We start from the raw sequence: 144,179 nt of genomic DNA on the forward strand, positions 1-144,179 counted from the left end.
TGGGGAGTATTCATTAAGCCTATTCTGTTTCAAAACGTTTTACAAAATAAAACGTTTATTTGAAACGGAAAACGAGCGTTTCTATTGGACAGATTCTGGTATGTCCCACCCCGTTTCGTTTGCTTCCGTTGGGTTCTTAAACGGTAAACCGTTTCCGTTGCAATTTGTAATGAATACACCCCTACTGCTCAGGGAAATCGGAAAATAGATGAATGAAGTCACTTTGGACTTGGACTGAAATGCAGCCTTCCATTCTGTTTGTTTTCCTCTGGATTTGGAGAGTAGCCTAGCCAGGAGCCCAACCTGATGTAACGTTAATGGATTCCAGTCTACTTGGAGAGTGAACTGATCAGAACATAGATATAGCCTAAACATAAGGTGGATGGAATATGGTAAACTACCTTGGTGGGTCTGTGATTGGAACCCGATCCTCCTGTCTTTCTTCCTCGGACTCTTCCGTGTGGGATTGTTGGTCAATTAACATTGTCGGAGTAGGCGACCTGATTCTAGTTTGTGAGTTACTCAGGCTACTGCGTGTTTTTTGTTAGCAATAGGGTAATAGTGTAATAATCCAATTATTTTTATTCGTATTTATTTTATTTCTATTTGTCATTTTTTGATGAGTCTTATTTTTGTATATATATTTATCGTTTTAAATGTTATGATTATGTTTTGTTACAAACGTCTGAATAAAAACTACAGTTAGTGCAGAATGGTGCTATTTTTTTGTTTTTGGGGGGGGCGATGAAGGGGGGGGGTGTCTGACCATTGGATCGAATGATTTTTTAAATGATTTTGTATTTAACCAGGTAAGTGTAACAGTATAACTTTGTACCGTCCCCTCGCCCATACCGGGGCGCGAACCAGGGACCCTCTGCACACATCAACAACAGTCACCCACGAAGCATCGTAACCCATCGCTCCACAAAAGCAGAGGCCCTTGCAGCGCAAGGGGAACCACTACTTCAAGGTCTCAGAGCAAGTGACGTCACCGATTGAAACGTTATTTAGCGCGCACCACCGCTAACTAGCTAGCCGTTTCACATCCGTTACATAAGCTAGTTGAGAACAAGTTCTCATTTGCAACTGCTACCTGGCCAAGATAAAGTATAGCAGTTCGACACATACAAAAACACAGAGTTACACATGGAATGAACAAAACATACAGGTCAATAATACAGTAGAAAAAATAAAGCAAGGTCTATACAGTGAGTGCAAATAAGGTCAAATAAGGGAGTTAACGCAATAAATAGGTCATGGTGGCGAAGTAATTACAATATGGCAATTAAACACTGGAATGGTAGATGTGCAAAAAATGGATGTGCAAGTAGAGATACTGTGGTGCAAAAGGAGCAAAATAAATAAATACAGTATGGGAATGAGGTAGATTGATGGGCTAAGAACAGGTGCAGTGATCTGTGAGCTGCTCTGACAGCTGGTTCTTAAAGCTAGTGAGGGAGATAGGAATCTCCAGCTTCAGTGATTTTTGCAGTTCATTCCAGTCAGTGGCAGCAGAGAACTGGAAGGAAAGGCGACCAAAGGAGGAATTGGCTTTGGGGGTGACCAGTGAGATATACCTGCTGGAGCCTGTGATACGAGTGGGTGCTGCTATGGTGACCAGCCAGCTGAGATAGGGTGGGGCTTTACCTAGCAGAGACTTGTAGATAACCTGTAGCCAGTGGCTTTGGCGACGAGTATGAAGCGAGGGTCAGCCAATGAGAGCGTACAGGTCGCAGTGGTGGGTAGTATATGGGGCTTTGGTGACAAAACGGATGGCACTGTGATAGACTACATCCAGTTTGCTGAGTAGAGTGTTGGACGCTATTTTATAGATGACATCACCGAAGTCAAGGATCGGTAGGATGGTCAGTTTTACGAGGGTATGTTTGGCAGCATGAGTGAAGGAAGCTTTGTTGTGAAATAGGAAGCCGATTCTAGATACAATTTTTGATTGGAGATGCTTAATGTGAGTCTGGAAGGGGAGTTTACAGTCTAGCCAGACACCTAGGTATTTGTAGTTATCCACATATTGTAAATACACGTAAATGTATGGATGGATTGGCACACTACGCAGGTAATCAGCCAATTCTTCCCAGGATGACGAATCTCCATTTGTGTAGCTGACAGTGTCTGTTAAATCTTCATCCACCGAGACATCGGAGTTTACTAAATTGTGGTCCTTGTCTGCAATGTTTCCACGTGAGAATTCAGTTAGCCAGCTAACTTTATGATTTGAATTTAAGTGGAAACTGACCAGCTAGTCATTTAGCTTTAAATAGTTAGGAAGTTAATTAACTAAAGAGACATTTTGCAGAAAGCCACCTCTTCAGACTCATAAACCAGTTTACATTTACAAATAATTTGATGTTATTCAGAAAAACAGGGGGGAAACACTTGAAAAGGATTTCAGGTCTTCCTCGGCTTGTATCCTTTCACCTGCACCAAAGTGGCTGTTTGACAACAACACCAAAAAATGGTCAGGGGAGGGTGAAACCAATTAGCCACCAATCACCCCATTAAAAGGTATAAAAAATCTTACCAATCACACCATTCATTTGGTGTATGTGTTACCTTTGAATAGTGATTCAGTACCACACGTACTGTGCGCGACCGTTTCAATTGTGATTTTAACAGAGACTGAGTGAGCATGTTCACCATAGAAGCCAACCACAAAACCTTTCCTGGGAGTTATTAGTGTCAAAGTCCTGGGTTTCGTGGGTAATTGTCCTTGACCTTTTGATCATGAGTGTACCATGTAATTACAGGCAAGGAAAGTTATTCTCCAACTGGTCTTTCTGTAGCTCAGTTGGTAGAGCATGGCGCTTGTAACGCCAGGGTAGTGGGTTCGATCCCCGGGACCACCCATACGTAGAATGTATGCACACATGACTGTAAGTCGCTTTGGATAAAAGCGTCTGCTAAATGGCATATATTATTATTATATATTCATTATGGCATTGGCAAGTATAGTTCTTATAAAAGCATGCTTTAATTTTAAATTGGAGAGCTGTTTAGACCCTGATTTTCAGAGTTTCATAGTCGAATCTAGCTAATATAGTTAGTATCACCTAAAGAATGTTAGTTACTGTAACTAGCTAGAAAAGTATTAGCTAGCTATCCTCATCACATTGTAGCTACATGTCATTCTTTGTTACCATTCCAGTCTGTTCCCACTCAATGACTTCTCCCATCACTCAAGGTATGTATAAGGGCACAAGTGAGACCCAAATGCTGACACAGGAGGCAGATGGTAGTGCTCCGATATTTATTATAACAAAGGGAGTAGGCAAAAACTGTAGAATATCTATGCGCTCACTGTATGCACACATGACTGTAAGTCGCTTTGGATAAAAGCGTCTGCTAAATGGCATATATTATTATTATTATATTACTCAACAGTTCTCACACCTGATCAAATCAAATCAAATTTTATTTGTCACATACACATGGTTAGCAGATGTTGGTGCGAGTGTAGCGAAATGCTTGTGCTTCTAGTTCCGAAAATGCAGTAATATCCAACAAGTAATCTAGCTAACAATTCCAAAACTACTACCTTATAGACACAAGTGTAAGGGGATAAAGAATATGTACATAAAGATATATGAATGAGTGATGGTACAGAGCGGCATAGGCAAGATACAGTAGATGGTATTGAGTGTAGTATATACATACAGTGCCTTGCGAAAGTATTCGGCCCCCTTGAACTTTGCGACCTTTTGCCACATTTCAGGCTTCAAACATAAAGATATAAAACTGTATTTTTTTGTGAAGAATCAACAACAAGTGGGACACAATCATGAAGAGGAACGATATTTATTGAATATTTCAAACTTTTCTAACAAATCAAAAACTGAAAAATTGGGCGTGCAAAATTATTCAGCCCCCTTAAGTTAATACTTTGTAGCGCCACCTTTTGCTGCGATTACAGCTGTAAGTCGCTTGGGGTATGTCTCTATCAGTTTTGCACATCGAGAGACTGACATTTTTTCCCATTCCTCCTTGCAAGTTTTATATCTTTATGTTTGAAGCCTGAAATGTGGCAAAAGGTCGCAAAGTTCAAGAGGGCCGAATACTTTCGCAAAGCACTGTATGAGATGAGTATGTAAACAAAGTGGCATAGTTAAAGTGGCTAGTGATACATGTATTACATAAGGATGCAGTAGATGATATAGAGTACAGTATATACGTATACATATGAGATGAATAATGTAGGGTATGTAAACATTATATTAGGTAGCATTGTTTAAAGTGGCTAGTGATATATTTTACATCATTTCCATCAATTCCCATTATTAAAGTGGCTGGAGTTGAGTCAGTGTGTTGGCAGCAGCCACTCAATGTTAGTGGTGGCTGTGAGGGGAACGGCACCTCAGTACCTCCAGGCTCTGATCAGGCCCTACACCCAAATAAGGGCACTGCGTTCATCCACCTCTGGCCTGCTCGCCTCCCTACCACTGAGGAAGTACAGTTCCCGCTCAGCTCAGTCAAAACTGTTCGCTGCTCTGGCTCCCCAATGGTGGAACAAACTCCCTCACGACGCCAGGACAGCGGAGTCAATCACCACCTTCCGGAGACACCTGAAACCCCACCTCTTTAAGGAACACCTAGGATAGGATAAAGTAATCCTTCTCACCCCCCCTCCCCCCCCCCTTAAAATATTTAGATGCACTATTGTAAAGTGGTTGTTCCACTGGATGTCATAAGGTGAATGCACCAATTTGTAAGTCGCTCTGGATAAGAGCGTCTGCTAAATGACTTAAATGTAAATGTAATGTAAATGTTTAACAGTCTGATGGCCTTGAGATAGAAGCTGTTTTTCAGTCTCTCGGTCCCAGCTTTGATGCACCTGTACTGACCTCACCTTCTGGATGATAGCGGGGTGAACAGGCAGTGGCTCGGGTGGTTGCTGTCCTTGATGATCTTTATGGACTTCCTGTGACATCGGGTGGTGTAGGTGTCCTGGAGGGCAGGTAGTTTGCCCCCCGGTGATGCGTTGTGCAGACCTCACTACCCTCTGGAGAGCCTTACGGTTGTGGGCGGAGCAGTTGCCGTACCAGGCGGTGATACAGCCCGACAGGATGCTCTCGATTGTGCATCTGTAGAAGTTCTTCAGCCTCCTGAGGTTGAAGAGGCGCTGCTGCGCCTTCTTCACGATGCTGTCTGTGTGGGTGGACCAATTCAGTTTGTCTGTGATGTGTACCCCGAGGAACTTAAAACTTACTACCCTCTCCACTACTTTTCCATCGATGTGGATAGGGGGTGTTCCCTCTGCGGTTTCCTGAAGTCCACAATCATCTCCTTAGTTTTGTTGACATTAAGTGTGAGGTTATTTTCCTGACACCACACTCTGAGGGCCCTCACCTCCTCCCTGTAGGCCGTCTCGTCGTTGTTGGTAATCAAGCCTACCACTGTTGTGTCATCCGCAAACTTGATGATTGAGTTGGAGGCGTGCGTGGCCACGCAGTCGTGGGTGAACAGGGAATACAGGAGAGGGCTCAGAACGCACCCTTGTGGAGGATCAGCGGGGTGGAGATGTTGTTGCCTACCCTCATCACCTGGGGGCGGCCCGTCCGGAAGTCCAGTACCCAGTTGCACAGGGCGGGGTCGAGACCCAGGGTCTCGAGCTTGATGACGAGCTTGGAGGGCACTATGGTGTTAAATGCCGAGCTGTAGTCAATGAACAGCATTCTCACATAGGTATTCCTCTTGTCCAGATGGGTTAGAGCAGTGTGCAGTGTGGTTGAGATTGCATCATCTGTGGACCTATTTGGGCGGTAAGCAAATTGGAGTGGGTCTAGGGTGTCAGGTAGGGTGGCGGTGATATGGTCCTTGACTAGTCTCTCAAAGCACTTCATGATGACGGAAGTGAGTGCTACGGGGCGGTAGTCGTTTAGCTCAGTTACCTTAGCTTTCTTGGGAACAGGAACAATGGTGGCCCTCTTGAAGCATGTGGGAACAACAGACTGGGATAGGGATTGATTGAATATGTCCGTAAACACACCAGCCAGCTGGTCTGCGCATGCTCTGAGGGCGCGGCTGGGGATGCCGTCTGGGCCTGCAGCCTTGAGGGTTGACACGTTTAAATGTTTTCCTCACGTCGGCTGCAGTGAAGGAGAGTCCGCATGTTTTAGTTGCGGGCAGTGTCAGTGGTACTGTATTGTCCTCAAAGCGGGCAAAAAAGTTATTTAGTCTGCCTGGGAGCAAGACATCCTGGTCCGTGACGGTGCTGGTTTTCTTTTTGTAATCCGTGATTGACTGTAGACCCTGCCACATACCGCTTGTGTCTGAGCCGTTGAATTGAGATTCTACTTTGTCTCTATACTGACGCTTAGCTTGTTTGATTGCCTTGCGGAGGGAATAGTTACACTGTTTGTATTCGGGCATGTTTCCAGTCACCTTGCCCTGATTAAAAGCAGTGGTTCGCGCTTTCAGTTTCACGAGGATGCTGCCATCAATCCACGGTTTCTGGTTTGGGAATGTTTTAATTGTTGCTATGGGAATGACATCTTCAACGCACGTTCTAATGAACTCGCACACCGAATCAGCGTATTCGTCAATGTTGTCGTCTGACGCAATACGGAACATATCTCAGTCCACGTGATGGAAGCAGTCTTGGGAGTGTGGAATCAGATTGGTCGGACCAGCGTTGAACAGACCTCAGCGCGGGAGCTTCTTGTTTTAGTTTCTGTCTGTAGGCAGGGATCAACAAAATGGAGTCGTGGTCAGCTTTTCCGAAAGGCGGGCGGGGCAGGGCCTTATATGCGTCGCGGAAGTTGGAATAGCAATGATCCAAGGTTTTTCCAGCCCTGGTTGCGCAATCGATATGCTGATGAAATTTAGGGAGTCTTGTTTGGCTCCTGTTATCTAACAAAAGACAACTACGTTTTGAATGTGCCCCCACAACTCATTGCACAGTTCCTGTCTTCATGTTATTCTGTCATTTTCCATCATGAGAATGTCTCAAATCAGCTATGTTGCATAACACAGATACATACCCACACAAGCCAATAGCAAATAATATTCCATCACATATGATATGGTATCGGGCTATAGTGTATAACACAGAACCTCACACCAGCCACTTTGGTGCAGGTGAAAGGATTACAAGCCGAGGAAGACCTGAAACATTTTGAGTAGATGCACTGCACTCCTTTTCAAGTGTTTCCCCCCCTGCTTTTCTGAATAACATCAAATTATTTGTAAATGTAAACTGGTTTATGAGTCTGAAGAGGTGGCTTTCTTCCTATGTAAAGCTAGATATCTAGCTGGCCAGTTTCCACTTAAATTCAAATCATCATAAAGTTAGCTGGCTAGCAGTATTCGCACGTGGAAACATGGCAGACAAGGACCGCAATTTAGTAAACATCAATGTCTCGGCGGATGAAGATTTAACAGACACTGGCAGCTACACAAATGCTGGAGATTAGTCATCCTGGGAAGAATTTGCAGATTACCTGCGTAATGGGCCATCCAGCTATACATGTTCGATCCAATTGTCAGAGATAAATCGCCACAGAACAGTGGCAGTTCTGGCTTGTATGGCTCCCTGGGCGAACCCCCCAACATAAATAGCACTATTCTGCACTAACTGTAGTTTTTATTCAGGCATTTGGAACAACACAAATAAATAATCATAACATTTAAATCTATAAATATATATACAAAAATAAGACTAATAAACATCAAAAAGAAGTAACAAAGACAAATAGAAAAGATAATCAAATTATTACACTATTACCCTATTGCTAACAAAAAACATACAAATAAAACTAAATTGCACAAATCCTATCACACAAATACACAAACACACCTATAAAGAAGAGAACCTGGTTTTTACACTATTGCACTTCAAACAAGAAACACGCAAACTAAATTGCACAACTAATTTTATTATAAATTTCATTAGTACTGTACAAAGTTAGAGGTGCGCTATTTGATAGATTCCCTCTGCTCCCCTACCTCGGGCAACCAGTGGGAGAACTGAGGTCAACCTACCCCCGCCCCATCTCGTACTTCTGAGTGGAAGACCCTCCCAAGCAGTAGCCTACCTAGCTCACAAACTAGAATCAGGGCGCCCATGCCGCCTATGCCTAAATCCGCCACTGCCACTGAGGAGGAGAAGAGATTACGACACTGACGAGTCCGAGGAAGAAAGACAGGAGGAGCGGGTTCCAGTCACAGACCCACCAAGGTAGTTTACCATAGTCTATCCACCTTATGTTCAAGCTATATCTATGTTTTGATCAGTTCACTCTCCAAGGAGACTGGAATCCATTAACCGTTACATCAGGTTGGGCTCCTGGCTAGGCTACTCAAATCCAGAGGAAAACAAACGGAATGGAAGGGTGCATTTCAGTCCAACTACAAAGTGACTTCATGTCTTTTCCGATTGCCCTGAGCAGCAGGGGTGTATTCATTACGACTTGCAACGGGAGCGGTTTACCGTTTAAGAACCCAACGGAAGCAAACGAAACGGGGTGGGACATACCAGAATTTGTCCAATAGAAACTCTCGTTTTTTGTTTCGAATAAACGTTTCTGTTATATAACGTTTTGAAACAGAACATGTTTAATGAATACACCCCAGGTTTTGACCCCCTGTGTATGTTGTACTGCCTCTGCCCAGAGGTCCAGTCTTTTTGTGGCATGCCCTATTGCAGCTCTGATCTCTGGATGCACAAGGATATTTTTAAATGTATGGTTCTGCACAGAGCTGGCTTTTGTGGCCACTATTCAAGTCCCAATTTCAGTTCTCTAAACTAGTTCCTGGTAGTCATCCACCATATTTAATACTAGAAAATGCTCTAGTGGTTAGTCTCTTGATTATAGTTTCTGTGCAATTAGGAGATGGAGAAGAAGCCAGTATTATTAACATGCACACAGCAACAGGCTCATCTCCCAGAAGTGTACCATGCCTATTTTGGCTTTAGCAAAAACATGCAAACTCAGACAGCATTTATTTACCAGTAGATTATATTTTTGTTTGCATAGTATATATTTTTTTTGTATAGGACAGGCACATCTTTCCGCTTTTCAACCCCTACTTATCTTGCATTTATCAAACAACAAACGAGACTCAAACAAAGGTAAAAAGGAGCACTTTGTTTCCCTTTTATTATACTGTCACCTTCCAGTAATATGAATATAGGATTACTGGTTCAATCCCCTGTCGGGCTCTTCCTCTCGCAATCACTACATAGCTGTGAATTGATAATCCCAGCGGTCTCAGGCCTTCGTTGGAACTGGAAACCCCGTTCACTTTGATGGGGTGCCTTGTAAAGAAAGAGGAAATCATGTCTCACTTTGTTAATGAGATCTTGGACCTCTTGGTTTCCCCTAATTTCATACAGGCCTGGTTTAACAAAAACATCCACACTTTACCTTCATCTACTACTGTAACTGTACTGGGGAAATTATCTGGCTGGCTAGCAAATCCATTTAGCAGATATAAACTAAACATGTTGAACTGACTTGATGAGCACGTCCCATTTGTTACTGTATGTTTGAAACGTCACAGCTGTTCTGGTAGCTAATCATATGTCACGTTACTTGAACCGCAGTTGCTATCATCATAGGAGGAACTAGTTAGCTTTACATGCCACACTGAATAATCGGTAAACATTCAGTTGAAATCGGAATATTTAACTTCACAGATAGGAGATATCAAGTAAGTAAATAACTAGCTAGCTAGGTGGTAGGTAGCTAGCTAACGTTAGCTGATTTCATACAGTTTATGGTTACGTTAGCTCAAGGCTAGCTCGCTAACGGCTGGCTAAAAGCTAACGTAGATGTGAGATACCTAGCTACACGTTTCACTGTCGTTTTTTGTCAATATTCGTGAGAAATTGATTGGACCATCACATTTGTATAAATTCCATCTACAGTTAATATCAAGAGAACGCGGACGTAAATGTTTTGTTTGACCGTGTTTGCTTCAAGGCAAGGATGTTAGCCATTCAGCTAGCTAGCCATTTTAGCTAGATAACTATGGCAGCTTCCATGAGCGTTAACGTTAGACCACACAGTATCTTTGTTTAGGCAGTAGCTAGCTAACGTTAAAGTTAGCTAGGTAATTACCCAATTGAAATTATATTAGCCACATTATACCATGGATATTGTTGAATACTCGTTTCTGATTGGCTTCAAGAGCATTTTAGGCCGTACAATATTTCCTATAACGCACGGTACATCAGCATGGTAGAATTCAATGGCTATAGTTCATTCTTACATTTTCTACGTTTGAGCTGATTTTTGATAGCAAATGTCGAATTGAAAACATTTAATTCGATTTTCATAATAGCAATTTAGGACTGATGGCTTGGTTAGCTTAACTAGTAACTCTGTTGGTTTGGTTACCAAGGCAACTACTACAGCAATATAGTACATTTGCTTGCTACTTCAGTGGATGTGGAACACATTTATTTCTACCTGCAAATTAACACATTTCTAGCGGCAAATGTGTTAAAGGTGCACTATGCAGAAATATTTTTTTGCTAAAATTCTAATAGTTTGCCTGATTTAAGTTTAATGACAAAACAGTTTCGAGAATCATTGTATAATCTAAACTGCTGTGAAGTATATTTTCCATAACCAAACATATTGTATTTTCAGCTGGTGTACTAAACGGAGAGTAAAAGATGCAAAAACCAAACTTAAACTTTTTCCATAACCAAGCATATTGTATTTCCCTCATTGATTAACCCTTACATAATGCTATTCATGACAGCATTGATATGATACTTTATTATATTGCCTCTGTTACTTGACACACAGGGTAAACGTAACCATGGAGGAACCAGGTGCTGATATAGAGGTGACTGTCAAAACTTTGGACTCCCAGAGCCGAAGTTACACTGTAGGCGGACAGGTACGTTCTCATATCCAACAGAGCGCTTTTACAGTAGCCTTACATATACTGGATATAGGCCTAATCCTCACACCGTTGTCTTTTTCTCAGTTGACAGTGAAAGAGTTCAAGGAGCACATTGCCACTTCAGTTGGGATCCCTGTGGACAAACAGAGGCTGATCTACCAGGGCCGAGTCCTGCAGGATGAGAGGACCCTGACAGAGTACAGTGAGTACCCGTAATTTCCGGACTATAAGCCGCTACTTTATTCCCAGGCTTTGAACCTTGCGGTTTATACAATGACGCGGCTAATTTATGGATTTTTCCCGTTTTCACAAGATTCATGCCGCCAAAAAAACTGAGCACCGTCACATAATGTGATGTAAATCGAGCGTGCTCAAACTTCCCATCATTCTGATTACGGTAGTAATTTTGTCACCCTCATCATGGCAAAGACACGGAGAAATGCATATGATGCAGCTTTCAAGTTGAAGGCGATCGATCTGGCTGTTGGAAAAGGAAATAGAGCTGCTGCGTGGGAGCTTGGCCTTAATGAGTCGATGATAAGACGTTGGAAAGCAGCGTGAGGAACTGCCTCAGTGCAAAAAGACAACAACAGCTTTCAGAGGGAAGAAAAGCAGATGGCCCAAATTATTTGCAGCCACTCGACATCAGTGTAAATTGTGCATTTAAGGTGGCGCTCCTTGTTCAGTGGGAGGCTTGGATGACAAGTGGGGAGAAATCCTTCACTAAAACGGGCCGCATGCAAAGAGCAACTTATGGTCAAGTCTGCCAGTGGGTCCTGACAGCGTGGAGCATTGTAAAAAAAAATATATAAAAAAAATCCAAGGGGCAGCATGAGCTCAGCGGGGTATTTGCCTCCGGATGAAAGTGACGAGAGTGAAAACGATCCAACATCGGATGAAGCAATTCTGAGGCAACTCCGACACAGAAGGAGATGACTTCAGTGGTTTCAGTGCACAGGAGGAGGAAGATGGTGACCAATGATTTTCTTGGTAGACCACTGTTTAATTTTTGTTACAGGGCGTATTTCGTTTAAAGGCTGTGTAAAGTTAATTTGTTTCAATGTACCGGTAGGCACCTGTGGCTTAGACATGTGCGGCTTATTTATGTACAAAATACATATTTTTTAATAATTCAGTGGGTGCGTTTTATATTCAGGTGCGCTTAATAGTCCAGCAATTACGGTAAAGCTGTCTGTGGAGTTGCCTGGAACCAATAGAAAACAGCCATATGCTAATAAACATGAAATTAGTCCAGACAATTTTATCTGGAGCAGCACACAGCTGCAGTGACGCATCTGTCAACACAGAAACGCTGCAAACAGTCATATCTTTGTCTATATGTGATCTACAGAATAAGTCTTATTCACTTATTCCATGACTTTAAAGGCCAGTAATGCACAGATGTAAGCCTATTATACAACTGCACACCATCAGAACTTGAGTATCCATCATATAATTGTTATGAGCCGTTTGGCTGCTTTGCACATCACCTGATAGATTGATGAAGCACCAGTGTCCTCTAACATGAATAGAGATGATATTCCTTGCTCTCTGTTTCCTCTGTCTCAGACGTCGATGGAAAAGTCATCCACCTGGTGGAGCGGGCCCCCCCTCAGCCCTCCCAGGCAGGCTCGGGGTCAGGGGGAGCGGAGGCCGGAGCGCCGCCGTCCTCTACCACCTCCCAGGGAACGTCCCAAGTGCCCCCACACGACCGCAACGCCAACAGCTATGTCATGCTGGGGACCTTCAACCTCCCCGTTAACGTCATGGACCCTCAGCAGATCCAGGTACAGCTTTTTTGTGTGTGTGTGTTACCCCTTTTTGGATCATATTTGTCTTGGTTCTATGGTTTATAATGATATCCTGAGCGCCTGGTGTGGATCAGCACTGATATCTAGCCTGTACTGTCTACTACACTCTTACTAGATGTCAGTCCAGCAAATGATGTCAGGTTTGGGTGAGAATGCTAGGAATGCCAGAGTCAGCACCAGCACCGGGGTATGAAATCAAATATATGATTTATAACATAGTATACATCCTCATTTATGGATTTTATATATCAATTTCTATATATACACAAAATGCTATGAATAAACATGTTGAGTAGCTGTCAACTAATACTCTTGCTGTCACAGAGCAATGGTTCCATGAATGTGCACATTGATATGGACCAATCGGTGCAGAGTGAGCCCAGGCTGAGACTGCTATTGGCTGAGAACCTGCTGAGGGACACCACTGCTCTCATCGAGAGGATGGAGGTGAGGTGTTAAGTTATAAAGATTAGAACAACTAGGAATACCCACAGTACAGACCTTTTTTTAATGAATACACTGGCTCAAACGTGAAACATAAGTATTTGGACAAAATGTTACTTGAAGATATTCTAGGCAGTCTCAGGAAGCAGGTCTATTTGAGTTCGAAGTAATTCAATTAAGATGACTGAGCAACGTCCTCCCCTTGCCTGCTACCTTGTCGCTCAATCTCAGGATCAACCAAGCGGAACCTCAACCCAACCGGATGCTGCTGCTGCACCTCCTCCCTCTTCCTCCTCCACTCCCTCTCCCTCCACCCAGCCCATGGACACATCTCCACCTTCATCTACTCCCCCTCCATCCTTCTCTTCCTCCACTCAAACAGAGGGAGCCGCCCAAGCTGGACCCAAGTAAGACATTATTGCTAACTATCGCTGTCCTGCATGTTTTTTGTTGCTCTATACTGAATAAAAAGGATGCTGGATTAATCCAAAAGTTATCAAACTGGGCATTTTAATGTGAATTAAGAAGAATAGAACTTAATCCAGAACTTGAGACCTGCATGCAAAATGTTCACTTTTGCACAGAATCTCCCATTGACATCAGCACATGAGACTTGACTTTAGACATCGTGGTTGTTATTAAAGACCTGTGATGCATGTAAGGATAACTCATCCCCTCTCCCCTTGACAGTCACCCCAGCCCAGCAGAGCTGGTAGAGATGCTGTCAGAGCTGAGGAGGGTGGAGGAGAGGCTTCAGCCATTCGTCCAGAGAACACACTCTATCCTAGAGTCTGCTACCACTGCAGAATACGCCAACACCGTAAGCTTTTCACCACTGCATTCCTCAGTGCTTTGTGGTTAGGTACAATTCACATGCACTAATCAGACATAGAAAGTCATGAGCGTTTGCTGTTGTATTGTAGTTGGACTCTTACAATACTTGTCACTTTCCCCACATGACTACCTGAATAAAATATCAAAACACACATTCAGAAAATGGCTTCAGCCCTTTTCTTGTCACACACAGGAAAGAGAGGAGGATCAGCGGATTCTCAACCTGGTGGGGGAGGCCCTCCGTCTCCTGGGCAATGCCCTGGTTGCCCTTAGTGACCTGCGCTGCAACCTGTTGAGTCCCGCCCCACGCCACTTACACGTGATCCGGCCAATGTCTCACTACACCGCCCCAGTGTCCATGCCTGGAACCGTGCACCATCACATCCCGCTACATGTTAGTTGGCGTTGTATCCCATTGTCAAACTTGTTTTGTTGTGACCTGGCAGACACTTACACCTATTACATTATTTCTGTCTTATGTACATTACCGGTCAAATGTTTTAGAACGCCTACTCATTCAAGGGATTTTCTTTATTGTTACTATTTTGTACATTGTAGAATAATATTGAAGACATCAAAACTCTGAAATAACACACATGGAATCATGTGGTAACCAAACATCCTTCACTCCTTCATTTTGGGGCGGCAGGGTAGCCTAGTGGTTAGTGTTGGACTAGTAACCGAAAGGTTGCAAGTTCAAATCCCTGTTACTTGAACTCTGAAGCATTTATTTGGGCTGCAATTTCTAAAGCTGGTAAATCTAATGAACTTATTCTCTGCAGAGGTAACTCTGGGTCTTCCTTTCCTGTGGCGGTCCTCATGAGAGCCAGTTTCATCATAGTGTTTGATGGTTTTTGCGACTACACTTGAAGAAACTTTAAAAGTTCTTGACATTTTTCGTATTGACTGACCTTCATGTCTTAAAGTAATGATGGACGGTCGTTTTCCTTTGCTTATTTGAGCTGTTCTTTCCATAACATGAACTTGGTCTTTTACCAAATAAGTTTATCTTCTGTATACCGACCCCTACCTTGTCACCACACAACTGATTGGCTCAAATGCATTCAGAAGGCAGGAAATCCCACAAATGAACTTTTAACAAGGCACACTTGTTAATTGAAATGCATTCCAGGTGACTACCTCATGAAGCTGGTTGGGAGAATGCCAAGCGTGTGCAAAGCTGTCATCAAGGCAAAGGGTGGAAACTTTGAAGAAACCCAAATATTAAATATATTTTGATTTGTTTAACACTTCTTTTGGTTACTACATGATTCCATGTGTTATTTCGTAGTTTTGATGTCTTGACTATTATTCTACAATGTCGAAAAATGTACAAATAAAGACCCTTGAATGAATAGGTGTTCTAAATCTTCTGACCGGTAGTGTATTTAGTTCGAGGTTTACATACACTTCGGTTGGAGTCATTAACTCGTTTTTCAACCACTCCACCAAATTCTTGTTAACAAACTATAGTTTTGGCAAGTCTGTTAGGACATCTACTTTGTGCATGACACAAGTAATTTTTCCAACAATTGTTTACAGACAGATTATTTCACTTATAATTTACTATATCACAATTCCAGTGGGTCAGAAGTTTACATATACTAAGTTGAGTGTGCCTTTTAAACAACTTGGAAAATTCCAGAAAATATGGCTTTAGAAGCTTCTGATATGCTAATTAACATCATTTGAGTCAATTGGAGGTGAACCTGTGGATGTATTTCAAGGCATACCTTCAAACTCCGTGCCTCTTTGCTTGACATCATGGGGAAATTAGCTAAGACCTCAGAAAACAAACATTTGTAAACCTCCACAAGCCTGGTTCATCCTTGGGAGCGATTTCCAAATGCCTGAAGGTACCACATTCATCTGTACAAACAATAGTACGCAAGTCGAAACATGCGACCGCGCAGGAGTCATACCGCTCAGGAAGGAGATGCGTTCTGTCTCCTAGAGATGAATGTACTTTGGTGCGAAAAGTGCAAATCAATCCCAGAACAACAGCAAAGGTGAAGATGCTGGAGGAAACTGATACAAAATAATCTATATCTACAGTAAAACGAGTTCTATATCGACATAACCTGAAAGGCCGCTCAGCAAGGAAGAAGCCACTGCTCCAAAACCACCAAAATAAAAAGCCACTGCAACTGCACATGGGGACAAAGATTGTACTTTTTTGAGAAATGTCCTCTGGTCTGATGAAACAAAAATGGAACTGTTTGGCCATAATGACCATCGTTATATTTGGAGGGAAAAGGGGGAGGCTTGCAAGCCGAAGAACACCATCCCAACCGTGAAGCACGGAGGTGACGGCATCATGTTGTGGGGTTGCTTTGCTGCAGGAGGGACTGGTGCACTTCACAAAATAGATGGCATCATGAGAAAGGACAATTATGTGGATATATTGAAGCAACATCTCAAGACATCAGTCAGGAAGTTAAAGCTTGGTCGCAAATGGGTCTTCCAAATGGACAATGACCCCAAGCATACTTCCAAAGTTGTGGAAAACTGGCTGAAGGACAACGAAGTCAAGGTATTGGAGTGGCCTTCACAAAGCCCTGGACAGAACTAAAAGTGTGTGCGAGCAAGGAGGCCTACAAACCTGACTCAGTTACACCAGCTCTGTCAGGGGAATGGGCCAAAATTCACCCAACTTATTGTGGGAAGCTTGTGGAAGGCTACCCAAACATTTGACCCAAGTTAAACAATTTAAAGGCAATTGTATCAAATACTAATTGAGTGTATGTGAACTTCTGACCCACTGGGAATGTGATGAAAGAAATAAAAGCTAAAATAAATCATAACTCTACTATTATTCTGACATTTCACATTCTTAAAATAAAGTGGTGATCCTAACTGACCTAAGACAGGGAATTTTTACTAGGATTAAATTTCAGGAATTGTGAAAGACTGAGTTTAAATGTATTTGGATAAGGTGTATGTAAACTTTGGTTAGTTTTAAATTTATTTGATATAGTTTGCCAATGGAACACAGTACTTCAATGACATTTTGAAACTCATCTGCAGATGAACCTGGGAGCCACGGTCACAATGGCGTCCAATGGCAGACCAGCTACAGACGGACAGGCCCAGCCCAGTCAGACCCCCGGCCAGTCGGACCAGCCAGGTCAGGGACAGACTTCCCCCTCACAGCCTCCCCCGTCCAATCAGCAGGCTGGACAGGGACAGCCCGGCCCCCGGGTCATCAGGATCAGCCACCAGACAATGCCGGTGGTCATGATGCAGATGAACACGGACGGTGTGTTGTCCCGTACCCGCCACTGATTGAATGCTTTACCACAACTTGTCCATCCGTTTCTCGTCCACAAATGGCCCATTGGAAGTTAATAACTCTACCATTGCATTTATTCCCATTTACACCCCTTTGGCTGTTATTTTTTAAGTGCTTGTTAAACCATAGTGTCCATTTGTTTTTACACACGGTTTACAGTTCAAACATTGTCTGTGTGTGTTTACAGACTCTGGTGTTCCTCAGGCAGCTGGACAGCCAAATGTTGCAGGAATGGGTCAGCCAGGTGAGTGTTGGTAACACTTCATGATGATGTTTTAGTACCTCTGGTTGTATCTCCGAATAACTGCGGACTAGAGTAAAGCCCCGTAAACCAGAGATCCTGAATCCAATATTCAAGGCACAAAGAAACCTTTTCTTATACTCTCTCCCCAGGCTTCCAGATGCCTCCTGGTGTTCAGATGAATCCAGACTTCATGCAGTCCATCGTGCAGCAGATCGCCCAGTACACTGAGGCTGTAGCTGCTGCCACCGGGGGCGCCATCCCTGGCCAACCCCCCCCAGCCTACCCCCCCAGGCTCCACTGCTACCTCTTCCACAACCACCACCGGCCCTAACACCCCCACCACCACCCCCACAGCCCCCCCTCCGCCTTCTCCCGGGGCCCCCCAGGCCAGGGTGGTGTTCACCCGGCCCGCCTTTGCTCCCAGGATCCCTCCACCCGTCTTTGGCACCCGGGGGGGCCACCATCAACCTGAGGACTAGCGTGCCGCCCATGATGGGTCCGCAACCAGGACAGGTGAGCATGTTTGTTATAGAGGGTTTGGTGCCCTATGGGTTTAGTGCAGGACTGGGATTAATGTCTTGTAGATTTCCGTTTTGACAAGAAGTTGTCAGACTTGGCATTCGTGTTTGCTAGTCGTTGTGGGCATTTCCATCGACAGTACCAATTGTCTTAAGCTATAGTGCTCTGAAATCTTAATGACATCGCCATGTTTGCATTATATGTTAACGTTAACTGTTGACCTATGACCTCTCCCCCACAGCCCTTCCCTCCTGCTGCCCTCAATCAGATGATCAGTGGACTGGTGGGACAACTCCTGATACCTGGACAGATGGGTATACACCCCACCTTTCAAACCTCTTATTTGTATATATTTTTTTTTGGGGGGGGGGGTTGCATAGTTACCAATCACACTAAAAGTGAATCCTCTGTTTAAAGTGTTAAGTGTACTGTTAGCCGACTAATCTTGTTCCTTTCTTCCCCCCCCCCCCAGCTGGTCAAACAGCCACCTCCTCTGCCTCTCATGCCTTCTCCTCTGCTTCTCATACCTTCTCCTCATCCTCCTCCAACTCTTCTTCTTCCTCCTCATCCTCCTCTGGCCCTATCCCCACTCCTGCTCCTGCCCCTGGCACCACTGTTCCCCCAGGCCAGCCCGGAGCCATCCCCACCATGCCCCAGGGAGCTCCCCCTGACCTGGCCCAGCTCCTGGGCTCTCTCCTGGGGACCGCAGGGGCAGTTCCTGGGGCCATGGGACCCTCCATCACTGTGACTATGCCTGGAGTGCCTGCCTTCGTCCAAGGAGTGTCTGACTTCATGCAGGTCAGTGTCTGGATCGGAGTTTGTTCCAAGGGTATTCTGTGGATTAGGACACATAGAGCAGTAGAGCCTGTTACAACAGAATGGTTGAAACCAAGATTACATCATCCCCCAGTTAACTGACGTGTTAGTTGTAAGAATACCTTAATGGCATCTTAACAACACATCTTTCATATGATACATTTTTATTTTCTCCCTGTCCATCATCCATAATCTCGCTCTCCATCTCAGGCTTCCGGACCAGTCTTCCCACCACCCCCCCAACAGTGCCCCCCAGCCCCCTGCCTCTGGTACCACCCCCCCCTCCACCCGGGACCACCCCTAACCCTCCCACGGGGGACGGTGCCGGGGCCCAGGGAGAGGCCCTGAATCCGGAGTTGTTCACTGGGATTGTACAGGGGGTCCTGTCCACCATGATGGGCTCCCTGGGCTCTCCCCAGAGCAACACTGAGAGCATCGCCCAGTTCATCCAGAGGCTCTCTGAGACCAGCAACATCTTCACACCCGGCACAGGGGACGCCATGGGTAAGAGTTTCTGTCTTGTGTGCTTTCTTTTTTCTCTCTGTCCCTTTTTCTTGAACCTTGCTCTCTCTTCCTGTTTCTGTCTATGAAGTATAATCTATTTCTCCCACGTTCCCTCTTTTTCTCCCATGCTCTCTCTCTTCCTCAAATGTTTTTGTTCCATGTCCACACAGTTGTCTCTCTCCCTCAGGTTTCTTTGGAGACCTACTGACCCTGGTGTGTCAGAACTTCTCCATGGTGGACCTGGTCTTGCTGCTCCACGGCCAGAACCAGCCCCTGGGTCGCATCCAAACCCAGCTGTCTCAGTTCTTCACCCAGCACTACCTCAACGGGAGCGAGCCCACCGACCACAACATTGCTGTGAGTGGGCTACCGTCTATATAACCGCCTCTGTCTGGGATGTTACTGTCACGCGTCAATTACTGTCACTGCACATGGGGCTAGACAAGCTACTTGATGAGTCTCATTATCTCACCCCTTTGGTTCTTTTTCTTTGTTATTTTCACTGTGATCCTAGGCTGCTGCTGATGGTCTCATCAATGAACTTGAGGAGTACATTACAGAGAGCTTTGTAAGTACCGTAGTTCACTTACGCTGCCCCCTTTTATAGTCCGTGGTCTTCAAATTGCTCAATAATACTAGTCACTTTTAAATTCTCCCCGTGGCTAGTTGGTCAGAGGTGAATCATTCGCTCACATTTCTCTCTTTGTCTTGGTCCTTCAGTCTTCAGTGGCAGTGTTGGAGGGTGTCAACATCACTCAGACCAACCTGTCCTTCTTCAGACAGCAGTTAACGCGTATCGCCACACACATACTCCGCTGCACAGGTAACATTCTGTCTTCATTGTGCCAAATTATTTTATTTGACGCAATTCATCTGACCTGGCCTATGAATGTCTATGCTTTTGTCACTTATTGCTGGGGGTTTTTCACCTCCTGCAGACAACACGTTTGGGCCGCAGCTGCTGCAGATGTGCAACCAGGGGCTGTTTGAGTGTCTGGCCCTTAACCTGTACTGTCTGAGAGGAGAGCAGAGTGCCCTCACTTCTGTCATCAACCACCGCATAGTCAGTACATGCACGCATACACACACACACACAATGTTCCTTATGATATGATATACAACCTCCCACTCCATGTCTCTCCTCCTTCCATCCAGGTTATCTCTCTGTCAGATGATTTATAATACTCCTTCTATAGATTTGAAAAAAAGAGCTAAATGGAGGTGAAATAGGTGTGTTGACCCCTCTCCTGTTACAGAGGACGTTGTCGGCTGACATGAACCCCAGCCTGGTGAACTGGCTGACCAGTATGCTGACCATGAGGCTCCAGGTCATCCTGGAGCACATCCCAGTCACAGAGGACCAGATACTGCATTATGTCGTCCACACACAGCAGGTAATTAACACACACACCATCTCGCAAACAGGTCATAGTGTTTAAAAATAATTTAAGCACACTGTTAGTGTTCTAGAAGGCTCATTTACTGGACTACTATCGAACAATGCACGTGGATACCATCATTTCCTAATCAACTGTCAGTTACGATAGCTGTCATAGATTCCATTACCACATTCCAAGCAATATACGTTAAATGGTTTATTTTCAAGGGGGAGGCTTCTAATGCACAGGAGCCTCAACGTGCCCAGATCATGGAGGTAAGGTTTTAAAATGTATTTGTAAAATTAATTATATTGTCCTCGATATAACTTGGTGTGTTGTTTCTTATCATAACTCTCTTTCTCTATCGCCATCCCACCTTAGATGGAGGCCACCCACTCCCCAGCCCCGGCCACCACAGCTGAGGAAGCCATGGCGTCATCACAGGAGACTAGGGCAGAACCCAGGGAAACTGGAGCCACCGGAGGGGCTGCGCCATTGGGTGGCGCCATGGCAGCAGCTGAAGCCAGCGGGAGGGAGGAGCCTGGTAGAGAGACTGAGGCCTGGACTGCTGCCGTCCCTGCTGTAAGAACACTGTTCAGCTCTCTCCCACTACTTGTTCAATCTTTCTCTCGTCCACTTTAGTTTCTTTGCCATTCTCTGTCTTCATGCTGTTTACTCTTTAAATTTTTTTATTTAAATACATATAGGCTTCTAGTTGAATTTATACTGAATTTTTGCAAAAGTGTCATTGACTTGTAGTTTGGATTCTTGGAGAAAGAAAATATGAAAGGAAATGATCCAGCAATGGAAGTGTTTCGCCTAATCAGATCTGCATCCAAACCCATTCAAGTCTTAAAATCCAGTGTGCAGTTATATGGCTCTCGAGTGAGTTTAATTGTCTGTCTGTTATTTTGATCATGTCCGTCACTGTGTAATAGGAGTGGGTACCCATCATCAGACATGACCTGATCACCCAGAGGAAGATGAAGGCCCAGCCTCCCATGTCTGACGCCTATTTACATGGGATGCCTGCCAAACGCAGGAAGGTAAATAGATGCCCTGTGAATGAAACTAACTTATGTGCGAAAGACAAGCCCTGATCTCACAGGTCTTCCGTTATAGGAGGCATCCTGCAAGCTTTGTTGGCAGAATGCTTCCAGGCTGTATTTGTAGTTGACCCTCCATGGCTAAAACATGGGAGACTTGCTATATCAGGGCTAACATAAACTCTGATCATTGTAGTATCAGCATGCTATGTTCAACATTGAGTGCAAGGGCTTATTGTCGCACTAAAAGTTGGATTAGCGTATGACCAGGGTGTGTGTTTTTAGACCGGACAAGGGGACGGCGCTCTTCTCTCCCTCTCTGACGCCGTTAGCAGGGCGGCAAGGACGGCCGGAGTCAGGCCAGTCACTTCCCCAGACAACCTGCAGGAGGAGCTTGACAGCCCTGAGCTCCAAGAGGCCTATGCAGAGCAGGTACAGTCCTCCACTAACACTCACTGACAGAAAAACAAGCAGTTTCATTCCATGGCTTCTCTTATTAAGATTACAGATGTCACACATTGACTTTGACACATAACAGTTAAATGCAGTGGTGGAAAAGGTACCAAAAAGTACCCATTTTCTAGTCAAGATAACTTAATAGAAAATGACTCAAGTGAAAGTCACCCAGTAAAATACTTGAGTAAAAGTCTTTGTTTTTAAATATAAATTCCTTATATATTTGGCAAACCAGACGGCACTGTGTGTTTGTTTTTCATTTGCGGATAGCCAGGGGCACTCTCCAACACCCAGACATAATTTACAAACAAAGCATGTGTTTAGTGAGGCCACAGAGTTGACCAGAGATGTTCTCTTGATAAGTGTGCGAATTGGACAATTTCTGTCCTGCTAAGCATTCAAAATCAAATGAGTACTTTTTGGTGTCAGGGAAATTGTATGGAGTAAAAAGTACATTGTTTTCTTTAGGAATGTAGTGAAGTAGTTTGCTTTACTATTTATATTGAAGTGTTTTGCACCACTGGTTGTGATTTTCAATATTGAACGATGATAGCTGATGCATTTTATATATTGAACAACCTTTTTTGTAATTGCCACCTTTGTCCTCTGTATCAGGTGAAGAAAGACATAAAGAAGCGAGTGAGAGAGGACCCGGACTTCAGCTCTCAGCAGTTCCCTAACACACACAGAGCTTTTTCATCAGACTCATAACCCAAACACATCTTGTTTTGCAAACCGATTCAATTGAAACATAACCAACCTGTATACATCACCACCATCCTTCAGTTTTACTTTTGGATTGCTCAGTATCACAACTGAATGCAGTTAAACCTACCAATTTTTTGTTGTACCATAGACACCTTGACTAATTTACTGATTTTATTTTTCCAGCGCCTGTTTTTTTCTCCACCCTCACCATGATGGAACACACCTGATTTGACAAGTTTTGTTTGGACTTTATTTTATGGATGACTTTTACACTTTACCGTAACATCTGCAATGCTCCGTTTTGTTTAGCGTTACCATGTCAATATTATCGTGCCTATACATCTAACCTGTTTTGTGTTTTTCATTAGCTTCCCTGAAAATAAAAATGGCTTATTTCAAGAGTATGCTTTCATGGGATGAAAGTAAATGCTGTTTTGGTACATGAATGTAAGTGTGCTGAATAAATAACTTAGTACACTATGTTGTTTAATGGTGCTTGTGGAGAAACAATAAGTACCGGCCTTTCAGTTGTCTAGGGCAGTTATCAACATATTTTATTTTTTACATTACCCTAATAAAACAGTTCTGTAAGAATGAGGTTTGTGCAATGGGCCTAATACATTATCACAGCATATTGGCTATATTGAACCTTTATTTTAACTAGGCGTGAGTTCAGAACAAATTCTTATTTTACAGTGACAGCCTACCCCAGATGTCCCTCCGCTCCCCTATATGCCTGCCCTGACAATATTGTTCTTAGAACAGATATTTAATTTAAGCTTTGAATACAAAATAGATCACCCATAGATTGGTGTAGCATTTGGAAGGCACCGCTGAGCATAAATTTAAATAATTTGCAAGTCATTTCTATTTTACTGGATTGATGGTACCTGCATCTGATGGTCATGGTGCTTTCAAGAGACATGGGAACTTGGGGGAAAAAACTAGGTAAAATCATGACGCCAGCGATCTTCAGGTCGGAGGCCTAGAAAGATGTCAGAGTCTGAATTGGGATTCAGAGTTGGATGGCCGTTCAAAACCACCAGGTGGCGAATCGCATCTCTGCATGTCTGGCAGACATATCAGTGTGGATGACGGATCACCACCTCAAGCTGAACCTCGGCAAGACGGAGCTGCTCTTCCTTCCGGGGAAGGACTGCCCGTTCCATGATCTCGCCATCACGGTTGACAACTCCATTGTGTCCTCCTCCCAGAGCGCTAAGAACCTTGGCGTGACCCTGGACAACACCCTGTCGTTCTCAACCAACATCAAGGCGGTGGCCCGTTCCTGTAGGTTCATGCTCTACAACAGGGGTGTCAAAGTCAAATGGACGGAGGGCCAAATAAAAAATTTAGCTACAAGCCGAGGGCCGGACTGTTCGAATGTTCATTGAAAATTTTTTAAATGACGCATATAGTCTAGTGAACCTAATTGAACCTACTGAAAACCTAACAAATATATTCCAATATGATCCGATAAATAAAGCAAAATTTTCTTATGGCTCTGTCAGTAATCTTTAATTTTCAACAGACACAAAAGACAAATTTCCTTTATATAAAAATCCCCATAACATGAACATTAAATGAAAGAAACCGGTATTCAAGGCACCATCAGTAGCCTATATTTTCTATTTTAGCAAAAGTGGGCTAAATTTACTTCAAAGAAAAAAACAATAATAGCAATTTTCTATCATCCACTCAACTGAAATATTTTTAAAATATAATTGGATTGAAATACAATAAAATAAAGTGCAAAAATCTATTAATCAAAAACAACACTTTGTTTAAGGAGAAGTAACATGCAGTGAAAACAAATATTAAACTTTAACTTTTAAACTTGAACTGAGTAAAAACTCTAAATATGTGATTGCACAGTAATGTTCACTTGTTTGAGGTTGAGGGTGATACTTGGTGGTGTCCCATCTTTTCCACAAGTTCATCAATGTTCGGGGTAAGGCTCTGAGCTGAGGAAATCCTCAGAATTGAGTGGAGGTGTTCAGCAGTAAGTCGACTTCTGTGTGATGTTTTGTTCAAGTTCATCAAAGAAAACAGTTGTTCACACAGGTATGTGCTGCCAAACATAGACAACGTTTGAGCAGCCTGGATGCGCAGCTGGGGCATTGTGTCGGGAGGAAACGGGCGAACTCCGCAGCACCCACTGCCGCATATTTTGCCCTCAGTGCATCATTGCATTGGAGGTCAATCAACTCCATTTGGAGGTTTGGTGGTGAGCTTTCCACGTCAACAGCAAATGGGTTACCGAGCAGTTCCAACCTGCTTTTTTGTGCTTCAAAGTCAGCAAATCGGCGTCGAAAGTCAGCGGCAAGCATACCTATTTTATCAGCCAACTGTGCGCTCGGGAACGCACTGGTAGAGAGCTTCTCTTTCATGGTCTGGCAGCTGGGAAAGTGGCTCAAATTTTCTTTCCGCATCTGCGTCTCCCACAGAGTCAGTTTGGTTTTAAATGCCTTCACTGTACTGTACATATCAGAGATGACACGATCCCGACCCTGCAGCTGCAAGTTCATTGCATTCAGATGACTCGTAATGTCACACAGAAAAGCCATTTCACACAGAAACATTTCGTCTCGGAGTTGTGTTGTGTCTTTCCCTTTGCTGTCCAAGAACAGACAAATCTCCTCACGAAGCTCGAAACATCTTTGAAGCACCTTTCCCTGGCTTAGCCATCGCACCTCTGTGTGATAAGGCAAATCACCATGCTCCGTTTCTAACTCCGTCAGAAATGCCTTGAACTGGCGGTGATTCAAACCTTTGGCTCTGATAAAGTTAACTGTGCGCGTGATGATGCTCATTACATGCTCCATTTTCAAGGCTTTACCGCACAACGCTTCCTGGTGTATGATACAATGATAAGCTGTCAGCTCACCTGTCGCGTTTTCCTCTTGCATCTTTTCCCGTATCTTCGCCACCAGTCCGCTCCTGTGTCCACACATCGCAGGTGCTCCGTCGGTTGTCAAACCCACGAGTTTTTCCCAAGGCAGCTCCATCTCATTTACACATCTTGACACCTCTTCATACAAATCATGCCCCGTAGTTGTGCCATGCATAGGACGTAAAGCCAAAAACTCCTCTGTCACGCTTAGGCTGGAGTCCACTCCGCGGATGAAAATTGACAACTGGGCAATGTCAGAAATGTCGGTGCTCTCATCCACAGCCAAGGAATATGCAATGAAATCTTTTCCCTTTTTCACAAGCTGCTCTTTTAGATTGATGGACAACTGGTCTACTCTCTCGGCAATGGTGTTTCTGCTCAGACTCACATTTAAAAAGAGTTGCCTTTTTTCTGGGCAAACTTCGTCACAAACTTTAATCATGCAGTTTTTGATGAAATCCCCCTCCGTAAATGGCCGGGCTGATTTAGCGATCTCTTCTGCCAAAATAAAACTGGCCTTGACAGCAGCCTGGCCTTGTGATTTGGCTTTTTGAACAGAGCCTGTCGAGATTTGAGGCCTCGTTTTAATTCCTCTGCCTTTTGTAGCCTTTGTTCCATGTCCATATTCTTGTTTTTGTCCGCGTGTTTCGTTTCATAATGTCGTCTCAGATTATACTCTTTCAGTACCGCCACACTTTCTCCACACAGAAGACACACAGGTTTTCCAGCTACCTCCGTGAACAAATACTCCGACTCCCACCTTGTTTGAAACCCCCGGTTCTCAGTGTCCACCTTCCGTTTTGCCATTTTTGATGGGTATCTGAAAGTTAATTTTACTGTGATGCTGACAACTGCTGTGCCAATAAATATTGAAATGAAGCAGCCTACTGCTCGGTGCGTCACCGTTGCATTGTGGGAAATGTAGTATTGGTGCGTGTAAAAGATCTGCGGGCTGCCGGCTTGCTGCGGTCTGCGGGCCGGTTCTAATAACAAATCAAGATCATCCCAGGGGCCGTAAAAAACCTTCTCGCGGGCCGGATGTGGCCCGCGGGCCTTGACTCTGACATATGTGCTCTACAACATCCGCAGAGTACGACCCTGCCTCACACAGGAAGCGGCGCAGGTCCTAATCCAGGCACTTGTCATCTCCCGTCTGGATTACTGCAACTCGCTGTTGGCTGGGCTCCCTGCCTGTGCTATTAAACCCCTTCAACTCATCCAGAACGCCGCAGCCCGTCTGGTGTTCAACCTTCCCAAGTTCTCTCACGTCACCCCGCTCCTCCGTTCTCTCCACTGGCTTCCAGTTGAAGCTCGCATCCGCTACAAGACCATGGTGCTTGCCTACGGAGCTGTGAGGGGAACGGCACCTCAGTACCTCCAGGCTCTGATCAGGCCCTACACCCAAACAAGGGCACTGCGTTCATCCACCTCTGGCCTGCTCGCCTCCCTACCACTGAGGAAGTACAGCTCCCGCTCAGCCCAGTCAAAACTGTTCGCTGCTCTGGCTCCCCAATGGTGGAACAAACTCCCTCACGACGCCAGGACAGCGGAGTCAATCACCACCTTCCGGAGACACCGGAAACCCCACCTCTTTAAGGAATACCTAGGATAGGATAAGTATTCCCTCTCACCCCCCCCCCCCTTTAAGATTTAGATGCACTATTGTAAAGTGACTGTTCTACTGGATGTCATAAGGTGAATGCACCAATTTGTAAGTCGCTCTGGATAAGAGCGTCTGCTAAATGACTTAAATGTAAATGTAAAACGATCTTTCCCAGTCGGACCTATTTTTTCCCCCCCCGAGTTCCCAATGGTCTTGGACGCACTGAAGTCGGACATTTACGAGTAGTTTTGAACACGGCATTCATCTCAGCTGAGGGAGAGCGTAGCAGACCGTGCTCCTCTCACTGTCCTTGCGCTCTCCTTTTCTTCCGGTGAGACTGACCCGAGGGGACACAGTCTTCCACCTGATGGCGAAACTCGAGTCCCACCACATCTAACTCGTTCACAAATTCGTGTTGTTCCTATGACCGAAGAAAGTTAAATATTCATAAATATTAAAAATAGACGACCTGCCAGTAATAAAAACGCAGGTCTGTCGATCCCCTTGGCTACTCATTCATCACAGCGGGAGTGGAAGCATGGAGAAGCGCGTTTCGTTTGGCAAATGTTGAATAAAGATTGTTGACATTGCCGAATAAAAAAAGTCACATTAATTCAGTCATAAAACAGCAGATATTTGCTGTATTCTTTGACAGTCTCTGTAGTCATGGTTTTAAACGTTGTTAAATCTTACGTCGGCTAGTATTCAACTGTTGTTGAAGCGCTATAAACGCCGTGATTTGAGCTATCCGATTGGCCGATTGATCTCCCGGTCAGGTGGAGTTTCTCTTTTCAGACAAATGAAAACGGTTCGAAATGGGAACACTTTGCCTCCCGGTGCGCAGGGCTTCTGAAAAAGTGCACATACCGCCAACATCGCAACACAAAAAAACTGAAAGGCACACAAGCCATTATCACAGCTTTTATAGTTGGCTTTTCTACAGAAATGTTTGATGAGCAACTATGAATGCCTTGAAGATCGACAGGTTGGTGACCAACGGTCATTTGCATGGTGAAACATGTTACCACTGACAGCTTGTGGCACTATACACTAGCAACACATTACCATCACAGAACAGCTCACATTTGTTCCACATGTGCTAAGTTGATCATTCAAATATAAAAAGCCAGTTAAGACCGATTTAGGTATGGTGATGCCTTCCTTCATGAACAGGTTGGGCAGCCTATAAGAACGAAAGGGAATACACAGTTGGGTCCTTGTTCCCATCCTGTTTGGAAGGCAGGAATGTAGCCTTAGGCGTAACTCACACAGCTCCGAGTTACATATTTTTACTTGGTCATAAGACTGCATTGCAACTCACTGTGCTCTGTTTCTAATGTAGGGGGGAGAGAACAGTTAAACTGTGATTTGGAGGAAGAAATTAAGTCACACTACACCAGTGCCATTGAAGAACTCACAGACGTAAACTTTCTTCCTGAATCTAACTTTGAAAATTGTATTTTTGGTTGTGACATTGAGTGATAGCCTACACCAGATGTTTAGAAATTAGTTGTAATATGAACTGATACCAAATCAGTTTGTGTAATGCTTGAAGCTTTCAGATTAATAGGACAATATAGCTTAACTGTTTAGAAATTAAGACAAAAAAAGCTTAATGTCTGGATTAGTACATCTCCTGTGTAGTGATCGACTATTTAACACTTTAGTAGGGCTGAATCTGAAAAAGAGGCTGAATCTGTTGGCATCCGTGTGACATCTAATACACACCACCCCCCCCCCCCCCCCCCATACACTGCAACAAAGACAGCACTGTGTAGGTACCCAAAGAAAGCCAGGTTTGAAACTGGGAATCCACAGACCACTTACCAAGAAACATTGCTCTCTGCCTTTACCCTATGTCTGTGCTCTGTTTGCATAAGGTGTATGACATTTGCTCACGACTCCGATCAGTGACCTCAGTCTGATTAAACCTTAAAGTAACTGCTCTCAATTTCAGTGTCCATCACTCAAGATTCAAATTGATTGGAATTGTTTCACAAACTTTGTCAAAAAACAGCCAATAGTATTAGATATATCAACGCATAGTTATATTATCACAGCAATGAAAATATCCAAATAGGAAACATACAATAATCGTAAGATAAAAGTCACACAGGATCTAAATACAAATGCATGACAGTGCAAAGTTGAGTTTATGAACAAGCTAGTTATAGAAATGCACCAGAGTTTGGACGGGAATCCTTCTGATTTCTGTATCTGTGAGTTAGCCACACTCCCAGGATCTGAAATTAGATGGGGGAAAAAAATAGCTGAATGTGATTAAATTAATACTAAAGCACAATATACACTGTGTACAAAACATTAGAACACCTTCCTAGTATCTGTGTTGCATTTCCTTTTGCCCTCAAAAGCCACAATTCGTTAGGGAATGGACTTTACAAGGTGTGACGTGTTCCACAGGGATGCTGGCCCATGTTGACGCCAATGGGTCAAGTTGACTGGATGTCCTGGTGGACCATTCTTGATACCCATGGGAAAGTGTTGAGCATGAAAACACCAGCAGCATTGCAGTTCTTGACACACTCAAACTGGTGAGCCTGGCACCTACTACCATACCCGTTGAAATCTTGTCTTGCCCATTCTCCCTCTGAATGGCGCACATACACAATTCATGTATCAAGACTTGAAATCCTCCTTTAACCTGGCTCCTCCCTGTCATCTACACTGATTGAAGTGGATTTAACAAGTTACATCAATAAGGCATCATAGCCGTCACCTGGTCAGACTCATGGAAAGAGCAGGTGTTCCTAATGTTTTGTACACTCAGTTGAGATCAATCGATTTGGAATTGTTGAATTCATTCCTGAAGTCAAAATCAAAAGTCTAAAATGTAGAGTGTGTTGATGACATAATATAAAAATGCAGACAGTAAAAGTCCAATACAAAGTGTTCTGTTTTCAGTTCCAATTACATAGGAATCCCACAGCCTTTTACTAAGTTACACAGCAAATTCCACCCATTGCCAGTGCATTGCTATGAGGCTACAGCAGGTTGCTAACCTCTGTGAAGCTGAAGAAGCATCCAATCCCACCCACAAAGCGTAAAACCTCCTCAGCATGACTTTGGATGATTGGACCACAAGGGTTGCAGGATAATGGGTTGGAGAAACAGTCCTGTAGTGTGAGGAAGCAAGTAGACAGGACAACATTTAAGTAATGTGTCCATCACACAAGATACTATCTGACAAACACGTTGCTGGTTTTTACCGCGTCACAGGTGCCATTATAGTTCGAATGGAAGAAGCCACAGCAGTTTAGACTTTTCTCCACATCCTTCTGAGTGGCCTCGGACTTGTTCCAGCCCACCTCTAGGAGTTCTTTCTACAGTGGGGGAAATGGATGAAGCGGTGCAGGGAGATGAGGCTCTGGTCACAGAATTCAATCAGCATGTCATCAACCAGAGTGCTTCTTTGAGATCAACTGGAAATCATTCACACTTTCCATTTATGTTGTGCATTAGCCATTTGTCAACTAGCTAATACAGGACATAGAAGGAAAGTATGAATGATTCCCAGTATTTATTTAAGGTGTTCTACAGATTAAGTGGTCATGAGTCACATTATACATTGTCACGTACCTGCTGCTCTTTATTGATAGCCAGACATGCAGCAGACACTGACAGCTGAACCATGAACACCAGGAACAGGATAATCATGTACTGATGCCAACTAAGGAAGCTCACATGTGACAACCAACTAGGCAACACTAGGGTGTGTATTTGAAAGAGAATTGTTCATAAAGTGAGAAAATAGCAGTTAAGTGTAGTCTGGATAGAGCAGTTAAAAACACATTGTGACTAAGATCCTCTAGTATACAACAGTCCTCTGTGTTTGTTATCAATATGTCTTGTGTTGTAGTAGTTTGTATTCACTTGACTATGTAATGATATGTGGCATGAATAAAACACATTACAATTACACCCAACCCTGTGCAATCATATCACATCATGGTGATGAAAGGATCTAGGATCAACTTCCCTTCCCCCAATCCTAACCATTAGTTGGAAAAATGCAAAAGAAAACATGACCCAAGTTCTGTGTCTAGGGGCAACTTCACCCTACTCCTGATTGAAGGATACAAAGAACAGCAGGACCTGGTGGTGCTTCAGGGCACCACAGAGGCCCACGAAGGCCACAAATAACAGGAAGATGCCCACACCAATGATTCCAGCCACCACCCGAAAACTGGAGACCAGGCCAAACCATTTCCCCCAAGCAGCTACTCCAATCAGCAGCAAGCTCACCATCTGAAGACCAAGCACAATACAACTTCATGACAGAAATCCACTGGGAACGGAAAAGCACTCAAAAAGGACACTTCATGCTGATTTCTTTGATGTGGGCAAAGTCAACACCATCTCATATTCAAGCTACCACCTCCAGGCTGATTAAAGTCTGTTTAGACAGATGTTTATATGAAATAAATACATAGAATACAATACATAGAATACAAGACATTTACAAAGTATCACATTGAGTATTTTGATTCTATATTAAATTGCAAGAATTGTATGACGATAATGTATCACACTTTACAGATATGGTTTAGACAAGTGGTTCCCAAACTTTTCGGTTACTGTACCACCAACAAAATGTTGTTCTGCCCAGTGTAACCCTGAAGTAATCCCATAAATACATTTTCCCAGTAGGTTTATGGTATCATGAGGCTTCTTAAGTACCCCCAGTGGATCGGCCAAATACCCCTGTCGACTTTGCATTAACTGAGAGACATTTGTGCGAATGTTTGAAATGTAGCCTACTATCATTTTGATTGGTGTCAGAACGACTTAATTTGCACGACAGCCTTCTTGCCCTGGCTATATTATTCTTGGCTAGAATCATGTTGGCTTTTGCCCTTATTATTACACTCATTAAAAGCCTATCATCAAAAACAATACGGTCGCATATGGAAACATTTGTGCGTGGTACTTACAACATAAAGTATGTTCAGAGCGCATAGGGAATTCTTCGTGCAAACAAATCCTCCGCAAACCATTGTCGATATTCGCTTTTTTATCCTCTCGAACAAAGCAATTCTCAGACTCAAACGTCTCCGAGTTTAAAAGTAATTAAGTCTTATCATAGAATGAAAAACAGTGCCTGTGGCGTTTTACAGGTGGGTAGGATTGCAAGGAGGGCCCAGTCCAGGGAAATAGCTTTTCAATTTACCTGATTGGTCGTCTTGAAATTATGACTTCACATATGCAAATATTGCAAAAACAATTGCATGACGGCTGAGCCAAGTGATTACCAAGGTGCTATTTTAATCCCCAGATACTGTGTATGTTTATGTATTTATCATTTATTTAACTAGGCAAGTCAGCTAAAAACAAATTATTATTTACAATGACGGTCTACCCGGGTCAAACCCTAACCCGGACGACGCTGGGGCAATTGTGCGCCGCCCATGAGACTCCCAAACGCGGCCGGTTGTAATACAGCCTGGAATCGAATCAGGGTCTGTATTGACGTCTCTGGCACTGAGTGCCTTAGGCCGCTGCGCCACTAGGAAGGTTAACTTGGACTAGACTGCACTGTAAGACATTTCACATGACATATTCCCGAAATAAAAATAGAGTGCAGTATGCTGCAAATACTGCATCCAAAAACTTTACTGCAATAATTGTGCAGTGTAACTGCAGTTAGAGTGCAGTATAACTGCAGTTCAACTAGTTATTCTGCAATTACTGCTTCAAAATACCACGGTGGACTGCAGTTACTGCACTTTTACTGCAGTTTCAAAACTGCAATTTTTTTGTAAGGGTTTAACCTACAGTGATGAGGAAAATTACCTTTGAAACAATGGGAGCACATAATGACTGGTTATGACACTAATGTATCTCTAACCTTTATCTTTTAATTTGGACATTGATAAACAACACTTGCTTTTCAATAAAACACAATATTTATTATTCAAGTTATGGAAGTGTGCTAGTGCTTATGGACAAATGTGATGAATTATACCCCACTAAAACATATTGAAGAACACCGACGGCTAGAGCAACAATGTATCAAATGTGTACAGTCTAAACGCTTAAACATATCAATAATTAACGTTCTTAACTTCTGTGGAATTGCTAACAAATGTTGAAAAAGGGGGGAGAATGGGCTTTGAAAGCAGTTCGTATTATGCTAAATAATTAAGGTGTTGCAATTTTGTATACTGCAATAATATCTGTGCATATTATTTACTTTATGTGTTAATGTCGTCAACGGAAGAGAAACATTTGAATGAGTTAATATGAATTGCAATGCCCACCCCTGTACTGTAGAACGTGGTACAGTCTGACCACTAGTTTAACCCCAACGGCCAGCAAGCAAGACTCGCAAGCTTCAGAATGAAAACTAAACGTCGTGATAGTCTATAATTTAGTGTCACTCACAATTATCCATACTTGTCTTATTTCATTCACTGATTTTTATTTTATTTTTTTACACACAATTCTAGCCAAGATGTCAGCTCCGAAGAAGGGAGATCTATCTTCCACGGAGAGGGAATTATTCGTAGTTATTGCTGCAGGTAAAGCTTATTTACTTTAATGCTAATGCTAGCTAGCTAGACAATAAGCTTGTTACTGTAGTCTAGATAATATATCTGAGATTGCTGTACCATTTTTTCATTTAGCTAGTACGTAATGTAATGGGTTAAATTATGTTTCTAATGATGGTGGCTATATGGCTAACTTGATAGCGCAATCCAGCAAGTTGCATTGGAAGGAAACTTGCTAACTACTGTAGCTAGCTAGCCAAGCTAATACTACAGATAGTTATAACTCTGATAACGTTAGTACTGTACTAGAGGTTACGTTAGCTAGCTAGCCAGTTCATGAAATTGCTGAAACAGTTTTCTAGACAAGACAACTGTTGGTTGTTTCAAGCCTTGGTTAGCTTGAGGCAGTGTTCATGGCTTTCAATGCATTGATGCTTTTTCTCAGGAAATGTTCAAGAAGCCTCAAGATTATTGGGTTGCAAGGATGTCAGAGTCAACTGTTTGGATGAGGTAAAGGAAGAAATTGGTTCGATTTTTTTCAACGATATTCTATTATAACATTCGTTTTTAAGTTATTTAATTTATGCTCTTCATAATTTGTCAGCAAACTGGACAGTAAGGAAATGACAGGCAGCATGTCTCTTTTTGTTTGATAACATTGCCTATGTCTTCAAGACATTTACATTACATTTAAGTCATTTAGCAAGAGGCAGGCAGTGCAGTACAGGCACTCCACAGTTTAGCAAAGGCTATTTTCTGTAATCTCATTGTCCTGTATTGTGCATTCTACAATGTTGTACAATGGAAAATATCTCTGCGTAGATTTAATTCAGCATAAATTGTCTGTAATAGGCTACTTAAATGATGCCAATATTTACAACCTACACTACTGACAGTTCTGTTTCTCCTCCTCAGAATGGGATGACTCCCCTCATGCACGCTGCATACAAGGGCAAGGCGGACATGTGCAAGCTGCTACTGCAACACGGGGCAGATGTGAACTGTAATGAACATGAGCATGGCTACACGGCACTGATGTTCGCTGGGCTATCAGGTAGACACATTTTCTCAAAGTTTGTATCGCTGAGAAAGGATATCCCTGTGTGTAGATCAGGGTGCACCATGGTGAATTTGTTGATTTGACTGTGTGCGTTAACTCTTTTCTCCCCGCCTTGCCATATAGGTAAGACTGATATCACCTGGATGATGTTAGATGCAGGAGCGGAGACCGATGTGGTCAACTCCGTCGGGCGAACAGCATCTCAGATGGCTGCGTTTGTCGGTATGTACAGTAAGGATTTCACACATAATAAAAAATCTAATCACATTTTATTGGTCACATACACATGGTTAGCAGATGTTAATGTGAGAGTAGGAAATGCTTGTGCTTCTAGTTCCGACCGTGCAGTAATATCTAACAAGTAATTTGAACAATTTCACAACAACTACCTTATACACACAAGTGTATGGATGAGCGATGGCCGTGCGGCATAGGCAAGATGCAGTAGATGGTATAAAGTACTGTAGATACCCTACATTACTCATCTCATATGTATGTAAACATGATATAAAGTGGCATTGTTTAAAGTGACTAGTGATATATTAATTACATCCAATTTTTTATTATTAAAGTAGCTAGAGATTTGAGTCAGTATGTTGGCAGCAGCCACTCAATGTTAGTGATGGCTGTTTAACAGTCTGATGGCTTTGAGATAGAAGCTGTTTTTCAGTCTCTCGGTCCTAGCTTTGATGCACCTGTACTGACCTCTCCTTCTGGATGATAGCGGGGTGAACAGGCAGTGGCTTGGGTGGTTGTTGTCCTTGATGATCTTTATGGCCTAGGTAGTTTAGGTAGTTTGCCCCCGGCAATGCATTGTGCAGACCTCACTACCCTCTGGAGAGCCTTACGGTTGTGGCCGGAGCAGTTGTCGTACCAGGCGGTGATGCTCTCGATTATGCATCTGTAAAAGTTTGAGTGTTTTTGGTGACAAGTCAAATTTCTTCATCCTCCTGAGGTTGAAGAAGCACTGTTGCGCATTCTTCACCACGGTGTCTGTGTGGATGGACCATTTCAGTTTGTCCGTGATGTGTATGCCGAGGAACTTAGAACTTTCCACCTTCTCCACTACTGTCCTGTCGATGTGGATAGGGGGGTGCTCCCTCTGCTGTTTCCTGAAGTCCACGATCATCTCCTTTGTTTTGTTGACGTTGAGTGTGAGGTTATTTTCCTGACACCACACTCCGAGGCGTCTCACTCACCTCCTCCCTATAGGCCGTCTCGTCATTGTTAGTAATCAAGCCTACCACTGTAGTATCATCTGCAAACTTGTTGATTGAGTTGGAGGCATGCATGGCCACGCAGTCATGGGTGAACAGGGAGTACAGGAGAGGGCTGAGAACGCACCCTTGTGGGGCCCCAGTGTTGAGGATCAGCGGGGGGGCGGCCCGTCAGAAAGTCCAGGACCCAGTTGCACAGGGCGGGGTTGAGACCTAGGGTACTATGGTACTATGGTGTTAAATGCTGAGCTGTAATCGATGAAAAGCATTCTTACGTAGGTATTCCTCTTGTCCAGATGGGTTAGTGCAGTGTGATTGCGTTGTCTGTGGACCTATTTGGGCGGGTAAGCAAATTGGAGTGAGTGGGTCTAGGGTTTCGGGTAGGGTGGAAGGGATATGATCCTTGACTAGTCTCTCAAAACACTTCATGATGACGGAAGTGAGTGCTACGGGGCAATAGTTGTTTAGCTCAGTTACCCCATCTTTCTTGGGAGCAGGAACAATGGTGGCCCTCTTGAAGCATGTGGGAACAGCAGACTGGGATAGAGATTGATTGAATATGTCTGTAAACACACCGGCAGCCTTGCGAGGGTTAACACGTTTAAATGTTTTCCCCACGTTGGCTGCGGTGAATGAGAGCTCGCAGGTTTTGGTTTTGTGCCGTGTCAGTGGCACTGTATTGTTCTCAAAGCGAGCAAAGAAGTTGTTTAGTTTGTCTGGGAGCAAGACGTCTGTGTCCGCGACGGGGCTGGTTTTCTTTTTGTAATCCGTGATTGACTGTAGACCCTGCCACATACGGACACCGATGGAAATGTGTTTGATGTCTGTGACGTAGAATAAACTAGAATGACTCTGTATTGGCATTGCCCCCCTTTATTCTGATTGTGTTTATTAGGGCACATTCTGTTTGGAGCCTTATGAATGCAACCTCTGTCACAGTGAGACTTCGGTACTTGTTTCTCACCCAGGTGTATCTCCTCTCCCCAGGGCAGCACGACTGTGTGACGGTGATCAACAACTTCTTCTCGCGGGCCAAGCTGGAGTATTACACCAAACGCCAGGGGCTAGAGAAGGAGCCCAAGCTGCCCCCCAAACTGGCAGGGCCCCTCCACAAGATCATCATGAGCACCAACCTCAACCCCGTCAAGGTAAAATACCATCACTGCTGTCTCTGGGCCACATTATGGAATAGTGGTTTTGGAGTGAGGTATTAAGTGATGCATATTTGATCAAAGCAATGTGTACACCGGACCACTCAAGACCAGCAAGGATATCAGGCAAAAAAAGAAAGCAGACCTTTTCTATGGGAGAACTGTAAAAGATAAAACACAAAGACCACCAATATAACCCTATCTGGGTGTTATGTCACCTTTTATAAAGCATATATTTTTGGGGAATAGTGGTTTATGTGGCAGTTGGCAATTCATCCTACACAGGGAGCTGTTATGTCATCCTTTACAGTGTATGAGACACCACCCCCCTCTTCTCTCTTTGTCTCTCCCAGATGGTGCTTCTGGTGAAGGAGAACCCGGTGCTGGCTGAGGCAGGTGCCCTGGAGAAGTGCCGGCGGGTGATGGAGCTGATCTGTGAGAAGTGTGTGAAGCAGCAGGACATGAACGAGGTGCTGGCCATGAAGATGCACTACATTAGCTGTGTGCTGCAGAAGTGTGCATCCTTCCTCAAGGAGCACGACGACAAGCTGGAAGGACTCATCAAGAGGTGGGCGAGGGTTTTGGACTGTATGGGCTGGTTTCCCGGACATGCATAGAGCATACACATATGAACATGTAAATACATATGAGGCCGGTTTCCTGGACACTGTTATTACTATTTATTTGTTTATTAAACTGGATGGACAGAGGATGTCAATGGAAAAAGTTGGAAAGATGAGGAAGAAATTGGTATTAAATGCATATCTGGCTGCACTGATGATGTGAAGAAACACTCTGACATACTAAGTCTTTTTGATATATATACTGTATTGCAATGTATATAACCCCAGACGTCATTGCTGTCCCCATGCAGCTTGTTGAAGGGACGGGACAGTGACGGCTTTCCGCTGTTCCAGGAGAAGTTCATCAGAGAGTGCATCCGCAAGTTCCCCTACCGCGACGCCACACTGCTGCAGCAGCTGGTCCGAAGTATCGCTCCCGTGGAGATCGTGAGTTCATCAGTCATCAATCAAATTGATTTATGAAGCCCCTTTTCCATTAGTAGTTGTCACAAAGGGCTTTTACATTCTCTCTCTCTCTATCTCGTGTGATATCTGTGTATTTAGTAATGACTCATTATGCAACATCATTTTGAGTGAAGCGCCACTCGTAATAGTTTTCTGTTGTGGGCTTAATAACCTTTTTAAGCTTTTATACTGTTAGGCCCGGTTTCCCGGACAATGATTAAGCTTAGTCATGGACTAAAAAGCATGCTCAATGAGGAATTCCCATTTTAAAATAGCTTTCTTAGTTTATGACTAGGCTTAATCTTTGACCCTTATTGTCATTTTCAATTGTTTGTACTGTACATCTTGTGTGTATGGAACAGTATAACTATAGACCGTTCCCTCGCCCATACCCGGGCGCGAACCAGGGACCCTCTGCGCACATCAACAACAGTCACCCACGAAGCATCGTTACCCATTGCTCCACAAAAGCAGAGCAAAGGAAACTACTACTTCAAGGTCTCAGAGCAAGTGACGTCACCGATTGAAACGCTATTTAGCGCGCACCACCGCTAACTAAGCTAGCCGTTTCACATCCGTTACATATATTTAGAATTTTCTCTCCCATTTCCCCTTTCTGTCCTGGTCAGGGTAACGATCCGACAGCCATCTCAGTTTTGACCCAGGCTATAACAGGACAGGTGGGCTTCATGGACGCAGAGTTCTGTACCACCTGTGGGGTGAAGGGAGCAGAGAAGAGATGCTCCATCTGTAAAATGGTAGGCACAATGCGCATTTCCTACGGTATCTTATATCAATACAATCAAATGCTATATTCATATATCCACTGTCCTCATTCATAGACCTGCAATAGCAATGGTCAATCTGTCATTATGTATCCTTGCATCCGACGCATGGGCCTCTATTCTTCCACCAACACGTCCAACGCTTTTGTGTTCCAATAGGTGATATACTGTGCCCCAGCCTGCCAGAAAATGCACTGGTTCACCCATAAGAAGGTCTGCAAGCAGCTTCAGGAGCAGAGAGAAAAGCACGAGGCAGAGTCAGCCAAGCTGATGGAGCGACAGAGGAAAGGTATTGGAGAAATATTCTTGGGCTGTACATTTTCATGTCACCTCTTGTTTATTAATGTGTATATGTCTCATTGTAATTTTAAGTGACCAAGGATTACATTAAACACCTACTGTACATTGGTTACGAAAGGATTCTTGGTTTTGAATAGGAGGCCTCCGCTTCAAACGTGGTAGTTAGCTTGAATAGTCTTTCCATTGCGTTGTGTTACAGGCATCATGCTAACAGTGGGCTCCTTATGTGTTTCTCAGAGCAGAGCCAGGTGGTAGAGTCGGCGACAGGCTCCATGCAGGACCTCTCAGTGGGACCCAATGAAGACTCTCCGTCTTCCCCGTCCCCCTTTGACAACCAAGCAGACCCCCTTCCCCCCAGCCCTGTCTCCACCACTCCAGACACAGAGAACTGAAGAGGGGCCTGTAAGTGACGTCCCACACAGGTGCACAATGCCTATACACCCTGCTGTCTCCCCTACTCCAGGTCTACACTGTTGTCCTAGAAGGTCTAAGGGAGGCTTGCCGTGTAAGGCCCAACAGTTAACCTGGGGATGGAGTAAGCAGGAGTTTCACACAAGCTTAAGGCCTAAACCCATGGGAAAGGATCCCTTATTTATTGATGATCTGACATTGTTTACCATCAAAGCAATGCAACCTTATTGCACACGATGGAAGAAGGGTTAGGGTCACGAGTGTCTATGCTTTTTTTATTTTTTATATATATATATATATAATGTTTTTTTTCATCATTCAATGTTAAATGTCTATGTAGACTAATATAATTATGTCGATGGTTTTTGTTCAAGAATAATGGAAAGGACTTCAGGGAGTGTGATGTAAAGATGTAGTAGTAGATTTAATTGCTATTCTATTTGTTCATGTCCTTATAAAACAAATAATTCTGTGTCTAGTCATTTCCCTAGTTAATAGATAAAGGACATTGTTTCCAAACATACAGGAAGGTGGCTTGAATTGGCCAAGAACAACATGTATTTTGAAGTGACAATAACCTCCTGAAAAAGCAACTTGGCAAATCCCTCTAACAATGTTGCTGTTTTGTTGAATACTGATGTTTCAAATATGTCAAATGTCTGATTGTAATACAACAGAATAAACACCACAGTACTGTCTGTATGTGCTTTTGATCGTATGACAGAGTAGACTCGCCTGGGTATCAGTCTGTTTGTATCAGTGATCATGCCAATCTCTTGCCACTCCTTGACATGCCAAACACTGTTTCGTATGACACTGCATTGACATGATAGCACAAACAGATTTGGGATCAGGCTAAGACTCCACTCACATGGGAAAGGTGCTTAACGTAGACCAGTGAGGATTCTGACTCACAGAGTTCTTCCTCAAGTTCATCCTGTACTGTGTAACATTGAACTGGGGTGTCTGTTTGTAGTGTGGTAGTAATGAGGAAACTGTGATCCATTTGACAGGTTTAATTCAGCTAGAGCTCCCTCTACAGGGTCATACAGCATCACACCACAGTTGTATGACCTTCAGGTGAGAATATCAATTGTATTTCCTCACGTCCTCTACACCCAAACAAGGGCACTGCGTTCATCCACCTCTGGCCTGCTCGCCTCCCTACCACTGAGGAAGTACAGTTCCCGCTCAGCCCAGTCAAAACTGTTCGCTGCTCTGGCCCCCCAATGGTGGAACAAACTCCCTCACGACGCCAGGACAGCGGAGTCAATCACCACCTTCCGGAGACACCTGAAACCCCACCTCTTTAAGGAATACCTAGGATAGGATAAAGTAATCCTTCTCACCCCCCCCCCTTAAAAGATTTAGATGCACTATTGTAAAGTGGCTGTTCCACTGGATGTCATAATGTGAATGCACTAATTTGTAAGTCGCTCTGGATAAGAGCGTCTGCTAAATGACTTAAATGTAATGTAAATGTCCTCCTCCTCTTCTCAAAGCATAGTGGAGCAGAAAATCTGAGGTTCCTCCCCTGGGATATTCTCTCCTTGGCTTCTTCTCAAAATGCATTAGAGGAGAGGACATGAAGAATCTGTTAAATACAATTGAGATTCACCCCTCGTGTTGCTGGAGCAGAAATGGTCTTCTAGTCCACAGTGGAGAACTTCATGATGGATCTCTGCATAGCCCTGCGCACACTGGGATCTGCCGTCTCATCCAATGGGCTCCTCGGCAGAGATGAGCATCACAGAGAAGCACATATAAATATACATTGAAAATATTCAATACTTTAGGAGTCATACATTCAATTGTAACATTGTAGAATCTGTATCATGAGATATTCACCCATATCCCTTATTTGTGACTTACATTAAATGTTGTCTTGAGCCATAGTGACCTGTAAATCAGATGAAAATAATCCATATAAAAAAGTCCATATAAAAAAAAAACCTGGTGAATTGCAATATAAGGTGAATGCTTGTCTCCTTTGGTACAGTACTATGTTTTACCTTGAGCAAGGTGTCATCCCTCCCCATAGATGCCAGTCTCTACTGGCAGAAGTCTCTGCCCACCTGCCAAATGCCAGTGACTGGGGGGACACAATGGCGTTCTATACTAAACGGCTGTAATGAACTGTTCCTCTCCTGCTTCACCTCTGTCAACCGGGCATCACTTTAGGTTCAACAAGGATCCCAGACTTGACACAGCAATGTGTTGTAACAGTTTCTCTAGTAAGTTGCTTATTTTCCAATTTTTGGAATATGATTTCAATATTTGTTGACATACCTCTTCTATCCAATAACTGCACTGACGGCAAGTTATGGATCACATATTGACAATATCCGGTCTGTTGTGAGTAGCGATTCAGGAAAAAAGCTGCAAAAGCTTTCATCTACAATACTGTATCAAATCCAAAGGAGGCTGGTGGGGGGAGATAAAAGAGAACGGGCTCATTGTAATGGCTGGAATAGAATTAATGGAATGGTATCAAACATATGGAAACCATATTTGACTCTGTTCCATTTGTTCCATTCCAACCATTGAAATGTTCCCGTCTTCTTATACCTCCACCACCAGCCTCCACTGGTCCAATCTGTTTCTTCCTCACATAACCATGTCAAATGTGAGGGCCTTGGACTGTACAGTATCAGTGGAACCCCCATTCACTCACTGACAGTGTGGAGATGCTGCAAGTTCCTCAGCTCAGCCACGCAGTCCTCCAGCCTCTTCATCTGGTGTTTGTGCAGAAGAAGAACCCAATGACAGGTTAGGTGTCCCAGGGTGCCAAAGGATGGAAAACCTACAGTAAAGACAGTAGCCTGAGTGCTAGCCTGTTTCTGCTCTCTTAACAACTCCATGTGAAATTGTCATGCCGAACTTGGCTTGTCAATGACAGCAATGGACTTCGCAAGAGCACAAACAGATCTGGGAACAGGCTATAAAGACAGGATAGGTATGTTGCTCTTGGGGATGGAAAACATAGATCCACAACAAGACAAACTCACACAGAGAACATGCAATGTTTATAGCATATGCTTAGGAAAATAAAGATTGTAATATTGACCTGAAATATATATTTTATTGTTTTGGAGATAAGGTTCTGTCATGCAACAGTTGAGGGAATGGTAGAAGAGTTCATTCATTAGAAACATTTACAGAATATTATGAAGTGGATATGGGGAAATTATATTTTTCCTTTCTTGGCTATTCTGACATGATATGCCTAGTGTTTGAGTGTCACACATTCCCACATTTAATATGACTGTATACAGTATCATCTGTTTGTGATGTTGGCTACAGTATCTTGTTGTTATTCAGCCATAAGTATCTCAGCATGGAGAACCTTGACAAGTCTGGAATATTGACAAGTATAATATGATTTAGTTAATTTGCAAAAAAAGCATTATATGTAACATATTACTGGCATATACTGACATGATTGATATTTTCCAACAAATTATAATTGACAGGTCACATCACAGCCTTGCAATGAATAGGGCCTCATTTGACATTCTCAAGTTATAGATTCCATAGCTAGAAGTTATGATAAGACTACTATTTGGCAAGGTAAAGTTGACAGACATCAATGCCCCTCCTGATTCCATACTTCTGAAGAGCATCATCAATGTCCTGTCAGAATATACAGTACAATTCTAAATATCATTACATCTTCAAAATATTTGAGCAATCTTTTAGGTAAAATAAATGAAGTATAGTAATTCAGACACACCTCCATGTCTATCACCATGTAAAGGACAAACCAAACCTGACCAACCGCCCTACTACAGTAGGTCTACCTGCAACCAGGAAACCCCTGTTTTCATTTGGAATCATAACAATCAAAGAAAGCTGTTCTCTTGTTCATCCTCAGATTGCACAGGTTTCAGAAATGTATTTATACCCATGCTATTTGTTTTTTTTGGGGGGGTACAGGAAGCAATAATATATATATTTTGTTATGTGAGGCTAAATGATAACATTCATGATATGACATTATTAATCAAGCTGCAATTCAATTCCTTCAACAATGGCAACAACTGGTCAGTAGATGGCATACTATCTCTACCCAGTGTATTGACTGTAGGGTGACAAAGGTTCAGAATGACATAGGTTTTCCCTATATCGCATGCATTCATTTCATTACATTATCATCGGCCTGTTATTGAACTGTGGCTCAAGTTCACAATTCTATTCTTCACAGTTCATTGGGATATTTCACAATTTTGACATAATAATTCATTTCAATAATACTACACAATTGGGAAAATTAAATCGGTACCTTGAATCTGGTGGCTAAAGGCAACCCGAGAACAGCTCTGTCTAGAATAATTGTCTGCATTTATAGACTGGGCTTCCTTGGGGATTCATAGTGAATTCTACGCACCCAAGAACTTTTATTTCTTGGCTTTGTTCCCATGTTATGCATTCCTTTCGTCCCTCTCTAGTCCCCCCGTCCCCCCTCCTATCACCACATGAGGGTCCTTCCTGCTAATACACACACTCCTGACATGTTAATAACTCACTGTGTGTGTGTGTGTGTGTGTGTGTGTGTGTGTGTGTGTGTGTGTGTGTGTGTGTGTGTGTGTGTGTGTGTGTGTGTGTGTGTGTGTGTGTGTGTGTGTGTGTGTGTGTGTGTGCTTGTTTGTGCATGCAGGATTGTGTGTGGGATTGTGTGCCTGTCCCTTTACTTCCCACAGGATTCTGTCACCTGATCTACTCCTATACGTCACCGTCTCCATGGTCTGGACACCTACAGACGGTGCTGTCTCAGCTTTCTGCTCCTTTAGATGGGAGAAACATGACAGTGGCATATCGTACGAACTTCTGCATCATTCACCCCATCACCTAAAGGACTGTAGATGGGAAAGCCATCCATGTATTACTAGTCTCCTGGGATAAAATGGTGTTATTGTCTTTATTTTGTGGTCGGAAGTGAGGTAGGTGAAATACCTATTTAGTGAAATATGCCTTGTATGTAAGTAAAAAGAGACAAGGCCATCAGTTACAAAACCAACAATAGTATAAAAATATATTATGGCTTCACCTTTACATGTATTCAGGCAGATATTATATCACAAGATACAGTACATCTGATTTGCTTTCAATGCTTTATGGTATTCTACACAGGAGGAAGGAGGCCCCTACATTTAAGGTTCATATGATAATGACACTGAACGAAAGTGTATCAGATTTCCTTCACATGAGCAACAATTAGTGTCTATGTGTGACACTTCTTTTCAAATCTGTAAGACAAGGCTGATGTGAATGCTCCCACAGAAGTAATTATATCTCTCCTTGCCATGAGTGGCACACACACAAAGACTCCAGTTAGTCTAGGCACTCCAATCATTAGGTGTAAAAATGACAGGGGATTGAGAGATCGAGAGGAAGAGAACGACAGAGACCGAAAGCAAATTACACAGACCATATCCGCTTTCATTTTTGAATTAAGAGAGTAGATGAGACTGCATGTCAGAACATGGACGATGATTAAATGAGGGAATGTAAAAAAGAACATTTAACAGAAGAACACATTATTGCAGAGACCAAAAGTGGAGGCTCTTCTAATATTTTGAATAGATTAAATGTGATGAATAGATTGCGATCTGAAGAAACAAAAATGACGCAATAGCTCTAAATCCCATCAATTGGAGAGACAGGAACAGGATCACTCCAGATGTTGTACAGGCACTGGCTCTGTAGCGCACAGACAAATGGGCGTGATTAATCCAGTTACGCCCAGCCTTCAGTCAAGAGACCCCATGATGTGCACCTGAGCGGTTGCCAAAGCAAGACTCGGACAGGCCTATATAAAAACAAGCTCAGAATCGTAGTATCTCTGCCGCAGACATCAGAGGCACAGAATACATTTACCTGACACGGGATCTGCTTATTCCCTACATCCCCAGAAGCAATATGCACTTGAGCGCATGCAAGTCGTGCCACCTGCTATTCTTGTTTTGTATTCTTGTGAGGAGTTGCCAGGCGTTCAAGAATGATGCTACGGAGATCCTATACTCGCACGTGGGTACTCCTGTGCAGGATGCCCCGAGCAATGTCTCTTTAAATCGGGCAAGAAACGGCGGGAGAGGCGCGGGAAATATTGCTGGGAACTATAGAGTTGGTGAGTATTGTTCAGTTTTCCTTCGCAAAACAATGCGAAGTTGTGCTTTAAGGTTTTTAACTATTTTCCTTGGTTTTAACTTTGTAAAAAAAAAATTTAAACTTCAAGACAAGTGCATAGACATATTTATTCCAGCACAAGCAGGTTTATAGAGGCTTCTACAATTAGGTTGTTGAGATTGGGTTCTCTAAATGATAAATTATAATATACTACAGTCTTAATGTAAAAAAATAGAACTGCTAAAACTTCAACTATATATATATATATATATATATATATATATAACAATAGGCATGGATATGATCAGCAGCTAAGTAGGGACGGTATCAGATGCCCCCACTGAGTGAGACCAGGCAAAGCTTGGCACTATGATCTTCAATACACACACACACACACACACACCTGGCAGCAGTCCAAGCAGGGCAGTAGAGATGAGTCACCCAGGGCAGCCAGGCTAGTGTTTGGGGTGTGATCGTGTGTCAGCGCCACTGAATGGAGGTGTGTTCCTTTACACAGGAAGTCTGTGATTCTGGCGCTCTTTGACTTGAGCTCTCTATAAGGACCCCAAGTATGAAGAAGAGAAAGGGAGCCTCTCCTCTTTTCATTCATCAAACTCTGTCATAGAGAAGGGGGCACATTGTCACAGAGGTGTATGGCAGTCTGTGAATGGTGCCCTGGCTTGGATTACAGGGTGAGTGAGGAGCTGTAGCCTGGAGCAGAACAGTGCTGGTTGCCTGCTGATAATCCTATAGGAAAGCCAGGTCCATTGACATAGCTCAGAACACTAAAGCCCTTCCTCTCATGCAAGAGCAATGCACCATTTCCTCTCTTCAAGCCAGTAATCGGTATAGGCTTATAGTCTGTGCCAAAAACCTCCAAATTAACCAAATAGACAGCTGTGTTTGTAAAGTTTTCTGATCCAAAAACCCTTTGTTTGCTACAGTAGAATTTAAAGTGAAACCAAATAGTTTGGGGCCACAAAAGGACATTTTAATCTTCACTAGATGTTCAAAGTTGTTTGATTCTCATCGTTTTTCTGTTTCTCTCTCTAACAGATCAGAGAAGCCAAGTTGGATGTAGAGAGCTGAGGTCCACCAAGTACATCTCTGATGGCCAATGCACAAGCATCAACCCCATAAAGGAGCTAGTATGTGCTGGCGAGTGCCTCCCCGCTCAGATGCTTCCCAACTGGATCGGCGGCGGCTACGGCAGAAAGTTCTGGAGCCGGAGGAACAGTCAGGACTGGCGCTGCGTCAACGACAAGACGCGCACCCAACGCATCCAGCTGCAGTGCCAGGACGGCAGCACAAGAACGTATAAAATCACCGCGGTCACCTCGTGCAAGTGTAAGAGGTACTCCCGGCAACACAACGAGTCGAGCCATATGAAGTTTGAGGAGCCTGCCTTGCCTCGGCCCCAGCATCTCCACAAGCACAAAGCCAAAGCCAAAAGGAGGCTAGGGAAGATCAAGCTAAATGAGAATTGGCATGAAGCAGAGCCCTAAGGCAGGACTGCAGAATGCCTCAGTGACTGTGGTCTTGGATTATCTCTTTATTGGGACTGGCTTGTTGTGAGGAGGACCACTGAAAGTGACTTTGTAAAAGCGAATGGCATTGGTTGCTTGCTATTTGAGGACCAATGAGCACCATTGAATCATTAGCTACTAAGATGAAATGAACCTAAATGGGGTCATCATGACCAATAGAACTTTCTGGAACTTTAAGATAATTCGCATCATTCAAGTTCTTGTATGACAATGTAAACCTGCTCTTCACTCCATTATACAAACACAGTTTTACAGCCAATATAATGTAAAAAAAAGTAAGCTCTGCACGAAAAGGGGTTTCCCATCACAAAAGCACCACAAATACACAATGTAAATAGGTGTACATATATAGTATGATATCACATGTCCTCTGAAGTATGGTAACATATGTATAAACTTTTTCTATAAGATGTATATGATGTAATATATATGTTGTATTGCTATTCATTTGATAAACCTTTTTTAACATGCATCACACACATTTAGCAAGAAGTTGTCATTGCTCATATTTTCATTTGAAAAAATAAAATAAATGTTAAAACAAGTTTCACCTTATTGTATGTTGATTCTTACATTGGAGATCTAATTTGCCACTTTTTTCCCCCCTGCAATTATTTTATGTTTTAAGGGCTGTTTTCAAGGTCTTATTTCATTGATGTAAATCCATGTTCTGTGGTAGGCTACTTACACATAGTAATTTAGTTTTAATCATAACATGGGTGGCAGCGCATGTCGACCACCTACAACTATGTAGGCCTACCCCCAATTGTTCTATTGACCATTAGATGGTATTTCATTGTTGAAGCATGTAGGTCAAGTCATCCCATAGTATAAACCTACACATACAATTATCTCAGGCTAGTTATACTTCTGCACCAGATCAAGCAAGCTTGAATAAATAAATTAATATAGCAGGTAGCCTGGCGGTGAAGAGCGTTGGGCCAGTAACTGAAATGTTGCTGGTTCGAAACCCTGAGCCAACGAGGTGAAAAATTGTGTCACTGTGCCCTTGAAGACACTTAACCATAATTGCTCTGATTAAGAGCATCTGCTAAATGACCTAAATGTATGCAAAATTGCATCAAGCAGTCAAAATTAAAAAGGCATGAAAGCATGCAGGATTAGCAAAATTGTCACAAATACATATGATAGGGGATATTAAAATCTTGGGACATCAGCAAAGACTCCACAGATAACATCAGTGACGTAGAGCTGGTATGGGGCTTCCTCGACAGCGCGCATGTGCAGCACTGTGGCTACACTGTAGCAGGATACAAATCGAATCAATCACTGGTCTACGCGACTCCGCCCATAAAGGAATGAATGAAACTGTATATGGGGATACCGATAGGACGTATTCGTGACCTCAGATGTTAGTCCGTTTTAACTTCAAATCAATCAATTGCCCTGAAGCACGTAAAAGAATACGGGCGACATGGACAGGCCTATTGAACCAGGACATTTCTCAGCATGCGAAGCCCGGTTAGACAAGCACATTGCGGGACGTTGCAGCGTGGATTTCCCCGTAGCTGTGGTTCTTCCAGCCGGTGGCAGTGGAGAAAGAACCGGGCTACTGACACCTAAACAGTTCTGCACGTTTCTCAATAGACCTCTGATAAGCTACACAATTCAAACTTTCGAGAGGTAACACTTGACGTGTCGAATGTTTGCATGCAAAAACATATGTCCCGTTTGGACGTTTGGAATACTGTAGTTTTATGGCCCTGCCCCTTAATCTTGTCACTGCGCAAGAGAGTAGCCACATGTAAACAAACCATTTCACTGGGGGTTTAAGCTCTTTTATGTTATCGTTGAATAAATATATGGTTTTGTAATGTCTCGTTACATTTAATAGATCTTTAATGAATCCATCAGGTCACACATTACACTTTGAGTCTTTCTACAACTTTCAACAACGTCCAAAATACCCTACTTGTTCTTGATACTGCCAGGTATTTTTGTTTCATACTGTGGAATTCTGATGAAATAATGTATGCAAATAATTGCAACCAAATGTGTTATGCATGGTAATATAACAGGTAATGAAAGAAATATACTCAACAAGAATGAAATGTTCTAAACAGTGCGAAAGCTGTTGACATATGACTATACACACTGTTTCTTTGACAGAGTGCCATGGATCCAAAGCATCGTTGTGGTGGTTGCCAAGGAGAGCTTAGATTTGATGATGGACATTATCCATCGCTTCCACCACAGAAATGTCCTAGTGGTACATGGTGGATCTACTCGCCACAGATCTATCTTCAATGGGGTCCGAGCCCTCAGTGAGGGAGAGGGTGGTACGGCCCGCGTCAAACCGAAGGTGGTCATCATCCATGATGCAGTGCGGCCCTTTGTGGAAGAGGACTTCCTCCTCAAGATAACAATGGCTGCCAAAGAACAAGGGGTTTGTACATATTCAAAGTCCTCTATCTCTTCCAACGCAACACAGTCAGTGGTTCTCAGACGGAGCTATTCATTGCTCTCAACTGTAGCCATGTATAACTACTGTAAGCCATGACAAATTAAAACCACATTGGCTGATATTAGTCGCTAAGGAAGACATTGATATGTTTAGATGGTGATTTATATTTTAGTAGCTGTGACATGATATTGTTGAAGGCTGGTCACAAAAGTGAGAAGTTTGAGCAGGAGCTCTTTGACATTGTGTGTGTGTGTGTGTAACTCTCAAAGCCAGCAGTCTGGTCTTCATTAACTTGCCATTATCCCCGATCATGATAAAATGTCAGTCTCCTCCGAAGAGCATGAGATTCATTTTGAATTTAATAACATGTGTAACACACATAACACATGTTTGCTTTCATTCTATTTACTAGTCATTTTGCCCCCCCCTTATCTCATTGACCATACTTGTTCTTGGCACGTTGGGGATTTTCATCCTCAATCATGTCATGATCACAAGAAAATACGATCTCAGGAATGTTGCTTATGAAGAACTTCCAATTGTACAGGAAAAGCATTGTGTGCACAAGCTGTTGTTTAGCTGGGATTTATTGTTGTTATCCAGCCATTGTTAGAACAAGTGTGGTAAGCTTCAAGACACAATAGGATCGGAACCATTTGATACATTTTTGATTGACGTGTGTATTTGCCATAAGGAAGAAAGACATATTCCGCTCCATTCATTATTTTGCAGGCTGCTGGGGCTATCCGACCTCTGGTTTCCACAGTGATTGCTACCACATTGGAGGGCTACCTGGACCATTCTCTGGAGAGAACCATGTACAGAGCCAGTGAGATGCCCCAGGGATTCATCTATGATGTCATCTACCAGGCTTATCAGAGGGTAGGTACTTCTAGGCACTAGGCAGTTCTTGTACACAAAACATCACTCGTCGTCTACCCAAGGTCTAGTTAATAAAAACTGGTTGCCTGGTTTTGGGGCTATGTAAATAATACACTCCCGTGAACCCAGCTGGATCTCGCAATAACTCACATTCTGTTTCAATTAAATAGAACGTGAGTGCACCGGTCAGTCTGTTTGACCTGGTTAAAAATGACTATGTTTACTGTGTACATTTGAATTAGGGACGTGACTGATAAAACAACAAACTATTGAATGATTTTCTTAAATAGAAATATGCCACCAAGGATGCACCTTGAAACAAAGTCCAAACCTAGCCTTGTACAGTATTTAGTTATCATGTTTACATAATGTTTTTGTGAAGTTTCTTCACCTCTGGTCAGGGAAATTGAGAACCTTGGATGTCTGCAAAACCTTTTTCCATGTCGATCACTAGTCATGTCCTGCAGGTTTTGAATGTTCCCTCTCGATGTCAAATAATTGCTTTAAAAGGTCCCTCGAATCACACAAAATGACCGCCGCAGAGAGATTTATGCTTGAGAAATAATTAACCCCAGCAATGCGACTAGATGACAAAAGACTTTATGATTCTCATACATCACACTCAGTCTTTACAGTCGTCCATTGTTCACCAGATGTGCTGGAAGCTGCAGGGTTTCAAGCTGAAGAGTTTGTGGTGTGGGTGCCATCATTTTCACTGCGGCGTGAATATGTCTGGGAAAGAAATGACACATTAATATACTCTGGCACTGTGCAGCATATCACTCTGTCGAACAAAAGAAAAATACCTCTTGGCTTTGGTAAAGGTAACGTAAAAATAACATTGAAGTAACCTGGTTACTACAGGTCTAACAGTCTGTGATTTAATTTGTTTAATTAACACGTGAGATGATTTCAACGTCCCAGAATACTTGCGAAAAAATAAGGGAAATCATTTCACCTTTGGGTGATATCTCACGAAAACTAGAACAATATTTTGTTTCACAACATTTAATCATAGGTTCCTTTGGAGGAAGGTTTGTTGACATATATTTTACTTTTTTATTTTCAAGCATATTTCAAAAATAATTAAGATTTAAGATTCCATTAAGATTCCATAGATTCACCTGAAAGTGCTACAAAACATTGGTGTTATATGAAGCTTTACAGCTTGCTCTGCACTATGAGTAGTATTTTGATTTCAATAACAATTGATTAATGAACATGTAAAAATATAAACATGAACAGTGTTTGGATTCGTTACCTGGAAAAGCAATCAATTACTTATTACTCAGCTTTTTAAAAATGCTGTCCATTCAGCACGAAGCTCCACTGTAGGCCTATCAGATGAGCGAAGGTGTAGATTTTCCTTTGGTACGTTTTGCCGTTGTTTTGTCGATTTCTGTTACGATTACTGTAGGTCCTTGATCATAAGTAATCCCTTTGATTATATGCCTTTTAATTTCAATGCATTATTATGTGCAAGATTGACCTGACATAGTTTGCATTCGCGCTGCGGTCAGTTAATGCGGGGTTATTTGAACTTTGAGGTCGGCATTTGAAGTCAGCCTCGTTGTGACTTCATAGCCTACATATTAAAGACATTTAAAAAAGGCTATGTACTGTTAGATTTATCAAGACATAATTTCGTTGTGATAAAATACACTTTTCCATTTTGAATTGCATTTGTCAGATGTCGATTGTTTATATGGAAATTGTGTTGGAACATATTATTATTATTTTTTTTTATATTTATGTTTTATCATAATGAGTAAAAATGTCTTTCACACATTTTTAGTGGAACCATACCATATAAGGTGAGTAATGGTTAAATGGGACACAGAGAAAAGTGACTTTTAAGCTTTCTAATAGATATCCTAATCAACAATCAATACCTGTGCGTTAGTGAGGAAGTACAGTTGAAGTCGGAAGTTTACATACACTTTAGCCAAATACATTTAAACCCAGTTTTTCACAATTCCTGACATTTAATCCTAGTAAAAAAATCCCTGTCTTTGGTCAGTTAGGATCACCACTTTATTTTATGAATGGGAAATGTCAGAATAATAGTAGAGATAATTATTTATTTCAGCTTTTATTTCCTTCATCACATTCCCAGTGGGTCAGACGTTTACATATACTCAATTAGTATTTGGTACCATTGCCTTTAAATTGTTTAACTTGTGTCAAACATTTCGGGTAGCCTTCCACAAGCTTCCCACAATAAGTTGGGTGAATTTTTGCCCATTCTTCCTGACAGAGCTTGTGTGACTGAGTTAGGTTTGTAGGCCTCCTTGCCTACAAAGGAGGTATTCAGTTCTGCCCCCAATTTGTCTATAGGATTGAGGTCAGGGCTTTGTGATGGCCACTCCAATACCTTGACTTTGTTGTCCTTAAGCCATTTTGCCACAACGTTGGAAGTATGCTTGGAGTCCTTGTTCATTTGGAAGACCCATTTGCGACCAAGCTGTAACTTCCTGACTGATGTCTTGAGATGTTGCTTCAATATATCCACATCATTTTCCTTCCTCATGATGCCATCTATTTTGTGAAGTGTACCAGTCCCTCCTGCAGCAAAGCAACCCTACAACATGATGCTGCCACCCCCATGTTTCACGGTTGTGATGGGGTTCTCCGGCTTGCAAGCCTCCCCCTTTTTCCTCCAAACATAACGATGGACATTATGGCCAAACAGTTCTATTTTTGTTTCATCAGACCAGAGGACATTTCTCTAAATAAAGTACAGTGCTTGTCCCCATGTGCAGTTGCAAACTGTAGTCTGTTTTTTTATGGTGGTTTTGGAGTAGTGGCTTCCTCCTTGCTGAGCGGCCTTTCAGGTTATGTCGATATTGGGCTCGTTTTACTGTGGATATAGATACTTTTGTACCTGTTTCCTCCAGCATCTTCACAAGGTAATTTGCTGATGTTCTGGGATTGATTTGAACTTTTCACACCAAAATTACGTTCATCAATGCCTTGCAAAGGAGGGCACCTATTGAAGGACAAAAAGCAGACATTGAATATCTCTTTGAGCATGTTGAAGTTATTAATTACGCCTTGGATGGTGTATCAATTCACCCAGTCACTACACAGATACAGGCATCCTTTTAGCTCATTTGCTGGAGAGGAAGGATGCCACTCTGGGATTTCAACATGAGGCCAATGATGACTTTAAAACAGTTAGAGTTTAATGGCTGTGATAGGAGAAAACTGAGGATGGATCAACAACATTCTTCATTCAAAGACTCGATCATGGACACTCTTACTGACAGTTGTGGCTGCTTTGCGTGATGTATTGTTGTCTCTACCCTCTTGCCTTTGTGCTGTTGTCTGTACCCAATAATGTTTGTACCCTGTTTTGTGCTGCTACCATGTTGTGCTGCTGCCATGTTGTGTTGTTGCCATGCTATGTTGTCTTAGGTCTCTCTCTTTATGTAGTGTTGTGGTGTCTCTCTTGTCGTGATGTGTGTTTTGTCCTATGTATATATTTTTGTTTTATCCCAGCCACTGTCCCCACGGGAGGACTTTTGCTTTTTGGTAGGTCGTCATCGTAAATAAGAATTTGTTCTTAACTGTCTTGCCTAGTTAAATACATAAAACATTTAATAATAATAATTGTAGTTAATCCACAATCATAACCTAATTGACAGAGTGAAAACGAGGAAGCCTCTACCAAATACAAAACATGCATCCTATTTGCAACAAGGCACTAAAGTAATACTGCAAAAATGTGTCAAAGCAAATAACTTTTTATCCTGAAATACAACATGTTATGTTTGGGGCAATTCCAATACCACACATTACTGAGTACCACTTTTCCATATTTTCAAGCTGCATCATGTTATGGGTATGCTTGTAATCTGTAAGGACTGAGGAGTTTTTCAGGTTAAAAAAGAGAAACGGAATGGAGCTCAGCACAGGCAAAAACCTGGTTCAGTATGCTTTCCAACAGACACTGGGAGATAAATTCACCTTTCAGCAGGATAATAACCTAAAACACAAGGCCAAAAGCTACGCTGGAGTTGCTTACCAAGAAGACAGTAAATGTTCTTGAGTGGCCGAGTTACAGTTTTGATTTAAATCTGCTTGAAAATATATGGCAAGACTTAAATGGTTGGCTAGCAATGATCATCAACCAATTTGACAGAGCTTGAAGAATTTTGATAAGAATAATGGGCAAATGTTGAACAACCCAGGTGTTGAAAGCTCTTAGAGACTTAGGCAGAAAGATTCACAGCTGTAATCAATGCCAAAGGGGATTCTAAATGTGTTGACTCAGGATGTAGAATACTTATCTAATCAAGATATATTAGTGTTTTTCTTTTACAAATGGTAGAATATTTCTTCCACGTTGACATTGCAGAGTATTTTGTGTGGATTATTAATGTTCCACAAAAATACCTATGTTTATCACGAATATATATTTTTTACTCATGTATATATTATTTACTCTCTCAATTATCCTCCTTTACAAAAAATAATTAAGTGTCCCACTTTGCCAATCAAGGTGGCCCAATTTGCCAGTATTGGATGCGTTACTTGAAAAAGTACCCTGTAGTATTACAATATTTTAACACGGTAACTTGTTATATTACTCCATTACTGATACAAGTAATGCATTAGTGTAATGCGATACTTTTGTAAAGCATTACCCCAACACAGAATTTTTGGGGATTTGCTACATTTTTCATATTTCTGAACATAATATACTCCACGGGCATTTCAAAGTTCCAGAGTAGGATCTCTTCTACTGTTTGCGGTATGATCCAATTTGTAAGCATTACAAACAGTGAATGTGAAAATCGATTCAAAACAGTTGCCCTCTGCTGGTGATTTGCAGGATGTGCAATGATACAAGTACAAGGATGGTTGTGATTGGTTACATTGCCTACTATGACAATTTCTCTGTATACAATTGTCCATAACATTAAAACTAGCAGAGATCCCACTTTGGAACTTTGATATGCCTGTAGAGTATATTATGTTCAACAATATATTGAAACATTTGTCAAATCAAAAATGATATATTCTCTATATTCATGTTTCCATTTTTAAATATTCATTAATGTAAGAAAATCATTATTCAAATCAAATTATTACTCATATTACAGAACCAGCGGTATAGCTTCAAATGAAACATATTTTTCTTTGTGTGGATGTGTGGATTCTTATCTTAAAACATAGGCTTAGAACTTTTATGTTGTAACAATTTCTGTCTATCACAAATCCGTCACTCTAAAAATTCACCATATTTATTTTTCAAACAGCCCAGATACTTCAGAGCTCTGCTATTTGAACCTTGGCTCGATTTAGATGGTGATGCAGATACCAGTGTTTTGAAGGACGTAGGAAGACTTGACTAAGAGCCGAAGTATGGGTCCAATTGGAGCCCCATTTGTCTGCAGTTATTTTGGTTCCTGGCACATACACATTTTAGATTTCCAGGGAGCCCTGTTGGTTTTGGCTTTAACTCTCTGAAAATGAGAGCAGGGTGCAAGAGAAGCAGAGTGTCAAGGCCAGTCAAGTAGCATTTCACCGAAAATGAAGACAAATTTGTAGTGATGTAAGTGTATTTGTGAAAATGAGAGGCTCTGGCACGATGGGGAGTGCCCCACCCCCTCTCCACTTGTGTCCATCAAAATTGGGAAAGTGTAAGGTGTCTGTCAAATTAGCACTGTAGGACATATTTCCCCCAAAACCTGCGTGAGCCTCACATTTGTAGTTTGACATGCATTGAGCCTGGCAGAACTCTGGGCTGAAAAGACAAAGGGGAGACACTCTATCCTGTCCCCAGAGCACGCCTTTGTACCGGGAGAAAATGCTACAGGTTCAATTACCACAGGACGCAGTCATATTTCTCCTGTAATTTCTCCTTCAGTTCCAGGTCCTGAGAAAAATAATCCTGATAAAATATTGCCTGCATATCATCTCAGGTAGCATGAGTTACTTTGATTTAGCCTTTGTAGTCCACCACAATATCTTAAAAGGCATGAGCTCATTGCTTATATCAAATGTTCAATGCAATGCGATCTACAGCAACGGCAATCTGATTCCAATGTGTTCTCACTGCACTGGGCCAAAGTGTTAGGAACTCAACTCTCCTCTGATTTGGGGTGGCAGGTAGCCTAGTGGTTAAGAGCGTTGGGCCAATAACCGAAACGTCACTAGTTAGAATTCCCGAGCCAACTAGGTGAAATATCTGTTTAGATGTAACTATGGTCGATGTGAGTTTGTGACCTATCCTTTGTTTGTCCCCAGAAGACTTGCTCAACTCTGTTTTATGAAATGGGAACTAACTCAATTTGTTATGCATCTTCAACAATCCCACGTTTCTTGTGTCCTGTCCTCATAGTGCAGTGAGTCGGACTTTGAGTTTGGCACCGAGTGCCTTCATCTGGCTCTGCAGTACTGTGGCACCAATGCCAAGCTCATCGAGGGCCCACCAACCCTGTGGAAGGTGAGCCAGCCTGGGACACTAACTTACAATGCCTTTAAGCCTAAATTAGGCCGTTGTCTTAGCTCTAATTGTATGCTTATTACTAGTTTGTTATACAGGGACAAATACAGATTTGATTTCATACATTGTGTATTGTATGTAATACTATTTGATATTACTGAAAGTAAAGGGTTTTTATGGTTTTGATAGCGTTTAACTAAGCCAGTAATGGGGTAAGGCCTATGAATCTAAATATATTTTCACTAAAATGAACAATGCTTTTTAGAGCAGGTGTGATGCTAAAATGTTGATAAACTAAGTTGTATTTGTCCTGTAGGTGACCTACAAACGAGATCTGGCTGCAGCGGAGTCCATTGTCAAAGGTATGTGACTGTATCTGTATATATTTTCATACACAACTTATACTTTTAAGTGCAATATTTACATGATCGTTGTTTGCCTCCGACAGAAAAACCACATACTTTATAGACCTAATGTATTTTAGCACTATTTTCTGAGGTGTTTTTTTTTTCACATTTTTTTTGTCCTGTGTGAGACAATGGCAGTTTAGAATGGAATTGAGTGATGTCGACGAGAAATAGAATAGTCTTTTATTGTTCTCCCAGGAAGATATTCTGTGAAGTCTTGTTTAGGTTTGTCAGAAAGTAAGGGAGGGTGTTTGCAGTCTGTGATGTGAACGCCATCCATACAAGTCAGGGCACGGTAGAGCCATCATGGTCTCTACACAGTCAGGGAAACATTCATAAAGTCATCAGTCCTACTCTTTACCTCTGTATGCACCTGGGCCGACCAACTGGATTATGACATATTGAGCATAGTAATTATACCAAGAGAGCTTTGTGTGTGAATGAATTCATTGTTAGTGTGTGTTGGGAGCGTATGCAAGAATACATCTTCGTGTGTGTATGTCTTTGGCACATCACTTCCCCACGTAAATCAAGTTGGATCCCGAGTGGTGATGATTTAAATGAATTATCACAATGTTTAAAGATTATTATCATTGCTAAGTAACGGAGATTTGCAGCAAAAGTGGTCAAAGTACACTTTCTTTTTCAGAGACTCTCTCCCAGTCGGCCTGTGTTGTCACAGGTGGCTCTGCACAGGCTACAGAGCTGGCCAACGCTCTGCAGAGGAGCATGAGCGCTTTGGACATGGTATGGTGATGATTATGATGATGATGATGATTATGATTACAATTACAATGTTTGTGAGATTTTTACATTCGATCATCACATTGATGTTTCTTCCACCCCTCCGACAATCCCCCTCTCCCAGACCTTGTGAGCTCCGCTTGGGTGGGCCCCGGTTAGACTTGCCATCTGCTGTTAGACCTATATTGGAGCTTGTCTGAAGGCTTCCACACCCTCCTCCCTCCATCCCCCCTCTGCCTCTCCACCTCCCGGCATGACGGAAAGCAGATGGCAGTCATATAGTTCATGCCATGGGAATTATCTGATTAATTGAGTGTTCAGCGATGACTCTTCACTACCACCCTTCGCCCGTCATGTTGACTGGCTCCCTATTTCTCCATACTGTCCCTGTATGACATGTCTCCCATTCATTCTCAGTCATGGTGAAGGGGTCACAGGTTGCCATATCGTCTCCACAAATCACATTGCACTTCTCCATTCTCATACGTTTTAAAACAGACACCCCCGGCCTCCCACCGTACCGTCCCCACATTGCCGCCGAGAGTCTCTTCCTTCCTACGTATATCGGAAAGTGTGTATACATCCTCCCTCAGTAGTTGATAACACAGGGTGGAAATGCATGGCAGGTGAAATGTTTTGGTGATACAGGGAAAGCACAGACAGCTCATCCTCCTGTGAAGCAGTGCCAAGCTCTTCATCAGGCAGTACGTGTCAAACAGGCAGCGGATCTAGCTGTCGTGGTGCATGGCAGACCCCTGAGATGTACTGTATGGGGTCCTAGGAACCTAAGGCTTTGGCTTTGATTGGAACCATTGTTCCCTTCACTCGGTTGGCCGGTAGGGTCGTGTTGTGGTGCACGCGTTTCTGGGACCAGATACATCCTTCCCAGGGGTTCGAGGGAGATGAAAGGCGAGATAATGGAGGAGGCGGAATTAGCTTTGTGATCAATGCCGTTAATGAATCTAATACAGGGGATAAGGGAGGTAGAGCCTAAACTGTCCTGGAGCTTGGAGGCGAGCAGACAGTGTGTGTGTGCGCAGGTGGAGGATTTTGCAGCGTGTGTGTTATTGTGGGGAGAATATGATTAGGGGATTCTCCTAGCATGATGAATATGGATGTGATCCCATAATCATAGTGGAAGATACAAAATATACATTAAATTGTATTATTATGTAATATATTATAAACAATGTTCTTGTTAGCACTTTTAATTCTTGTTCTGTACATGTTGGTCAAGTAAAATGTTTTTTTTTAGGTTTATAAAAGTATTTTCCTCAATAACCCCAGATCACTTGTCCTTTAAAAGACATTCCCAGACGTTATTCAAGCAAAAAGCTTTTATAGCCGTTCATTATTCTTTTGATTAATAAGTAAACCTATTAGTGTCACATTTATTTCAGTCTCCTGAGACTAAGGAATTGGAATTTAACCACTAAAACATAATTCTGACAATGCATTAGAGCTGCAACTGAAACATCTGCCTCTTTTTAAAATTGAATTTAGGCTCGGAGTCAATTTGTGTCGGAGCCCAATCTAATAGACATTAATGTCATGATAGGAAGGGAGGATCTGATGAAGGGAGAACACCTCCATCCCCTCCTTATCTCTAACATTTTGAGCTTAGTATACGATAGTATTTCATATTCACTCAAGATTAAATACAATCTTGGAGAACATGAATTATATCACTCCTTTTTCCAAAATATGAACCTTGACCTAGTAGATATTTAGTCATGGACACAGCCAGATAGAGGAACAGCTCGGGCTGGACCGGGACAAAGCTCACTGAACTACACTTTCAGCACTATATTCAAATAATGTCTATCCTTTCTCTTTGTCTGAGTTTCTTAGCATTTCAAACAAGCAGCTCATAGTTTGAAAAAGTAATAGGTAACACTTTATTTTATAGCCTTATAGGACTTGCTATTTATATGGTTTTACTAGGAAACAATGTGGTAACATCTTACCACTTTCTGAATTGAAACTCATAGTTTGGGGCAGTTCTCTTTTTTTCCTCTGGCAGCCTGGAACTTGATTTCTGCCTCGGTCATGGACTATGGTGTGTCCTGTAGTTGGTCCTTGACCTCCTGTCTCTTGAACAAACATCCCATTCCAGAATTTCATGCCCAACTAACCTTGTTTAAATCATGTCAGAAAATGTAATCTTGCAAATCTACATTTCTGACTGATGGTTTTCCCTCAGAAGCCACAGGCGACTTATCTTTCTGGACCAAATAACCCTCCACATGTTTCCCGTAACCACTTAGATTTCCAACTGTCATTGTTATTCTAAACAGTTAAAATTGTACAAGTCCCAGTCAGTGACAAACACAGAGCGTGGATGTTTGTTTCTGTGTTTATTTCCACTTGTGTATGAAATGTTAGACAGGACCAGGGAGGAATTACTGGGAAAACAGAAGAGATGGACATGAAATGGACACACTGACATGTTGTACAGCTTCATTCTATTTGTATTCAAGGGCTACATTTGTTGAAATATACTCAGCTAAAATGTGGTCACAATTACAGTGAACAAAAAATGCTTTTATTATTTTGGACTGCACTGAATTTTGATTTGATTTACAGTGTAATGAAATTGAACTTGGCTCGTCCACAATTCTGTCTCCAGGCTTCTTTGTACCCTTTATCATTCTGCCAGCTCAGAGAGACAACGAGATCCCAGCAGTGGTTCCCTGTCTCTTTCAATTGTTCTAACGAGCCATCCAGCCTTGGAGAGAATTTAGCTTAAGATCAATGGTGTTCAACTCTAGTCCCGGAGCTACGTAATGTATGCTGGTTTTGTCCTTGCTTTCTAATCAGGGACTCATTTATTATTGGGTAACCAGGTGTGTGGACTGAGACTTTCTGGCTGAAATTAATTGATTAAGTGCCAGGGAGAAATGAATACCAGCATGGAAATCCCTCCGGGACTGTAGTTGAGCTCCCCTGCATTCCAATGGAATTTAACATTATTAACTAACATCATTATTTGGGTTTTATTTCACTTTTTAATGTAGTATTTCTGTAAAATGTTTCTTTGTGTATTTCTTCAAGGAGGTGGATGTGATCTCAGACTTGATGGGAGACGATGCCAAATCTCTGTCAAAAGAGTGGAATTTTATTCGAGTTTCTGTAAGTTCACACTTCAGGAGTTTACGAAAACACAATATAACTAAGCCTGTTTCAAAATGATGGATATCGTTTGTTATTCCTGTTATGTTTGTTATTACCACGTTGGAAATGGAAGGTTATGCACGTTACATTTGTTTTCTGTTCAGATAGACAACGCAACAATATTCCGCTCTTTTCTGACACTTGCTTTTCATTTTTTATCCATAGGTCAACAGTTCTTGCTTTTCTGAAGTTGGAAAAATGCTGAGTGCATTGGAGGAGGCAGACCGAGCACTCCTGCATCCAGTGGTCATTATTTGGGTGAGTTGAGTTCACATAGGGATATATTTGTAAATAGAGCCTCATATGAATTGAGTTGCCTTACCAACACTCGTTCTGGTACTGGAAATTAGACTGTCTTCAGTTCTCTGTGTTTGGGGCTCTTTGCCCCTTACCGATCACTTTGCTTTATGGTGAGTTGGCCATGTTGCTTTAAGGATGGACTGTAAAGCTTGCGAAGGCCATGAAACACTCTGATGTTTGAGTATCCCAGTAGCAATCGCACACATTCAGAACAAGGTGAGTTAGCAGTGTTAACAGAGAACATTGTGTATATGGGTGTTGTCTGTGCTTAGTGGACTTAGTGGACGTTTATCATGTCTCATTCAGGTTTCCCACACTGTGAATGAACTTGCACTGGGTGTTTTCTAATGCACACGTCTGGTCCAGGCAGGCTCTAGTTTCCTCAAGGTACATGTACTACATGGCCAGGCAACCCTTTTCCGCTTGTAAAAAGGTTCACTTTGCAGTCTACCTCTGGTCCCTCCGACAAAACTATGTTGCTGTTTAGAAACCCTATACCCCCACCTTGAGAGCACTTCACTCCTTTCACTTACTGTTTGGCTCGTTTCAGATGTCAATGTCAACCACAGAGTAACATTAACTCTTGACAGCCCAAGTAGAACCCCCCTTCCCCCTGCAAATTGATCTAATTGGAACCCAAAATAAACATTTACGTTATGAAGGTCCTGTTTACTTTTTGTGATTTTTACCTTTTCACCCCGGCAACAGCACAACTGCCAAAACAAAGTGAGGAGAAAAAGGTGCACTGGGCTTGGGGAAGTTGCATTCTGGAATTTTCTCTAAGCGAGTCTTTACGTCTTCAAAACAACTCGGTTTTAATCATTGCAAATGTCATACAGGATAACTTGATTAAACCGCCTGCCTTGATTTGTGTTGCAAGGCCTTGTTAGGTCTTCAGTAAACCTCTGTGCACGCAAGTGTACACACACACACACGCACGCACGCACGCACGCACGCACGCACGCACGCACGCACGCACGCACGCACGCACGCACGCACGCACGCACGCACGCACGCACGCACGCACGCACGCACGCACGCACGCACACACACACACACACACACACACACACACACACACACACACACACACACACACACACACACACACACACACACACACACACACACACACACACACACACACACACACACACACACACACACACAGCTCCAATCCAGTGGTGTGGAGCTAGGTTCCAGGCTGCATTAGGGTGGGAGCAACACTCTCCACCACACCAGAGTAAATGCATCTGTGTCTGAGCTTTCCCCACAGCTCTTACTGTGGACCAGATGCCCTTTTCACAGGTAGAGAACCCTAGGACCCCCCCACATTCAACACTTTATTAAAAATACATTCACTCCTGGCCTAAGTTGATTTCATGGCAGCTTAAGGATGTCCTACATTGAACATCAGCATCATGGGAAGGCTTTATTCCAAACAGAGTTAGCGAGGTGGGAGGGTGAATTCAAAACAAGAGTTGGCTCACCGAGCGATCTCAGAATTTCTCCGTCTTAAGCGAGGATGCAAAATCAACAGTGAGGGATATCTGGGTGGCGTTCGATGGCACTTGTTCTTTCTTGAGGGCTTAGTCCAGCGTTTCCCAAACTCGGTTCTCGAGATCCCAAGGGGTGCATATTTTGTTTATACCCTAACAATAAAAAACTGATTCAAATGATCAAAAGTTGATGATTAGTTAATTATTTGAATCAGCTGTGTAGTGCTAGGGCAAAAAAACAAAACGTGCACTTGGGGCCCTGAGGACCGAGGTTTAGGAAACCATGGCTTAGTCTGTAGCATTAAACAATGACCTGGCAATCGGAGTGCGAGATAATCGAGTTTCACAGAGTGCGTGGCAATTGATTTAGTATGTGCCTGGTAATGATCTCGTCTAGACATAAGCCAAACTGGCACCTTCTGCAGCAAAACAAATCAATAATATCACTTATTTGAATTGGAACAGATGTTGATAGATGACAAGTGACTTGCTTTACTTATTCAAGAAATACTTGACTTAGTCATATAATGATGTATAATAGAAGGTTTATAACAGATGAATTAACACATTTGACATTGAGCTTACAACACACACCCTGTATATGAAGACATAAATGGAGTGAATTCACCCCGTCGAGCCGTCAGTCAATAGCCCAATTAGACATTTTAAGTTTTGCAGCAGCAGTGTAGATGCTTTCACATCCCATGCATGACACACTAAGTGACTCATCTGTGCTGGTTAATGCTGTCTTAAGATGGGCCCATCTATCTACATAAACACCGTGAGGCCTTTCCACCTGAACCAGAGGCATTACTACCTCCCAGAGTCATATCTGATGTGTGTTTACCCCGAATACCACAACACACTCCTCCAACATCCCTCCCAAACTAGGACCTTAAATAAACATGCTTGTTCATTCGCAGCATGTCTTTCTTAGGAGTTTTTTGAACAATGTGCTTTAATTGATCCAAAGGTTTAATCATTCTCACGGTCTCTGTAAGAGAGTGTCTTATTGGCAGGAGATGCATGTCTCACTGGGTGTGGCGGGGCTTCTTTTGATAGGTTTATTTGAACGTGTCGGAGGACGGTTTGTCCGCCAGCGAGCCGACGGGAGGAGAGCCGGCGGCCATGATGGAGCTCGCCACAGGAGCCAAGCTCGGAAATATTTTAGTCTATGGCATCCAGCTTCATCACTCAAAGGTATGCCCCCTTGTTTTCTTCTTGTTTTTCAATTTGCCTGGTCTTACGTCCTGCTCAAATGGATTTAGAGCCCCCCTGGAATGCTCGTTTCAAAAAAGCCAAACATAACACAATGAACTGTGTACGTCCTTGTTCCCGAGTCTTGCCTCCTCATGCATTTGGACTTGAGGCTAATTATTCTGTCTGTGTTAGATGTTGGACGTGTGTGTTTGTTCTTGTGCTTACTTGTGTGGAATATAACCTTTTAACCTTTCCATCCAGACAGATATTCTGTTTTGTTTTTAATAAAATAAACATGCAAGGGATAAAGATGTCCTCCAAGTGTGAAAAAGCCATGCTACACTTACACACACATGGGTTCAAGTGTTTGCCCTTACTGCATACATACCTCAGCTGTGTCTCATGGGAAGGCTCTGCTCTGGATGGTGTTTGAGGTTCCCCATTGGCCTGTCAAAAGTTCACTGGAGTTGTCAGGGTTGATGTGGTTGACCTGAAATGTGTTTCTGTCAGAATTTACATGATTATATGAACGTGAAACACTCCTAACATGGGATTAGAGATGGCGGGATATGTGTTACTGAAGCGATTGGATTACTGCTGCCTTGTGGCTACGTTGCGCTCACCCACAACAGTAGGTCGCAACAGCTGGAAAGGATACAGAAAAGCCAGATGTTCTCACAATAGAAAAGCCCCCCCCACCCCACCCCCCAAAAAAACAACAACAACAATACAAATAATTATATAATAGTTGCAATCTTGTTTGTGCAACAATTGATATACATGCCAGTGAGCTTCGTGTTTGTGATAGATTGAGCTATTTGGACAAATGACAGCTTCAATTTCCTGGCAGCAATAACACATCACAAACCAATGGCAGTACCTCACTGTTCGGGGCAGATCGAGAGAGGTTTCAGACATCTCTTTTGATTTGAGCCTTGTCAGCATTAGCTAGGAGGAATTCAACCTGAGTAATGGAGTGAAGATGGATTTCCATTTTCTTTGGAGTGTTGACAACGTGCGGCCGTCGGTCTTTGACGTCGACGTGTCATCTAATTAAAACAAGGTGCTTTGCATTCTTTACGGGGAAGCGTGTGATGCACCTACTTCACATGTGAGTTTGATTGCGCTATCAGTTGTTTCTGTCTTTGGTCTGCGATTCCCAGCATGCCAGAGTCTTCCACTGACCTATGGAGAGTGATGCTCTTAATTAGTCATTCCTGTTCCAGTTTTATGAGAAAATGCTTATCCTTATCAGATAGTGGAACACCGACTAAGACCTTGCATAAATCACTGTGTTATGTTTTCTTTTATATTGAGGATAATTCTTCCCAGATGGGCTTATTCATACTTATCAAAAAGGGTTGCCAATACTCCCTATTTCAGTCCACTTGGCCTCCAGATATGTACAAATATATCTATATTAATGCACATCCACAAATTAAACTCATTGCTTCTGTGTTATTTCATTTTCCTATCACCCAAAGGGCTGGACAGTATTTAATGAATTGTAATTTAATACAATATCCCAAATGTACTTAAGGCCCTGTTCAATCAGACATTGACATTCCTATACTGTACATTACATAGAGCAAACCTTAGGTTACCATTGTGTGAAAACAAATGGAAGTGTATTGATCTATTTGTTTTGTTGTGTGTTTTTCTCTCTAAACGAAATGTTAAATAGCGATGTTGTTTTTGGTGTTCTCGAATTCCCCTGTTTAGAGATGGAATTCTTTAGTTAGTCATGTAGAGGGATTCTTGTTGTAAGAACTCGATAAGGATCAGTAAACCTACTCTCTGGTAAATACAGTCTCAAATATCATATTAAAAACAGTCGTTCTTATTGTTGGAGACTCGCCTGATTTCCCCTTTGACATTTGTAAGTATAGATTTTGTCATGTTTAATTTCCTCGTATGCCAAGACATTTGGCCATTCTATGGGACTGCTGCAATAATTCCACTGTGGAGAACGCGGGGTGAAATGTCACCCAAGAATCTAATAGAATGTGAGGAGATTTGTTATTTTAAACCTTCACTGACTGGAATGAAACACATTATCTTGCTTATAATATACACTATCGGTCAAAAGTTTTAGAACACCTACTCATTCAAGAGTTTTTATTTTTAATATTTTCTACATGGTAGAATAATAGTGAAGACATTACAGCTATGAAATAACACATATGGAATCATGTAGTAACCAAAGAAGTTTTAAACATATTCTTAAAATATCCACCCTTAGCCTTGATGACAGCTTTGCAGACTCTTGGCATTCTCTCAGCAAGCTTCACCTGGAATACTTTTCCAACAGTCTTCAAGGAGTTCCCACATATGCTGAGCACTTGTTGGCTGCTTGTCCTTCACTCTGCGGTCCGACTCATCCCAAACCATCCCAATTTGGTTGAGGTCGGGAATTTGTGGAGGCCAGGTCATCTGATGCAGCACTCCATCACTCTCCTTGGTAAAATAGCCCTTACACAGTCTGGAGGTGTGTTGGGTCATTGTCCTTTTGAAAAACAGATGATAGTCCCACTATGCCCTAACAAGATGGGATGGTGTATCGAAGGCAAAATGCTGTGGTAGCCATGCTGGTTAAGTGTGCCTTGAATTCTAAATAAATCAGACGGTGTCACCAGCAAAGCACCCCCACACCATCTCACCTCCTCCTCCATGCTTTATGGTTTGAAATACACTTGCGGAGATTATCTGTTCACCCACACAGAGTCTCATAAAAAAAAGAGAAAAATAAAATAAGAAAAACCCCTTAAATGAGTAGGTGTTATAAAACTTTTGACCGGTAGTATAGATCCCCTACTGCAGCAAGAGGAAGTTTCAAGTGAAATTACCTGATGGTGTCTGGTGATGGTGTAGTACATTTTCAGGACCAGTAATGGAGTGTTTTAACTGATATCTTATTGGGAGACAATGTTTTGTTGCATTAGGAGTCTATGTCTTTGATATTACATGCGGGGTCCCGCAGGGATCTATTGTTGGCCCCTTGCGTTTCTTCATATCCCCCCCAAAACTAAATGTTCTTGTTGTTTCAGGATTATTACTGATTGGTTGTATCCTCTGTTTTTGCTCAGTATTGACTTTGTCCTTAGAGAGGAGGAGAAGGAGAAATATAATGTAGTCTACGTCTGAGGTAATGTGACCCCAAAATTACCTGCTTAACAGCATACAGCTCTTGTTCCTCCTTAAGTGTTTTCACATTTGGTGTTAAATTAATGGTTGTTCTCAACCACAGTAAGTAGGGATAGAGAAGAACAATAATGGAGATAATTGAAATGCTTCTATTATGTATCATACTGGGGGGAATAGAAGACACCCCCTGAAGTCAGTACAGGATAATGGAGAACTGAATGTCTGGGGCTGAGTTATATTTATCTCCAGTAGAACGGATTGCCACAGTACACTTTTGCACATATTGGCAATTTTAGTAGTATTTTAGCGTTAAAGATGAATAAATGCGTGTCATTTTAAGTGTATAAAAATTATGAATTTCTTCATCCCCAACACATTGGCCTTCAGAAAATGTATTTTGGACCCAAAGTTGATCTACTTAAAGGAGCCATGACTGTGGTTTCATGTTATTCAAGGCAACACCCACAGCTGGAATGCAGCGTGGCAGAAACATTCCTATGTTTACCTAAGGTAAAGATTTCTCCCAAGCTGAACAAATGGAGTCACGGACAATGAACTGCCGCCTTTGTGGAAAGATCTGTGATCAAAGCCCCTCCACAGACCTGTTGCGATGGTGTTATTCTACCTGACCAAAGATGCACACCTGACATGTGTGCCATGATGTGTGAACACTGAACACTCAGACCATTTAAGCCGTTGGCTGAAGTTGTCGGTGGTGAGAGTTGGGAGACGCTCTAGTGCAGTAAACCGATCTGACGGTGTGAAAACTGATCGTATCCCCTATCCATGGCTGCCGCGGCGATAGGAAGTGTCACCGGATCCCCCCCAGCGCAGGGTCTTGGAAAACTGTCACCGCATGAAAAGAGGGTTGTCACAGTGATATATGGGCGCTCTAATCCCCGCAGTGAGAGCCCTGATGTTTACCCGCCCCGCGTTTCCTTCTCAAAGATCCCAGACCAGGAACACCTTAAACCTGAGAAGAGATTAGCCCCTGGAAAAGAAGAGACAAATAAAGAGAAAAGCAAGAGAAAGAAAAAAGGAAAGGCTTTATAGGTCTATTCTCTTCCCTGTTTAGGTCCACCGTCCGCATGGTAGGCAGGCGAAACTGTACACCCTTCTCATAATCATACCTGGACGTGCACCCTCACCGAGGTCACAGGGTATCATGGGACGACCACCGCCACTGTGGTTTCGGGCACGCTCCCAATCACCCTCAACCACAGCTCAACAATTCTCCTGGGCTAAGATGCCACGTGTATTTGTGGTAACTAAGATGTGTTATAGATCTTGAGTAGCACCCTTCAAGAGTACTTTCATATGGGTGGCAGGTAGCCTAGTGGTTGGAGAATTGGGCTAGTAACCAAAAGGTTGCTTGTTTGAGTCCTCGATCCGATAAGGTGAAAAATCTGTCAATCTGTCCTTGAGCAAGGCACTTAATTGCTTAATACCCTAATTGCTCCAGGGTCGTCATGAATAATGGCTGAACCCTGGCCGTGACCCCAGTCTACGAGGGTGTCTAAGGAGGAGTTGGGATATGCAAAAAAACACATTTCCATTTCAAACCTCACACTGGTACAGGTTACCTACTTGTACATGCAGTGAAACAGGACAAATGTAAGCAGTATTTTATCTTTGTTAGAGAAGGACCTACACTGACACGGTGAGAATGCAAGGAATGAGGTAAACTGTCATTTAAAACAGTAATTCAAATACATGTAGTTAGTTCGCTCTGTTGATTTGAAATCTGTCTTGTACCAGGGTTTGGAAAAAGTGTACTGTATAATTTGAGGCACTGCATAGGAAAAGTACATGGCTGAATGAACCGTAGATAAAGTGAATCAAGTGCTTGCAAAAACTCAACCCCAATGTGAAAGCTGTTTTGCGTCACTCCAATAACATATCCGACAGCGCTGACAGATTTGGCCAATCTTCTGTAGATCTTCTAATGGTTAGCATCAGATTTATGTTCCAATATGCAGCCACTCATTCACACAGTATTTTCCCCTGTCATAAGCCTAATTTGTTCTCTTTTGTTTTCTCATAATGATGTCTGTAACTGTTATTGTGGATCCCTGGGGAAACCAAGATAAGAACCCCCCTGGGTGAGTCTCCAATGGCACTCTTTCCTCTATATAGTGCACCAGGGCCCATAGAGCCTTGGGAAGATGTGGACCCAGGAGACTTGCAGGATATCAAGCTTGATCTTTTGTGCCCAGAGTGCACCAGATGTGTGTTGGTATGTGTGAAACTCAACCGCAGGAGTTTGGCTGCGGAGGACTTAGACATACCAAAAGCACTGTTTACTCAGCTTTGATTTGGTCGATTTTTAAATAGACCAGCAATGGGTTTTCTCAGTGATAGGACTTGACTTAGATGTCCCAATCGGGGAAATGGCATTCCAACTACGGGAACTATTACAAACAAAAGCTAAATGATAAATGTTCTTTTATAGTGGATTAATACATTCCAGGTCTCTCTAAATTAGTTTGTAAACATATACTCAGGCAAAGAATGCCAAAGTGTATTCATATGTGAATTTACTTTACCACTAGATTTGTGCGCTGTGACCACCCACAGTATTGACCACCCACAGTATTTGGGGATAGAGTTAACACATCTTTATAATGTTGTGTGAGAGAGATGGCACTGGAAGGATTACACTTTTGCTTTACATGTTCCTTTTTAAGGCTTCTTTGAGAAGTGTTCATCTTTCAGATGTGTGCTTGTGTCTTCATTGGGGGCAAGACCTCACTGTGATATGGTATTGTGTGTTTTGGGCTGTGGAAAATCCTCACAGTAAACATTGAATGTGATTACAATGTTAGAACATCCTTACCTACAGATACTGTATCTTTGAAGGTGATTGGAATAGAGTCCAATTCCAAACGTTTAGATTTGATTGAAGTCAGTGATGCGTCTGTCTCAAACACCTATTGTTTTTTGTGTGAATTGTTTTGATATCAATTTCACGGCCCATTGCCTGCCCACTCAGTCTCACACTCATCATCTGGTAGGCCGCACGGCCTGCACATCCCCTCGTTGTTTAGTCTGTGAGATGCCGTTGTTTTGACAGAAATATAGAAACACATTGTTGCACCGGTGTTTGTATGCCTGGCTTATGGGAGATATGTCTGTGATTACATTCTACCTCCGTGTTTGGAGTGGAAGTGAGGACGCTAAGCCGTGACCAGGATGTACTGGGTTTAAGTCCAGGGTGTGTCATGTTTGGGATGTCTGGGGTGTCAGTGAGCAAAATACCAGTACCTGTATTTGACCTAAGATGTCCTACGATACAGACCGTGTCATGTTTATCTGTAATATGGGTACTTTCTACTATCATAACCAAATGAGGTGTGTGTGTGTCTGTGTATGTATGTGGGTGGGTGGGTGTTTGTGTGGGTGGAGGTTGGTATGTCCCAGTGCATACATCCTCACCATGTCTTCATGCCTCTATAACTGAAGAGTCATTGTCCTGGTTACTGTTTAGAGGTATGTCTGCCGGTGGGCCAAATTCAAGTCATCACTCACTCACTCGAGCTTGTTGAAATAACACAGCATTCATTCTGAAAAGACCCTATGGAAACACATACTTCCTTTTTCTTTTCTTTGCTGAAATGCTCTGTGTCCCATTTTGACTGGGTTTGTTGTTTGGTTAGTCAAAGGGAAGTCTATACATACCGTATTTGTCAGAATATTTTGGAAACCCCTTTTCAAAGTGAGTTTTCTCGCTCTACTGTGAGCAGCTTGTGCAACAGCAATTGTTGTGTCAGTGGAGTCTAAGAAGCAGCTATGTATCAATGCAAGTGCGGTTTACCTTGTCTGGAAAGTCTGAGGAGACTCGCAAAAGTTCCACACAAGTGGTGGAGGATAAACATCGACGCACATAAGAATTCTCATACAGTACGTGTCGTTTTCAAATGAAGTGCAGCAGACGTTCTGGCACCTTGCCACATTCAACGCCTCACCCTAAAATCATTGACCAGCGGCCTCTCACATTTCCTGACCTCCAGACCCTTTGGCCTGAATCACTAATCCCAAGTCAATGGTTTAACTGTTGAGTTGGATCCTCCTAATTTAGCATGGCTCAAGCAGTAGCCTTGTAGGCTGTACTTTGGATGAAATGACTCCAAATCTTGGGTGTTAGGTTTGGGTTCATATCAAGTCTCTGAACCAGACATTAACCAGACCTGCTATCCCCCTCTGTCTGTTTAGCCCCTAGCTATCGCCTCCCCATAGAATTAGAGGGGAGGGTGGTGGTGGGTCCTCAATACCAAGAAAAGGACATGCTGTCAGAAGGATGAAACACAATCCTTTTAAACCAAAGGGAGTGTGTGTGTGTGTGTGTGTGTGTGTGTGTGTGTGTGTGTGTGTGTGTGTGTGTGTGTGTGTGTGTGTGTGTGTGTGTGTGTGTGTGTGTGTGTGTGTGTGTGTGTGTGTGTGTGTGTGTGTGTGTGTGTGTGTGTGTGTGTGTGTGTGTGCGCGCGTCCCCAGTCATATTATACCAACAGGACTCACCTCATAGGTCATTTGGGGAGAGCTTCTTATACAACTTTTTCTTATTTTAGCCTACTATTTTAGACGGTAATAAACAAGAAGCAAATGTTCAGTGTTTTTAGCAAGGCGGATCTGCTCATGGAAGAGTTTGAAACAGCCCACAGAAACTGATACTGCCCTCGTGGCTAACGGTACCACAAGCATAGAAGAACATTACAATGCGCCCCAAACATTTTGTCATGCAGTATGTCTCAACAGGACGTTTTGGACGATTTCTTATTGTGATTCTAACAACTCTTTCCAGGACACTTGGCCCAGCGCTACTGAAAGCGTTTCCATGAGCTGTTTTTACTGAGGACTCCAGCTCCACTGGCAATCCATGAAGGGAACTGAAGTGGGAGCCCTCGGTAGCTAGTCCTCGGGGCTTGAGATCTCAAAATGACAGAGGCGTGCAAATTGTCACTGTTAAAACTCCTAATTGCTAAAACCCAAAGCTTCAAAGAGCCCCTTCATGTGTGGCGGTGGACTGCTATACACAGCTCTGCTTCCATGATGGAAAGGTTGATCCCATCTGTGGCATTTTAAAAGTAAAGTTAGCTAGTACTCAAAGGATTGCTTATTGTGTGGTCTGCTGATGTTTTCTACTCTTTCAAAGAGGTATAGTCTTACTCCTGTCACAATCCTCCTCTTAAACAGTATGTACAAATAGATTCCGTAATGATTTGTAGTTCCATTCTGTAAACGTGTGGTTTCAGTTTGGAATAACAAGGCTAGTGTGTGTGTGTGTGTGTGTGTGTTTGTGTGTGTGTCCGTGCTCGCGAGAGAGCATTTGTGTTTACCAATATGTCACTATCTTTTGATACCTATTCTAAGTAAATTTGTCGATGCCCTTTTAAGTGAACATGTCCATGTAGAAGGAACAGGTATTAGGTATTAAAATATGAGGTGTGGATGATTTGCTGTAGAGGAGTAACTTTTATATGAGTGTAACTGTATGCTCTGCTCTTGGGTTACGTATGGAATATACTGTATAACTTGTGACACTTCCCACTGATATGTACAAATGATGGACTTTTGTCAGGGAGATTTTCTATGTGAAAGTCCATGGCAGACTGTCATGATAAAGTGGAAAGTGAGGTTACCCCATGTGTAATATCGGTGAAATATATTCTATTTATATTCCGTTATCAAAGTGCTCTGTGGTTTTAGTCTAATGCTGCAAATGTCAAGCTCATTTGGGTTAATTTCGTATTCCCTAGGTTAATATGAAATGTCCCAAAAAATGGACCTACCCTTGGTGTGAGAGCACTAGGTCTCAGATACATGTGTTGGGACTTTTCATTGTATCCCACAACACAGGTGGGCACTATACCTAGTGTGTATACGTATTTATTGGTACACATATTTGGATCAGGCATTTGACAAGCATCGATTACAGTGCAATCATTACATGTATACTGTTTCAGCCAATCAGCATCCAGAATCCAAACTACCTGTTTTATAATACTTACTTCTTCTCCAAGTCAGGTGTCTTTCTATTCCACATGTCTCAGCACTTCTCTATGCCTCAGAGATACTGGAGGCCCATTTGTGTGTGGTGTTGCACCCCAACCAACTGTTTTCCCCATCCATATTAAACCTCTGGAAGACATGGTGAGACTGAGAGCCAATGGAAAACCACCTCGGCCCTGGAGGACATTTTATTGGGTCTGACTAGATGGTGCTAGAGACATGGAGAAATGACCCCCCCCCCCCGTTTCAGATTTGATTTGATTTGATTCCCTCTCTCTAAGCAAGTGAGTCAAATCAAATGTTATTCGTCACATGCTTTGTAAACAACAGGTGTAGACTAACAGTAAAATGCTTACTTACAGGCCCTTCCGAATAGAAATAGTGACACGAGGAATAATTACACAGTGAATAACAATTACGAGTAAAAATAACATGGCTATATACAGGGAGTGGAAAATAACATGACTATATACAGGGACCTGTTGAGTGTGTGTGTGTGACTTGAGTGCATGTGTTCGTAACAATGGGCCAGATAGGGCCTCATTAGTGAGAGGGGTTTATGCATCCTGGAGTGCCAGCAGTGGAAAGAAGCGAAGCGAAGTGGGGAGCTCTGAACAGACAGACACTCTGCCAATGACAGGAAAGTTTAGTGGGTGAGCTAGGGTCAGGAGAGGTACCCGCCATGTCTGTCAAGCCCATCCAGAGTCATTTGCGTGAGCTGCCATTATTTATGACTCGGTTTCCTCTTTCTGTCATCGGATAGGCCTACATTTCATTCTGAAACCAGTTATACGGTGCATTCAGAAAGTATTTAGACCACTTCACTTTTTCCACATTTCGTAACGTTACAGCCTTATTCTAAAATGGATTAAATCGTTTTTTTCCCTCATCAATCTACACAGAATACCCCACAAGGACAAAGCAAAAACTCGCTGCACAGCTATTTTCCGGTCTCTTCAGAGATGTTCGATGGGTTCAAGTCCAGGCTTTTTGCTTGGCTGCTCAAGGACATTCAGAAACTTGTCCCGAAGCCGATCATGCATTGTCTTTGCTGTGTGCTTAGGGTTGTTGTCATGTTGGAAGGTGAACCTTCACCCCAGTCTGCATCTCTGACTACTTTGCTCTGTTTATCTTTCACTCGTTCCTGACTAGTCTTCCAGTCCCTACTGCTGAAAAACATCCCCATAGCATGATGCTGCCACCACCATGCTTCACCGTAGAGATGGTGCCAGGTTTCCTCCAGACGTGACGCTTGGCATTCAGGCCAAAGAGTTCAATCTTGGTTTCATCAGACCAGAGAATATTTTTTTCCCATGGTCTGAGAGTCCGTTAGGTGCCTTTTGGCAAACTCCAAGCGGGCTGTCGTGCCTTTTACTGAGGAGTGGCTTTCTACCATAAAGGCCTGATTGGTGGAGTGCTGCAGAGATGATTGTCCTTCTGGAAGGTTCTCCCATCTCCACAGAGGATCTCTGTCAGAGTGACCATCGGGTTCTTAGTCACCTCCCTGACCAGGCCTTTCTCCCCCAATTGCTCAAGTTGGCAACAGCCTGCGACAGTTGTGTCTGCTCAAAGCTGTAGTGACTTCAAAGGGACTCAATTCTTGCTCATGTACCAGAGAGCGACTAGTTGATTTAATAATGCGTTGTTATGAAGTATAATTCATATTTTAAAGGCATATATTTCCCAAGTGGAAAAATTGAACACAAAGGTTTAGACAGGGCTTTAAATGTTAATCCTCCTTGGTGATCTCCAGTTGCTTTCTCTTGATTCCTCTCTTTTCTTTTTATTCCTTTCTTCTTTTTTTTCTCCCAGCAGTTAGACTTGTCATGCTGCGCCTATAACCAAACAGACCTTGTTAGGGGGAGTGATCATTAGCTTGGTGGTTAGGGCTGGGATTGTAGCTGTCTCAAATGAGCCCATGACATGACACTATACTCTTAATGCTTTCCCGGACTTTCCCTTAGACAATGCACTTGGGTGGTAAATAATGGACTAATTAGCATTTATCATACTCATAGTCCACTAATGCCTCAAACATTCTGGAATCGATTCCGTGTGATGAACTGATAGCCATGGCCTTTATCAATAAGCTATTTTTCTGAATTAGATTGAAGACCGAGAGAGAGAGAAAATAATGTATTAGTGATTTACTTATGGTGCAAATAAAGGGGAAGAGTTGCAATCAGGTTTCCTAGAATGCTTTGATTTCTCGCAAAGCTTTGGCTCCCAATCGCTGACAAACGAACGTGTATTTCTCTTATGGAGGAATATCCAGTCAACGTTGGGGTAAAAAAGTACATTTGCTGCCATACTCTGTTGACTGCTCACAGATGTATTGGCCCCCATCCTCATTGCCCAACATGGTCTCAGAGCATTTCTTATTATTCTGTATGTAAATCTAAGACACTCCATTTAGTATGTTATGTTTCGTATGTATTAATTGGTGGATGTCCATCATCCATTTCGTATGGTATGTTATGACTTACAATTCGTATTATATATTGCGAGTTTGCTAAACGTACAATAGGTTACGAATTTGCAAAATATATGATGTTACGAATTCTAACTAGGTGGCTACTGTAGCTAGCTGGCTAACTTTAGATAGGTTAGGGTTAAGTTTAGGATTTTGATTAAAGAGTTAGGGGAAGGGTTAAAAGAGTCAAGGTTAGGGGAAGAATTTGCTAAAATTATTAGGGGAAGGGTTAGCTAACATGCTAATTAGTTGCTAAGTAGCTAAAATTGTCCATGATGAGATTCGAACTCGTGACCTTTGGGTTGCTAGACGTTCGCATTATATCACCCCCATCCTCCCAGACCAACCACCCTACTTTAGTTTTGACCTTAAGTAACCATCTGTCTTATGTAGCCATACCAAACCAAACATATCTTACTAATTGAGTCCAATGGAATTACGTTTACTACGTTACGTCTAGTCTTTGAAACCAGGCTGCATTGCCAAGTACAAGTAATTAAAGGGATACATCAGGATTTTGGCAATGAAGCCCTTTATCTACTTCCCCAGAGTCAGATGAACTCATGGATACCATTTTTATATCTGCGTGCAGTTTGATGCAAACTGCTAGCAAGCTAATAGATACCATAGACCAACAGTCATTGCGCTAACGCTAGTTAGCATTCTCTCGCGAAATTGTCTCCAACTTCCTTCATACTGAATGCAGAGACATAAAAATGGTGTCCATGAGTACATCCACCAAAAATCTGTCGTTCTGCCCCTGAACAAGGCAGTTAACCTACTGTTCCTAGGCCGTCATTGTAAATAAGAATTTGTTCTTAACTGACTTGCCTAGTTAAATAAAGGTAAAAATCTGACTCTGGGGAAGTAGATAAAGTTCTTAATGGCCAAAATCCCGAAGTATTCCTTTAAATAAAATAGCAATGACTTTGGTACATCTTAAAGAAAAGCAGGAGAGCCTCATTTTTTTCATTCCTTGCGCTTTTCTGATTTCTTAAAACCATGGCCAAATGTAAATAGAAAAACATATTAGGCGAACACAGGAAAAGCTGAAATGAAATACTCCTGGAACCTGCTCAAAGCTACCATATTTTGACTCCATTATGCTTTAATCAATAGATCATTGGTGATCCGTCTAGCAGCAGTTGTAGCGCCGGATCCCCTCTTGGTGTGGAAAATGCTTGTCATCTGACTCCCCAACACTGGTTCTGATTAGGGAGTTACTCCAGGAGTTCTGGATCTCAGTGCTCAGTCACATTAACCGCGGTCAGGCCTGATTCCACGCTCACCGCTCTGAGCACTCTCATACCTCACCACGTACATTCCCCTGCACCCCTACATGTCTTTTAGGTCTGGTCACTGATAACATTTCATCTAAATAATACCCAGGAAGGGCTGAATTAGAAATGTTTCCTATTACAATTTTACACTATGAAATCAAACAACATTCCAATTAAACATCATTCCACTGGGAGATGAGTGCAGAAACTAACTCCTTGTGACTCTGAGTCTGTCGTAATATGGACACCGTAGCAATAGATGAAGCACTATAGGTTCACAAACGAGTAGTCGCCAACAATCATTCAAATAAATTCAAACGTGAAGAAAGGAAGTCTTTTTAATGAAATCTCATTTCATCACAGTTTCCAATGCTTTGTGACTAGGATGATATTCAAACCCACGAGGTCCAATGTGAAATTGACCAGGCTGAATAGAGTAGAGTACATGCCAAGAGATCCCCCTCAGATCTCAGATCAGTGGTGGAACAGGACGGCAGCACCATAGTTCTCTAAAACACTGCTGGGTCTGAAAGACAGAAACCAGACTTATCCCAACGTTGATGCCTCATCAAGCAACTACTAACCCAAACCGGGAGTCACTCACTGATGTCCGGAATGGAGAAGGGAGTGAAAGACGATTATGAAAGGCATTCGCAGGCAGCCTGAAAAAAACCACAAGGCACAGAGGAATCACAAAAGCAAATGACCACAACATTAGAGAGTCTGCCTTTTAAAAGCAGTGGGTCCCTAGTCGGTTAGATCAGATACACACATTATGTCTGTAGTTGAACGTGTGGTTTGCTGCAGATCTGTCCAATATCATGCACTGTAAACTGTAAAGAATGCCCTTGCCTGGGCTTACGAGTGCAACGGGACCTGTAATTCAGAAAAGCACTTTTGAAAAAAAGAAAATCATACAGAGGTTTAATTTTGAAGTGCTCTCTTTTCAAATGGCTTCCGTCTGTTGATTGAACTCGCTATCGAATCACATGTGGGCAACGATCATTTCCCCATCCACCCTGCAAATGGGAATTCTTAACAAAATTTGATTTAGGAGAATTCAAATGTTTGTTTGGCCAATGTTATAGACATGCGGTAGGCATTACAACACCGGAGAATGTGAGAAGGGCTGCTTTTCCAGGGAGGAATCCTCCTAAGAGACAATGGACTCAACATGGGACGTCCTGTGTAAGTCGTGGTATCTGTCAATCACAAGGCTTCTGGTGTGTGTGTGTGTGTGTGTGTGTGTGTGTGTGTGTGTGTGTGTGTGTGTGTGTGTGTGTGTGTGTGTGTGTGTGTGTGTGTGTGTGTGTGTGTGTGTGTGTGTGTGTGTGTGTGTGTGTGTGTGTGTGTGTGTGTGTGTGTGTGAATATCGATGGGTATACTTGGTGGATTGTACTGTTTTTGTCTGTTCTAAATAAGCTCAAAGGGCTGTGTATTTTATTTGAACAGTCAAATGTGTGTGAATGAAGATCCTCCCCACTGTGATTGGTTTGATAGATCAGGATATGCAGCAACACAGTATGTCTGTCTGTGGATCAGATTATGCAGACGATCCAAACACCATCTCTTTGTGTCTTTGCACTCAGGATCCTCACAGTGTCTCTCTGTATGTATGTGGATGCTGCAGGAAGCTACACTTTGGGGGCGCTCAGTGGAGAAGGTGGCCCAGATGTCATGTGCTCTGATCCGGGACAGAAGCCCTGCCCTTACAGGACAGCTGCTCCAGGCGTGAGCCAACCCGGAAGAGCAGATCACTTTGTACAGCCTCGCCTCGGACCACCTTTATCACTACCCACCTACGGATTGGCCACAAGGTGTGTGTTTGAGAAACACTCCAAGCCTTCAAACTCTGTATGTCGTGAACTGCACTAGAAAAAGGAACAGTGTGGTGGATAGGGAAGAGTTTAACATGAGACAGGGGTGTGTATAGAGACAGTTCGCTATGCAAGTGTGTGAGACTGTCTATAGTCCTATGGTCTGAGACTTCAAACAGTACTGTGTTCCATTCACATGAATAAATACTGCAGTTTACTATAGAATACTACAGTACTTACTATATAATTGTGTAGTAAACTCTATAATATACTACACACTGTAGTATCCTTCGATCATGTGTAGTCCTTACTATAGAATGCTGTAGTATGCAGTAGAATACTATAGTAAATACTACAGTAATGTCAGCAAAAACACTATATTAAATACTACAATATTTAATTGGCATATACCGTGCCCATTACCCTCCCCCATATCCCAATTTGTGCCACCTATAATTGTGTGTCCCTACAGGTTATAGAAAAGAGCAGAAGCTCTGAACTATCCGCTCAGACCCCAGTCCTACCTACCTACTGGTTATGGAAAATGAGCTCTTTTAGTGTTTCCCCAATAGATTTCCTAAAGGAAAAAAGCCTCCACTTCTATGTTAAAGATAATAAAACAAGAACACTATAGTAAATACTACAGTAATGTCTGCAAAAACACTACAGTGAATACTACAATCTTCAAAAACACTTGCATTAATTACTATAGTTTAATACTACACTTTTCTATTTTACGACGGTCTTTATAGTATAGTTAACTGTAAATGCTACAGATTACTATAGTAAACACAGTCTGCAAAAACACTACACTTAATACTATAGTATATATACCATTGTATACTATAGTTTTTTAAATGTGGGTTGGTCTCTAGATCACTGGATAAAGGTGCTGCTGAATGGAGGAGAGGAGTTGACATCTACTGTATACATGTGTGATTTTGTACTGCCATGTTTGAGTGGAGGTTTGCTTTCATTAAAATGACTTTTCTTTTCATTTTAGCCATCACATAAACTGTCTTTGTTTTGATTATACTATGTCCACACCATTGAGGGTTCGCAGACCACCTCGAACATCTCACTCTCTCTTTGGGTTCATTACTGCATTGACCATTCTGTAGAGAATCTTCCCTAATGGCATTATAATGACACAACCCCTACGGTTATACATTCCATTCAAATGGACACAGTAGCACAGACCTTACATCAGTGTTGCTGATAAATATACAGAACATGAAAGGGACGAGTGAAATTGCTTTGTCTGAGACCCCACACATCAGTTGAGCCCATAATGAAGCAGCTTAGTCCAATTGAAGCTCCAGCTTCCTCACAGTAATTCCCTGGAGCTGCATGGACTAATCATACACAGTAAGAGGGAGCCCAAGGCAATAGTCTATCATCCTACTGTAAGTCTCTAAGTGAGGCATAGTACAAAGGTATACAGAACCCAGGTTAGTAGTGTAACATTGTTTATCCCTCCTGTCAGCCATCACTCACACGTGTGTGTGTGTGTGTGTGTGTGTGTGTGTGTGTGTGTGTGTGTGTGTGTGTGTGTGTGTGTGTGTGTGTGTGTGTGTGTGTGTGTGTGTGTGTGTGTGTGTGTGTGTGTGTGAGTGCAACTGCGCAAATGTGTAGGCTACATTAGGTGTGTGCTTGTGAAAGTGTGTGTGTTTTAAGTGTGCTTGTGATTACATGTGTGTTTGTGAAAGAGAGAGAATCCCAGAGAGAGAACAAGGATTCCCTCAGGTTAGTGTTTTTATCGCAGGAGTGGAAGAAAGTCTCAACATCAATGGCCTTTTTGCTCTTGATCCCTTAACATTCCACAGCAGACCGTATCGAGGTGGAGAGCGATTGGTTTTGTTGTTTCTTTGTATACGTCGTTTACACTTCCAGGGCGGATCCGATATCCAACATTTTACATCCTCCAAAATGTAGTGGAATTCCCACTGTTGAAGGAAGCTGCCTCAGGGAGAGTCAGGATCACTCCACTGCATGCTTCCAGACATGAGAGGGAGTGTCTTAAAACATTTGTTTACCTTGTTTCAGTTTTCAGAGGGAAGGTTTTATCATAATATGAGATGACATGTCTTGGTGTTCAAACATTTTCTGCATGTGATTTGCACATCTTTCATTTTCATCAGTTGATTGTCTGAGTACTAGACACAGATCAGAAAACTTAGTGTACTCGGATTTACATAATCGTTCATCTCTGACAATATAGGGACACCTGGTGGATAAATCATGGTACAGCAGGAGCTCTTTAGAGTTGTAGTTTGTTCATTCTCCACAAGGGACTCTCATTGAGCTCACTTCCATGGTGGTATTTGCTGTATCACAGCGTTTCCCAACCCTGGTCCTTGAATACCCCCAACAGAACACATTTTCATTGTAGCCCTGGACAAACGCACCTCATTTAACTCATTGAGGCTTGATGATTAGTTGACAAGTTGAATCAGGTGTGCTTGTCCAGGATTACAATAAAAATGTGTACTGCTCTCATCGCGCTCTAGTGCCTCCTTGTGGTGGGACGGGCACCTGCAGCCTGACTTCAGTTGTCAGTTGAACAGTGTTTCATCCGACACATTGGTGCAGCTGGCTTCCGAGTTAAGCGAGCGGGTGTTAAGAAGCGCGTCTTGGTGGGTCATGTTTCGGAGGACGCATGACTCGACATTCGCCTCTTCCGAGCTCATTGGGGAGTTGCATTGACGATACAAGCTTGTAATCACAAAAGTGGGGAGAAAAAGGGGATTAAAAATGAAATAATAAGAAGTGTACTGTTGGGGGTACTGGAGGACCAGGGTTGGAAAACACTGCTGTAGCACACCATGATATGTAGAGTCACAATACATTTAGCGTAAAACAGTTGTTCAGGCAATAAACATATTTTTATTTTATAAAAGAAGTGTGATCACTGATCTTTTATCTCTTTTGTTTGTTAAAAAAAGGTTATTTGTTAACCAGTGTTTCTGATCTAGACACCTTGGCTTACCCTCTCCTCCTTTAGTCTCATGGTTCCAGCCTTGTGGCCAGGGTTGGGGAGTAACGGATTAGGCCTAATGGACACATGTTCATACCTGTACACTTATACAGGTATTATATTATATATACAGTACCAGTCAAAAGTTTGGACACAGCTACTCATTCAAGGGTTTTTATTTTTTACTGTTTTCTACATTGTAGAATAATAGTCAAGACATCAAAACTATGAAATAACACACAAGGAATCATGTAGTAACCAAAAATGTGTTACAGTGTTATATACAGTGTTATATTTTAGGTCCTTCAAGGTAGCCACCCTTTGCCCTAATGAAAGCTTTGCACACTTGGCAAAGCATGCCATTCAATGAATGCAGCATTTATTTTTCAACTCGAATCAATGAGCCCAATCAGTCCTCCATGACAACACAATCATAAACAGAGTAGGGCTGGCTAATAAGTCCTTAGTTTTGGGGTCATGCTCAGGTAAAACAATTAGGCTAATCAATACTTATTTCCAAGTCCTATTCTTGTATATCAGGGGTATAACATTTATTGGAATGACTGGAATTCTGATAGACTTTGGTTTTTAATGTAAAGATATAATTTAGTGGTATTATTATATGTAGTAGAAAGGTTAGGTTAGGTTAGAAGAAGCCTACATAACCAACCCATAGAGAAAAATGTAACATCCATTATGGCCAGCTATGTAAACTTTAACATTGATTTATCCTGCAATAGATGTATTTAAATTGGTAACATACATTTTTGTCTTCTTCTAATGCCTCTTAAGGGGAAAGTAAAAGTAACAGAATGTAATCAGATTATGCTACTGAGGGTAATCTAAAAGTTACGTTACCGATTACAATTTTGGAGAAGTAACGTGGAGCTGTAACGGATTACATTTAGAAAGTAACCTACGCAACCCTGCTCATGGTCTACCAGAGTGCGTCTGACTGAAATCACTGTCATAGACATTTGTTATGTCTGAGCAGACCTAGTTTAACTCTAGACAGATATGGAGACCACGCCACCACATCGCAGAGCTAGGCTAATGTTTCACTGTCATTCACTGTTTTACAGAGCTGAATAGGAGAACTAACACAGTTCCAACTAAATGGGAGTCTGTAGATCTGCCAGGCCCAGACAGTCACTCATCACCCTCATCAGACAGGTTTGATTATGGCCTTGGTGCTTCCCAGGAGGCCCAGAGGCGTGTGCTCGCGTGTGTGCGTGTGAGAAAGAGTGTGTGCGTGTGAGAAAGAGTGTGTGTGTGAGAAAGAGTGTGTGCGTGTGAGAAAGAGTGTGTGCGTGTGAGAAAGAGTGTGTGCGTGTGAGAAAGAGTGTGTGCGTGTGAGAAAGAGTGTGTGCGTGTGAGGAAGAGTGTGTGCGTGTGAGAAAGAGTGTGTGCGTGTGAGAAAGAGTGTGTGCGTGTGAGAAAGAGTGTGTGCGCGTGAGAAAGAGTGTGCGTGTTAGTGTTTCCTCTAAACTTGGATCACTACTTGGATCACTCAGTTTAGGAACTCTGGGCCAAAGGGTCCCTTAGAACACAAAGCAGCAGAGAATACACCCACAGACTAGAAAACCGTTCTTCCTGGATACCGAAAAACAAATATATCAAGGGTCAAAAGAGCAGTCAAAGCGAAGAGGATACCACATACAGACGGGATGCACAGGTCAGGGCGTGGAGGAGATATGGTGCCAAGTACAACAGTGTTATTTACAGTCAGGAGGGGAGGTATTTAGCAAGCTGAACCCAGGTCAGGGTGTGTAGGAGATATAGTGCTAAGTACAACAGTGTTATTGACAGTCCGGAAGTGAGGTATTTAGTGAGCTGAACACAGGTCAGTTCTGTTGAGTGCCTCTTATGATGTCATTACAATTCTAGATCCTCACTCAAGCTATTATGAGAGGCACAAAGCATAGCTCTGCTGAAAAATCTGAATTTAAAATATATATTAAGAAAATGTAGTAGGTCTGTGTTAGCGGACCAATTTAACCATCAAGAATACACCAAGGTTCAGCATTTTTGCATACGTCAATACTGCCATCTAGTGGAGTAAAGTGTGAATTATAATCGAAGAGATTGAGGTAGTTTATCCAAACTTGTTATAATTAGAGCAATCACCAGCGCTTGGGCCAACCAATCCACACAGTATCTGTCTTCATTCAGCACCAGTGCATGGTTGTCTCAGGGTCGGTTTTATACACACAATGACCTCAGTTATGGGATCAACTATATTGGGGTATACAAGACTGACGTGGAGGGTTACATTTGCCAGTATACAACACATTCATCAAAATCAACCAGATAAAGAAGAAAATGATTGAGGTGAAATGAGTGTGGGGAAGGACTATAAACTGAGTACTGATGATGTAAATGGTTAACACAAAGAGCAGACAGAGTAACACAACTTACAGTGGGTAAAATGCTCCACTTTTGTCTTATGCTCATTTGCACCCAGAGAGAATATATTGAACATAGATGTAAGAAGAGATACAGAGAATCTGAGTGAGGGAGACACACACACACTACGTCTGGAATGTAGACATTCACACCCTATGGACCATTACCTTTTACTCAAACAGCCATGTGTTTTACAGCTACACACACATTCTGTGTGCTCGCCATGCTCTCTCAGCCCTCTACAAATATTGCACCTTCCTCCACTACCTCCTCAAAATGCTCCTTTCCACTTCTCACTTCTCCAAATTCTGTTGGTAACACTCCTTTGTCTCACCCCTCTTTCTGTTGCTCTCTAAATAAATGTTGAATAATATTTTTCTTCAGGGATTTTTCTGTCCCTTTTAAAGCATTGTATTTTCTTTCCTTCCTTCCCTCACTCCTTCCAGCCCTCACTCCCCCCATCCCTCACTCCCTCCATCCTACACTCCCTCACTCACACTCTCCCTCACTCACTCCCTCCAATCCTTCACTCCCTCCTTCCCTCACTCCCTCCATCCCTCACTCTCCCGTATGTCCTATATGGTCTCTGCTTTTCACCACATAAATTTGTTCCACATTCTCTCTCGCAGAGCTGTCACTGGTCCACACATGCAGTGAGCTTTATAGATGAGAATCAGCAGGGTATCATCTCTCTGATGGGTTCCTATGAAACTGGAGGAAACAGAGACTCAGGCAGATGGTGTTAAAGTACTGTCTGACATCAGCCCCATTCCTGGCCTGTCCCATTCCCCACTGTGCTCAACACACATGGCCTTGGGTAGGTCCGGGAGTTTCACCTGACCACATGACATGACCAGGAAAGATTCTTGGCCCTAGTTATAGCCTGGCCTCAGTGGAGGCTGCTGAAGGGAGGACAGCTCATAATAATGGCTGGAATGGAGTGAATGGAATAGCATCAAACAAATGGAAACCATTTGTTTGATGTATTTGATACCATTACACCTACTCGGCTCCAGCCATTACCACGTGCCACCAACCTCCTGTGCCAGGCCTGCCTGTCCCATCTCCCACTGTGTTCAATTCACATGGCCAGGTGTGAACTGACTAGGAAAGATTCTGGGCCCCAGTTTACAGCCTAAACCAGTGTTTCCCAGACTTCTCCTTGAGTACCCAGAGGCAGTTCCACTTATTTGATTCATTCCAGCAATTGCATACCCGGTTCAAATAGTCAACTAACCATCAAGCCCATCATTAGCTGAATCAGGTGTGCTATTGCTGGATTACATCAAACACGTGGAACCAGCTTGGTGTACAGTACTCGAGGAGAGGTTTTGGAAACAAACCTGATCCAAGCACATCCAAAAGACTCCATCAGCAGTAACGAGGTCCAAATCCAGTCGACATAGCAGCCCCATGCCGAGATCCTAGGGTGGGCTTGGTTAAGTAGAACGAAGTGGTCTAAATTGGGCTCGGTGATTATCCGTCATTACGATTACCTCTGCAGGCCGGCCCTATCGCTCATCATGGCTGATTATTTGTATTTGGAAGGGTAGAAGTGCTCTGTCGTAGGTGGAGAGTGCGAGTCGTGTGTGGAGGGGGATGTGGTGATGAACTTTAACAAATGGGGATGTCCCTCTTATGTAAACTAAACAGCTGAGAAACCAAACAGAGAGAAGAGGTCTAGGAGTTAGACTGGGATTAGGATGGAGCTCTACAGTTATCTCACTCATGTGTGCTGTGTGTCATGGACTCCAGACTAAACCACTCAGTTACAAATGGTCTTGCTGTAAGTGCTATTCGTATATATGGGGTAGTAGGAGGGTCTAAATGGACTGAATGTCTGGTAAAGTACATCACTTAGAAACCATTACATTTTTTACTGAATCCCATTTTGATGTGCGGTGTGATCTGTGCAATGATTTGTGTGTGTGTGTGTGTGTGTGTGTGTGTGTGTGTGTGTGTGTGTGTGTGTGGGGGGGGGGACAGAAAGAGAGAGCAGGGATGGAGAGAGAGAGAGAGAAAGGGAGAGCGGGGACGGAGAGAGAGAGAAAGGGAGAGCTGTTAGTTGGAAGCAGCTGTGCACCTGGCACTGGTTTTACCTGTAAGCTTTCTTTCACGGCGGGAGCTCCATCGCTCTGACGGCCATGTTGCAAATCTGTATGCAATATAGAGGATGGAATATCAACATATTTCAGGGAATCTTTGTTTCTTTCCTCCTCAACTCCTTGGATGCCTCTCAACCAAGGACACCTTCAGTGAGAGTCGAGTTAACACACACACACACACACACACACACACACACACACACACACACACACACACACACACACACACACACACACACACACACACACACACACACACACACACACACACACACACACACACACACACACACACACACACACACACACACACACACACACACACACACACACACACACACACACACCTATGCAAACTCCCAGTCACACGTTTAATTCCCATTGGTATAGAACTGAGAACATTAGAGAAGAATGTGCCTCCAGGGCCTGAGCATATTCCGATTGCAGTGCTGTGAAATTGTAACCTCTGTAACCATTTCCCAGATGAAACCCCCAAGCCTAAAGCGACACACTTTATTATCATATCATAGCATCGTGACTTGCATTATGTTTTGGGAAGAAATGACTAACAACACACAGTTTCAGCCATCCATCTAGCCACCCCGCTGTGCAGCGGAACGTCTTTGGAGAGCTCCTCTCTCAGCGGTCTACATGGAAAACGCTCTCCCTTTGGCAGCTCCCAGCGTCTCCCCGAAATGATTTACGACTCTGAATCAGTCACACTGTTCACTTCCTCCGAGGGAAGTCTCCAGACGTCGCTCTGACTTTTCTTCTACTGTCACGTCCCATTGAGATAGACAGCTCTGGGGTGGGATTGAATGTATGCCTTGTTGGTGCATGTATCTCACTGCGTGAAAGTTTTGTAACGTTTAAACCCACAATAGTTACCAATGAATCAACTTCAAGCAGTTGATGAGCCATTGATATTTATTATATTTTCTATTTAGCTTTTGTATAATGTATTTGAGCAATTGTTTTTATATATTGTAGAGCCATGACTTCTCATGCTTGTTCTAGGAGCTTGGCCACTGTTATATACAATGTATCATTTTATAATGCCACAATGTTGTTTTCCTTGCTGAGTAGACAACTTCAGATAATTCCATAACTTGGCGCAAGACGAGAGTTCCAGTGGCTATACTTCAGAGACTCGCATCCAGACCGACAGCCTCATTCCTCCTCTTTCCCTTATTCTTTACAAATGAAGTCTGGGCCTCTGAGTAGCAGCGCCATGCTCGGGTGACATTTATTGATCTGCAACAGTCCCTGCGCTTCTAATTGGCTGTTTTGGAGTTGACCCGGGTGGTGATGGTTCTCTCAGCTGCGGCCCAAATGTCTTCCCGGCCACAGCAGCGCAGCCTGTGGTGCTTCTGGTCAGGTGTGCACTTTTCATAGAACCTGGGCCGTAAATCTCAATTGCTCTCACACTTTTAACATCTCCATTATCCTGGCTGTTTTGTCAGCACACCATTGGGTGTAACAGAATCCTGTCTAACCGACATTTAAGTCATTTCCTACTCTTAAGTCCAGATATTATGGTGCCGCGGCCGGCAAAGGTACTGTAGCGGGTTGGCGGATTGGAGGATGGAGCCCAGGCAGCAGAATGGCAAAATGGGGACCCGGTTATAATCTAATTAAAGGGAGAGAGAGGGAAAGAGGCCCCAGAGGCACACAGGCCTGGCCAGTGCCAGGAGTGTTCCCCCAAACTGCACCGCAAAATACAATGTGGTAATGTCTCAAGGTCTAACTCTTCCGGAGGAGAGAAAAAAAGGACCCTTTCCTGCTGCAGACGCTGACGGCCACATCCCAAGCTCTGACATCAGAGAGGGAGCGAGAGAAGGAAGAGAGACAGAGGGAGAGTGAGAGGGAGAGAAAAAGAGAGAGACGGAAGAGAAACAGAGGGAAAGCGAGAGAGAGAGAGAGAGAGAGAGAGAAAGAAAGAGAAGAGAGAGTGAAAGAGGGAGAGAGAAAAAGAGAGAGAGAGACGGAAGAGAGACAGAGGGAAAGCAGAGGAGAGAGAGAGAGAGAGAGAGAGAGAGAGAGAGAGAGAGAGAGAGAGAGAGAGAGAGAGAGAGAGAGAGAGAGAGAGAGAGAGAGAGAGAGAGAGAGTGAAAGAGGGAGAGAGAAAAAGAGAGAGAGAGAGACGGAAGAGACGGAAGAGAGACAGAGGGAGAGTGAGAGAGAGAGAGAGAGAGAGAGAAAGAGGGAGAGAGAAAAAGAGAGAGAGAGAGATGGAAGAGACGGAAGAGAGACAGAGGGAGAGTGAGAGAGAGAGAGAGAGAGTGAAAGAGGGAGAGAAAAAGAGAGAGAGAGAGAGAGACGGAAGAGAAACAGAGGGAAAGCGAGAGAGAGAGAGAGAGAAAGAGTGAAAGAGGGAGAGAGAGAGAGAGATGGAAGAGACAGAGGGAGAGTGAGAGAGAGAGAGAGAGAGAGTGAAAGAGGGAGAGAAAAAGAGAGAGAGAGAGACGGAAGAGAAACAGAGGGAAAGCGAGAGAGAGAGAGAGAGAGAGAGTGAAAGAGGGAGAGAGAAAAAGAGAGAGAGAGAGAGACAGAGGGAGAGCAACAGAGAGAGAGAGAGTAAAAGAGGGAGAGAGAAAAAGAAGGGCAGAAAGAGAGGCAGAGGGACCAGAGATGATTTATGCCCTGCTGTGCAGACACCGAGATAAATCTGGGGACTTACGCAGACAGGCAGGCCATAAAGAACAGGATCAGTCCAGACGCTTTCCTTTTTTAAACCCCAAATGAGCTAACTTCTCCTAACTTCTCCCCCCTCGACGTCAAAGCTAATGGTTTCGTTTTATGTCACTACAGGCCTTTTATGATATTGTTTCCATTCGGAGGGGTGGGGGGAGGACTTACTCTATAGTTGGATGATATATGGGGCTCCTTTCTCTCCTGGAGCTCATCTGGGGAGCTCCACAGTTAATTATTAGGCCTGCCGTCGTGAGCACTTTGTTAACCGTGTGTGGGCAGGCTTGTTAAAAGTGCTACTAATTTGAGGGGTAGAAGTTATAGAAGGTATCGTCTCACGCCCCTCTTTGCCATCAGATTACTTTAGCCCACGGGTTAGATGTCAGTCGCCACTCACACATGCACGCACGCACGCACGCATGTACACATGCACGTGTGCACACATGCTAAGACACACACACACACACACTTGCATGCAGGTCTGCATGCACACACAGGGACTTCCAGGTGGCAAAGGGCTATGATACACGTCACTCATTCAGTTCACGATGAGATCAATTTCACTGAGGCGATTCCACTTGCATGTGTCTGGTGTGCACCTTTTACAAGGGAGAGGGATCAGTTTCAGTCACTGCTAGAAACGGCAGCTTCCTCCCCTCTCCTCTTAGTGAACCTGGTGTTGACTGTTAAAATGACTGTGAACTGTGACCTTTGATAGCTGCTGCGAACGCACGGGTTCAGACCAGGAACCACTTTACAAGGGCACATTTCATGAATTGAAAAGTGCCTGTTGTTTTCTATGTGTACATTGAATTTCAATTCAAGAGGTGAACTGACTGAATTAGAAATGGAATGGACCCCATCCCTGCATAAATAAGCGTAAATGTCCATTGAAAATGACTCCTTTGTGAAGTAAAGTATCAACACAGCCTTTTTAGTACACACAGAGGGTGGCCTGTGAGACTCCCTCTCCAGTTGACCCAAACCTCGCCTCCTCCTCACCATTCCTACATTTCTGACTAATTTCCCCCCATGTGATTAAAGCCAGCAGATGCTCTGGCGAAACTCGTAAATGACCAAACCCATAAACTCACAGCTCTATTTCTCCAACAGCTCTTTCTTGTGGAGAGCGCCAAGAATGTCAGCCGGCATCTCCCTTCAGCACGGGATGCCACAAGTACGCATTTTGAACAAAGTGTTTACAGTAGAATGCTACGCTGATGCGATCGAGATGTATTACCTGTTTACTCTACCAGCTGGAGCATTTGTTAGTCAGATTTCTGATCATGTTGATTATCACGCGCCACAGCAAAATGGAGCCCACATGTAAACACGCCACATACACGCTGGATCAGGGTGTGTGTGTAAACGTCTGTGTGTGTGTGGGGTTGTGTGTGTGTACCAGTCGCTGTGTGTGTGTGTGTGTGTGTGTGTGTGTGTGTGTGTGTGTGTGTGTGTGTGTGTGTGTGTGTGTGTGTGTGTGTGTGTGTGTGTGTGTGTGTGTGTGTGTGTGTGTGTGTGTGTGTGTGTGTGTGTGTGTGTGTGTGTGTGTGTGTGTGCGCGCGTGTGTGTGTGCGTGTGTGTGTGTGAAAGTCTGTGTGTTTGCATGTGCGAGTCTGTGTGTATATTCCAGCCTGTTTGCCTGCTGTGTGTTCTAACTCCAGCCTTCTGTGTAGTGTAATTAGCACGTAGTAATCAGCTCTATAAAAGGTCAATCTGGTTTAAGGTAAACAGAAGGGGGGTTGTATGATACAGTCGATTAAGAAAGAAAATGGTGCTTGGTGCAGTGTTTGATCAGTAGGCCCTCAGCAGAACATAGTTATTTACACGACTTACCACAACTATGGCAGTGTCGCTCAGTGTTAGGCATTCTAATGCCAGGCCATCTTTTAATAGGGTTTATTTATCGAGGAGAAAGGGAAATGATGTGTTGATTGCTGAACAACAAGACTGATGTGAGTGAACATGAGTGATGTGTGAGAATGTTCCTGTAAATGTTTGGTGTTCTTTCATCTTGAATTGAGAGATGTGTGTTACCTCAATAACTGCGCGGGGGTATATTGTACCTGTGGGAAAAGTAGTTCCATGTCTGTCAAACGTGTTTAGAGGATTTCAAAGCTCATGCTTTTTAAAAATTCCATAAATATACAATGTATACGTTGTATAAACAAATATATTCAAATTATGCTGAAGTTGAAGTTAAAGTAGTTACTATAAGTGACATGGAGACAGTATGTATAAAAGCCGTATAGGCCTAAAGGAGCTAACAAGTGTAGGGGGACAGATATAAACATTACAACCCACAGTCCATCGTTATGCTGGCCAACAGTGACGACTGAATAGGGGGGATTTGATCACACTTGATCTGTGACTTCTCTGGCAATGCATGGTGCTTTGGTGCATCAGTGTGGGTCATTCAGTGTCAACAACTATCATTCGTAAACTTAAACAGCTGAGGGAGACACTGAGGAAGCACTGAGTCAAAACTAGTCGAAGGAGAGGAGTTTATTTCTTCAAAGAGGTGTGAGGAATTTGTTGTGTGATTCAGGAACAGTCAGCGACAGGGCCGGCTCTAGGCATAAGCAACATATGCGGTCGCCTAGGGAACCCGGCCGTTGCAGGGCCCCTGACTCAACTTACTGTTGACAGCTAGAATTGTAGTGGCGAAAGAAACACCTATTTAGACGAATGTGCTGGCTAGCGGGGAAGAACACTTGAAAAAGGAAAGGAGAGCCGCACACTCTAGGAGCTCAGATGCAATAACTGAATAACCAATGTTTTGACAGACAAGCTGTCTTCATCAGGGTACAGAATTGTAGAACACACGAGGTGCAAGTTCAAAATTTGCTTGTGCATCAGCGGTTTTTCTTTCGTTTTTTCAGTCATTAGTCTCAGCGGGGACATCAATAACCTAATGTTCCAGATTTCAGGGGAAATGGAAGAGAGGGCCTTCTGTAGCTCAGTTGGTAGAGCATGGCGCTTGTAACGCCAGGGTAGTGGGTTCGATCCCCGGGACCACCCATATGTAGAATGTATGCACACATGACTGTAAGTCGCTTTGGATAAAAGCGTCTGCTAAATGGCATATATAGGGCCTGAGTGAGAGTGACTAACATCAACGGGGGCCCCCTAGAGGTCAGGGCCCCTTGGCACGTGCCCGGTCGTATTCGGCCATGGTTACTATAACGTTTTTTCACATTAAAAAGGCGGGACTCCATCTTAACTCCTCCTCCGCATTTACTGGATTGGTTGAACAGTGCAGAAGAGAACCTTCCCGACAGTTAAAATAATTCTTGTCAAGACCATATATAAGGGGATCTAGTTTCAGGCATTTATTTTACGGCTGCTACGTTACGTTAGTCCGTCACTGGCAGTCACTCAATTAGCCATGTCAGCAAACAATTTTTAGTTTGGTAAGTTAGTCTAGCCAGTTAGTCTAGCCAGTTATCTAAACTTGTTGCAATCATAGCCGGATACCGCCCGGTCATGCAGGGCACGTGTCCAGGGCCACTGATCTCCAGGGGGCCCTACTCTCACTCAGATATCATTAACATGGCATACGCAAGTCATGGCAAAATGTGTAGAACTGCAGAAAACTTGCTTTAAAATTGCAAATATGTCTCACTGCCTCCCTCGAAAAAATGTGTAGAATTGCTGGAAATTAACTTGAAGACTAAATGTTATCTCGCCTCAGTCAAGAAGGGGGCAGCAAAAACAATATTGCCCGCTTGGTGGGGGGATTTCTCACTTAGGGCCCCAAAAAAGGCTAGAGCCAACCGTGGTCAGGGAAATACTAACTCCAAAAGTTTAAAAAACATTAAACATTAAACATTTATGAACTAAGTGTTTTAATTCATTGCTTACAGTATGAATGATTGATTTACCATTGTTTTCTAATAGTCCCATACAAACAATTCTAGGAGAACTAATGTGGATATTAATTTATAGATAAAACAAAACTATGTAGGCTACAATGTTTTTGCATTTTGGAGAGAAGAAACACACTTTTAAAAGAATAGTATCAAATCCTATACTGTCCCATCCCACGCTTCTTCCTGAGTGAAGTTGTTCTGTCCTCTCTCCCAGATTGACAACATCCCTATTGTTCCCTATTGGATGACTAATAGCTGTAACTTTCACGCCACAGGGAGTTTTCAATTCCTTCTTGAGTCTGTAAAAATCCCCCACTCATCTTCTTTAAATCTGCACACCCTTTCTTTCTGTTCCCATCTCTCTTTACTTTTTTTCTCTCTCTCTCTCTCTCTCTCTCTCTCTCTCTCTCTCTCTCTCTCTCTCTCTCTCTCTCTCTCTCTCTCTCTCTCTCTCTTTTCCATCACAGTGTTGCTGTGACATTGGTTCCTTTGCAGGTCTCCCTCAGTGCTTCTGTTTGGGCAGATGGATTATTGGTTACAGGAAGTCCCTCCCCCCTCCTCCTCTGTCTTATAATGAAGCCCTAGGGAGGTCTGGAAAGCCCTGGAACTGATGCAGTTCTCCTTCCTGTACAAACCTCCTCCTCCCCTTCACTCTTCAGTCCCAACGAGCTAGCCCGATTAAACCCCCAACCCCCCAGCTCCTGCACACTGCACTGTCACCCGACGACCATAAACAAGAGACAGAATATAGGGCCATATATTACAGTACGTTTCTCTTCAACAGATGTCATTTGATTTGACATGTTGAAGGATATGTAGGAATTTGTATTTACTGTTCAACTAATACATAAAGAGTAAAACATGTTTTATTTCCAGGGTTATTTAAGCTACTGAATTATCTAAATGACTCAGATAGACGCAGGACAATAATGTATTTTCTCAAACACCAAATCACAAAACAATAAAACATCAGAGACTTTTACAATCTGAGACTGTTTTGGACGATTTCCAAACGAGCCTCCATAACACCACCTATACAAGGGCTGCCCAACCCTCTTTCTGGAGATATACTGTCCTGTAGGTTTTCAGTCCAACCCTAATTTAGCATATCTGATTCAGCTAGTTAAGGTCTGGTTGAGCAGGTAATTAGTAGAATCAGGTGTGTTAAATTAGGGATGGACTGAAAACCCACAGGACGGTAGATCTCCAGGAAGAGGGTTAGACTGTAAACCTACAGGACTGTAGGTCTCCAGGAAGAGGGCTGGACTGTAAAACCCACAGGACGGTGGATCTCCAGGAAGAGGTTTGGGCAGTTCTGACCTATACTGTCGAAGCCAGTGGCTTACGTATCACAATTTCTTTGCAACTCTGAACTAGCTCACTTGATTCACCTATTCAATGGATTCATGTTTGTTGACAATTTGAGTCAGGTGTGCTAGCTGGGGGGTACCCGGTTGGGGGTCCCCGAGGAGAGGTTTGAGAACCACTGCTCTAAGCCCTCACTATCAGAGTTAGGAGCGATTTCATTTCAGACACCCTTACGGTATGTCTCAATATCCTCCTATTGTCCCAGACGGCTGGTCTTCGTCATCTCCACACCATGTGGACTCAGTAAACGGGTGAATCCAGCTACTAGATGCTTCTGATTGGGAAGACATGGGATTGTTCTGGAGGGAAGAAGGGAAATGCTTGGGAACTCCACTTCCCAGCGTGAGAGGAGACAGAGAAGATAATGGCCCCCCGGGGACCAGCCAATGACCTCACTGAGTGCAAAATATGCAGAGGCCACGGAGTTCCTATTGGGCCGCTGCTAAATCTGACTGACACCGGGCAGCAATAACCTTGACTTCAGATCTGCTCTGCACACGCTAATAATAGATTAATAAAATGTCAAACAAATATGTCTGACCTTCAAAAATTTTGGGGGGACTTGGCAAAATCTGAATATGTGAAAATATGGACATTTAACCATTGTAATTATTAGATTCACAGGTGACATACTATGGTTAATACAGTATGTCAACATTCTGACATATTTCTAATGACAATGTGTAGTTGTAGCCATTCTTTTCAAATGTTTTGGAGTCTTATAAGGGATGGGTAAAAAAAAACGTTGATACTTTCCCATCTGGTACATTGTACAGTATATGATAATTACCATAAATAAAACTATAATGATGATTGTGATTACCATTTCTGATTGCTATTAGTATCGTATTCCTCTCCAGATGCTTGTGTAATGGAAGTGAGATCAGCATAACCCCATCGGCTCCAGAGGTCAAGTATGCGTTAGCATTACTCATAGCTATAGGTTAGTTGGGATCACTTGAAGCGTGACTGTAGCTATATTCCCCCCCCCCCCTCACACCTTCCCTCGCTTCAACACTTACCAGTAGAGGTCAGCGTTCACATAGCATCGCATACCTCCCCACCATGAGAGGGTTGAGAGTTCTAGGTCATTGTGTTGTTTAAACCACTTGGAAACATCACCGATCACCAACAATTCAATAGATTTGATAGTTTGATTGGACCTGCCACTGACAGGGTGTTATGGTATGGCAATGGACTGAGAACAGATCAATTGGTGAAGACTGGAGAGCTGGAATAAGGTGCTAGGTCTTGCTAATGAAGTTCTACAAACACTTTGACACGTTGAGTGTTAGCCAGAGCTTTGAGTCCGTGACTAGCGGGAGAATCTAGCGCTCTGGGAATATGCCAGAGACCCCCAGGAACCTAAAGAGAGAATGAAGCTGTTAAATCACAAAACGTTGACTTCACTCTTCTGAATGATTTGTTTTGTTGGAACAGCATGTTGTACTGGACGATCAGAGGGCTGCTGGAGTGAATGAGATTTGTGGGGGTCAGGAACAAATTGTGAAAAAAGCCAAGGGTGAAGTCAACAAAAACAATAAGGCCTAATGGCACTGAAGGCATCATTCACAGATTGGAGTCTGGATCAACTCAATGCCTTCTGGCACCCATTCACATCTGAAGTATGAATCCTTCTAGGGCTCACTAAGTGTGTGTGTGGGGAGGGGGGGGGGGCAACATGGTGGAGGGCATTTACAAATGTAGCTAAGAGGAAAGAGGCTTAGCGCTGTAGTAATGCATATGGAACCCGCCAACCTGGGACTTTGGGTTTTGCTGGTTGTACCAGGTCCAGATCTCAATGGAGTTTTAGTGGGTGACCCTGAGCTGTTTGAGGTGTGGTCTGCCTGGTGCAAGGCTCTGCTCAGTGTCACACGAGTCTGCAGCCGTGCAGCCAGCCGGGCTCTGTCGCCCTGCTCTGAGAACCTAGCAGGAGCCTCACGCTATCCACAGCTCCAAGCAGCACCATAGATGGTGATGTCACCCCTGCTGTCTATAATTGTTAAATCGATAGAAGAATGGCCACCTCACTATTATTGCCTTCATTTCTCTGTAGTACAGGGATATAGGCATGAATCTGATTTTTTTAGCTGGATTTTGATTTCCACGCATTTTAGATGTTAATTATAGCCTCTGAAAAACTAGATTAATTCAACTATAACCAGGATCTCTAGCAGAGAGAGAGGTTAAGCTGAAATGAATTTGTATAAAAACAAAAAAACATTAGAAGATTTGTTGGATTTATTAAGCGATCGTTATCTTGGTGGCAGGTTTAAAAAAAATCATAGTCATCATAGTTATAATTCAGTTTCTAACAGGATATGAGATTAAATGTATTTACAATGTAATCAAAAGTAATAAAAACAAAGCTATGTTACGTTTCATTATATTTTATCCGGAGCGACCTTCATTCAGTATATTTGGCAGTTCATATTTACAGTATGTGAGATATTACCTTTACTATGCAAGGTCATTCAGTAATAAACATGAGCTTTATTGTACAGTACTTACTCAAAAGAGAAAATATATAGCATATTCAAGTGCAACCAACATCCCACAAAATGAAACAAGACCATTGCAATCCTACTCAACATAACAACTTACACTGAGTGTACAAAACATTAGGAACACCTGCTCTTTCCATGAAATAGACTGACCAGGTGAATCCAGGTGAAAGCTATGATCCCTTATTGATGTCACTTGTTAAATCCACTTCAATCAGTGTAGATGAAGGGGAGGAGACTGGTTAAAGAAGGATTTTATTAGCCTTGAGACAATCGAGACATGGATTGTGTATGTGTGTCATTCAGAGAGGGTGAATGAGCAAGACAAAAGATTTAAGTTCATAAATAATCATGTAAAAAAAGTCTAACTCTATATTTATAAGGCATAGATGACAAGATGGGTTTTTGATAAGTACTTGGTTTGAATTAACTGAGACCTCTTTTTACTTTTAAAGATCTCCACTCAAATGCTGAGTGTAAAGGGACAACAGTTAGTGCCTAACAGCACCATATATCAAGTACATCGTTTTCACGTCCACATGTATTTTACTGACAACGGTCATAAATCTAAGCTGAAATTCAAAGTAAAACAAGCAGCGATTAACATTTCCCTGCCACAGTCATCGGGACTGTCCACACACAATCATTTAAACAGGACTAGCCTTTAAATGGCTAACTTTATTGTGAGGATTGTTTTTTACAGTCAAGAAATGCATGCATTTCATTTGTATTTTCAATGATCTTGTCTTTGGGTTTTAGAAAAAATCTATATAAAAGATATGTATAGTATAGCTTAATTATGTTAATTATATAGCTTAAATATTTTACTAACAGTTGTTTTGTGAAGTACGATATGAAAAAGCTTGGTGTATAAATACTAGACCACGTGAAAAACAAGATGTATCATTGAGATTAAAATTATATTCAGTTAGATTCAAACAATTTTACCAACCAAATATTGTTGTCTTTTATAGCTGTCGAATAATTGATTAAATTAAGTAATTAACAACCTCGGTAATATTCAATTAGCCTATGGACATTAAAGAATCATCATAATTATATCCATATAATAATTATGGTTGTGTATAAATTGCAGTCCCTCCTAATCAGTTCTTAAATAGGGATGTTATGACAAATCAGGTTTGAAAAATCATAATAAGTGATTTTCACATTAAAATGTATCCAACTTGCCACGAATGAGAAAACAACTATCAGTATACACCCTTTATAGTTCTCTCCCTATATTTATATTCATGTATTCATTTGGGATGTATTGGATTACTGTTACTGTTACTGTTGTATTAACAAACAGACAAGTGTGAGCCTGCTTGTGCTTAATGCTTCATATTCCAAGGTTTAAACCGGATTATGTATGTGTGTATTTATGCATCCTGATTGAAAGTCTTTAGACTGTATTATCAAAAACTCGTTGTCTTTCAGAAATACTCAGGCCTTTTTGACAATGATCATGGACACTTCTTAAAGGGCATAATATATTATATTATTGTGGAGATATACTTCAAGGCTTTCTGACTAAAGCATAACATTAAAACTCAGGCAGGTAATCAAGTAAAAAGAAAGAGCTCATGGTGATAGCCAGGCCTCAGTTACACATTAGATTTGTAATGTTAAGCACCAAATGCATAATTCTTCTTCAATCAAGTACATTTCATTAGAAATATTCAGTTAGTATGGTCAGTTATACCCAAGCACTAAATTGCCACATCAATTTGTAGTATGTAAGACAAAACAGACACCAAAAGAACTGCAAAATAATTTTACAAAAGCTTTTTATTTTATTTTTACATTTCTTCTACTGATTAGATTTTGGGGACCCATCAGAACTACAGTCAGACCAAGGACTTCATTTGATTTTTCTGCTAAAGATAAGAAAGTACTTTGTTAACCCCCCCAAAATTGATTGTGTAATGGTTTTCCTCCTCTTCTGAGGAGGAGTATGAAGGATCGGATCAATATGCAGCGTGGTACGTGTCCATGTTAATATTTATTTAAACTGAACACAAAACAAAATAACAAGAGAACGAGCGAAAACGAAACAGTTCTGTCTGGTGCAGACACAGAGACAGAAAACATAGAATGCCCACCCCAACTCACGCCCTGACCAAACTAAAATAGAGACATAAAAAAGTAACTGAGGTCAGGACGTGACAGATTGCACCAGCCAATACATACAACACCAATAACTACACAATTAATACACACAGACTGAAAGCACTATACTATAATTTCGCAGTGTTTTTTTGTTTGTTATACATCATCCTCTATCTTTATAACCACATTGGTCTGAAGTATTGGGCCTGTCTGACTGACTGACAGGGACAGGTTGGATGAGTAGCAGCAGGTCTCTATCTAATGCCTACAGCACTGTGCCATCCTGGTCTTGCTCTATCTGCTCGTCACGGCTGAAGCCTCATCAAACACGCTCCAAATTGGAGCCATTCCCCCAGCTTAAACTGTATCACTGACCCGGGGCTCCTAGTCGCAGCAGAAAATCTGGGGATTGCCCCATCGCCTCTCTACCATCCCCACCTGTAGGGGGTTTTGACTCATATCACGGCGGCTCGAGCAACACACCACACGAGGGGCAACAGGAGTAGGATTCACTGAGACACTCTCACCACAGGGTACTAATGCTGCGAACAGAATGTCCAGAGAGTGAAACCACATGTGTATTAATACCAGCAGAAAAGCTGAATAAACATCTAGCTTTCCTATCCTGCTAATAGCCTTAATTTGAAAGGTAAACAGTAGAAGGTTCAAGCTCACCTAAGGAGTTTGTAGACACGGTGCTGCTCTCCTCGAAAGGCACGGTAGGAATGGGAAGAACGATAGCGCCCAAGTTACTGCCTCCTCTCTATCTGCTAAAGTCATTTTCTTTCAAAGTGTAATTAATTTCCTTTCTCAGGCAGGCCTGCATACATGTGGTGCAGCTGGCTGTAGTAGCGTAGTCTCTGAAGCTCTGGTGTGTGTAGTACTGACCATGATGCCGAAGCAATAAGCAATAGCCGTACATCAGGTGAACACATGCAGTTATTGGAATATCTTGTTTGATCGAAAAAGGTTGGATTGTTTTATTTTGCTAATTTAATTGTCTAATGCCATTTGGTCTGTAAATGTGTAATTTGTAAATTCATTAGCCACTTATAATTTCTAATCCTAGCTGTACGATTTGAATAAACTTATCTGTATGTTGAATATAACGGTGTAATATTTTGTGTGTACGCAAATAATTGTTTCCAATTTTGCACACAAAAATTCAGAAGTTGAACAGCAATTTGTTTACAATATCAAAATTAGACTTAAATCTGATTGTAGGCTTATTTGTGTTTTATCACCCCTTCCTGCTACTAAATTTAAATCATCAATGATTGGATTCAGGTTTTAATCCTATACAATTTAATCTATTTAGATGTGCATATGTTAGATACAACCAACAATTGTAAAGCTAAACAAGTTACGTATATATCTGATTATGACAAACTTGATACTTTGAAATAATTCAATCTGTCTCACTAAAATAGGAAATAAGATAAGAACCTTCTCCTCTAGGTATTTTCATGCTACATTAACTCCTACTGGTTACATTGCACTCTATAGTATGTAGTAGTATCATCCTTTTATTTTTTTATTTTACTAGGCAAGTCAGTTAAGAACAAATTCTTATTTTCAATGATGGCCTAGGAACAGTGGGTTAACTGCCTGTTCAGGGGCAGAACGACAGATTTGTACCTTGTCAGCTCTGGGATTTAAACTTGCAACCTTCCGTTTACTAGCCCAACGCTCTAACCACTAGGCTACCCTGCCACCCCTCTCTGTAAAGATAATATAGGATCTTTATATTTAGCTATTATAGAAAAGTTTGTTTATATATATATATATATATATATATATATATATATATATATATATATATATATATATATATATATATATATATATATATATATAAACTATATATATATATATAAACTTGTATATATATATATATATATATATATATATAGTACCAGTCAAAAGTTTGAACACACATACTCATTCAAGGGGTTTTCTTTATTTTTTACCATTTTCTACATTGTAGAATAATAGTGAAGACCTCAAAACTAGGAAATAACACATACGGAATCATGTAGTAACCAAAAAAGTGTTAAACAAATCAAAATATATTTTATATTTGAGATTCTTCAAAGTAACCACCCTTTGCCTTGATGACAGCTTTGCACAATATGTGCATTCTCTCAGCCAGCTTCATGAGGTAGTCAAATCAAATGTATTTATATAGCCTTTCGTACATCAGCTGATATCTCAAAGTGCTGTACAGAAACCCAGCCTAAAACCCCAAACAGCAAGCAATGCAGGTGTAGAAGCACGGTGGCTAGGAAAAACTCCCTAGAAAGGCCAAAACCTAGGAAGAACCCTAGAGAGGAACCAGGCTATGTGGGGTGGCCAGTCCTCTTCTGGCTGTGCCAGGTGGAGATTATAACAGAACATATCCAAGATGTTCATAAATGACTAGCATGGTCAAATAATAATAATCACAGGCAGAACAGTTGAAACTGGAGCAGCACAGCCAGGTGGACTGGGGACAGAAAGGAGTCATCATGCCAGGTAGTCCTGAGGCATGGTCCTAGGGCTCACGTCCTCCGATAGAGAGAAATAAAGAGAGAAAGAGAGAATTCGAGAGAGCATACTTAAATTCACACAGGACACCGGATAGGACAGGAGAAGTACTCCAAATATAACAAACTGACCCTAGCCCCCGACACATAAACTACTGCAGCATAAATACTGGAGGCTGAGACAGGAGGGTTCAGGAGACACTGTGGCCCCATCTGATGATACCCCCGGACAGGGCCAAACAGGAAGGATACAACCTCACCTGGAATACTTTTCCAACATTCTTGAAAGAGTTGTTGGCTGCTTTTCCTTCACTCTGCTGTCCAACTCATACCAAACCATCTCAATTTGGTTGATTATGGAGGTTGGTTGATTATGGATGCCAGGTCATCTGATGCAGCAGTTCATCACTCTCCTTTTTGGTCAAATAGCCCTTACTCAGCCTGGAGGTGCGTTTTGGGTCATTGTCCTGTTGAAAAATAAATGATAGTCCCACTAAGCGCAAACCAGATGGGATGGTGTATCACTGCAGAATTCTGTGGTAGCCATGCTGGTTAAGTGTGCCTTGAAATCTAAATAATCACTGACAGTGTCACCAGCAAAGCACCCCCACAACATCACACCTCCTCCTCCATGCTTCACGGTGGGAACCACACATGTGGAGATTATCTGTTAACCTACTTTGCACGACGGTTGGAACCAGAAATGGACTCATCAGACCAAATGACAGATTTCCACCGGTCTAATGTCCATTGCTCATCTTTCTTGGCCCAAGCAAGTCTCTTCTTCTTATTGGTGTCCTTTAGTAGTGTTTTCTTTTAGCAATTTGACCATGATGGCCTGATTCACGCAGTCTCCTCTGAACAGTTGATGTTGAGATGTGTCTGTTACTTGAACTCTGTGAAGCATTTATTTGGTCTGCAATTTCTGAGACTGGTAACTCTAATGGACGTATCCTTTACAGCAGTGGTAACTCTGGGTCTTCCTTTCCTGTGGCGGTCCTCATGAGAGCCAGTTTCATCATAGCGCTTGATGGTTTTTGTGACTGCACTTGAAAAAACGTTCAAAGTTCTTGACATTTTCCAGATTGACTCACCTTCATGTCTTAAAGTGATGATAGACTGTCCTTTGAGCTGTTTTTGCCATAATATGGACTTGGACTTTTGGAAAATAGTGCTATCTTCTGTCTACCACCCCTACCTTTTCACAACACTGATTGTCACAACTGATTCGCTCAAACACATTAAGAAGAAAAGAAATTCCAAAAATTAACTTTTAACAAGGCACACCTGTTAAAGTGACTACCTCATGAAGCTGGTTGAGAAAATGCCAAGAGTGCCCAAAGCTGTCATCAAGTCAAAGATAATGTATCTTGTGATTTGTTTAACACTTTTTTGCTTACTACTTGATTCTATATGTGTTATTTCATAGTTTTAATGTCTTCAGTATTCATCTACAATGTAGAAAATAGTAAAAATGAAGAAAAACCCTTGAATGATGAGTAGGTGTGTCCAAACGTTTGACTGGTACTGTATATATATATATGGTAAGGCATTTTTTTGGTGTTTACAAACTACCCATACAGAGGTACAGTATACTAGTATGAGATAGCATTGGAAAGGAAGCAAAGCAACACGTGCTTCAACATAACTAACCTCACAACGATATCAACAAGGGTAAGACAATACATAACGAACTATCCCTTGACACCAACCCCTCATGTCTGTTCACATTTTTACATCCCATCTCTTATGGTAAGTATTGAGGTGCAAATGGTACAACCCTAACACATAACACCATCATCATCTCAAACATTATGGACTATTTTCTAATAAGAAAAGGGCCCACTAGAAGTTAAGAAAGCCAAAGTCGAAAAATAAATGTCCTTCTTTCCTGAGACACCAGCCATTTTAATAGTGCTGATTTATTGTGCCATGTTTTTTGGAGGGCGATCATATGCATGTGGTCAGTAGTACGCAGTCTGTGACCCAGCCTCCCTCTCACGTTACAGCCTATTTATAACGTTCCCTCAGCCAGCTCCTCTCTTACTGCAGTTCCTTGGAACCACCTTTCTCTCCACTCCACAGGTCTCCAGTCTCCTCTCCTGTCATCTGAGAATCTCTCCGGCAGCTTATCTAGGGTTCACTGTTTATCCTGCGCAGCCTGGCAACTGTCCGCATGCCCAGGATTATTACTGGAGCCCCCTTTCAACACACACGCAACTTTTTTTATCGAACTGTTATCAAGGAGACACATTTGGGGTAAGCTAAGGAAAGAGCACAAGTAGTAGATTTTGGATATTCTGTCTTTTGTTTGACCCCTTTTTTAAAACTTAGTTGGCTTACCTTTTTGTTACCTTTCATTTTTTGTCCCCCTCTCCCTCCCGTCCTTATCTTTCTGGAGGGCTGTGTGTTTGCATGCGATGGATCACACACTCTTTGGCTGCCTCCGCAGCCCCCATGCCACTGTGCAGGCCCTGCACCCTGCCTTCACCCAGTCTCCGCTGACTCTCCACGGACGCTCGGACCACGTCTCCTACCCTGACCTGGCCTCTTCCACCGCCACCTCCTCTCCTTCGGCCTGCATCATCTCTGGCTATCCCGGTGACGAGGGCCTGTTCGGTGGGCATCACCATCTTCACCGCGGGCATCACCCGGCACCGCAACAGCAGCATCACCCGCCTCAGCACCAGGCCGGCTGGCACATTCCACAGATGCCCTCTCCTGGCAGTGCGAACTCCCGCCACAACCTCTGCCACCCCCACCCCCACTCTCACTTGGCCCAGGATAGTGCCCTCGCACCCCCAGACCTAGGCACCCCTGGCAGGAACAGTCTCTGTACCAGCACCCCCAACCTGGGCAGCAGCACCCCCACGGGGGCCAACTGTGTGCCTGCAGACTTTGGAAGACAGACACTGTCACCTGCTGAGGCAGAGAAGAGAAATGGCAAGAGGAAAAGTGACAGCTCAGGTAAGACGAGAGGAAAGATCAACTTTTGGGTTGACATTTATTTTTATCTGTCTTCTTCCTTCTTTGGGCTGCATGTAGAAATGGGTTGAGTAGAATGTTACACAAAGTAAGTGGGAAACTAAAGCTACACATCTTTATCTTATTCATAAATTGTCATACAGTTGAAATACAAAAAATACACTTGCAGTGCATTTATTCAAGACGGGTATAATTTAACTGTACCTTAACGTAATGTTTTGAAAAGAGATTAAGAGTTTAATTTTGGTGTGGTTTCAAGAACGACATCATCACTCAGACTTCTAAGGATTTCCGTGGAGACGGAGTGGTGGAGTTTTATGCTTCACTGACAGAAAATGTGGTATAATATTGTTTCAAAAGAGGTTTGTGAATGTTGGCTGACATGAACATCGGCAATTACAGTATGTTGACTAACGGGGAGATCAAAGTCAAGACGATAACTGTGTGGGCATTAGACTTCTGCCATGTTTTGGTCTAAATCCCATCTGTTTCATTTCAACACATTTTAGGTGGCAGAAAATAAGGCTCACTGGAAAATATTAATGTCATGGATTGTAAAAGACTACACCAGTGCTTCGAATGACACTAAACACCAGAGAGGATTTAGGCTTCTCTTACTGTGGAGTGCGCTTAGTTCCAGGATTATTGTTGATGCAGTCATTTTAATAAAAGAGACTGGGAAGTTGAATCAATAAATATATTAAATAAAAAAATGTGAGTTACAGTAGCATTATGTTAAACAGCTGATATACAGTTTAGTAGATTTGTTGCAATGCTAATAGTCTTTAAACAAAACGTTTTATTTAAAAAAAAAAACATACCTTTCAAATGTCCATAGAAACCTACTCTCTATTTCCTACAAGTTTGTTCAATGGTCCTAAAAAAATGTATGAAGTGTACAACCAACCATGAACATTTTTACTGCTAATGTTTTCGTGCTTCACTAAAAAAAAACATTTACTACGCCTATTTTCTGTCAATAAAATGAAGATCACATTGTCAATCACTGTGGAGCAGTTATTAATATGCAACATAAAAAAAAGGTTTTGCCAGCATTTCAAGAACACACGTGTAGAGTAATTCATGGTCTAACTGAAAACATGCATTTTGCATTGATAAGGTTTGGAATAATGACTTTACTTACTTCAAGTAGATACTGTACAGGCGTGACTTGTGACCTTGGATTTCATAGTCATTGAGATTTTCTGCGTTTTTGAAAAGGACCATTAACTTTCTACACACAAAGTGTAGAAATATCGACAAAATATAAACAATACAAATATGGTAATTTATTACGTTAAGTTAACTGGAACATACATTTCTACATTATTACATAGCCTAGCAGTGTCTTTATAACTCTGAATATACCAATATCTCTTTAATATATCAACTTTTTACTATTCCACCTTTCTAATCGATATGAAGCACTTTGTAAGTGCTAAAGTGTTTTTTTGAAGGGAAGATTTTGTTGTCAACGTATTAGTAGAAACTGATCAGTTTTCCATGGAAAGTGTATCTGACGTCCTACCTGAAATGTCATCCTGCAGCACTGGGCCTAGACCTCTGTCTATTTGAACACCCTCAGTGTGGGTCACCTGGCTGTGGTTTCTGTACACACCACTTGAACACTTGGTTGATATTTTCCCTATGTGGTCAGTGCCCTGTTTCGCTTGACTCACACAGGATACTGTTGGCCACTTCAGTCATGGATCCCTTCTGACACATGACTCATTCTAACAGATGATGGAACATTTTCACAAAATCACAGGGACTTAAACTAATTAAGTGTGCAATTAAATGTGTATTCTTTCTGTTTGAAATTAATGGACAGTATAGAGACAGAGGGCATATAAAATAGAGGTTTATTACAACCCTATTTTAAAAAAAAAAAGAGTTACCAAAATAAGAACTCATGGTAATTTGATGTAGAGGAATATCAAAAAGATGCATAGAAATGATTAACACACCTGACTTATAGAATTGTTCAGATGTCGGGAATGTTATTTTGTATTATTATACAAATCATTGTACAAGTACCAGCACCACGCTAAAATTGACGGAAAAACGACACACAGTTACTAAGCTAAGAGAGCGCAACTTCGAAGGCAGTCACTACTATTTATAATACTGCTCTTGTTTTGACCATACTAACCTCTCCTATATTCATACATTTAGAACTCCATCCTGTATTTCCTGTTCTCCTTGGTCAAATCATTTGGAAACTAACACTTGGCTCTTAAGCTCCATTTCAATTCACTAGTTCCAATGGTTATTGCAGCCTCATTATATGGGCTTTACATTCTCTTCACGCTAACACCAATCATGCTGATTATTGAGCGTAGTTAGCTTATCCAATCAGCTGTCCAAATAACACCGTGTTGCCAATTCGATGAGAAAGCCCTGATTTGGTTTCACCATCTGGATTGAAACCTGAGTAAAATCCGCATGTGAAACTTTACATTGGATACGAAAACAATAATAAAACACTTGAACTTGGTTCAATGCAGAACAAAACACTTTCCTGGTCAAGAAACACAAATCATTTTGTGTGATTTTTTTCCAAAAGGTGGACTGCAGGGTATACACTGTCATGTGACGAGTGGTCCAGCTGGTATTTGGGTGTCTGGTTTCTGTGAAACCTGCTAATTTTAAGGGTTCCAGCTGGAAGGAATATGGCCGTGCCGTTTGGTGTAACCTGGGCTGGCCGATCGGGTATACTGGAGCTCTGAGGGAGCAAGGGGTCAACCTGGCAGATTTGAAAGTTTGGGAACACTTTAGCCTGCAGGTATAGTGCTTTATGCATTATGTTATGCACATGTACATGCTGTCTTACAATAAGTGCTATAATGTTATGTGTCACAATGTCTCAACATTTTTACTGACTCAACAACTGCTGGTTTTTAGTCAGGATCATTATATAATTATATGACATTGGTAGCGGGTCATCATACAGAAGAATGGAAAGTTACACAGAAAGTTCAAACAGAAAGTCTCATGTCAAGTCTCCTACTGTGTATTATAACTGAATTATAATGCAGTATACATGTAGGCTTTAAGTAAAGTGTAACCAAAACTTCTTACGAAAGTGTTAAGATTTTAAACATGAAGTAATAGTAATTGCTTGTATCCTATTTTGTTATTGTGGAGTGTATTTTTGAGTGCTGCTGTAGCAAGTGATGCTCAGGGACTAACTCAGGGATGGCTTTGCGATTCTCGGTATTACCGCTGCGGCTATTTTGGTAGATCTAGCATTACAATATTCTACATCACAATGGAATTGTGTTTGCCGTAGATAAGATTCCTCAACAAAATCGACAAAATGACCGGCCAATGAACTGAAAATGTAACACTGAAAGGAGTGAAAAGCATAATCATTTCATTTTGCAGTCTCTCTGTCAGAAACGTTGGCAGGGACACTAACACTATTTTTTGAAGGGTCCCCTGATCTGGCTTCAGACCATTTGGGAGCCCTAAAACTACCCAGTGTCTGGGCTCTGTATTTTCCTCCCATTATTCCCTTTTGTGTGGAGAGATGAAGGTTCCAGCAAGGACCTAATTGCTGTGGTGTAGTGGCTGTGTCGTAAAACCTTGGGACTCTTTTTAAATCGGCTTTGCGCTGGTCTCCAGCAGCTGGCCATGTTATTCTTTATTCTTACACGATGTCTGTGTTTACCAGAGAGTAAATACATCTAAGAGGTATGTTTGAATGAGGCCCGCTCTCTGGCACACCGACAGTTGGCCTATCCTGGTGAAATTACAGACATGTTGAGATGGAAGGTTACCAGCTATAGGACATTTGCTATTCACCATACAATGACACACAGAATTTCCGCCCCTGTACCACACTGTAAGAAAAGTCTTATCATTTATGTGGGAATAACTAGACAATGTATTTGCAGTGTATTCCTGTCTTGGATGCCAGTTACGCAGTATGACATATCACCATGTGCTTGGAATTTTCCTTTCCTTTTCCCCCCACAATATCAATGATGAATGGCTTTTTGCAAACACAAGTTGTGTAACTTTCCATTCTTCTATATTTTCTATGACACAAAAAGAGATGGGCAATGAATTTCTTTAAAGAAGAGTGAGAAAAAGAGAAAGAAAGCATTTTTTCTGTGAGCAAATATTTTGAAAGAGACACTTTTTCAGTAAGAACTTCAAGAAGTGTTTCGGAGTGTCTCCTGTGACGTGGCGGAGTGAGTGACTCCCATGACTGGTGGTGTATCTGGCCTGGTCCTGGCCTGTAAACTCCCAGCCTATTTACAGTTTGGATTTGGGACTGCCTGTTGGGATTAACACAGACTGCAGAACAGAACCGCGGATTAATTAGCATGCAATCGCTGTTGCCTTGAAGTGCAATGTGCAACTGAAGCATATCCAAACGGCCCAACCACAAAGTCTGGTCACAATAGGAACGTTTGGGAACCAAATTAACAAAACATGTTCCTTCTGAGAAACAGTCCAATTTTTTTTTTTTAAGTAACAATATCTTCTCCTGAGGTTGAAACAAAATGGGAATGACAAGTAGGTTTTTAATCCACATTGGTTGGATAAATAAATCCTTTAAATCTCAATAAAACAATTTCCTCCCGTCACTCCAGTGAATCATCAGGTGGTAGACTTGCATATCTTTGGGAAAAAAGGATCTGCATTGCTTCATGTTCATCTGGGGAATCGTAACAGTTAGTCCTTATGTGTATGATATCATAGTCATAATCATAGATCAAAACCAGACGGACATACATGCTACTCTCCCTGTAGTCCATCTCATAGTCTAGCCACTCTCAGTAAGTTCAAAAGTTTGACGATATTGTTCAAAATCAAACAAACCAACACTAAACCAACAACACCAATCTAAACCAATCTAAACGAGAGATCGGACAAATACTCCTTTTCAAATTGTTGTGAGTTGGCAGCTTGTTAGTCATAAAGAGGAGACGCTTATAAAAGGGAGGTAAATAAACTGAGGAAACATATTTTCACACATCCTGCAGAGCTGTTTCGTTGCATGTTAAAACTACGAGGGTAGCAGCCGATTCCATTAACAGTAAGACAAATGAACTCCATATTGGAAAGAGTAGGAGCCAACCCATTGTGTGTGTGAGAGCACAGCTGCCAGAAACAGGCACATGTGTAGACGCTTCTGGGTCCTCCCAGCCACTTACAGTGTGCGTAAACAATGGCGCTACAATAAAAGGTGATTGGCATCTCCCATTGTTTCCCATACCTGACTCCTTCCCTCCTCTGTCTGTATTTGTGTCTCTGGCTTGCACCTGCCATATAATACTCATTTTATCATTATTTTCTTTGAGTATAAATTTCTCTGACTGGAAAGAAACTATGTGTGCCGTGTTTGATTTCAGAGTCCCAAGACGGGAATTACAAGTCAGATGTGAGCAGCAAACCCAGGAAGGAGCGGACGGCGTTCACCAAGGAGCAGATCCGTGAGCTGGAGGCCGAGTTTGCCCATCACAACTATCTGACGAGACTGAGGCGCTACGAGATAGCAGTCAACCTCGATCTCACAGAGAGACAAGTATGTAATGTCACCACTCTAACATTCTCCCACTTGTTCCTTTGGGTTACAACATATTGACCCCATAACACATGAATGCCTGGTGGTGGGAAAAGTCTGCCTCAGTCAGACCATACAGAGATACAGTGTTTTCCTAACTTTAGAACTTCTGTGTTCTGTTGTGCTCCAGCTGTGACTGTGAAGAGGGACTATCATATTCCAGATATTTGGGTCTATTCTTTCAGTCAGCCTACAGTCAAGTAATGGAGACAGGCACAAAGGCAGGAGGTGCTGTCTAGCAAGTCACTTCCTGTTTCCCCTAGCTAGGACAAATTAGTCTCAGAGCGTAGGCAGAGGGGCCGCTGTAAACACAGTCCCATGAAATAAATAATAGAAGAGAAATTGCGGGGAAGGAAACATGGTACAGTGTTCTGTAACACCTTTGGGGTGTCAGAGAGAAGCGATATGTCACATGTGGCATACATCTGGCCGTAGGTAGTTTGTTATATACAGTAGATATTAAAAGGATAGAACAGACTGGTACCTGACAGTATATGTTTCTTACGTAACATCGGAGACTCAAAACCTTCAACCTTGAGTTTGATTTTTTTTTTACCAAGTGCTTCAATGTAATACTTTTAAAAGTCATTTAAAATGCCCAAATATAACCATAAACTAAGATAAAAAATATTATGCCTACCGTCTAAACGTTAATGTAACAATAAATAATTGCCACACTTTACATTACCCTTAACACAGTGAATATCATTGAATATCATATCACTTATTGCATTAAGTAGTTATGTAATTACCCCATAATAGCCTAGTAATTACTTACAGTTTTGGAGCACATATATTACACTTAGAACATCCAATATTTTTCTTATACCAAAATCAAATTCATAACCAACTCTTAGAGAACCTACCTGTTATTCCAGAGGCAACATGATCCCTTAGGCATCACATGACTCAGACAGGCCTGTGTCTTACCTTCAGTAACATGGAAACTCATATCTAGGTACAAATATGACTGCAAAACAGCCCATACAAACCAGTCATAATAACATTATAAGTAATCGAGTCATTAGCCCACTGATGATAGCATTAGTAGAAATAGCATGTACTATACAGTAGCCATGTGACAACAAACTCGGTAACCTGCGCCTTGCCTGACTGCACTATCAATAACAGGAGAGAAAAGTGCAAGCTTGCAGATGTATTTTAAGGACGATCCATTTACACCAATGACAGTAGAAAATCTGGGTGGCTGTGTTTGGAACTCTGCCCGTCAACCTGATAGTGATTTTGTAACTACGAAACTCAATGGGACTGGACTCAATGACACATTGACAAATGGGAAATTGTTCTCTGAACTAAAAATACCTTTGAGTGATATATCACAAACAGGTATATTAGATAACATAGCAACAAATAGCAACAAAATTCATCCATCCCCATTGAGCTATAGGCTGTATTTAGGTGACAAAGGCTTCAGTTCACATGTGCTCTTCTGACGTGCTATCATATGGACCAAAAAATGATCAATAACCACAACTGATGTGATCATCAGCATGGCATGTATAGCTGAAGGTTTAAGACAAACGTTGTGTGTAAAATCAAGTGACTTCCTGCCCATGTGACCCAGCTAGGCCTCACAGCATGACACTCCCCAAAATAAACCAAAGGAGAGAAAGAGAGACTCATCCAGAACCCAGTCAGTGTTGACTCTCACGTCTACTCGGACCCAATCTTCTACGTAAGCAACAGCCTAATCATCATTCTTGGAGACGTAAATACTGGAGGAGTTGTCGAGTCAGGGAAAAGAGGAAGCAGCGTCTTGATGCCAGGGAATGTGACAGTACATCAGCACATAATCACTGCTACAGTATAGAAATAGCTGCCAAACCTTTACAGCAGCTCCTGTATCAGGTTTCAGGCTTACCATTTGATCAATATCCAGATCTTTTAATAGGACTCTGCTCAGTATGCGTAACAGTCTCCATCTATGCAAAATGATCCCCCAATGCCAAATGCCATTTTGCTGTTCTTTTCAGAATAACTCAACGTGTCTTTTGTGGTTGTTCCACAGGTAAAGGTGTGGTTTCAGAACAGGAGGATGAAGTGGAAACGAGTAAAAGGAGGTCAACAGGGGGCTGTAGCAAGGGAAAAAGAACTGGTGAACGTGAAAAAGGGGACATTGCTGCCATCCGAATTCTCCGGTATAGCGGCTCTTCATCACTCCACAGACTCCCTGGCCAATGAGAACAGTCATGACAGCGACCAGAGTTCCGAGCATGCTCACTTATGATGCACAGCAGCAGGCCACGCCCACTCAAAGTGGGCTCAGCCTAACATCTCAGGAATGTCCTTAAAAGGACATGGTGTCTGGTCATCGTTAGCAAAGTTCAACGATGCTAAATAAGTGTGTACAAATGTACAAAGAAATTACGTGTGTTACTTGATCTAAGAAGATGCATGTTAGGACGTTGCTTAAACCAAACTAAGATCACCAATACGTTTCAAGAACTGCGAACCCTAACGCAGGAATATGAGATATTGCAAAAGGTCAATGCACATTAAGCATATGTTACGAACGTGCCTCCAATCAACGCTCTGCTTTTGGAAGCAGAACATATTCTTAGAATATTAGGACAGATTCATAATTGGCCGAATTGTTATGAACATTCCATGCTGTGTGTCTTGCATTGAAAAAGTGGCAAGTTCATGCTTTTGATTTGCACTGTTGAACACTTGCCTCAATTGGTTTCTACTGTATGTCATAGAAATTGTGATGTAATGAAATTATTGATTAAATCAAGTGTGCAGGAGAATCAAATTTCAGCTAATTTACAATATACTCTGAACTTTATTATCTGTATTTTTCTTACCTTCGCTATAGCAATCATTTCTAATACACACTATACCACTCACACAGTAATAAACATTTATGATGTTCCTTAGTGGCCATTTTCTTCTACCCTGACTGATATTTGTAAACAAAACTGAATATTGCATGAACAGAGGTTCTACTGATGTATGGGGTGCGTACTGGCGGCAAAGAAGTCAGACGCAGGAGAGAAAAAACTGTTTCCAACTGCGCAGTTTAATAATAAAACCCACCAGAAAACAGAACAATCAATAAATGGGTACAAAACACGACGCACACCAGACATAACGTGCACAAGCACTTACAATAAACAATACCGGACAAGGACATGGGGGGAACAGAGGGTTAAATACACAACATGTAATTGATGGAATTTAAACTAGGTGTGTGGGAAGACAAGACAAAACAAATGGAAAATGAAAGATGGATCGGCGAAGGGCGATCCGGACGAAAACGGTGGAACTCCTGCAGCATTAAAGGGTCCAACACGTCCTCGACCGGAACCCAACACCTCTCCCCCGGACCGTACCCCTCCCACTCCACGAGATACTGAAGGCCCCTCGCCCCACGCCTCGAATCCAGTATGGAACGAACGGAGTACGCCGGGGCCCCCTCGATGTCCAGAGGTTGCGGAGGGACCTCCCGCACCTCAGACTCCTGGAGCGGGACAGCCACCACCGGCCTGAGGAGAGACACATGGAACGAGGGGTTAATACGGTAATCGGGTGGAAGCTTTAACCTATAACAAACCTTGTTCACTCTCCTCAGGACTTTAAATGGGCCCACAAACCGCGGACCCAGTTTCCTTCATGGCAGGTCGAGGAGCAGGTTTCGGGTCGAGAGCCAAACCCGGTTTCCAAGGTGTGAACACCGGGGCCTCACTATGGTGGAGGTCTGCGTTCTGCTTTTGGTGCAGCACGGCCCGCTGGAGGTGAACACGGACGCCGCTGAACCAGTCGTCCACTGCAGGAGCCTCGGTCTGACTCTGATGCCAAGGTGCCAGTACCGGCTGGTACCCTAGTACGCATTGGAAGGGAGAGAGGTTAGTGGAGGAGTGGCGAATCGAGTTCTGTGCCATCTCGGCCCAGGGCACGAACGCATCCTGGTTTACTCTCTCCACCTGCCCATTACTCTCGGGGTGAAACCCTGAAGTAAGGCTGATCGAGATCCCCAGACGTTCCATGAACGCCTTCCAGACCCTAGACATGAATTGTGGACCTCGATCAGACACTATATCCTCAGGCACCCTGTAGTGCCGAAAGACGTGCGTTAACAAGGCCTCCGCAGTTTGTAGGGCCGTAGGGAGACCGGGCAGAGGGAGGAGATGATAGGACTTTGAGAACCGATCCACAACGTCCAGGATCGCGGTTTTACCCTGTGAGGGTGGTAGATCGGTTGGAAATTCCACCGACAGGTGCAACCAAGGCCGTTGTGGAACGGGTAAGGGGTGTAACTTCCCTCTGGGCAGGTGCCTAGGAGCCTTACACTGGGCACACACTGAGCAGGAGGAAACATAAACCCTCACGTCCTTAGCCAAGGTAGTCCACCAATAAATCCCGCTCAAACAGCGCACTGTCCGACCGATCCCAGGATGACCAGAGGAGGGTGACGTGTGGGCCCAATAGATCAACCGGTCATGAACAGCAGACGGGACTTACAGACGCCCAGCAGGACACTGGACGGGAGCGTGCTCTGCACGTAACGCCTGCTCAATGTCCGCGTTCACCTCCCACACTCCCGGCGCAACCAGGCAGGAGGCGGGGAGAATGGAAGTGGGATCCATGGGCCGCTCCTCTGTGTCATACAGCCGGGACAATGCATCTGCCTTCATGTTCTGGGTGCCTGGTCTGTAGGAAAGGGTAAACACAAAACGGGTGAAAAACATGGCCCCAACAGCTCCCGGTCCCCCACATCATAGTTACGATCCGGGCTGAGCTTCTTTGAGAGGAAGACACAGGGGCGGAGCTTCGGTGGCGTACCCGAGCGCTGAGAGAGCATAGCTCCTATCCCAGCCTAGGACTCGTCCACCTCCACTATGAACGCCAAAGAGGGATCCGGATGGGCTAGCACGGGAGCCGAGGTAAACAGAGCCCTCAGGTGACTAAAAGCCCTGTCCAACTGGTCCCCCTTCAACAGAGAGGTAATGGGAGCCGCTACCGGACCAAAACTCCAGATGCACCTCCGATAGTAGTTGGCAAACCCTAAGAACCGCTGCACCTCCTTTACCGTGGTGGGAGTCGGCCAATTACGCACAGCTGAAATGCGGTCACTCTCCATCTCCACCCCTGAGGTGGAAATGCGGTACCCTAGGAAGGAGACAGACTGCTGGAAGAACAGGCACTTCTCAGCCTTGATGTACATGTCATGCTCCAACAGGTGACCAAGCACCCTGCGCACCAGGGACACATGCTCGGCGCGTGTAGCGGAGTATGTCAGAATGTCATCAATATACACCACTACACCCTGCCCGTGCAGGTCTCTGAAAATCTCGTCTACAAAGGCCTGGAAGACTGATGGCGCATTCATCAACCCGTACGGCATGACAAGATACTCATAGTGCCCTGAGGGGGCACTGAAAGCCGTCTTCCACTCGTCTCCCTCCTGGATTCGAGTGGAAGACGGCTTTCCCCCAGGTTGTAAGCTCTCCTGAGATCTAGTTTGGTGAAGAAACGTGCCCTGTGCATTGACTCAATCGCTGTGGCTATGAGCGGTAAGCGGGTAACTATACCTCACTGTGATCTGGTTCAGACCCCGATAGTCAATACACGGGCGCAGGCCTCCCTCTTTCTTCACAAAAAAGAAACTCGAGGAGGCGGGAATGTACCCCTGGCGCAGGGATTCAGAGACATATGTTTTGATAGCCCCCCGTCTCCGCCTGTGAGAGGGGATTACATGTGACTCCTGGGAAGTGCAGCGTCTACCAGGAGATTTATTGCGCAATCGCCCCGTCGACCACGGGAAACGCAGGGGTGGTAATTGAGTCAACTCGGCAAAAACACCTCCCTGAGTACTCTCGCGACCACCCCGTGAGAGCCCTCTGTTGCCAAGAAACAGTGGGGTCATGACAAACTAACCAGGGTAGGCCTAGCACCACGGGAAACGCAGGAGAGTCAATAAGGAAGAGACTAATTCTCTCCTTGTGACCCCCCTGCATCACCATGCCCAGAGGAGCGGTGGCCTCCCTGATCAACCCTGACCCTAATGGTTGACTAACTAAGGTGTGAACGGGGAAAGGCACAGCCATGGGAACAATGGGGATCCCTAAACTATGGGCGAATTATCTATCTATAAAATTCCCAGCCGCGCCTGAATCGACGAACGCCTTATGCTTGGAATGCGGGGAAAACTCAGAAAAAGTGACATACACAAACATGTGCGCGACAGAGTGCTCTGGGTGAGAATGGTGCCGGCTCACCTGGGGTGACGCCAGAGCGCCCTACCTGTTGCCTCGATCCCCAGAGGAACCAACCCGGCACGGACCTGCAGTGTGACCTCTGCGGCAAAAGATGTTGCACAAGCTGGAACCCCCTCCGGTCTCCCTGCGCACCGTCCCTTCCAGCTCCATGGGTATCGGAGAGGGGGTGCGGGGGGATGGAACCAACAGATCACGATCTGAATGTCTGCGGGCAGCCAGCAGGTTATCCAGCCGGATGGACAGGTCCACCAGCTGATCGAACGTGAGGGTGGTGTCTCTGCAGACCAAGTCCTGACGGATGTCCTCGCGCAGACTGCAGCGATAATGGTCGATCAGGGCCCTGTTGTTCCATCCCGCGCTGGCAGCCAGGGTTCAAAACTCCAGGGCGAACTCCTGGGCGCTCCTCGTCCCCTGCCTCAGATGGAATAGGCGTTCACCCGCCGCTCTACCCTCGGGCGGGTGGTCAAAAACTGCCTGGAATCGGACGGGTGAACTCCTAAACTGGTCTAACACCGCATCTCCCTCTCTCCACACGGCATTCACCCACTCCAGGGCTTTCCCGGTGAGGCACGAGACGAGGGCGCACACCCTCTCTCGGCCCGAAGGAGCCAGGTGGATGGTTGCCAGGTATAAATCCAGCTGCAAGAGGAACCCCTGGCAGTTCGCAGCCGTCCCATTGTATTCCTGGGGAAGGGAGAGACGAATCCCACTGGGACCACGAGAAGGAGGGGCGCGTAGTGGAGACCCCGGCTGTGCTGGTGGAGGTGCTGGGAGAACTCCCTGTCTTTTCCAGCAGTCCATTGTCTGGACAACGCGGTCCATGGCGTTGCCAAGATGGTGGAGCATTGCTGCGTGCTCCCGGACGCGCTCCTCCACCCCTATACCCGGGGTACCTGCTCCTGCTGACTCCATAAGTTTGGTCCGGTATTCTGTAGGGGGTGTGTACTGGCGGCAGAGAAGTCAGACGCAGGAGAGAAAAAACTGTGTTTCCAACGGCGCAGTTTAATAATAAAACCCACCGGAAAACAGAACAATCAATAAATGGGTACAAAACCTGAGGCACACCAGACATAACGTGCACAAGCACTTACAATAAACAATACCAGACAAGGACATGGGGGGGGAACAGAGGGTTAAATACACAACATGTAACCGATGGAATTGAAACCAGGTGTGTGGGAAGACAAGACATAACAAATGGAAAATGAAAGGTGGCTCGGCGATGGCTAGAAGACCGGTGACGTCGACCGCCAAACGTCGCCCGAACAAGGAGAGGGACCGACTTCGGAGGAAGTCGTGATAACTGGAGGAAGTCGTGATAACTGAAATGCTACTCAGATCAAATAAATTCAACCAGAGGTAAATGGAATTCACGTTGAGTTGAATAACATCATGATGCCTTCCATCCACATGAATCCAGGGTAATGTATGACTATGCTGTGAACTGAGATGACATGAATTAAACATTAGCCAACGTGTAGAGAACTGTTGATGGGGTGCATGCCTAATTCACCTTTTCCTCAGGGCAGGGTAGGGACTTCTGCCAAAGCCCCACAGGAGAACCTGCGAAAGGATCATATTCTATTACAATATCATTGAATAATTTCAAGACTTGATCTCCTCTTTCACCACAATGTGAGTGTGCATTCTAAATTGGAGCTAGAACAGTATTTTGGAGACTGTGAACTTTTTAGTGCAAGCTAGCAATAAAGTGTAGTTTTGACCAAAAGCTAACTGTGTGGTAAACATGACGAAACAGTATGAATCAATTACAATCATACTGTACCTATTAAAGGCACAGTGCAGTCAAAATTCTGTTTTCACTTTGTTTTGTATCGTATTGTACAGCAGCTAACAGTGTAAAAGTGTGATGAAATTTGGTCAGTGTTATTTCCTGATAGTTGCTGGTTGAAAATACAATCTACACAGACCTTCCAATCCAGCCTTTCTTAACGTATGGGTTGCGACCCACTGTTAGTTGTGTGTTGCGATGTGTCAGAGTAAATGTATAATTATTTAATTCATTTCTGGAATTGATTTGGCCAAATGCGCTCTCTGCTTAGAAGCGGTCTCTGCTCAGTTTTGTTAGTGTGAGAGGGAGATGCCTGCAGTGTTGCCAACTAATTTTCAGGGGAAGTTGCTAGAGGCAGGTCGATTTTTTGCTAAAAGTTGCTAATTGACGTTGTGATGTCATTGTGTGATGACGTCAGTACGTAGAATACACAATAACGTTACTCAAATTGACTGGCCATCTCCGCGAAAAATATGATTTGACATTTTTTTGTTTAGATTTGTTTGTTTATTATATATTTTTATTTGCAAAAGTAATATAAACACGACACATTTTATACTATCACATATTTATTTTTAAAACAATTAAATTTTATTTTATTTTCAACTAGTAAACCTACACATTCTGAACAATTTGCAGTTATCCCCTTTTTTAACCAACTGTGGTAATGTAGACTGCCTTGTATGGTTTTGATTTATTTATATGCTTTGCTGTAGCACAATGTTTTTTTATGTCAGTACGCACAGTATGCCCGACAATCATCCCCAATTATTGGCTTCAGACACCCTTTAAATTCAGGTACAGATTCCCACTCTTTTCTGTACTTCTGGCTGTACAATTTTGATTGATGTTGTAAGTTCTGTTCAAGATCAAACACTTGTGACCAACTATATTCATTGGGTTTGTCGTGTCGAACACATACTACTGCTGCTGCAGTCAGCCAACATTTGCTGAAATTGCTGCTGGCCTGCTGCTGCCTGTGCACGAGCTGTGCACGAGCTGAGCGCCTGCTGACTTCACTCACAATGCACTTTCGCAGCCAGGTATGTGTGTTATGAGTGTGATAGAGAAAATCGTTTTTGTCTCATTTAGAGGGGAAATGCGTGCATTTTAGCGTTTGACTCACTTTTTAAAAGTTGCTGAAAGTTCCAAATACATTTTTAAAAGTAGCTAAATTTGTTGCTAGGTGCTGTTTGAAAAAAAAGTTTCCAGGGTACTCTGAAAAGTTGCTAAATCTAGCAACAAAATTGCTAAATTGGCATCACTGGATGCCTGTGTGTTTCACGGTTTACCTGATCTTTTTTTCTGCAAGATTACTCCGCGACACACGCGATGCAGCAGATGATGCGCTGTCTGCCACTGACTTGTCATTCACACTCGCCGCTGTCGTCAAATGGATTAATGCTAGCCACAAGTTTTGACTGAGCTCAATTGTCATGAAACGCATAAACAGCGATGAGTTTCTCTTTCATAGAAATTTATAACGAGATTTATAACAATGTGTTTTGTGCGGGGAAGTGCTAAGTAATGAAACGACACAACCTGACCAAACCTCCCCTGCATGATGGTAAACCCAACGAGTTCTTTCAGAACAGGGCAGCATGCTTCAAGAAACTGCTTTAACAGTGGAAAAGTAAGTAAGCTAGCAAGGCATTGTTGTCATTTTATAACAGAAATAAGGGAGTACTAACTAACTCTCATAGTAGTAGATGTGAGCTTCTCTTTCAAACAATCCCCTTGCCTTGTACACAGCTAATAGCTATTATTCGCCAAAGTAAGCTAGCTACTGGTAGTGCAACCCTAGTAACAGTACAAATGAAGATGAAAAATGGTCAGGCCTACTGTACATCTTACTGTAGAAATTATTGCTGAAAACTGGTCTAGGTTGGAACTGTTGCTGTTTAAATACAATAATATTTTTTTTATTCTTAACTGGAATCAACAGATTGAAGCAAGATGCTTTTGGAGCCAAACACAGTTCTGGGTTGCTCATCTACAGCATGAAGCGGTCTCCTGCTGTCACGCCCTGGCCATAGAGGCTTTTACTCTCTATTTTGGTTAGGCCAGGATGTGACTAGGGTGGGCATTCTATGTTCATTTTCTATGTTTTGTATTTCTTTGTTGGCCGGGTGTGGTTCTCAATCAGAGGCAGCTGTCTATCGTTGTCTCTGATTGAGAACCATTCTTAGGTAGCTTTTCCCCACATTGGTTTTGTGGGTAGTTGATTTCTGTTTAGTGTTTTTAACCTTTCAGGACTGTTTCGGTTATTCCCTTTTGTTATTTTTGTATGTAGTTTTCAGTGTCAATAAACAAACATGAACACGTACCATGCTGTGCTTTGGTCCTCACCTTCTCCCACCAACAGCCGTTACACCTGCCTGACTGAGAAAGCAGTAGATGTTCTGGTCCAGTTTGGCACCACATACCTATGCGTGTCAGGGTTCTCAATTCTGACATACTTTAAAAACAAGTACAGAAAAGGCTGAGCATGACCTCATTGTTGTACTGTCAGGAATGGAGCCCAGAATAGACATGCTCTCAATAGGACTGTGTGTGTGTGTGTGTGTGTTTGTGTGTGTTTTCTGGTCTACATCTGTGTGATGTGATCAATCAGTTTACTGCAGTTCAAAATAAAAAGATATGCATTGTATTTTAACAGCAACAGTTCCAACCTAAACTTTTTTTCAACAATTATTTATACAGCAAGATAGGCCTGATCATTTTTCATCTGTACTGATACTTAGGGATGCACTATCAAAACGCCTGTGTGTGTGTGTGTTCTCTTATTCGTCTGTGCGACTTGATCAATCAGTTTATTCCAGTTCAGAATGAAAATGATTTCTTGTATTTTAACGGCAACAGTTCCAACTTAATGGGGGAAAATAAACATTAATATATATTTATATGGATATTTAATTGTTATGTTTTTGTCTATATTGCATTTGTTTTAGGCATAAGGGCAATGAAAGGTACCAATATTTATGTGTAGTTGCATATTTTCCTAAGCTTGGGTCCCAGGAAAACACAGAATTTGCTGAAAAAGTTTAAGTACCCCTGTTCTAATCAGCAGGTTTACATGGGTGGGAGTTTTGGTTAGTACATTGGTTAATAGACCAATAGCAAAGAGCATCCCAAACGTTTCCCAACAACAGCTATTTTGATAAAAACGGCTGCATTGGGCCTTTAAATTAAATGCGCAATCACCTATTGCAAGTCTTTTTTTACAATGAGGATTTCCTGGTGTACAAACTGTTCCCAGTTTGTATACCAAATGTCACCCATCTCTCCATTATCTTTATGCGCAGTTAATTATTTAATGCTCTCTGCCTTCTTTTCATGTCAGGTGATGCAACATTCTCCTTTTTCGAAATAGTCTCTCCTCTCCAGCAAGAAAAAAGTTAACTTTGAAAGTTTACATATTTAACATCAATTAATAGGCTAATTAGATGTCATGTGAATTAATAGGGCTTCACTATTTGATACCTAACAATTATCCATGACCTGCAAATCAATGGAATGTAAGAGTAAAGACAGACCACAGACAGAATGGTCTGACAATGTCATAGCTGGTTTCTTCATAATATACATGAAAGACCACCACACTTATTTGTTATCTTTTCATTTCTGGAATTGATACTATGGTAAGATGAAATGGCAGCTGAAGGCATTGTCAGTCCTGAGACAAAACAACCAACCCCACACCTGACCCATTTACTGTATCCTGCCTCTGAAGAGTGCCAATAGAACGACACAGTTATCTCTCAGTTCAAATGACATTTGATGACTATGCGTGTTAAAGTAATTAAAATTCCCCAGACGATTGGTTTAGCATCACCTTGCGTAGAGGGATTGACGGATTGAAGGCGCATACAATGGCACAATTCATGGACCGAGTCTCATTGACCAAGGGTATTAGGTTCATGTTTTACATTGTCACACCAAACTAATCGTCATTTGAAAATGCGGAGGATGTCCCCCCATACGTTCAGCAGGTGATTTCGCTGTTAAAAACGCCGGAGTGGTTTGATGGGTTTTGTGTTTTTTTTATTTTTACAATCGATATTGTGGCGCTCATGCTAGGAGTGACATACTTGAAATGTATAAACATAGCGAAGGAAAGTCTGCACACTTAGTTTGAATGATATCATATATGCTACTGTATATTCATAAATATTCACAAAGATGGTCACAAACCTGTAGGAACTGTCAGGGAAGTGGTGCTATAGAGTGACTATATCACCACTGGTTTCTGCAGTAGCCTAGTTAAGACCGTAAACTTCATATAGCTATTGCATGACGTTGTATAAACGATACAAACAGTGTAGCTGCTGTTATTGTTTGTCATTTATGGGCTTGAATGTTGGCTGTATGGTTCATATTTTCATATGATATTAGTACATTTATTTTCATATTCTCTCTCAAATCCTTAGTTTTAGACAAACAATATGTATTTGATCATGAGCATGGGGAGGTGTGCCCTGTTCAGTCCAATGGGGGGGATGTCTGTTAACCCGCCTGAATTGAACCTTTCTCTCTGAAAAATGTAGTTAATTTAATCTGATTGTCTTAAAGTTCAACGACTTTGTCCACACAGGGCATCTGAACAGACAAAATACATTTTGATGATTTTCATCAACATTTTGGGTGTTTTATAACTTTTGTACACCTATGGTATGACCGGTCATTAGAAATTAATGGGTGAGACTACAATTAGTGTATAAAATTGAGTTCAGGCACATGCCCATTCATCAGATGGACACTCTTCCTCTCCCAGACCCCCATATGCATGTGTGTTTGAGCACACGCACGCACTGTCAGGGGTGTGTACGGCAGGCGAGTGTAATAAACAGGCGCACTTTAATTCCGGTCCAAAAATGACAGCACATAAGAACAATAATGTGCCAGAAACACGGAACAAAGCAAAAGTATAGCGCCTGACAAAATCCACATAACAATAAACAATTACACACAAAGACATGGTGGGGAACAGAGGACTAAATACATGCAGTAATTATGGAATGAAAACCAGGTGTGTAATGGAACAAGACAAAACAAATGGATATATGAGAAATGGAGCGGCTATGGCTAGAAATCCAGTGACGTCGATCGCTGAACGCCACCCGAACAAGGAGAGGAGCCGACTTCGGTGGAAGTAGTGACACACACACACACACACACACACACACACGCCTCACTCCCCTTCCATGGCAACCCCCACAGGAACCTTTCCCCAATAGAATCTTTCCCCCACAGGAACCACACCTGTTGACATTCTCACCAATAATCGCAACATTGTTTCAATAATATATAGAACTTTTCTTGCAGCTCTGGTGTATAAAGTTTTTTTGAGGTCTTGCTCACAATTCATTCTGTGGCAGCACAATGACCAAACAATATACTGTATATGAGGCTCTTGATCATATCTTTGATCATGACACTGGTGAGGAGAAGAGAGTCCTTGTTAAACTTTGACACAAAGTAGTCTGTGATAGATAGCACAATATGTTTCATCTGAGTATTTATTATTGTCAAAATAATCTATACATTATGCTTTTCTTTACTCAAAATGAGTTGTATAGCAAATAGAAGTTCAAAACGTGTAATGTTCACATTAACTTAAGTTGATAAAAAGATCTAACACAACATTAGGTGATAATATGTGTTATTATGGATTTGTAATCAGCTATAATGTGGCAGAATGAATTAAGATGAAACGAACACAACAGGGGGGTTAAATATTGTTGTATTTTAGGACCACTTTTGACTTGAGCACCCAGTGCAAATGAACAGAACACACCAATACTTTTTATTGTGACATCTGGATGATAAAGGTTTAGCGAAATCCTAAAATCAACATGTTTATTATTTGAGGGATAAAGCTCACGTTTTAACAGGCTTCTATAAAGCCATGTGAATCGAGAAAAAACAATTACCCAAACAGCAGGACTCCTCAGTGTTTTAATCCTGCCAAACAAACTGTAATGAAACAACCTCATTTACTTCAGTATTGTTACAGAGTTGCATGTGATGTTTGCATGGGTGTGTCACGCTTGTTTCGGTGCTGAGTGTTTTTTGTGATGTAGTCATCCCTCTGTGCACTAGTCTGTGTAGGATAGCCTACATGTAAGTGTCAAAAACATTTGGTTGACTATGTACAGGTGCAGGATCTTAATTTGATCACCCTGTTGCAGGATAACTTTCATGCATTGCAGGAAATGTAGAACTGGCAGTGTATATGAGGTTAAAAAAGGCTTCTGAAGTTTGTAATTTCTACTTTGAAATGTCATGCTTGATTTTCCCTTACGAAAAATGTATCAACACCTACAAAAATGTCACTGAATTATAATCTACATTTCCTGTTTCTGCAGGAGCAAATTAGCTCACCTGTAACATTTTTGCTTCCGTCCCATTCCTTGTCTCAATCTGGGCTCAAACCCGGGACCCTCTGATCACATCAACAACTGTCACCCACAAAGCATCATTACTTGTCCCTCTACAAAAGCCACTGGTCAGTTGAACCTCTGTATAGCGGGATTATCATCATAGCACAGTATGTAAATAAGTTGTTTTTAAATAAAAACACTGCAATAAACATTGCTTGTCTGATTTAATTCCTGCCATAGTTTAATTGATTATCCAGTTACAACAAGATACATTCTACCTGTTACTTTAGGACAAAGTAGACATACTCTCATAAGAGAGTGTACAGGGTTTGTGTCTTCCCCATCACAAACCCGCGGCTAACGTCACTCATCTACAGCCTGATAAAAATGGCCCTATATGGGATAATACCAACATCTGTTCCACAATGTCATTCGCTTTGCAAGATCTAAGACCAAAAACAGAGATTTATATAAAACTATTAAAGACTCCCTTGACAATTTTCACAAGCCCAAAGCATGTTACAGCCTTCGTAAGACTTGTTTTCATTTGTCCTGTTGTTTGGAGGAAAATGCCACACAGAGTAAACACAGTGATTGTGAAGGTCAAACAAACACATTAAGAATGATTTTTTTTTTTGAAAGTCCAAAACAACCCATTCCCTCGGCATCCCCTTTTTCGCATGGCATGAGAACCTGAATTCCTTCCCAAATAAAGTGGAAAGCTGTCAAGAACACAGCTCTGACGAGGTAAAACAATACTCTAGATATGAGAAAAAGAGGGAACGTTCAAGCCAGAATCCAAAATGATGATCTCTCTCTCGCTCAGTGGGTTTGGAGAGAGAGTGCTTGCGCTCTGAGCCCATTTGTTAGATGCAGTCCGTCAGTCCTCTGCCAGATGTTGGAGTGTAGCGTGTGATCGTCGGTCCCTCATGGTCCTCTAGATCGCACTAACACACACACACACACACACACATCCTATTCCACCTCCAGGTCTACACTTAGCGATCCACGTTCCACACACACCCCTTGGGTGCAGTCACATGACCAGATGAAGGTTTAGGTGACCAGGTCAGGTCAATCACGAGTGACATGGTCATTTCCTAAGACTAGCCAACAGGTCCAACACACTGTTGATGTCACAATTATGACATGATGGAAACCATTTTTGGTAACCTCTAGTAATTTCCTAGTAAGTACCTCCCATTCTGTTCTTGCATACTCCACACCTACGTAATACCTAATGCAGCAGATACTGTAAGTAGCATACTTATAGAATGGAATACTAAATAATAGAATATAACTTTAGCCATATGAAGACAAATGTTTTTGTTTTGTTTTTTTGGCGTATCCAAAATCTGCCCTAATCGGAGGACAAAATAATAACTTTGTTTTTACAGCATCTTTTTTTTCTCTTTGTTACATGAACATAGTATATACATTTTACAGACATGGTCCACTTTTTTATATTACTTATTATATATGGATGGATAATATTCAGACGCATCAGGTATTCATGTCTTCAGTCTGAACTATTATCAATCATACATGTTGTTTGCGAAACGTGCACGTGTCGTCGTCTGGTCATGTGATGTAACGAGACCTATTGAAATGAAACGTTCCTCCAAATATTATTTGTATGAGTTGTTCCAAGTGTTTTCTTCTCCACTGGAAGCTGAAATAAATCCTCAGGGAGAGATGATATGTGACTATCCCTGTGTAGCTTCACCATAGAGCCATCAGGGAAACATCATGCATCACAAGACATGAAAGCCCTTTTTTATTGTTCATTTTCCAAGACAAACATGTGAGGTTACTGTAAGCGTTCAAGGAAACACAAGACTGAGAAGTGGTGGAGTTTTCATTGTGCTTGGACTGTTGATTCGTATTTGTTCTCCTCTGCTGTGACTACAGGCCACCCCGTTCTTTATGGGCTTGATGGTTGTAGAGCTGGTGGTGAGCCTGCTGAAGGATGGAACCCCACTGGCCTGCGTCAAGTGACGTCGTCACCTCAGTGTCAGCTGGTATCATTTCTAGAATGACCACACGGGTGAACTCTAAACTTTCTTGTAGGTTTCTAGAATTCCTATAGGGAAGCCTAAGCCTCTTCCTAAACTAAAAGTAATGATCAATGGAGAATCTCCATAGAAATGGCTTTTTAGTCCGGGACTAAGCTTAATTTGTGTTCAGGAAACTGGTCCATTGAGTTCTATAGAAAAGTAATTACAGAAGTGCATCTCTTATGACTGTATATGTAACAAAAATATATATACAAAAATGGTATACTGTAAGATGATCTAACTGTGCACCTGAAATGTATTGTGGAGAATATGTGTGCTTATCTATTTGCAGTCTTGCTACTTAAGGAATTATTTTTGTTGTTGTTGTAATATTTGTTTTTACTTTTACCCCTTTTTCTCCCCAATTTCATGGTATCCAATTGGTAGTTACAGTCTTGTCTCATCGCTGCAACTCCCGTACAGACTTGGGAGAGGCGAAGGTCGAGAGCCATGCATACTCCGAAACACAACCCTACCAAGCCACACTGTTTCTTGACACAATGCCTGCTTAACCCAGAAGCTAACCACACCAATGTGTCTGAGGAAACACGGTACACCTGGCAACCGTGTCAGCGCGCATGCACCCTGCCCGCCACAGGAGTCACTAGAGCGCAATGGGACAAGGACATCTCTGCTAGCCAAACCCTACCCTAACCCGGACGACGCTGGGCCAATTGTACGCCGCCCCATGTGTCTCCCGATTGCAGCCGGCTGCGACAGAGCCTGGACTCAAACCAGGATCTCTAGTGGCACAGCACGCAACTGCAATCCAGTGCCTTACACCACTGTGCCACTCGGGAGGCCCTACTTAAGGTATTTTTTTTGTAATATTCAGTTGTGACTGAACTAAATACATGTGTTATTTTCTTCCTGGCTATTTGCAAGCGGTTTGAAATAACCACTTACATCTACATGTGGAACAACTTCTATCTACTGGAGCTACCCTGGGACTCTGCCTGGGCATGGTGGCTGGCTTTCCTAGTGGTGGACTTCGCCTACTACCGGGTCCATCGCTTTGCTCACGGTATGGCCATCAGTCTGGGTTAGCTTCTGACCTGGGTCAAATACATACAGTATGTCAAATACTTGAGGTGCACTTGATTTAGCTTGCCAGGTACAATAGAACCAATGAGAAGCAAGGGTCGACACTCAACTCAAAGAGGGTTATATGTAAGACATTCAAAAGCTGGTCAAGCGAAATAAACCGCACCTCAAGTATTTAAAAGTATTGGGAAGTAGTTGTACTTGTATTTTTGGGTAATCATTGTATGGTATGGAAGGTTTGATCAAATATGAAATCTCGTATTGATGCAAATGAAATAGCAAATTGTCTTGCATGTATTTCAATTCTACATGTCCATGAGGATTGAATTATTCATAACAAAATGTTTTGTCTTTAATGATTCCTCTATGGATTCAGCGTGAGCTATATCCGGTGATGAATGATTCTATAATGCACACATCTTTTTTTCTTTTTGAGAGGAAGCAATTATTTGTGAGTTACGTCCAGATGTTTTTGAACTGACCAGATGTGAGAGGCTGTGATCTCTTGAGACATGTTGTCTTACCTGGCGCTTCATAGGGAGAAAGCTGTAAATAGTGATTGCTCAATAGCAGCACGGTTCTGGAGCTGCACCAAAGATGCCCTCTAATTCTTCTCCCCATGCAGGGCTGTCTGTAATATCCTGGGATCTCAGCCCTTATCACTTAAACTGCGGTTTGTACTGGACAATAATAACTTAGCACCCAGAACAAAATCTCCTGTCCCACTGGAAACAGTCAATTCAACTTCTTTTCCACATTTGAAACAACGTTGATTCAACCAGTGTGCGCCCAGTGTTGAATGGCAATGCAGAAATAACGTTTTTCTGACACACAACTTGCTTAGCAGCAGCAACATTGTGTTTGTGTGTCAGAACAGGGCCCTTGCTAAATTTGAGCTCTATTTATGTCAGTGGCACATCCAACTCTGCTCCAGATCTCTCTCTAATCCAAATATGTCTGGCTTAAAGTCCAGACTGTCCCTGTGTTGACATTTGAGTCATGGGTAAATTGAAACTGTGTTTTTGACGTTGGGTCAGACACCTACCAATTGTATTGTATGATAGAAAATGACCTCTGCCAATGCCAACCTGTCTGAGGGGCCTGCCTGTCTGTAAAACATGTAAACAAACCTCCCACAGAAGTTTATTATCCTCAATGGAAGGTCGTTAACCTTAGCTAAGCAGGTTTTTATTGTGGCATCTGAAGGTCGATGACACTCTTCTCAGGCTAAGTGGAATTTGAAAATGGGTTAAATAAATTAGAGCCGCAATTATGCCTATTTTATCTTATTAGTAGAGTCGCCATGGCGATTGATCTCAATAGCATTTCACTAGTCCTGAGTTAAAAATTTGTACAGTATATATATTGTAATGAAGTGCTTGTGTATGTCATTCTCTCCATTGTTTAAAAAAGGATTCGTACAATATTATATATCTCTGGTTTATTTGGTCAGATTTTTATTTTGGAAGTGTGGTATGATTTTTATGTCCCGAAACTTTCCACGTACTTTCATTTCCTCCACTCCAGCTTTGACTTATTTTGGAACGTTGTGGGGTCACAGTTAATTCTCTGGTGCCCGACCACTGCACTCGGTCAGGACAGAAGGATAGAAGCTTTTCCCCTTAGCTAGTATAGGGCGCTTCCTCCCTCACCGCAGGACAGGGCCAGACCCTGTCTTCATTCACTCTTCACTCTGGCCCAGTGAGGTCATCTTGGTTAACCAGTTGTTGACCTCCTGGCCTATGCCAGAGTAGAGTTTGACCAATGCACAGTCCTCATTTCCGTATTGGTTGTTGTCTGAGTAAGTGAATGTCTACAGTATATGCTCAAGGCAGTAGACATGTACATGTATTTAGTTGCAATAGGATAATTTAGCTCTTGTAATTACTCAAGTATGAAAGCTAACAATGTGTATCTAAATTTAATGTCATATTTCAGGACTTTCCTCTATTTTTATAATGTTCTGGTATAGCACTTACATCAAAACAGTTTAAACAGTAAATGTCTGCATCAATTGAGCATGTGAAAATGTATCTACAATTCTATTCTGTCAAAACATATGACCTATAAATCTCAATACTGTGTTAAAAGTGAAAATACAATAGAAAGCTGTGAAGAGGGCAGGGTGACATCCTCCATCAGGAAATGTGAATCCTAATTAGAAGAATTGTAAAATACGAATGTGGATTTGAACAGTTTTATGGCCATTTCATAGTTTCTCCTCATGTCACTTGAAAGGACAGTCTCATTATAATTGAATGGAAAGAGCTTTGAAAGTAAAAAGTCGGCCTCTCTTCGCTGATGCCATCTTTATTGAGAAGACATTACTTGCCCTTGCTCTGGGCAGCCAGTTAGCTCTTGGGGATAGGGACCAGAGAACGAAATGGCCATAGTCTCCAGGGTTCTCATTTATCAATGTTGTGTAGAAAAGCTTCTAAATTAACTCGTACAAAGATCATTTAGAATGTTAGCAAGTACAAAAAAGTTGGTATTTATCAATTGCTCGTACGCTTGATTTACACACTCCTGTAAGTATTTTGCCTTGATGAATCAGACATGTTCTGAAACACTGTGCTAGTGCACGTGAAGTCTCATTTACATAAATAACCGCCCTAAATGACCAGTTATGGTCACAAACCTACCCTGCAAGAAATGTCACTAAATTTTGGCTGACAACATGGAGAAATCAAAGAAGTAGAGAAACTTTTTGGATGCAGAAATTGAACTTTTGATCACCAAGGTGGAAGAAAAACAAGCCCTCAGCAATGGCTTGACAAATAAGATAACATATATTGCTTGGGAGCAGGTAAGAGCTTTGGTAAATTCAGTTAATGAAATTAAAAAGAAATGATTGGATTTGAAAACATATGCCCCCCCCAAAAAATTATGATCCACAAAAGCTATATAAGTGCAACAGGAGGAGGGCAGAGTGACTCTTCACTGTCTGCTATGGACCAGCTCATTGGCAACATAATTGGGGAGACCTCAGTTTCTGGCATCATATGTGTAGGTGCTGTTGAGGATCCTCTCCCAGACCCTGAAGGAATACCAGACACCAACTTATGGTAAGTCAAATTTGATTTTTGCAACCATATTCAGACATTGACAACATGTAAATATTTTTTCTTGACAAATATAACAAAAATACAGTATAACAAAATATGTGTAACAAAATGACTAACAAAAATAACATGAAATCTTGACAGATGTGGGTGAATTGCCTGACCCCTCAGCCCCAGGCCTACAAGAAGGGTGTCCTCTTTGGTGAGCGCTTCAGCTGCGCTGCGTGTTTTGACTGGTGCAGTCCTGAAACAACATGAAGAGATCAACACATCAATTCTTGGACTCGAACAGCAGCTGGAGGATGTATGCAAAGGCCTGAGAAATCAATCATTGAAAGAACTTGTTGTTTGTGTCAACCATGGGAGATGATATGTAAATGTGTTATCCTTATCGATTTGATTACAATATTTGGAAGAATAGATGCCTAAAACCGTTGTATAATATTGACTCTTGTCCTCAGTGCCAGGGCTATGGGTGGTGGGAATCACTCCCTGTCAGGCATGGGCTCATCGGGTCTGGGTGGATCATTCGGTGGAATGCCACTTTTGATTGCATTGTTGTGGAGCACACTGCAAGCTTTGACAATGTAGCAAACCTAAAAAGGAATTTGCACATTCTATTACATTCATGTAATGGCATTTGAAGGCACGTCATTTCAGAGGCAAACCTTGCTAGGCTGGTATTGCAGTGTGCCTCCTGTCCCAGACAAGCACAGCCAACTCTTTCAGCAGGCCTATGGTGCGCGCCACTGTTCTTGTGCGTGAGCTTGGTTGTACCTTGCCTCTTGTTGGTTTGAGGGGTTTATGAGGGAAGTCAGCCATGTTTTTAATGGGTAGCCTCATTAAAAATAAATTGTATAAAACCTTGCAAATAAAACAAGTCACTTACCAATAAGCCATCCATGATGAACAACTCATTCCTGGAGGTTAAGGCTGACTGAACTGTTCTGCACAATGAATGACTCGTGTCCCATTTGGCCACTACATTCAACGAAGCCAAATGTGAATCATAGATGACCTGCACATTGATAGAATGGAAACCTTTCCTGTTGACGAAGTTGAATTCGCTCAATGATGGTGATTTTATTGCAATGTGGGTGCAGTCAATTGCTCCAATGACATTGGTAAATCCATCTATGGTATGGAAATCCCTTTTCACTCTGGCCTGTTGCACAGTGGACGGAAACCTTCTGTATTGTGGGGTCAATTAAATAATGCCATGACTGCAGGCAATATTCGGCTCATGGTTGGTTGTGAAATGCCAGACGGATCCGCAATACCCCGTTGGAATGTTCCAGTGGCCCAAAATCCCAGGGTGGAGAGGACTTGGGTACGCACTGGGATGGCATTGGGGCGTTTCGTCTCCATTTCTAATACTGGAGAGAGTTGGTTGCAGAGATACAATCAAATGTTCCTGGGAAAAATACATCTACTAATAAGCTAAGTGTCGCTCTCAGCAAAAACAATCTGCAAGCTCATTGAAAACACGCTCCCTGCGTTATTGTAGCTTTTTGCAGATCCACCAGCAATGCACAATTTGCCATTTTGGATAAGTCACAATGCCTCAGTGTTGCCTTTTATACTGTATTATTTAACTGGTTTCACTAAATTGCCTCCTACCTTGCATTCCACTCTCTTTCGAATTGACTTTATTATTCAATTTGGCTTAAATGAGGAGATCTATTAATAATAGCATAAGTGTCTATAACAGAAATACATGAACTAGTCATGTATCTTTTTTCTTCATAGTTTCTGATTTGGTCCAGTATGTCAATCCTTTCTCCATTTGGTGGATGGTAATTTCATTATCAGTTTGACTTTTCACCCACAAGGTGCTTTGCATACGCATGGTCTGAGGTTGGCTTACATTTACGCACATTCTCAAGCGTAAGTACAAATGGATAAATCCCACACTTTGCTTAGAAATGATCACACTGCAGCATTGATAAATGAGGGCCTAGGTATTTAGGGTTAGAGGCCCTCATAACTGTCTGTAGACATTCTTTATCACAGATTTAATACAAAGTAAAGTGAATGGTTAAGTAAAGCGCAATTTACATGTGATATATTTTACTCAATCACCAAGTCGATGCTTGGTAAAGGTTCAATGAGACGCACTGTCCCAGGGGTGCTGCACTGGGGAGTTGAGAAAACAGTTGATTTTTAACTTTTAAAAGCATACAGTTGTTTTTGCAGAGAGCGAGCCACTTTCTCAAGTGTTCTCGGGCATTGAATAATCCACAAATATAACCTTAGAACCATTCAGAGTACTCCCAATCCCAGTCTCACCACTATTTCCTCACTGTGCTCTGCCTTTCTGTTAGGTAGTTCTGCATTTCTTACTCGGTGTCATTTTCCAGTCACCACCTCTGTTTTCTCAGTAAGTCTATGCTGGCATGTATCTCTGCCAGTGCAATCTGTTATTACTCTAACTTTGTTCTAACAGCAAGGCCTCTCTCCTCATCAGCAGACTGGCAGACCATTAAAAAATATATTATTTATGGATGCTTGCATCCTTTGTATGCTAACTCACTTCTAGAAATATCTTCTAAGATAAGCTGCATAGGGAATCATGTACTGTACCATTGTTTTTCATTTGACTTCTTCCAAAGTGATGCTGTTTGCTTATTATTGATTGTCTTTCACAGTCTTCTTTCAACCCGAGAAATTATACAGTTCAGAAGGCAATATGCATTTTGGTGGTACCAAGTTACATTTACATTTACATTTAAGTCATTTAGCAGACGCTCTTATCCAGAGCGACTTACAAATTGGTGCATTCACCTTATGACATCCAGTGGAACAGTCACTTTACAATAGTGCATCTAAATCTTAAAGGGGGGTGAGAGGGAATACTTATCCTATCCTAGGTATTCCTTAAAGAGGTGGGGTTTCAGGTGTCTCCGGAAGGTGGGACGTTTTCTTTTGAGAATGCGGCTGACTTGTTGACAGTCCTGATGATTCTGTTTATTCTCCTCTAACCTACAGATATAGGATCTTAGTTTGATCACTCATTTGTTGCTGAGAATTTTCTGAATTTGGTGATTTACATAAATTCACTGAAAACCCACACTAACACATGGTTATTTTAACAGTATTTCACTTTTCACGTAGCCTAATTTTGGCCAACTAATAGCCTAACCATCAAGAAACATTATGGACTAAACATTCAAATCCTGTTGCTGTGGGATTATTTTACTGACAATACAGGTCAAATTAAGATCCTACATCTGTATACGTTACACTAATAGCTAGAATCATCCCAGAACACATTTATATCCAGCCAGCTTTCCTAAACCACAGATCAGAACCACAGGTCTCCCTCAGATTGGTTCTACGTGAGATCATGGATCTAGAGAAGTTTCACCACACCAGCGTATTTCACCAGCTTAATTCATATGAGCATTTGAAAATATGTCCCCTTTGGAAGAACTGCTTGCTCTGTTCTCACACAGTAGTAGCTACAGTAGTATTAACACATACTCATGTTACTGTACAGGGACAGTTGGTACAGTACTCCAAGTATGCTGTAAAAAAAAACTTATTATAATCCATGAAGGTATTTGGTTAATCTTAGCACACTGATTGAAGGTGGCACTGGATACACAACTGGATACACAGCTCAAAAGCATGGACTCATGCAGTTTAATTCCTATTTACCTGTGACAATTGTCGCCATTCTAGTTTTCAGTTGACAGGGGGGATAAAATATTAGGGGATAAGGAGGGGATAATATATATTTCTGCCAATATTACTGTAAATATAAAGAATCTTCCCCCACAATATTTGGACATTTGTTTCTCATCAAGAAATGACATGATTCATAGACTACGTGTAATGGATGTGAAACGGCTAGCTTAGTTAGCGGTGGCGCGCTAAATAGCGTTTCAATCGGTGACGTCACTTGCTCTGAGACCTTGAAGTAGTGGTTCCCCTTGCTCTGCAAGGACCGCGGCTTTTGTGGAGCGATGGGTAATGATGCTTTGTGGGTGACTGTTGTTGATGTGTGCAGAGGGTCCCTGGTTCACGCCCGGGTATGGGCGAGGGGACTGTCTAAATTTATACTGTTACATACGCTGTACTGATGACAGCCTTCACTTGAGATAATGTTTCCCAGTGTGTAGAACCCGGGTGCCTGCGTTTCACTCTCCATAGCATCCTGTGGTGTGTGTGTGCCTGGCCGTGCCGTCCTCTGTACAGTACCATAGCCTAGCCCTACGGACAGCAGCAGTTGTCAAGACAAATAGAATTGGTAGTCGCTGGGGTTGCTGGGGACTCCCTGAGGAGGCTCTACTGATCTGAATGTTATTGTTTTAAAATGAACTTTTTTTGGGCCGTACGGCAGGGGTTAACCTCCTGGTGGCCAGGGCTTCATAACTATTCTTTGTAACTGGAAGTTTCTGGGCTGGAGCAGGTTAAAGGGTTGGAGGGCGTACAAAAGAACCAAACCCGGTTGGTCAGGATGTGGGCGCTCACCGTGCTACAAGAGACCCGGGCTGCTAGCACCTCTGGGACCCAGGGATATTATCAACAATGGGTAGCAGTGGGTAGCAGGCCACAAAGCTGTGCGTGTGTGTGTGTGTTTGGGGGGTATTTGTTTGTACAGTATGTGTGCATAGAGGGGCTAGACTGGGCTGAGTAAGGAAAACAAGTATTCCTGATTAGCTAAGTGACTGAGCTGAGTGAAGCACTCTGCGGCCCAGGGGTCTATTGCCCTCATGTTTGGTCAATTGTGGCTGTCCCCTGTCACTTTGGTTTATGTAGGACAGGCAAGTGTCACTAATGATGTTGACAGGAAAGGTGAATCATGGTGGAGTGGGATACCAATCAAAACGGAGCTTGAACACATTTGGTAATGGCGCCGGAGGAGATGGCTGCTGTTTTACTGTCCCCTAACCAATTGTGCTATTGTGTGTGCTTTTTCAAATTATTTGTAACTTATTTTGTACATAATGTTTCTACCACCGTCTCTTATGACCGAAAAGAGCTTCTAGATATCAGGACAGCGATTACCCACCCCGTACTGGAAGAATCCTTTTTTCTTTAAAGAGTCAGATACAAAGGATTTACTCCAGATGACTGACAAGGCCCTTATCCCCATCATTAGCAGGAGAAAGAGACAGAGATATCGGGGACGTAGGTCTGGATGCCTTGTAAGGATCCGATTGCGAGTGGGTAATCTGCCTTTACCTTCGATCCTTTTAGCCAACGTACAATCACTGGATAGTAAAATAGACAAACTACGAACATGTATATCCTACCAACGGGACATTAAAAACTGTAATATCTTATGTTTCACCAAGTCGTGGTTGAACGAAGACATGAATAACATACAGCTGGGGGGGTTTTACAATTTGTCGGCGGGATAGAACAGCAGCCTCTGGTAAGACGAGGGTGGCGGTCTATGTATATTTGTAAACAACAGCTGGTGCACAAAATCTAAGGAAGTCTCAAGGTTTTGCTTGCCTGAGGGGGAGTATCTCATGATAAGCTGTAGACTACACTATTTACCAAGACAGGTTTCATCTATATTCTTCGTAGGTGTTTATTTACCACCACAAACCGATGCTGGCACTAAGACCGCACTCAATGAGCTGTATAGGCCCATAAGCAAACAGGAAGACGCTCATCCAGAGGCGGCGCTCCTAGTGGCTGGTGACTTTAATGCAGGGAACTTAAAACTTAAATCAGTTTTACCTCATTTCTACCAGCATGTGCAACCAGAGGTAAAAAAAACTCTCCACATACAGAGATGCGTACAAAGCTCTCTGTCTGTCATGTTTTGTCATTTATTATCTTGTCTTGTCCCTGTGCTTCCCATTCTATTCGTTTCCCTCTGCTGGTCTTATTAGGTTCTTTCCCTCTTTCTATCCCTCTCTCTCCCCCTCCCTCTCTCACTCTCTCGCTCTCTCTTCTCTCTATCGTTCCGTTCCTGCTCCCAGCTGTTCCTATTCCCCTAATCATCATTTAGTCTTCCCACACCTGTTCCCGATCCTTTTCCCTGATTAGAGTCCCTATTTCACTCCTTGTTTCCCGTACCTGCCCTGTCGGATCCTCATTTATAATTCACCGTGCTGTGTCAATGTTTTGCCCTGTCGTGTCGTGTTTCCCTCAGATGCTGCGTGGTGAGCAGGTGTCTGAGTCTGCTAGGTTCAAGTGCCTTCCCGAGGCAACCTGCAGTTCTCGATCAAGTCTCCAGTCTGTTCTTGTCTTTACGTGTAGTATTATGCTTTTTGTTTTGTAAAGTTTATTCTGGATTAAATACTCTGTTTTCGCCAAGTCGCTTTTGGGTCCTCATTCACCTGCATGACAGAAGGATCCGACCGAGGAATGGACCCAGCGACTACAGACGCTCGTAACACTGCCGTCGAGATCCAAGGAGCCATGCTCGGCAGACACGAGCAGGAATTGTCTGCTGCTCGCCATGCCGTGGAGAACCTGGCCGCTCAGGTTTCCGACCTCTCTGGACAGTTCCAGAGTCTTCGTCTCGTGCCACCTGTTACTTCCTGGCCTGCCGAGCCTCCAGAACCTAGGGTTAATAACCCACCTTGCTACTCCGGGCAGCCCACTGAGTGCCGCTCCTTTCTCACCCAGTGTGAGATTGTGTTCTCTCTCCAACCCAACACATACTCTAGAGAGAGAGCTCGGGTTGCTTACGTCATTTCACTCCTTACTGGCCGGGCCCGAGAGTGGGGCACAGCTATCTGGGAGGCAAGGGCTGATTGTTCTAACAATTACCAGAGCTTTAAAGAGGAGATGATTCGGGTTTTTGACCGTTCAGTTTTTGGTGGGGAGGCTTCTAGGGTCCTGGCTTCCCTATGCCAAGGTGATCGATCCATAACGGATTACTCTATAGAGTTTCGTACTCTTGCTGCCTCTAGTGACTGGAACGAGCCGGCGCTGCTCGCTCGTTTTCTGGAGGGACTCCACACAGTGGTCAAAGATGAGATTCTCTCTCGGGAGGTTCCTTCCTGTGTGGACTCTTTGATTGCTCTCGCCATCCGCATAGAACGACGGGTAGATCTTCGTCACCAGGCTCGTGGAAGAGAGCTCGCATCAACGGTGTTTCCCTGCTCCGCATCGCAACCATCTCCCTCCTCTGGCTCTGAGACTGAGCCCATGCAGCTGGGAGGGATTCGCATCTCGACTAAGGAGAGGGAACGGAGGATCACCAACCGCCTGTGCCTCTATTGCGGATTTGATGGACATTTTGTTAATTCATGTCCAGTAAGAGGCCAGAGCCCATCAGTAAGCGGAGGGCTACTGGTGAGCGCTACTACTCAGGTCTCTTCATCTAGATCTTGTACTACTATGTCGGTCCATCTACGCTGGACCGGTTCGGGTGCTACATGCAGTGCCTTGATTGACTCTGGGGCTGAGGGTTGTTTCATGGACGAAGCATGGGTTCGGAAACATAACATTCCTTTCAGACAGTTAGACAAGCCTACGCCCATGTTTGCCTTAGATGGTAGTCATCTTCCCAGTATCAAATTTGAGACACTACCTTTAACTCTCACAGTATCTGGTAACCACAGTGAGACTATTTCTTTTTTGATTTTTCATTCACCTTTCACACCTGTTGTTTTGGGTCATCCCTGGCTAGTATGTCATAATCCTTCTATTAATTGGTCTTGTAATTCTATCCTATCCTGGAACGTATCTTGTCATGTGAAGTGCTTAATGTCTGCCATCCCTCCCATTTCTTCTGTCCCCACTTCTCAGGAGGAACCTGGCGATTTGACAGGAGTGCCGGAGGAATATCATGATCTGCGCACGGTCTTCAGTCGGTCCCGAGCCAACTCCCTTCCTCCTCACCGGTCGTATGATTGTAGTATTGATCTCCTTCCGGGGACCACTCCTCCTCGGGGTAGACTATACTCTCTGTCGGCTCCCGAACGTAAGGCTCTCGAGGATTATTTATCTGTGTCTCTTGACGCCGGTACCATAGTGCCTTCTTCCTCTCCGGCCGGGGCGGGGTTCTTTTTGTTAAGAAGAAGGACGGTACTCTGCGCCCCTGCGTGGATTATCGAGGGCTGAATGACATAACGGTTAAGAATCGTTATCCGCTTCCCCTTATGTCATCAGCCTTCGAGATTCTGCAGGGAGCCAGGTGCTTTACTAAGTTGGACCTTCGTAACGCTTACCATCTCGTGCGCATCAGAGAGGGGGACGAGTGGAAAACGGCGTTTAACACTCCGTTAGGGCATTTTGAGTACCGGGTTCTGCCGTTTGGTCTCGCCAATGCGCCAGCTGTTTTTCAGGCATTAGTTAATGATGTTCTGAGAGACATGCTGAACATCTTTGTTTTTGTCTATCTTGACGATATCCTGATTTTTTTCACCGTCACTCGAGATTCATGTTCAGCACGTTCGACGTGTTCTACAGCGTCTTTTAGAGAATTGTCTCTACGTAAAGGCTGAGAAGTGTTCTTTTCATGTCTCCTCCGTTACTTTTCTCGGTTCCGTTATTTCCGCTGAAGGCATTCAGATGGATTCCGCTAAGGTCCAAGCTGTCAGTGATTGGCCCGTTCCAAGGTCACGTGTCGAGTTGCAGCGCTTTTTAGGTTTCGCTAATTTCTATCGGCGTTTCATTCGTAATTTCGGTCAAGTTGCTGCCCCTCTCACAGCTCTTACTTCTGTCAAGACGTGTTTTAAGTGGTCCGGTTCCGCCCAGGGAGCTTTTGATCTTCTAAAAGAACGTTTTACGTCCGCTCCTATCCTCGTTACTCCTGACGTCACTAGACAATTCATTGTCGAGGTTGACGCTTCAGAGGTAGGCGTGGGAGCCATTCTATCCCAGCGCTTCCAGTCTGACGATAAGGTTCATCCTTGCGCTTATTTTTCTCATCGCCTGTCGCCATCTGAGCGCAACTATGATGTGGGTAACCGTGAACTGCTCGCCATCCGCTTAGCCCTAGGCGAATGGCGACAGTGGTTGGAGGGGGCGACCGTTCCTTTTGTCGTTTGGACGGACCATAAGAACCTTGAGTACATCCGTTCTGCCAAACGACTTAATGCCCGTCAAGCTCGTTGGGCGTTGTTTTTCGCTCGTTTCGAGTTTGTGATTTCTTACCGTCCGGGTAGCAAGAACACCAAGCCTGATGCCTTATCCCGTCTGTTTAGTTCTTCTGTGGCTTCTACTGATCCCGAGGGGATTCTTCCTTATGGGCGTGTTGTCGGGTTGACAGTCTGGGGAATTGAAAGACAGGTTAAGCAAGCACTCACGCACACTGCGTCGCCGCGCGCTTGTCCTAGTAACCTCCTTTTCGTTCCTGTTTCCACTCGTCTGGCTGTTCTTCAGTGGGCTCACTCTGCCAAGTTAGCTGGTCATCCCGGGGTTCGAGGCACTCTTGCGTCTATTCGCCAGCGATTTTGGTGGCCGACTCAGGAGCGTGACACGCGCCGTTTCGTGGCTGCTTGTTCGGACTGTGCGCAGACTAAGTCGGGTAACTCTCCTCCTGCCGGTCGTCTCAGACCGCTCCCCATTCCTTCTCGACCATGGTCTCACATCGCCCTAGACTTCATTACCGGTCTGCCTTTGTCTGCGGGGAAGACTGTGATTCTTACGGTTGTCGATAGGTTCTCTAAGGCGGCACATTTCATTCCCCTCGCTAAACTTCCTTCCGCTAAGGAGACGGCACAAATCATTATCGAGAATGTGTTCAGAATTCATGGCCTCCCGTTAGACGCCGTTTCAGACAGAGGCCCGCAATTCACGTCACAGTTTTTGAGGGAGTTCTGTCGTTTGATTGGTGCGTCCGTCAGTCTCTCTTCCGGGTTTCATCCCCAGTCTAACGGTCAAGCAGAGAGGGCCAATCAGACGATTGGTCGCATACTACGCAGCCTTTCTTTCAGAAACCCTGCGTCTTGGGCAGAACAGCTCCCCTGGGCAGAATACGCTCACAACTCGCTTCCTTCGTCTGCTACCGGGTTATCTCCGTTTCAGAGTAGTCTGGGTTACCAGCCTCCTCTATTCTCTTCCCAGCTTGCCGAGTCCAGCGTTCCCTCCGCTCAAGCGTTTGTCCAACGTTGTGAGCGCACCTGGAGGAGGGTGAGGTCTGCACTTTGCCGCTACAGGGCACAGACTGTGAGAGCCGCCAATAAACGCAGGATTAAGAGTCCTAGGTATTGTTGCGGCCAGAGAGTGTGGCTTTCCACTCGCAACCTTCCTCTTACGACAGCTTCTCGTAAGTTGACTCCGCGGTTCATTGGTCCGTTCCGTGTCTCCCAGGTCGTCAATCCTGTCGCTGTGCGACTGCTTCTTCCGCGACATCTTCGTCGCGTCCATCCTGTCTTCCATGTCTCCTGTGTTAAGCCCTTTCTTCGCACCCCCGTTCGTCTTCCCTCCCCCTCCCGTCCTTGTCGAGAGCGCACCTATTTACAAGGTACATAAGATCATGGACATGCGTTCTCGGGACGGGGTCACCAATACTTAGTGGATTGGGAGGGTTACGGTCCTGAGGAGAGGAGTTGGGTTCCGTCTCGGGACGTGCTGGACCGTTCACTCATTGATGATTTCCTCCGTTGCCGCCAGGATTCCTCCTCGAGTGCGCCAGGAGGCGCTCGGTGAGTGGGGGTACTGTCATGTTTTGTCATTTATTATCTTGTCTTGTCCCTGTGCTTCCCATTCTATTCGTTTCCCTCTGCTGGTCTTATTAGGTTCTTTCCCTCTTTCTATCCCTCTCTCTCCCCCTCCCTCTCTCACTCTCTCGCTCTCTCTTCTCTCTATCGTTCCGTTCCTGCTCCCAGCTGTTCCTATTCCCCTAATCATCATTTAGTCTTCCCACACCTGTTCCCGATCCTTTTCCCTGATTAGAGTCCCTATTTCACTCCTTGTTTCCCGTACCTGCCCTGTCGGATCCTCATTTATAATTCACCGTGCTGTGTCAATGTTTTGCCCTGTCGTGTCGTGTTTCCCTCAGATGCTGCGTGGTGAGCAGGTGTCTGAGTCTGCTAGGTTCAAGTGCCTTCCCGAGGCAACCTGCAGTTCTCGATCAAGTCTCCAGTCTGTTCTTGTCTTTACGTGTAGTATTATGCTTTTTGTTTTGTAAAGTTTATTCTGGATTAAATACTCTGTTTTCGCCAAGTCGCTTTTGGGTCCTCATTCACCTGCATGACACTGTCGCCCTCAATTTGGCAAATCTGACCATAATTCTATCCTCCTGACTCCTGCTTACAAACAAAAACTAAAGCAGGACGCACCAGTAACTCTGTCAATAAAAAGGTGCTCAGATGAAGCAGATGCTAAGCTACATGACTGTTTTTCTAGCACACATTGGAATATATTCCGGGATTCTTCCGATGGTATTGAGGAGCACACCACATCAGTTACTTGCTTCATCAATAAGTGCATCGACGACGTCGTCCCCACAGTGACTGTATGTACATACCCCAACCAGAAGCCATGGTTATAGGAAACATCTGCACCGAGCTAAAAGGTAGAGCTGCCTCTTTCAAGGAGCGGGACTCTAACCCACAAACTCACAAGAAATCCTGCTATGCCCTCCGACGAACCATCAAACAGGCAACGCATCAATACAGGACTAAAATTGAATCGTACTACACTGGCTCTGATGCTCGTCGGATGTGGCAGGCCTTGCAAACTATTAAAAACTACAAATTGAAGCACAGCCGCGAGCTGCCCAGTGACACAAGCCTACCAGACGAGCTAAATTACTTGTATGCTCGCTTCGAGGCAAGTAACACTGAAACATGCATGAGAGCATCAGCTGTTCCGGATGACTGTGTGATCACTCCGTAGCTGTCAGTAAGTCCTTTAAACAGGTCAACATTCACAAGGCAGCAGGGCCAGACGGATTACCAGGACGTGCACTGCGAGCATGCGCTGACCAACACGCAAGTGTCTTCACTGACATTTTCAACCTGTACCTGACTGAGTCTGTTATACAAACATGTTTCAAGCAAACCACCATAGTTCGTGTGCCCAAGAACACTAAGGTAACCTGCCTAAATGACTACCGACCCATGTCACTCACATAATGCCACTCACGTTTGTAGATATGAAGTGCTTTGAAAGGCTGGTCATGGCTCACATCGACACCATTATCCCTGAAACCCTAGACCCACTCCAATTTGCATTCTGCCCCAACAGATCCACAGATGATGCAATCTCTAATGCACTCCACACTGCTCTTTCCCACCGGGACAAAAGGAACACCTATTTGAGAATGCTATTCATTGTCTACAGCTTAGCGTTCAACACCATAATGCCATCAAAGCTCATCACTAAGCTAAGGACCTTGGGACTAAACACCTTCCTCTGCAACTGGATCCTGTACTTCCTGATGGGCTACCCCCAGGTGGTAAGGATAGGTAATAACACATACGCCACGCTGATCCTCAACACGGGGACCCTCGGGTGTGCTCAGTCCCCTCCTGTACTCCCTGTTCACTCATGACTGCATGGCCAGGCACGACTCCAATACCTTCATTAAGTTTGCCAGTGACACAATAGTGCTAGGCCTGATCACTGACAATGATGAGACAGCCTATAGGGATGAGGTCAGAGATCTGGCTGTGTGGTGCCTTGACAACAACCTCTCCCTCAACGTGATCAAGACAAAGGAGATGATTGTGAACTACAGGAAAAGGAGGACCCAGCACGACCCATTTTCATCAACTGGGCTGTAGTGGAGCAGGTTGAGAGCTTCAAATTCCTTGGTGTCCACATCACCAACAAACTATCATGGTCCAAACACACCAAGACAGTTGTGAAGAGGGCACGACAGAGCCTATTCCCCCTCACGAGACTGGAAAGATTTGGCATGGGTTCTTAGATCCTCAAAAGGTTCGACAGCTGCACAATCGAGAGCATCCTGACTGATTGCATCACTGCCTACGGCCCAGTACATCACTGGGGCCAAGCTTCCTGCCACCCAGGACCTCTATACCAGGCAGTGTCAGAGGAAGGCCCTAAAAATTGTCAGACTCCAGCCACCCTAGTCATAAACTGCTTTCTCTGCTACCGCATGGCAAGCGCTACTGGAGCGTGAAGTCTATGTCCAAAAGACTTCTTAACAGCTTCTACCCCCTAGCCATAAGACTCAAATGGCTAACCATACTATTTGCATTGCCCCCCCTCTCTCTTTTGTGCTGC

At 43.0% G+C, this 144,179-nt stretch overlaps 5 protein-coding genes and 1 pseudogene across 8 annotated transcripts; 5 read left to right on the forward strand and 1 right to left on the reverse strand.

The window, feature by feature from the left end:
* The first annotated feature begins 9,512 nt into the window (after window positions 1-9,512).
* Window positions 9,513-23,405, forward strand: LOC123997665 (annotated as a pseudogene). The gene is made up of 25 exons (XR_006832156.1): window positions 9,513-9,666; window positions 10,773-10,866; window positions 10,957-11,074; window positions 12,442-12,659; window positions 12,799-12,870; window positions 13,008-13,130; window positions 13,359-13,534; window positions 13,818-13,947; window positions 14,155-14,355; window positions 16,989-17,220; window positions 17,441-17,497; window positions 17,647-18,010; window positions 18,258-18,330; window positions 18,489-18,814; window positions 19,043-19,336; window positions 19,524-19,693; window positions 19,851-19,904; window positions 20,057-20,159; window positions 20,275-20,399; window positions 20,593-20,730; window positions 20,943-20,990; window positions 21,097-21,297; window positions 21,654-21,761; window positions 22,047-22,193; window positions 22,833-23,405. The product of XR_006832156.1 is annotated as a large proline-rich protein BAG6-like (transcript).
* Window positions 23,406-29,445: 6,040 nt separating this feature from the next.
* LOC123996684 (tetraspanin-13-like) lies at window positions 29,446-32,575 on the reverse strand. The gene is made up of 6 exons (XM_046300285.1): window positions 32,374-32,575; window positions 31,520-31,687; window positions 31,019-31,099; window positions 30,649-30,762; window positions 30,442-30,555; window positions 29,446-29,664 (listed from the first exon to the last, which is right to left on the reverse strand). Exons 1-6 carry the CDS (start codon window positions 32,434-32,436, stop codon window positions 29,590-29,592), a joined length of 615 nt encoding a protein of 204 aa, XP_046156241.1. The 5' UTR covers window positions 32,437-32,575; the 3' UTR covers window positions 29,446-29,589.
* A 1,158-nt stretch (window positions 32,576-33,733) lies between these two features.
* LOC123996694 (ankyrin repeat and MYND domain-containing protein 2-like) lies at window positions 33,734-40,600 on the forward strand. Its single transcript, XM_046300294.1, has 10 exons — window positions 33,734-33,960; window positions 34,376-34,440; window positions 34,846-34,984; window positions 35,114-35,212; window positions 37,195-37,355; window positions 37,712-37,926; window positions 38,233-38,368; window positions 39,016-39,144; window positions 39,331-39,460; window positions 39,709-40,600. The coding sequence occupies exons 1-10, from the start codon at window positions 33,894-33,896 to the stop codon at window positions 39,861-39,863; spliced, it is 1,296 nt and encodes a 431-aa protein (XP_046156250.1). The 5' UTR covers window positions 33,734-33,893; the 3' UTR covers window positions 39,864-40,600.
* Window positions 40,601-45,661: 5,061 nt separating this feature from the next.
* On the forward strand, window positions 45,662-48,093 carry LOC123997667 (sclerostin domain-containing protein 1-like). The gene is made up of 2 exons (XM_046302121.1): window positions 45,662-46,009; window positions 47,065-48,093. The coding sequence occupies exons 1-2, from the start codon at window positions 45,802-45,804 to the stop codon at window positions 47,511-47,513; spliced, it is 657 nt and encodes a 218-aa protein (XP_046158077.1). The 5' UTR covers window positions 45,662-45,801; the 3' UTR covers window positions 47,514-48,093.
* Window positions 48,094-48,790: 697 nt separating this feature from the next.
* On the forward strand, window positions 48,791-80,369 carry LOC123997666 (D-ribitol-5-phosphate cytidylyltransferase-like). The gene is made up of 10 exons (XM_046302120.1): window positions 48,791-49,199; window positions 49,686-49,962; window positions 50,713-50,862; window positions 57,212-57,316; window positions 57,633-57,678; window positions 58,373-58,470; window positions 61,522-61,599; window positions 61,807-61,899; window positions 64,503-64,640; window positions 79,174-80,369. The coding sequence occupies exons 1-10, from the start codon at window positions 48,991-48,993 to the stop codon at window positions 79,276-79,278; spliced, it is 1,299 nt and encodes a 432-aa protein (XP_046158076.1). The 5' UTR covers window positions 48,791-48,990; the 3' UTR covers window positions 79,279-80,369.
* A 23,515-nt stretch (window positions 80,370-103,884) lies between these two features.
* LOC123998252 (homeobox protein MOX-2-like) lies at window positions 103,885-113,400 on the forward strand. Of its 3 annotated transcripts, XM_046303303.1 has the most exons (5): window positions 103,885-104,179; window positions 104,322-104,887; window positions 110,272-110,444; window positions 112,073-112,179; window positions 112,513-112,652. In XM_046303303.1, exons 1-5 carry the CDS (start codon window positions 104,097-104,099, stop codon window positions 112,514-112,516), a joined length of 933 nt encoding a protein of 310 aa, XP_046159259.1. In that variant the 5' UTR covers window positions 103,885-104,096; the 3' UTR covers window positions 112,517-112,652. The 3 variants fall into 3 exon arrangements, with proteins under 3 accessions (XP_046159259.1, XP_046159257.1, XP_046159258.1); XM_046303301.1 differs by lacking the exon at window positions 112,073-112,179 and having other exon boundaries at window positions 103,951-104,179; window positions 112,513-113,400; XM_046303302.1 differs by lacking the exon at window positions 112,073-112,179 and having other exon boundaries at window positions 103,952-104,887; window positions 112,513-113,400.
* The last annotated feature ends 30,779 nt before the right edge of the window (window positions 113,401-144,179 follow it).

Source organism: Oncorhynchus gorbuscha, linkage group LG15, assembly GCF_021184085.1.
Source record: "Oncorhynchus gorbuscha isolate QuinsamMale2020 ecotype Even-year linkage group LG15, OgorEven_v1.0, whole genome shotgun sequence".
In the NCBI taxonomy this organism is placed as follows: domain Eukaryota; kingdom Metazoa; phylum Chordata; class Actinopteri; order Salmoniformes; family Salmonidae; genus Oncorhynchus; species Oncorhynchus gorbuscha.

Excerpts from the sequence above, each read along its gene's own strand:
- LOC123996684 (XM_046300285.1), bottom strand. The coding sequence starts at position 32,436 with ATGGTTTGCGGAGGATTTGTTTGCACGAAGAATTCCCTATGCGCTCTG. Across the intron at positions 31,100-31,519 it reads ACCAGGTCCTGCTGTTCTTT|TACATGATTATCCTGTTCCT; the intron begins GTATCCTTCAAT and ends AGTTGGCATCAG. Across the intron at positions 30,763-31,018 it reads CTATCAATAAAGAGCAGCAG|AAAGAACTCCTAGAGGTGGG; the intron begins GTACGTGACAAT and ends CCCCCACTGTAG.
- LOC123996694 (XM_046300294.1), top strand. The coding sequence starts at position 33,894 with ATGTCAGCTCCGAAGAAGGGAGATCTATCTTCCACGGAGAGGGAATTA. Across the intron at positions 37,356-37,711 it reads CCAACCTCAACCCCGTCAAG|ATGGTGCTTCTGGTGAAGGA; the intron begins GTAAAATACCAT and ends TGTCTCTCCCAG. Across the intron at positions 39,145-39,330 it reads GATGCTCCATCTGTAAAATG|GTGATATACTGTGCCCCAGC; the intron begins GTAGGCACAATG and ends GTGTTCCAATAG.
- LOC123997667 (XM_046302121.1), top strand. The coding sequence starts at position 45,802 with ATGCACTTGAGCGCATGCAAGTCGTGCCACCTGCTATTCTTGTTTTGT. Across the intron at positions 46,010-47,064 it reads TGCTGGGAACTATAGAGTTG|ATCAGAGAAGCCAAGTTGGA; the intron begins GTGAGTATTGTT and ends TCTCTCTAACAG.
- LOC123997666 (XM_046302120.1), top strand. The coding sequence starts at position 48,991 with ATGGACAGGCCTATTGAACCAGGACATTTCTCAGCATGCGAAGCCCGG. Across the intron at positions 49,200-49,685 it reads ACAATTCAAACTTTCGAGAG|AGTGCCATGGATCCAAAGCA; the intron begins GTAACACTTGAC and ends TTTCTTTGACAG. Across the intron at positions 49,963-50,712 it reads TGGCTGCCAAAGAACAAGGG|GCTGCTGGGGCTATCCGACC; the intron begins GTTTGTACATAT and ends ATTATTTTGCAG.
- LOC123998252 (XM_046303301.1), top strand. The coding sequence starts at position 104,097 with ATGCCCAGGATTATTACTGGAGCCCCCTTTCAACACACACGCAACTTT. Across the intron at positions 104,180-104,321 it reads ATCAAGGAGACACATTTGGG|GGCTGTGTGTTTGCATGCGA; the intron begins GTAAGCTAAGGA and ends ATCTTTCTGGAG. Across the intron at positions 110,445-112,512 it reads TCGATCTCACAGAGAGACAA|GTAAAGGTGTGGTTTCAGAA; the intron begins GTATGTAATGTC and ends GTTGTTCCACAG.